Source organism: Pleurodeles waltl, chromosome 12 (assembly GCF_031143425.1).
Source record: "Pleurodeles waltl isolate 20211129_DDA chromosome 12, aPleWal1.hap1.20221129, whole genome shotgun sequence".
Classification (NCBI taxonomy): domain Eukaryota; kingdom Metazoa; phylum Chordata; class Amphibia; order Caudata; family Salamandridae; genus Pleurodeles; species Pleurodeles waltl.
Window position 1 is genome coordinate 428,996,753 of NC_090451.1, and position 144,179 is coordinate 429,140,931.

The following is a 144,179-nucleotide window of genomic DNA, read 5'->3' on the forward strand; positions in this document are numbered from 1 at the left end:
ACTGAAACTATCTATACCCCATTCATCAATATCACTTCAGGACAACTGTGATGTAGATTAAAATGATCAGCCAATACTGATGTCTTTCCACATTATAGGTTCAGAAGATATCATATTAACAAGCATTTACAGAGGAATGTTATCAGTATTTGTCAAATGAACCAATACAAATAGTTTATTTAACTGAAAATTAGGTGATATTGTTAGATAATACCGAGGAGCAAGGTAAAAAAGACATATTACCATAAATGATAAACATTTAGCTTGCTGAAAGGTGACCGCTCTTAAAAGGACTATCACTGCTACTGAGTAGAAAAAGCAGCAAGCTGCTACCAAACAGGGTTCAATTGTAACAAATGAAAAAACATAATATTAGAGTGTAGTCAGAGTAATGCACAGGAAGCATGTGCTAGAAATACAGAGATAACAACTTACATATCAGCTTGTTGTCTGTTTGTGCGGGTTAGGTATTCCTCATCCATAACTTAAACCTCCAATGTTAATGGTATCACTACTGAGACTGATAATAAAAGATTTGCAAGTAGTGCATTGGCAAAAACATTGAAAATATGTCTCGTCCTGCTTCAGAAATGCATTCCAAAACCAATTGACCTACTATAAAGTAGGGTGCTTATTTTGGGGAAATAAAACTGCGCTATGGTAAGAAACAATTATAAATACTGCACTAAATAACTTGAATAACATCACTGAGTCCATGCATACTGTAACAAACACATGCAGACTGTTTTATCTATGTAGTTCATGTTTCTTTAATTGTTGCTGTTTTGGGTGGAATATGTACTGAGGGGCATTTTTATACTCTGTTTGCGCCGGAATTGCGTTATTTGTTTTTGATGCAAATCCGACGCAAAACTAACTCCATATTTATACGTTGGCGTTAGACGCGTCTAGCGCCAAAGTTCATGGAGTTTGCGTCATTTTTTAGCGTGGACACCTACTTTGCGTTAATGATATGCAAGGTAGGCGTTCCCGTCTAAAAAATGACTCTGAGGCATGTGCGCTGTATTTACACTTTTTGCCCGGGAGTGGGCGGGTGAAACAGAAATGAGGTCCATCCGCTTTTGCGTCGTTTTTTAACGTCTGGTCAGGGCAGGCGTTAAGGGACCTGTGGGCTCGGAAGGAGCCCAGAGGTGCCCTCCCAAGCCCCCAGGGACACCCCCTGCCACCCTTGCCCACCCCAGGAGGACGCCCAAGGATGGAGGGACCCATCCCAGGGAACTTAAAGTAAGTTCAAGTAAGTCTTTTTTTTTTTTTTTTTGTGGCATAGGGGGGCCTGATTTGTGCCCCCCTACATGCCACTATGCCCAATGACCATGCCCAGGGGACGAAAGTCCCCTGGGCATGGCCATTGGGCAAGGGGGCATGACTCCTGTCTTTGCTAAGACAGGAGTCATTTCAATGGGGGTTGGGAGTAAAAAAAAATGGCGCAAATCGGGTTGAGGCAAACATTTTGCCTCAGCCTGACTTGCCCCATTTTTTGACGCCCAAGCTCCATATTCCCCTACGCCGGCGCTGCCTGGTGTAAGTCATTTTTTTTTACGCACACCAGGCAGCTCCGCCGGCTAACGCCGGCTAACGTCATTGAATAAATACGGCGCCCGCATGGCGCTTCAGAATGGCGTTAGCCGGCGTTAGATTTTTTGACGCACAACTGCGTTGGCGCAGTTGTGCGTCGAAAAGTATAAATATGGCCCTGAATGTTCTTGTTTACATCAAAGAAAACCACTTGCTTTAAAACAACTTGAAATTAAAGTATAGGGAACACAGCCAAGATAGCACCATAACAATTGTGATTTTATGGAGCTGTATTATTTTTATATACCTCTCAGCATTCAAAAACTGGAAATCACTTCAAGGTAAGCATCACCACGTGAGGGGGCCAGAATTGTGGCAGAACGGGGATCTTGCAGTCTCTTTTCATTCAGAGCTTGGTGGGACAAATAGCAGTGATTGCTGAGAAGGTGCCCTAACCGAACAAAACAAAAGTAGCTGAACAGTAGTTCTCCCCAAGGTCTGCGCTGGAGCAGTCTAGTGACTTTGCTTGAGGTTGGAAGTAGAGAAGGTTTGTTGGCACCATGAGGACTCGGTAATTAAGGCCCTCATTACAACCCTGGCGGTATTTGACCGCCAGGGCTGTTTTGGCAATTGCACCGCTAACAGGCTGGCGGTGCAATCTTGCCTATTTCGACCGCTGCGGAAGCGCGTGGTCGAACTGCCGGGACCGGCGGTTTTCCACCACGTTGGTCCCAGCGGTTTTAATCCGCCAGGGCAGTGCTGCTTGCAGCGCTGCCCAGGGGATTACGAGTCCCCTTCCCGCCAGCCTTTCCATGGCGGTAGGAACCACCATGGAAAGGCTGGCTGGAAGGGGAGTCGCGGGGCCCCTGGGGGCCCCTGCACTGCCCATGCACTTGGCATGGGCAGTGCAGGGGCCCCTAGGCACAGCCCCACACTGTTTTTCACTGTCTGTACAGCAGACAGTGAAAAGCGTGACAGGTGCAGCTGCACCCATCGCACAGCCGCAACACCACCGGCTCCATTTGGAGCCAGCTCCCATGTTGCGGCCCACATCCCCGCTGGGCCGGCGGGCGGAAACTGTTTCCGCCCGCCGGCCCAGCGGGGATGTCATAATGGGCACAGCGGTTACAACTTGGCGGGCGGTGGTTGCCGCCCGCCAATGTTGTAATGAGGCCCTAAGAGTCTTCTTTCTCATCGGACTTGGCAGTCAAGGCATGGAAGGAGAGATGGGTTCTTTGGCCACACTGTTGGCAGTGAGGATGGTGCCACCTTCAAGAGGAACATTAAACAGTATAGGCCGCAATGCCTTGCTGGACCCTAAACGTAGGGTCTGAGCTTAGAACATGTAATGAGTGATGTAATGTAGGAGGTAATTAGCAGTGCATGGCAAGGGGTGAGCTATAGGAATTTTAGGCCCCATTCATTTGAGTTAAACAACATTCCTACCTGCACACAATCAAATGTATCACTTATTAACTGCAATAAGTTAAACTAATGCTATCCAATGTGAAAGATAGGCCTTGCAATACTGAAAATGACTTTAGGAGTAAAACTCAAACACACTTCCTTTTTAAATACACTACACCCTGCCCTATGGGCTGTTTAGGACCTACTTAAGGTGACTTATATGATTTCAAAAGAAAGGTTTAGGCCTAGCAAAAGGTTTATTTTGCTAGATTAATAAACTTTGTTTAACATGCATGAGGGAGGTATATGTAAATTATAGGAAATGTGCCTTGATTTTAACTTCTGTAGCATGTATTATAATTTCCATATTTAAAAAAAAAAGTCATGAGAGAAAACCATTTTATTCTCAGCAGGAGGCAATACTTTCCACATGGTATATTCATATTAGATCGTACCATGAATGGTAAAATTAGTATGGCATCATCAATAAATTTCTTATAATGTGATTAACATCTGTTATCAACCTTTCTGTATGTTCTTTTTTGTGACCCTCAAAACCAGGCATTCACTGTGATGCATAGGACAATATTGGTTGGGCCTTGTCACAAAAAATCCATCAGGTGTCCTTTTAGTAAATAGTTCTGTGGAGTCTGACTCCACCAAGTCAATATCTACCTGACAGTAATCTGTTCCTTACATAAAAACACATAAATATATCAAAGAGGCCAAAGATAGAACAGGCATGGGGATAGCACTGCATTTGTTTGATACAGGTGATCCTTTCCAAGAGTGAGATGATAAAATGTGCATGGACACTGTATTAGTCTATCATTCAGTGGAAGTGATGTCTCAAAGCAGAGCTTGAATTTGAATAAATGTTAACTCCACTCATTTCTGTACCTCAAATGTGATTTTGTCAGCAAATGAGCTAAAGATTAAGTGGACATGCCACCTTTATTAATTTGTTAAGAAAGCATACATTATTCACCCTCTTTTTATGTTCTCATACCTGACCCTGTATGTTTGTATCTACCTATTAAGTGCCATGATCTGTGTGTTTCAAGGTTGTATGTCAGTGCAGATGTTGTTTTCCTTTGTTGGTCAGTGTGTGTTCTTCTGTGTACACTGTTTCATGCTTGTCTTGGCATCTCTGTAAAAGTGTACTGTAGGTCCTAACTGTCTTTTGGCCTGACAGCTCACAATGTTTGCCCTCCCCACCATGATTTCTACCTCCTATCCTATCCTGCCTGAGTGGCGTTTTATTGGTCCTCGATCGGACTCTGAATTTCTTTCCTGCATCCTCCCAGCTGACCAGGTTCCTTAGGCCTATTACTCACTACCATTCCATTTTGGAGTATAGCATTATTGACAGAAGTACATTTTTATTGCTTTCTTGTTCCCCCCTTATCAAGCTCCTCTCACATCTAGAGCTTTAAGGGGCCATTAAGCGCGTTATAAACAACCAACATAACACAGCATTTCTTTTGGTCTTTAAGTATGGATAATTGAGTGTCAAGTGGTTTATGTGCAAGTGTTAATCTAGGTATTTGTATTTGCTTGGCTATTATTGGTCTGTATGCTTCAGCGTCTGGACTTATGTTGGCCTGTATGTACATGGATATCTGTTGGCAATATTTTTGTATCTATTTATGTGCATGAATCTAGGATTTATGTTATTGAGTAGAAACACATGTTGCAAGAGGAAATTCTTCCAAATAAAGATGTTCATAAGACTCTAAAAGTTTGCAGCTCTTTATTTATGTCCAAAGATACAAGAGCCCAAGGCAAACGTGACTTGAGCATCGGAGAGTCAGTGGACACTGCCTCAGCCAATGCTAAAACATTTCCAAGTGAAATTTGCTTACTTAAACATAAACATCCATCAATAACACGCAACAACACTTTGAATAGAAACATATTCTAAAGGGAATGTTTATGCAGAGTTGAAGGCTTACAAATGACACATGCTGAAAACTACATTTGGCACATGTTGAAGCACACATAAATGATATCACACACAACACATACACAACACTACACCTTTTACTAAAAGAAACAAATAAATTATATACAAATTAAAACTCATACCATGCTTAGTAATTGGATTAATACTGAACATAAGTTATGCAACATAATAGTCCTGACATTTAGTGGGCATTCCCGCATTACTAATGTTCCTATCACACCTTATTGGTGCAAGTTGTCACGTATGCAGCATTTGCTCAAAAGAGATATTTGTCTCACAACATGGTGTTTAATTACTTGTCAATTCAATTACTTCTGTTGCAGCCCTTGGAATAATAGATTCAGATTGAGTTGAACTCATGAGTTGCAGATCTTCCAAAAACATATACTATTGACCAGATTTACTAGCTTTCACAGATAAAATGTTCTTTTGTTTGCTTTTCAGTAATTTGTATTATATTTCTTTTACTCCACCAACCTTTGTTTTGAAATACCACTGACCACTTAGAAACACCTTCCACTTGAACAGGCAATCAAGATTTAGAATTTCCTTTCTTTATTCTTGTAGGCACTGTAACTAGCGCCCAGTCTCCAATCTTTATATCAACCAACATAGCTTTGTGTTTTTTATCAAAAAGTACTTTTGACCTAATTTGTTTATCAATTACTGCTGATTTAAAAACTGATAAATCCTCAAATTTGCATTTGTTCAATTACCTAATCCTGTCAGGTAATATGTTACACCTGATGAATCTTTTACGCAATAAAACAAAAGGACAAACTCCAGTAGTGCTGTGAGGAGTGGTTAAATATGACCAGGATTTCTCTCTTAAGAATGATTTAACAATGTGACCTGTGGCTAAAGCCGTTTTAACACCTTTTTGTAGAAACTTGTTCATACGTTCAACCAAACAATTTGATGAAGATGAGTAAAGTGCAACTTTAATTCTTGTTATATGATGTTGAGACATAAACTCACTCATTTTGTGCGATTTAAAATGAGTTCCACTGCCAGTCACAATTTATTTAGGTGCACCTTCAATAGAGAACATGTTCTGCAAAAATGTAATAATGGAATCTGTGTTTGGGTTTGAAGTGAAACCATCAAACATCCACTTGGAAAAATAGTCATTCAAGACCATCATGTACATTTGTGAATATGGAAGTAGCTCAAAAAGGACCTGAAAAATGTGATGCTATCTTTTGCAAGGCCATATCTGGATATGGAACATTATGAAGAACAAGTGGAACAATCACCAATAAAATTTGCCACTTGAGACTCCATAGCTGGCCACAAATATAATTGCTTAAGAGTTTTACATGTGCTGCTTATCCCTAAATGGCCTTTATGTGCTTCCTCAATCAGTAGTTTTCTCAACCACACAGGAGGCACACAAAAATTAGCGCACATTTTGCTCACATTTCGGTGACAGAAAGTTCTGGAATCTGAAAGGAGTCACACATTTCCTTCCACCCAACATTCCGCCAAGTCACCCAATAAAAATGGTACCTTACTTGTGTGGGTAGGACTAGTGCCCGCAAAAGGAAAGGCCCCAAAACACTATGTGGACACATCAAAATTATCAAATAAAAAAACACCTGTTTTCGTGGGGGAGGCACCTGCTTTTTTTGTCCTGGGCTTAGCAGCCATATAGGGAAACCTACCAAACCAAAACACTTCTGAAAACTAGACACCCAAGGGAGTCCAGCGAGGTGTGACTTGCGTGGATCCCCCAGTGCTTACTTACCCATAATCCTCAGCAAACCTCAAATTTAGCTAAAAAATCAAATTTTTCCCATATTTCTGTGTGGATCACCGCACAGAAACAAATTTCCTACCACCCAGCGTTTCCCTCAGGCTCCCAGTAAAAATTATACCTCACTTGTGTAGGTGGGCCAAGTGCATGTGACAGGGAAGAGCCAAAAACATGTTGAAATTGATGGGGAACCAAAGCGGGTCCAAAAGGGCAGTTTAAAAAAAACATTTTTAGGCTGACAAATGAGGCAGAGTTTTTATTGGTGTAGATACGACAATGCTGAGTGGTAGGAAATTTGTGGATTCCTGCAGATTCCGGAAGGTTCCATCACAAAAATGTGGGAAAAATTTGTGATTTCCAGCAAAGTTGGAGGTTTGCAGAGCATTCTGGGTAAGAAAATGGTGCAGGGTGCATGTGAAGCACACCACCCTGGTCTCACCCAGATTTTTAGTTTTCAGATATGTCTAGGTCTTGTAGATTTTTCCACATGGCAGTGTCCCAAAGTCCAAAATTGGGGTGGGGGCATACCCATGCCCATACTGGTTGGTAGCCACCACCCCACAATTTTTTTTAATTCCCTTGCATCTATTAGGCTTTCTGCCCCCCGGGAGTGGATCTGGGGTAATTGTCCCATCTGCCCACCGGTGGGCAGAACAACTTTGGCCCCATTTATTTGGGGTGGGGGTTTGGCCATAACCCAACTTCTTTTTTGGAAACAAAAATCTTCCCTGGTCTGTAGTGGGCTTTCTGTCCCCCTTGGGGGCAGATAAGCCTTCCAAAAATAGGCCGATGATGGCCAACCGTAATGTACCCCCATGGGGAGCGACACTTGCCCAAGGGGCTGCCCCACCAAACAAAACACACACATACACACACCAATCCCTGGGGACTAGTGGTTTATGCCCACCTTGGGGTCAGATCGGCCTAATAGAAGAAGGCCAATCTGCCCCCAAGGAGGGCAGAAATGTCCTAAAATAAATTTGCCCAACCAGAGGAGCGACCCTTGCCTAAGGGGTAGCTCCCCTTGCGTGAAATGTGGGCAAAAAAATCCCTGGTGCCTAGTGGTTTGATCGGCCTGATAAACATAGGCCGATCTGCCCCCCCTTGGCCGAAAATACATTTGCCCCCCAGGGGAATGACCGATGCCTAAGGGGTTGCTCCCCACATATAAAAAAATAAAACTAACAAGAAAAAAAGATCCCTTGTGTCTAGAGGTTTCTGCCTTCCCTGGGGACAGATCACCCTAATTATAATAGGCCCAAGGGCCGCTCCCCTGATATGTAAATTAAAACAAAATCACACAACCCTTGTGTCTAGTGGAAATGCTGAGAGAGACATTAAAGGAAAGAAAAGCCCTTTCCTTTCCTGCCTTTCTCACCCCCTCCATGTGATCAGAGGGGAAATGCTAAAGCAATTTATCCTGAAGTTGAACAAGAGAAATAAGAATATTGAACGCTCGCACAGTAGGATCTGCACCTGGAACCAGCATAAGCCCTAACTTGGCTAGATCACGCCATTCAATAATGTGTCTACCTTTAATGACCACATAAATGTTGGTGAAGACAGTCCTGCCTAAACAGGAAACATGTTCTTCAAAATAACCAATCATATCTATATCTTGATCCCCATAAGCTTAAAGATGATTTTTTTAAATTCAACATGCCTGTGTGTGAGATAATAGTGATTGGTGCACCTGAATCACACATAATGTCAATGGTGAGTGTATTCACTGATGCACTTGGCAGACAGGGTCTTTGATATTTTTTCATTTAAATCAGCATCAACTTCTAAATTGAGAACCACATTGAAGAAATCCAGTAACTACTCATTTTCTGCAACCTCAATACTATGTACCTTTACATTTTTACCACTCTTACAGACACTGTAAAAATGCTCCTGTTCTTTACATTTGGTGCAGCATTTGCCCAGAGAATGACATTGCAGAAAGTTGCTTAAATGTAATTTAGAACCACACCTAAAACAAAATTGATTAGTTTTCCTAGCATTAGATTTTTTTTTAAATTCTTTGACACAAACTAAGGGCCTGATTACGAGTCTTTACAAGGTTTCACTGGGCTGCAGCCCAGTGGAAACTGTAAGGCGGCATTGGTCTCAGCTCCATATGGACAAAGCAGACAGTATGCATTTTGATGGCTCTAGGCAAGGGGGGGGGGAGCACTGGCTTACCCCCAGCCTTTCCATGGCGGTCAGACCACCATAAAAAGGCTGGCAGAAAGTTGAGTTGTAATCAGCCAGGCGGCACTGACCTCAGTGCTGCCCTGATTGAGTACAACTCAGACCCCCATTGGGAACCATGTTCTTGGTGAGGACGGCGGTCCCCTGGAGGGCTGACCTCCAGGTTTGTAATGTGGCGGTTCGACCGCCACATTTGCGGTGGTCCGACCGTCACTGTGATGCTGGCGGTCCAAGGACTGACAGCCTCGTAAAGATGCCCTAAGTCAACATGTTCCCCTTCATTAACTGCGTTTACAGAAACCAGTGATGAAGTTGAGCACTCTTGTGACATAACTTGTGTGGAAACAATGAAGCGCTCAATGCTTTTAGCTAAAATCAGTACTTCACTTAACAATGGATCCCTGCAACTCAATAGTCTCTCTTGATTTTTTTTTTAATAGCAACTATAAACAAATTGATCAAGTAAGTATGTATCTCATGCTGTGCCAACATTACAAGTAGCTGCTAAAGATCTCAATGCTGAAATAAAATCCCCTACAGATTCATCAGGAGACTGTTTCTTTTTAAAGAAATTAAGGCCCATATTTATACTTTTTGACGCTAAACTGCGCTAACGCAGTTTAGCGTCAAAAAATTTAGCGCCGTCTAACGCCATTCCGAAGCACCATGCGGGCGCCGTATTTATGGAATGGCGTTAGCCGGCGCAAGCAGACCGGCGCTGCCTGGTGTGCGTGGAAAAAAACCACGTAGACCAGGCAGCGCCGGCGTAGGGGGAAAATGGCGCTAGGGCGTCTTAAAATGGCGCAAGTCGGGTTGACGCTAAAAAATCGTCTTAACCCGATTAGCGCCATTTTTTCGACGCCCAGACGCCATTTAAATGACTCCTGTCTTAGTAAAGACAGGAGTCATGCCCCCTTGCCCAATGGCCATGCCCAGGGGACTTATGTCCCCTGGGCATGGTCATTGGGCATAGTGGCATGTAGGGGGGCACAAATAAGGCCCCCCTATGCCACCCAAAAAAAATTGAAAAATAACAAAAATTATACTTACGTGAACTTACCTGAATGTCCCTGGGGTGGGTCCCTCCATCCTTGGGTGTCCTCCTGGGGTGGGCAGGGGTGGCAGGGGGGGTCCCTGGGGGCAGGGGAGGGCACCTGTGGGCTCATTTTGAGCCCACAGGCCCCTTAACGCCTACCCTGACCCAGGCGTTAAAATGTGGCGCAAATGCGGGGTTTTTTGACCCGCCACCTCCCGGGCGTGATTTTTGCCCGGGAGTATAAATACGACGCATTTGCGTCGCCGTCATTTTTTTAGACGGGAACGCCTTCCTTGCATCTCATTAACGCAAGGAAGGCGTTCACGCTAAAAAATGACGCTCTTTGCCAATACTTTGGCGCTAGACGCGTCTAACGCCAAAGTATAAATATGGCGTTAGTTTTGCGCCGAATTTGCGTCGAAAAAAACGACGCAAATTCGGCGCAAACGGAGTATAAATACGGGCCTAAACCTTTCCAGAAGAATACTTGGGTTCCTTCGAGAATTTTCGTTCCAAACATGGCTTTCACAAAGTCATTCCAATCACCTGCATGACCTAGATAACGAAATAATATAGCAGCTTTGCGTTTAGGTTCAAATACATCCGCAACTACACAACCAGGTAGTTCTCAATGGAACGCAAACAACTGTGCCATTTTACAGGAGATTTACCTGGTTGTTACAAGAAAGGAGTTATGTTAGCCAGATTTGTAGCAGGTAAAAATTGCCATACTTAAAGACCAAAATAAACTTTACAGTTTCTTAACACTTATAATTGACATTAATTTGTCACATATGATACTGAATGCAAATAACCTAATTCAAAAGTGTGCTTCAATTTTCAAATATTTATAAAGCCAGAGGTGTGCATGTCACCGATGTGCAGATACAAAAATAGTTACCATGAATTAGGTGTGCCTATCACTTAATAATAGACTAATTACAAAGGTAGCCAGGTAGATTGTGGGAACTCCAAAGGTGTGCCTATCACCGATACGTAGGAACAAGTGGCATTAATGTGGAGATGCTGTCAGGAATAAGCAGTAGAGACAGAGAGTGGTTACTCTCACAAGCGCCCCAAAATCTTTTGTGCTGACTGGAGACCGGAAGAGTTTGAGACCTTGTCGAAAATGCAGCAAATGGTTGTACGCATGCAGTACAGGGTGGAACCTGCACCTTGATGTAAACAAGATCTTCGAAATACAGTGGCCGACCAGCTCCTATGTCCAAATAGAGAGCAGCTCTAATGTCAACACAAAGGAGGAATGAGATAGTTCCTGGGCTGAAACAAGAAAGAGCACCAGGATCAGGTGATAAGCAGACCCCCTAGGAAAAGCTGCACACGCTGGAAATACACCATCATGTAATGACAGCAATCAGGAAAAATCCATTGCAGGATGTAGAACATCAAGCGAGGGTCAGGTAAAGTGAACAATGAACAGTTGTGGGCTCCGATCACTGTAAATTAAATTCCACAAAAGTAATACATTTCCTGAAAATCATCACCAAAATGTTGCTAGAGGAAATTCTATATGTCTATAGGAACTCTGAAATTTTGCAGGTCTTTCTTTATGTTCAAAGATAAAAGAGCCAACAACAAACGTGACTTGAGCATCGGAGAGTTCGTGGAAACTGCCTCAACCGAAGTTAAAATATTTCCAGATAAGTTTCACTTATTTAAACATAAACACAGATCCATAACACGCAACAATACTTTGAATAGAAACATGTTCTAAAAGGGAATGTTTATACAGCATTGAAGGCTTACAAATGATGCACGCTGAAAACTACATATGGCGCAGGCTGAAGCACATGCAAATAATATTACACACAACATATATACAACAACGCTAAACCTGTTAGCTTTCCAGACGCTTATATTTGTCCTTTGTAATACCTCCTCTTCGCTTCCATGATGTTTTCCTCTCTTCTGTTTTCCATATTGTTCCCTGTTGTAGTCCAGTGGCTTTCTTTTTTGCTGCCTTCTTCGCAGTACTGTCTGATGAGGAACCGAGCCTGCTTCTAAAACTTTGTGTGTTAAAAGCGCATGTGCAGCACAGTGATTTTAATGGGACGTAGGGGCATAGCTTCAGAGGGAGTATGGGGTGTTACACTCCTCTATTAAATGCATTCTTTGCTAAATATTTGGGTACATGTTTTTCCATTCAGGTATGGGGAGGTTTCTGCCGGATTTCACTAGGAATTTTTGTTTACACACAGACAAAAATGCACATACACTCTCTTCCTTTCTGTTTTGAAAGCCCTTAAAAAGATTGGTTGTTTTACGAAATATTGCCTTTTATCTCACATAGTACTTATCCCAGTCTGCATTTCCCTCCCTTTCCACTTCCCCTTAGTCCCCTATCATGCAACATGCTTATTGTACAAAGTATTTTAACATTATATACCAGCGTGACTGTTGGTAAATCCGAAGCTTAACCCCCTCAATCTTAATGACCAAGCCCCGCCACTTATGGGGCCATCTGATTTGCTCCTGTGAAGGTCTCCGTATAGAACGTCCTTCTTACAGTAAACACAGACTGAAAGATTCAGAGGGAGGAAAATGGTGAAAGACACAGCCTACAGACCTGGCAAGCATTTGACAACCGTGTTCCTATGTTAAATTTACCTTTGAATGAACTGCTGCTCCCTCTGGTACTCAGGAAACATCATTTGCATTGATGCATATATTCAAAGACACAGTTACATTCCAATGAAGAAAATGCTCACACGTGGGCTGTGGTAGGTTACAATCAGCTACCCAAGCCATGATAGGTGTCAGCCTTACTCTTACGACACACAACAAATTAAGGTGCATGAAAGTTGACTATTATTAAGTTGTGAAATTCTGGAGGAGTGAGCACTCTTGTGGTACATCTTTCTTTTGTGAAATCATTCTAAAACATCACCCCATGATGCAGGGCACTTGCTTATGTTTTGATAACATGTGAAAAATAACGATCTTAATATTTTTCATAATAGCAGTGGTGGTTACTGCTAGCGTGTCAGACCTTAATAAGTAAACTTACAAGGGGACGCAAATAGGTCGATGAACCTTTTGACTTGGAATTAAGATGTTCCCACCATAACTCCAGTACATGCAGATCAATAATCAATACTTAATCAGTAACATCAATAATCAGTGATAATCAATGACAATAATAATCAATGGAGTCAGTAATTGTCACACACCATGACCTTTCAGTCATGAATAACCCCACCTTTTAGTAAAAGTCAGAATATTTATTTCCCTATATTAACAATGCTAATGTCACATAGGATAATCTCAAAATCAAATGATACACATACAGAAACAACACCGGCTGTCCAAACTGTGAAAGAAATGCAATCTAATCAAAGCTTGAACTACCACGCATTCTAAGGTTACAGTGCAAATTAATAACAAGAACAATTGTGCAAACGATATCACATACATTTAGATTCAGCAGGGAAATTCATCAAACGTTATTCCCTATTGACAGACATCCATTAGTGAGAATCCTTATCTAACGTCAGATTAGCATCAGCATGTTGGGCTTCATGCAAAACAATTTAGTAAACACAAATTCGGAAAACATCGAACTATGGCTCTATCAAAACAGTGCGGTTGGTACCTAGAAAGAAAAAGCAAATAGGCATAGCAGACACATGGGTACAATAATACCTCTCCTCAAATGGATCGACAAGCTAAGATGGTCTTCGTCATCAGGACATCAGTTCAGTCCGCAAGGCATCAGGATTCAGCATCAAAGTTCAGAAAGCGCAAAGTCTTTAAGCATTAAAGCTAAGCATGTCTCTTGTCAAGACGCACAAGAAAATATTGACCTTTCGGCCAGCAAGAAAATGGGCAATGGGCTGCCTTCCCTCGGTACAGTCCTGTTAAGTTGAATTCCCTAAAACTACTTTCCAAATCCCTGTAGGTCAAGGAATCACATGTTCACACTTTGTCCATTAAAACTAAAACTTCAAAACTATGAATTCTACCAAAACTCCATTCACATGTCACTGATTGGCTTTTCCTGCAATGTTCTCATCGTCCCGCTCGTCAGGTAACAATATTGTTGCAGCTTTTAATTCGGTCAGTGGCTCCATTGTTCTCCTCCTGAGAAAGTCAGTCTAACACACATTACACTCATATTGTTACGTTTGGCAAGAACAGCATATTCTAGCAGTCGGTTCTCATGAGAAAGACTTTTAGCTACAAGCACATTTAAACAATACAATGTAAAATCAGAGTTTAACTCTCTAGGACAGCCATATATTAAATGTTAAGAAATACAGCTTGACATGAAGCTGGGCAACTAGGCCAAGACGTCTGCTAAGTTAAGGCCTACAATTAACAAAGCTAATACATAATGCATAACCCTTAATATGGCATTTTACTACATTAGTCAAACATATAATCAACATTTCATATTAATAAACTATTAATAAGTACACTTCATGAACAATGGCGGCCAATCATCGTGATCATATTTTCAAATGTGTGCATTATTTTCTATGTTATTACATTTTCTACAGAAATCCATTACTCATAGTATAAGAACACTCATTAATAATTTTATTAAAACACCTGCTCTAGCAGCACCGGCACTCATATTTGGGACAGGATTTATTTTCCATCATCAAACACTGAACCAGCATAAGAGAAGAATGAGAGAAAAGGGTAAAAGAAGGAGGGAATTAGAGAGATAACAGTGAAAGAGAGATAAAGGGAAGAACAAGAACTTACAGGGGTGATAAAGATACGGTTAGTCCCTGATTAGGAGTCAGTCACGTCTGGAAACTCCTGTTTTCAACAGGGTTGGAATTGCCTAAGTCTTAATTAAGTTTCTGCAGGTCAAACCGACCAAAACTTAACTGGGGAAAAGCATATGGTATTTACCATATCATGCGGATTTTAGTGCGATTAACACTAAATCGGAATGTCATTCCACACCAACTTGTAATAGGTATTATTTATCGCACACAATAAATAACCTACTCTGTGGTACCGGTATTTATCTGTTGTGATAAATAGCACTCACACTCATAATCAGGGCCTAAGTTTTGGTTGGTGAACGAAAGGTCACCAGGTGTAAACAACATTAGGCAGGTGCCTTAGTATCTGGACACCCTCGGATTTGCCACCAGGATCCTTAAAAGATTTTGGCCCCTGCAGTTATTTTGATTTATTTTTACATATTATTTACATTTTTTCTTATATTTTATTGCAAGCATATGCCAAAAAAGTAAAAGAAGAAAAACAGCAAACCATGTTGCCTCCAAAATGCAGTGACAAATGTATGTTTTACAATAAACATTTTAAATATGAATAACCATGGCATATAATTATTTAATTTTAATATAACAGTATGTGTACTTCTTAGCAAGCAGATGTACTTAATGTATATGTAGAGCCTTTTTCGTTTTACTGCACATCTTATGATCCTGTTTAGTGCATAGAAATGTAACATTGAGCTTTGATGTGCTGTAACCTGAAGACATGGTTGAAACAACTAAGAATGACTAAAAAAGCAGAAAGAATAGAACAAAGGGATAATGAAGTATTAACTGATCAACTCTGGCTCCGAAGTGAATTTCATTTAAGGTGACGTGCACATGTGACAGGCAAAACGTCATTATTCACAGTGAAGAGAGTCAACATCTAAATGACAGAAGTGGGCTGACCCACTGCCTCATCCCCTGCAGTGAGTGAAACAAAATGTGAATGTCAGTTGACAAGACAATGGATGAAGACTGCTAACTTAAAGCGCATTTTTCATTCAGAAATATGCATGTATTTTTTATTTCTGATTCTTTTATCACTTTTTTGCTAACACAACTAAAGCTCCATCTAAGCTTGACATAAATAGGACATACATTGGTCATTTGTAGAGATCAGTTTGATTTACATTTCTTAGAGTAAAGAAGTAAATATATGCTGATGAAAAATACCAGCACGTGCCCCTTTAAAATTTATTGACTTTCAAGTTTATGATTAGTGGAATCCGCTTTGTTTATTATTGCATGTTATTTTGGATGACAGCTAGAATGGCCTGTTCAGAAAATAAATATTGTCATTCAGATTATTTAATTATTAGCGTCTAACGTGTTGAATCATTTTATAGTCACCCTTTGCTATGAGCTTAGCAGCCAAATATATTTCACTGTGTTTCAGTGATATAAAGCGCGTCAAATAAATACTCAAGCGTAAATAACTCTGGCCTGCTGTTTCAAACTATTTCAATAAAAAGCTCCATAATGATTGGCATGCCTAGATTTCAATGCCTGCCTAAGTTTAAATATGGCTTGAAAGGAAATCAAATAGCATGTATCGAAAGACTACTCTTGGCCTACTTCATTGAAATATGGTAACGGAATATCCGCCAAAAAGCTGACGACTTACTCTATTCTCCCCCAAGCTGTTAACCCTACATATTACAGTAAGTCTCATCTATGAAAATACTAATGAGATCACACACATCTGAAACCTTTTTACCATAAAGTGGAGATGAATCTACCAAAAACGGTGGTGGTAAATCTGCCACATTATGGGAGGATAACCTGCTGCAATACGTGTGAATTTATTTCTGAAAACCTCAGCTTGAAAAAAAAGCAAGGAACATGTAAGCCTAGAATCCACCAAAAAATGTGAAGGAAGCCCCCTCTCCCACACACCACTTCGAGCACAATCACTGTTGGGTCTCAGGTACAAAATGGCTCAGCTGATGCACAAATGAAAGGGCATCATTCAGGTGAACCAAAGGCTGCTGAAGGAGTGGTATGATCAGAAAGCAACACTGACTGGCTCCTAGAGAGCTCTTATGATGAGCCTTGTGATTCCTCAAACTCCCCAGACAAGTGCACCAGACACTTCACTGCAATCAAAATGAACACTGAACAACTATGTAGGTGACTCTGAATCTGATGAAGAACCCCATTGGACACCATGTGAAAAGCCTGAAGTCATACCATGCAAGAGAAGATATGCCATTTTCATAGCCAGAGAAAGGAATGAGGAAGACAGTGAATCCATCCTTGCCTTGGAGTAAGGCTAGTCCAAGGATGAGTAGCGAGAGGTAACCTCTTTTAAGACACATCACTTATGCAATATGGCAGACGTAACACTGGCTCTTATTTGCATGTCAACACTGGGGTTTAGACATCTTGTGAAAAGCAGAATTTACTGCATCAAGATCCTGTGGGAGACAGCATCAAGGTTGAGGTAGTTGCTTTATGGTCTTCCTCAAAAGGATAAAAGGTAATTTTTTCAGAGGGTGCTGAAACATATTTGGTGCATCTGGTTGCGGAGAATTAGAGGCGGTATTAATAACTCAACTTTATGTGCACAGTGCATTGAGAAGAGAGAGCCATAGCTTGTAATGATAAGATTGATCATATGTGCAGTGTATTCCACAAACAAGATGTTTCTTCATGCTAATATTATAGCCCAACAAGACCTTAATCATTCTTCTCACCTTCTGAACCACTGGAGTTTAAAGCCACAACTCTCTGGTACAGATAGTTTTATCGTTTTTTTATTAAGGATATTAGTCTATAAACTATTTTTAGGTAAGGTAACTACTTGCTGAGTTCTCCGTTGAAAATAATTTGCGATAAGCTCAAGCTTGAGAATTAGACTTCCGTTCCCTAAATATCAACTACAGCGTATAGGCTAGAGTCGCTAGTTAAAGAGCCAGATATGGTTGAAAGTGCCACATATATAACGTTTGGATACATGGAAGCAATGCTATGAATATAGATAAACAAAAAGAAGGGCTGGTGATGTAGTGGTATATCCATCTGCAATGCAGTGTTTGGGTTAAAATTTGGAACCATGGAATTGTGGCTTCACCTCTAGACTGCAGATTGTTAGGCAGGTGTCTTAAGTAAACTGCTCTAATGGTTTGCACATCTTTCTAGTGCACCCTACAGTGTGTGGCTGAACTGACTGTGCAACTGACTGTGATTTCTAAATGTTAAATGGTAATAAACAATTAATAGATAACCCTTGTAACACCAAAATATAACAAAAGACAGCCTGTGCTTTTGTCTAGGGATCAGTTATAGAAATTACTGACAATTCTCCTGAGAGAAATTGAGGATGCAGCAGAACATTTTGGGGCAATCTCTGGCTATCTCCTCAATAGAGATAAGACTCAAATAGTTATGAATGAGTATTGTAGATCGTCAGATACACGGAAAGTAGAACACGCAGAGTATCTAGGGATTGATATCCGACCTCAGGTAGAGGAGATTGTCCGGTATAATCTTTTGCCTATTATAGAAAGTGCCAGATATAATTTTAGTAGATGGGTCAATTTGCACATGACGATCATGGGGCGGTGTAATTTGATAAAGATGGCGTTCCTACCGAAAATACTATATGTATTTCGTGCAATACCATTGGAAATTGAGAAATCTTGGTTTAAGAAATGAGATCAACTAATTATGCGATTTGTTTGGTCATACGGTAAGATACGCAGGGCAAGCAAATATATGACACTTTCAAGGGGAAAGGGTGGATGGTCCCTCCCCAACTTTAAATTGTACCAAATGGCAGCTGCAATTCAGTATATGCAGTCTTTGTTTATAAGGGGAACACTGGTAAATGATAGGGAATATGACCCTAGCATTTATGAGCTTTTAATCGGCCCGGATGCAAAAGGGGCGATATTTAAGCTTTTGAAACCAAGTTATTTTAAGAAAACTCGGTTTAAAGTTCTTCAGGCAGCTTTTAAAATCTGGGGTCTATTGCAAAAGAAAATGGGATTGGGAAGGTATAATTATTATACTCTGATTAAAGATAACAAATTTCTCCCTGGGATTTTTCATGATAGCATTATTGAGCAGTGGAATGAAAAGGGCATACAAAGGCTCGAGGATTTTTTTGAGGATTCTACAATTATGACTTTTGGAAGCCTACGGGGGAAATTCGAATAAGCTCAAACAGGCTTTTTTAAGTACTTACAAGTAAGAGACTTTGGCGGTCATTACAACATTGGCGGTAAAAGCTGCTTACTGCCGTGCAGAAGACTGCCAACACACTGCCGCGGCAGCGGAAATCCGCCACAGCTATTATGATCCACAGCATGGAATCTGCCAAAATTCAGACACCCACACAAGTCCGCCACACCAAAGGTCAGTAATAAACTGGCGAAAACAAATCCTCCACCGTCACGGCAACAGAAATACGCCCACACTATCACGACACACGAATCCACGCGGCGGTCTTTCAACCACAGTATTCCATTGGCGGTACACACCGCCGCGCTCAAAATACACACACATTTACAAAACACTACCACATTGGACAATTCGAAATACACACACCTGATACACATACACACACCACTCCCACACACCCAATACAATATAAAACACACACCCACCTCACCCACAAACCCCTACGACAACATTTACTGAGAGAAGGCCAGAGAGAGACACCACCATCAACAATACTAGCAAACACAGGCACACAACACCATCACCCACATAACTTCTACGCACCTCACACTACACACCACTACATAGCAGCACACTTATCACCCCACACACCACCCCACACATCATCTACACCACCCCATGGCACGGCTAAGACACCCCAGGTTCTGGGAGGAGGAGCTCAGGGTCATGGTGGAGGAAATCGTCCGGGTAGAGCCACAGCTCTTCAGAGCACAAGTGCAGCACACCTCCATAGCTAGGAAGATGGAGCTATGGCGAAGAATAGTGGACAGGGTGAATGCAGCTGGACAGCACCCAAGAAATCGGGAGGACATCAGGAAGAGGTGGAACGACCTACGGGGGAAGGTGCGTTCCGTGGTCTCAAGACACCACCTGGCGGTTCAGTGGACTGGCGGCGGACCCCCACCTCCTCCCCCACACCTGACAATATGGGAGGAGCAGGTCTTGGGGATTCTGCATCCTGAGGGCCTCGCAGGAGTAGGTGGAGGAATGGACTCTGGTAAGTCAAATCTTAACTATTTCATCCCCCACCCTGCCTGCATGCCAGCACATACCCCCACCCTCACCCCATCACTCTAACTCCTCACAAATATCCCAACATCACAAACCACACATCCTAACACCAAGCCCTGCATGCAACAACAAAGCATGGACACCCATCACCAAAGCATGCCCACTGCACATACCCTTACACCCCCCTAAACCACCATCACACAAGGTCCCACACAGGAATGCAAGCACTGGGGTACACGGTCACCCACCCATTGCACACCATGGCACACACAGATGTAATAAACATCCTTTTATACCCCTGCAGGACCCCTACCCAACGTCACCGGACAGGAGGGTCCACACCACCAACAGAAGAGGCCCACAGTGATGACAGCACCTCTGTCCAACTGGATCTAGATGACTAGCCCGGCCCATCGGGGACCTCTGGACAGTCGGTTCCCCTCACCCAGTCACAGGCCACCACAGACCTTCCCCCCTCTGGAAACATCAGCACAGCACCCACCCAGCGGGCCCATACCTCCGTCCCCAGGACACGTCAATCAGCAGTGTGTCCACCACTACAGGGAACCCAGGATAACCCACCACCCCAACAACAACAGGGACCTGGGGGCAGTGGTATTGGGCACAGGGGAACTGGGAGGGCTGCTGTGCGACAGGGGGCGGAAAGGCCCAGGGAACCCACTCTCCACGAGGCCCTCTCCAACATCATGGGAGCCTACCACCACTCCCAGGAGACGATGGCAACGGTACTGGCCAAGTTTCAGGAGACCCAGCGCCTGCAGGAGGAACAGTATTCGGGCTTCAGGGAGGAACTCAGAGTCATCAATTCCACCCTGGGCACCATCGTAGGGGTGCTGAAGGAAGTACTTAACACCAGGAGGGACACTGTGGCACTACAAGGGGCCCCTGACACTAGCATGGCCGATGAACTGCCCACCACCTCACCCGTCACTAGTGGACAGGAGGCACCACCACAGGACCACCACACGGCACCCCACCCCCTGCAGAGGGAGAACCACCACGCAAACGGTCCCTGAGATCCAGGACAAAGACAGAGAACGATGCCAAGACCCCCGCCAAGAAATGAGACCACCCTGATTGTCATCCTTCTGTCCCACTTTGTCACCCTGTCCATCCTTAAACTGCCCCAGCTCCACTTCCTAGACCCATTAGGGCAATGCACCTGTGTGACTAAAAGACTGGACTCTACCATGGACATTCCTCCACCATCAACCCTCACCATTTTGCTACCCCCTCCAATATTGAGCACTTAAATAAACACCCTTAAAGCACAAAACAATCTGGAGTCAGTCTGTGATTTCAGAATACTGTATTAGCAGTCACTGTGGCAAAAAGCTCTTTCATTTGTAATGTCAACATACCTATGTCACACAGCTGTAGTCCATGAGGAATCAAAGCAGATGTCACACTGTGGGACCCACATCTGTGAAATCGTAATGGAAAGTGACAACTCAGTGACCATACACTGGGTGAAAACGACAGACAGTAGAGAGGTAGTAGTGTTTAAGTACATGTAGTAGGCAGGTCTGTATTCTTACCTGTGTCGCAAAGCCAAGTTGTGAAGCATTCAGCAGGCCACGATGATCTGGCACACCTTCTTTGGTGAGTAGAATAGGGATCCACCTGTCATATGGAGGCACCTGAACCTGGCCTTCAGGAGGCCGAAGGTCCGCTCGATGACCCTCCTAGTTAGCCCATGGGACTCATTGTAGCGTTCCTCTGCCCTTGTCCTGGGATTCCTCACTGGGGTCAGTAGCCATGACAGGTTGGTGAGGGACAACTGTTAGACACACACTAACCTGTAGGGATATCCCCAGACCCACACAACCATTCCCACTGACTTGCTTCCAGGTGCTCACCTAATAGCCACACACGGTCCCTCTGGAGTTGACCCATCACATAAGGGATGCTGCTATTCCACAGGATGTAGGCGTCATGCACTGAGCCAGGGAACTTGGCATTCACATGGGAGATGTATTGGTCTGCGAAACATACCATCTGTACATTCATAGAATGATAACTCTTCCGGTTTCTGTACACCTGTTCGCTCCTGTGGGGGGGGACCAAAGCCACACGTGTCCCATCAATGGCACCTATGATGTTGGGGATATGTCCTAGGGCATAGAAATCACCTTTCACTGTAGGCAATGTAGCTCTGCATGTGTTTCAGAAGGGCAGACAACACTCTGGACAACACGTTGGAAAACATAGGCTGGGACATCCCTGATGCTATGGCCACTGTTGTTTGAAATGACCCACTTGCTAGGAAATGGAGCACTGACTGCACCTGCACTTGAGGAGGAATTCCTGTGGGATGGCGGATAGCTGACATCAGGTCTGGCTCTGGCTCCAGTTCCTGGATTGTGGCACGGTCAAGCCTGTATGTGATGATCACATGTCTTTCCTCCATTGTCGACAAGTCCACCAACGGTCGGTACACAGGAGGATGCCGCCATCTCCTCACATGTCCCAGCGGACGGTGCCTATGAAGGACAACAGCGAGCACAGAGTCAAACAACTCAGAGGTACGTACCCACAGCTTACACAGAACACCAATCATAATTTAAAAAGTGGCCTGTATGTGTGTTGAGTCTAGGCCTAGGTATGTGTGACGCAGTTGAAAATGAAGCCATGTGGGCCCCTGAAATGGCAGCTGCCTGACCTCTAAAGTGGGACAATGGGATGTGAGGTAACTGCGCTGGCGTTGTACACCGTTGTGGTAGGCGGTTGAAGACCGCAATGCAATGCTGCATTGGTTAACATTGGACCCTATGGGTCCCAGGAGCCAATGACGATGTACGCCGGCGGTGACGGTACGCACTGCCGCGGACGTGACCGCCATTTTCTATCTGTTCAATCACTCGATACCTGATCTTCGACAGGAGAGGACCTACACTGCAAGTGCTGCTGTGACATCGGTCTGGAAGAGACAATGGCTCGAGTGTCTGGGGAAAGGGCCCCTGCCTTCACATCGGAGGAGTTGGAGAAACTCGTGGATAGGGTCCTCCCCCAGTACAAGCTACTCTACGGTCCTCCAGACAAACAGGAAAGTACACTGGAAGCATGCTGTATGGGCTATGCCTGTGTGGAGAGGTGTGGATGTAAGAAGGAAGGGGGGAGAGTGCGACGCGCATGAACCGACGGTGAGTGCATGTGCCACATGGCAAGGGTAGGGATGGGGACCAATGACTGTGACGGTGCAGTTGCTAATAAGTTTCTCTTCCCCCTGTACAAATCATGTAGGTCAGCGCCCACCAGAAAAAAGATATTTGGCCTGCCATCGCCAAGGACGTCCGGACCCTGGGGGGTCTACCACAGATGGAGCACCCACTGTTGGAAAAGATGGGAGAACATTCGCCGCTGTAGCAAGAAGACGGCGGAGGCTCAGCTGGGGTTGGCCTCCCAACGTGGGAGGGTTGCCCGCTGTACCATGACCCCCCTGATGTTCAGGATCCTGGCAGTGTCGTACCCGGAGTTGGATGGGTGCTTGAGGGCATCACAGCAGCCACAAGGGGGTGAGCACACTCTCATTCTGCTGATTTTGCACGCAGTCGAGGGGTCTGGGTGGGGGATGTGGGCTGTGGGTTTCCCTAGGCCAGGGCGAGTTCCGTAGGCAATGTCCCTACGTAAGGCAGGCCATGTGGCACCCCACCGCACCTCTGTAGAGTGCCAAGTACACCTAGTCATGCCCCTGTGTCATCCATGTGTGCAGATGTCGTCCATAGCCTAGTAGGCCATTTCTCAGGACTTGAACAGTGGAGCCCAAGAGTGCGGCGTAGTGCAGGGGGCTTGTGTGTCTGTCGTGTCCGCCAACGGTAGCGGTAATGCATGCACCCAACATGTCTTTCTTCTGTCGTCCCCCTCCTTTGTGTGGTCTCCATGTTCTTGTGTGCATTAGCATCATCAGGTGGAGGAGCAGTGGCACCGTAGCGCGAGGGGGCTGCATCCCACATGGCCATGGAGGGCCACACTACAGAATCGGACTTCACCAGTGGGACGGAGGGCGAGGGGAGCTCCACGGCGGGGACAGGAGCTGAGACCAGCAACACGGACTCGTCCTCTGATGGGAGCTCCCTTGTGGTGGCGGCAACATCTGTTCCCCCCATCTACACGTACAGCCGCCACCCCCCCACCAGCACCACCCTCCCAGCAGCCCCTCAGCCTTTTCCCCGTGCCCGCTCACCCGGGAGGGTGGGCATCACCTTCGCCCCAGGCACCTCAGGCCCTGCCCCAGTCACCCCTGCTGCCCTCAGTGAGGAGGCCACTGACCTCCTCAGGTCCCTCACTGGTGGGCAGTCTACCATTTTGAATGCCATCCAGGGTGTAGAAAGGCAGTTGCAACAAACAAATGCATTCCTGGAGGGCATGCATTCTGGTCAGGCAGCCCTTCAGCAAGCTTTTCAGACTCTGGCCTCAGCACTGATGGCAGCCATTGTCCCTGTGTCTAGCCTCCCCCCTCCAACTTCCTCCACCCAGACCCAATCCCCTGTACCCCAGCCTCTCCCAAGCACCCCTCTAGACCAGCATGCACACATGTCAACACACAAGGGAAGCTCAGGCAAACATAAGCACCACACATCCCACAGGCACTCACGCAAGCATCACACACATGCAGACACACCAACATCTACTGCCTCCACTGTGTCCCCCTCGTCGTCGTCTCCCTCCTCCCTCCCAGTCTCGTCTACACTCACACCTGCATGCACTACCTCTACAGCCACTACTACCATCACCAGCACACCCACCACCGCACCCCGCTCACATGTAGTCACCACCCCCACTACCATTCACACGTCCCCTGTGTCCTCTCCCAGTGTGTCTGTGATGCCTCCTCCCAAGATACACAAAGGCAGGCACACACCCACCCAACAGCCATCCACCTCACGACAGCCTCCAGCGCATGCACCTTCACCCAAAGTCAGCAAACGAACACCTCCTACAACCACAACCTCTTCCTCCACTCCCAAACCCTCTCCAGCTACCCGTCCCAGTGTCTCCCAAAAACTTTTCCTGTCCAACCTTGACCTCTTTCCCACACCTCCTCCACCCGTCCGTCTCCTAGGTCCCGAACTAGCACCTCAGCCACAACATCTCCGGGACCAGTGGTGCCTGTAGTCACCGGAATCTGGAGTGCACCGGCCACCAGGGCAGCCAGTGTGGCATGGAGCCACAGCACAAACAGTCCCCCACCTGTGAAGCATCAGAAGTTGGCCAGTGGCTGGCGGGAGAGGGGGAAGACTCCAGCCACCAAAGCTGCTCCCAGGGGTCCCGGTGGGAGTGTGGAGTCAGCTGCAACACCTCCCAAGGTGGGGAAGGGCCACAAGAAACCAGAAAAGTCTGGGAAGAGCAGCACGGCAGAGGAGACCGCCATCATACCCGCTTCCCAGGAGGCCACAGCCATCATCCCCGCTGACCAGGAGGCCACAGCCGTCATCCCCGCTGAGCAGGAGTCCACAGTGTCATCCCCACTGACCAGGAGGCCACAGCCGTCATCCCCGCTGACACAGAGAGGACCGCCGGCACAAGCCCCGCTGGGCTAGAGAGGACCGCCAGCGCAAGCCCCACTGGGACAGAGAGGACCGCCAACACAAGCCCCACTGGGCTAGAGAGGACCGCCAGCACAAGCCCCGCTGGGCTAGAGAGGACCGCTAGCACAAGCCCCGCTGGGACAGAGAGGACCACCAGCACAAGCCCCGCTGGGCCATGAAGGACCGCCAGCAGCTGAGTCACTGCAAATGAGGCCGCTGCTCCAAGCACCGCTGAACAGTGCACTGCCGTCTCAAGCACTGCTGAACAGGGCACCGCCATCTTAAGCACCGCTGAACAGGGCACCGCCGTCTCAAGCGCCGCTGAACAGGGCACCGCTGTCTCAAGCACCGCTGGCCCATGAGCGCCAAGGGCACTGACGCTACTGAGTCCGTCACGGGCAGAATGAAGCACTCTGGGCACCATGCCCCCTCCAGAACCAGTGGAGAGATCCATCCACTACCTCTGTCCTTAGCAGGATGAAGCACTCTGGGCACCATGCCCCCTCCAGAACCAGTGGAGAGATCCATCCACTACCTCTGTCCTTAGCAGGATGAAGCACTCTGGGCACAATGCCCCCTCCAGAACCAGTGGAGAGATCCATCCACTACCTCTGTCCTTAGCTGGATGAAGCACTCTGGGCACCATGTCCCCTCCTTAACCAGTGGAGAGATCCATCCACTACCTCTGTCCTTAGCAGGATGAAGCACTCTGGGCACAATGCCCTCTCCAGAACCAGTGGAGAGATCCATCAACTACCTCTGTCCTTAGCAGGATGAAGCACTCTGGGCACCATGCCCCCTCCAGAACCAGTGGAGACTGTTATCCACTTGAGAGACTGTGGCTTTGCACTCCCCAGGATTGAACAGTGGGCAAACCACCCACTGGAGAGACTTGTGAGACTATGGCTTTTTACTCCCCAGGATGGAACAGTGGGCAAACCACCTACTGTAGAGACTTGAGAGACTGTGGCTTTGCACTCCCCAGGATTGAACAGTTGGCAACCCACCCACTGGAGAGACTTGTGAGACTGTGGCTTTGCACTCCCCAGGATTGAACAGTGGGCAAACCACCCATTGGAGAGACTTGTGAGACTGTGGCTTTGCACTCCCCAGGATGTAACACTGGTCATGTGGCCCTCTCGTGGATTTGGCGTTGTGCACTCAACCGGCTGAGGTGCCCCCCTTTCCCTCCCCCTGAGGTGCCTGTTTTCTTGCTCTCTGATGCCCCTGCAGTGTTCTCTCTGTCATGGTCGGGGATCTTGTGTGGGCCTCGCCCATACTGTGTGGGCCCAGTGTTCCACAGACTTAATTGGAGCACTACCTGGACTACTATGCTTGGTGTATATTTTGTTAATAGTGTGTTTATATTTTTGCCTACTTGCTTTTAATATATTACAATGGTTACACTCATTTTCTTTTGTCTTTGCATTCTTCCGGGGGGTTGGGGTGTGTAACTATAATGTATCATGATGTATTATTAGTGTGTGTGTTGTCGTGGGTGAGGGTGGGGTGGTGGTGGAGGTGTTGCGTGTGTGTGTCCCTGTTTTTTCCCTCCCCCCCCCCTGTGTCGCAGGTGCAGTACTCACAGTGGTCTTCGCCGCCGGCGTTCGTGCTCCTGGTAGAGGAGCAGGAAGACTATTGCAGGGAGTATTTGGAGTTCCGGTTCCATGGTGTCCTAGTTCCTTGTGGGGTGTGTAGAGGTGAGCGTTTTCCCTTCGGAATCTTGTTTCCACCGTGTTTTTATCCACGGTGAATCCGCCCCGAAAAAGGTGGCAGATTGGTAGGTTGTCATACTGTGGGCGGTACTTTGTCCTCCGCCTGTCTGTTGGCGGTGACCGCCGCGCTATTTGTACTGCCGTGGCGGTCGGAGTGTTAAAGTGGCTGTCTTTGTTGGCGGTTTCCACCACGGTCGTAATTGCAAAATTGTTACCGCCGGCCTGTTGGCGGTCTTACCGCCGCTTTAACACCGACCGCCAAGGTTGTAATGACCACCTTTACCCTACGAAAGACTGGTGGACCAGTAGGATTTGTTAAGAATTCTTTGCTAGATAAGATGAATTCACCTGATAAGAATACAATACGATTATTATATGCGGAATTGACAGATAATCTTCCTGATGATCTAGTGAAGCATAGTCAAAAATGGAGTATTAAGTTAAATGTGGAAGAGGAAGCCTTTTATGAGTCTCTAGAGTTAGGGTGTTGTCAGCATCTCTCCAGGCACAACATTATAAAACAATATTTGGCCTGTATATTACGCCCAGGAAATTAGCACAATGGGGTCGGGAACAAGGGGTACACTGCCCAAGATGTCAGCAACATGGGGTGGATATAATCCATATGTTTGCGACTTGTATAAAATTAGTGAATATTCAAATGAAACTGGAAAGGTTTATTAAAGATGTTGTAGGAGTAGAAATTGAGTTAACACCCGGGGTGGTTATATTAGGAGTCACGGAGCAAAGGAAGCCTACTGTCAGAAAATGTCTTTTTATGATTATGTCAGTATATCGACTGTGTATTTCTTCGGTATGGCTTGATCAAACACCTCCTACATATCAGAATTGGTTAGATCGTCTCCTTGCAGTACACCAGCTGCAAAAGACCCTGTATGAGCGAAAAGGGAAAAGAGGGAGAAAAAAAGGGCGAGAGATATGGGGGGCCTTGGGTGAGTGGCTTGCCAATAAGTGATGACTGTAGTAGATATGTTATATCTGGCTAAATGATCTGCAGATTTATTGTTGAGTTTGTTGGTAATTATACATATGTTTATTTATGGTTGCTTTGGGTACTAATAAAAAAAAAAAAAATACTGACAATTCAAAAAAATACATGTAACTCACTTAATGATTTGGACTGGTAAATGTGGTCAACTAAACAATTCAGTAATTTGGTTAAAAAGAAACTAAACGTAAATCAAAATTGAAATACTCCTTAGGTTTGGTAATTGTGCTATATTGTATATTAGATCATAGGAATGTTAGGAGCTTCTTTGAAGACAATGGAGTGCTCAGGGCACCTAATGGCTGATAAAAGCCTAGAGCTCCAACATTCTAATCCCCTCAGACTCTGTGAGGTCTTTGTTTTATAGCCTTAGAACCCGCCATAGCGGGCTCTACCGGCTATTAAAGGCCCGCTCCCGCGTTAAAGGCCCAAGCCGAAGGCGATCCCTATCCTGATGATAATGTCATCATACTTACGAACAAAGTTAAAGATGCTTCCCGTTTCATAATCCAACTGTTTCCTCTGTATTTTTTCAGCTATTTTTCTTTAAGATAAAGCTGATAATCAGATATTTCCTTTTTCAGAATTTCAGAATTTTTCTTGTTAGTTCTGTCATATTAAGGTCCGTTTATTGCCTTCTCCAAAACAGCAATTTCTTTCCTAATTTGTTTTTACTTTCCTCTCTGAATTCTTTATTAAGATCTCTATCATCTTATATGATGTCACATGGGGCCCATTTCCCCATTCCTCTAGTAAATCTGGACCAAGATCTTCAAAATGTGGGAATATCAAGATTCTAAGCCCCCTTGGAATTATTTTATTCTCTGTGTATTTTCTTAAGGTGGCCCCATCTGACCATTTAGCAAGCTGTTGTTCTTTAAGTCTTTCTAATGTGACAAACTTGTCCTTAAGGCCTTGTCTTTTCCTACTAACAACTAAACAACTGGCCTTTAACAAGGGAGAGGGCCTTTAATAGATGGTAGAGCCCGCTACGGTGGGTTCTAAGGCTATTAGAACATTCTGCCATTGGAGGGCAGAATGTTCTCATAAATAAAACAAAGGCTTCACGGAACCGGAAGGGATTAAAATCCCCTCAGGCTCCGTGAGGCTTTGTTCACAGCTACCGCTGTGAACAAAGAAGATTGGAATGTTGGCGCTCCGGGCTTTTACCGGCCAGTAAAAGCCCGGAGCACTCCATTGTTTTCAATGGAGCTGCCAACATTCCAGTGTTCTAATATTTATTAGAACATTCTGCCCTCTGGTGGAAGAATGTTCTAATAGCCTTTTTTAGCCTGCCGTAGCTGGGCTATACTGGTCGTTAAAAGCCTACTGCCTTGTTAAAGGCCCTCGCCTTCGGCCTTTAATGCTGGAGCAGGCCTTTAATGGCCAGTAAAGCCTGCTACAGTGGGCTATAAGGCTATATAACGTACTCATTTTTGGAGGTAGAGATCAGTTTTCTATTGTGACTACAGTTACTCCTGGCCTATACCATCTCACCATACAGGATGGCGTGGATGGTTGTTTTTGTATGGAAACTCGCTGTGTGCAATACGCTGTTGCAAGCAGTTTATTTTCTATATATATATTGCTATGAATCATACCATTGTCAATATACAGCAATAGGTCCAAAAATTCAGTTCTTGTAAAATCACATTTCATTGTTAATTGGACATTGAACCTATTGTTGTTTGCAGCAAAGTCACAGAGCTCTCCTTGAGTCCCTTTCCAGATAACCAAAATATCATCTATAAATCTTGCCCAAAAAATAGTATTATTCATCCAGATTTTTGCATCTGGGCCCCAGGCATGCTGCCATTCACATAGACCCAAGGAGAGGTTCTCATACGAGGGAGCAAACCTGGAACCTATTGCAGTTCCACGTTTTTGGAGGTACCATACTCCATCATGTACAAAGACATTATGGATCAAAATGATATGGGCCATGTCAAGCATAATTTCTGTATGTTCTAAATAACTAGCACTTCAGGTAGATAGAAAGGGGCATATTTATACTCTGTTTGCGCCGGAATTGCGTCGGTTTTTTTGACGCAATTCCGACGCAAAACTAACTCCATATTTATACTTTGGCGTTAGACGTGTCTAGCGCCAAAGTCCATGGAGTTTGCGTCATTTTTTAGCGTGGACACCTACTTTGCGTTAATGATATGCAAGGTAGGCGTTTCCCGTCTAAAAAATTGACTCCGAGGCATGTGCGCCGTATTTACACTCCCGGGCAAAATTCACGCCCGGGAGTGGGCGGGTCAAAAAAAATGACGTCCAGCCGCTTTTGCGCCGTTTTTTAGCGCTTGGTCAGGGCAGGCGTTAAGGGACCTGTGGGCTCGGAAGGAGCCCAGAGGTGCCCTCCCATGCCCCCAGGGACCCCCCCTGTCACCCTTGCCCACCCCAGGAGGACACCCAAGGCTGGAGGGACCCATCCCAGGGACATTAAGGTAAGTTCAGGTAAGTAATTTTTTTTATTTTGTTTGTGGCATAGGGGGGCCTGATTTGTGCCCCCCTACATGCCACTATGCCCAATGACCATGCCCAGGGGACTGAAGTCCCCTGGGCAAGGCCATTGGGCAAGGGGGCATGACTCCTGTCTTTGCTAAGACAGGAGTCATTTCAATGGGGGTTGGGAGTCGGAAAAAATGGCGCAAATCAGGTTGAGGCGAAAAATTTGCCTCAGCCTGACTTGCCCCATTTTTTGGCGCCCAAGCTCCATATCCCCCTATGCCGGCGCTGCCTGGTGTCTGTAATTTTTTTTCACGCACACCAGGCAGCGCCGGCTGCTAACGCCGGCTAACGTCATTGAATAAATACGGCGCCCGCATGGCGTTTCAGAATGGCGTTTCAGAATGGCGTTAGCCGGCGCTAATTTTTTTGACGCAAAACTGCGTTAGCGCAGTTTTGCATCAAAAAGTATAAATATGGCCCAAAGTACCTTAGTGCCTCTATGCTCATATCATTTTCAAGACAAGTGTACAGGCTAATCACATCCAGCATGGTAAACATCAGTTGTTGATCATCCCAAAGAGCAACATTCAATTTACACAGTGTATCCTTACTGCTTTCATAAAGGAGAGTAAATTATTTACCAGAGGCTGTACATTTATGTCAACAAACGGGGACATGGCCTCCGTCAGTGACCCATTACCTGAGATAATGGGCTTCCCAGGGGGAGAAGCTCAACTCTTATGAACCTTTGGTAAAATGTATATACATGGGGATCATTGATTAGGCACTTCTAAAAAGGCATAGTCGGTATCTGATAGCAATCCACATCGTCTCCGTTCACACAATTTTGCATTGATGTCTCTCGTCATTGATGGCTTGGGGTGCTCCGTCAATGTCTCATAAACTTCTATGTCTTGCAACTGCTTCAATATTTCATCTATATAGTCCCTCCAGTCCATAATAACAATGTTGCCCCCTTTGTCTGCCTCCCTTATGACAATGGACTGATTGGCCTGTATGCTCTTAAGAATAGCCTGCTCTTTCTTAGTGATGTTAACATTATGCCTATATCCACTCGTATGTATGAGAGTCCTCCAGCCTAGATAGATCCATAGTTCAATATCCATCTCTAAAGCTGTTTCATTCACATTACTCATATCATTATCCAAAGACAAAAGAATATGTGCCCCCCAAACATAAAGATATAAAAATCAGATCAACTTTTTTGTTTGAATCAATGGTATCATACAAGGGTTGGCAGTACTGAAGTAGTCTGTTGGTCTAAATTTCCTCAGAAATGTAAACAAATCTTCAGGTATTTGCACAAAATCCACTGGAGCAGTAATACAAAAATTTGAGACCCTTCATTAGAACTTGAAAATCTTCATCCTGAAATCTTCTGGATGATAAATTTACAACATTCATTTTCTTAATTGTGAGATTATTCATTGTACCCATACCCTTGTCAGTCAATCGGGAGATACTCTCATTACTACCTAAGAATTCACTTGCTCTTTCTTGCTCTGTTGTCTTGTTTGTACATTTGTTCTTACCCCTCCCCCCCTTCCTCTTGTTCCCAATTCTGTATGTTTGAACTTCTCTTAAAAAAGTATAAGGTGCTTTATTTAGAGATTCATTTTTCTCATACCTTCTCCAGGATTGCTCTCAGTAGACAAGAGTGAAGTACTGCTTGAAGATGTTACAGTCTCATCTCATTTGCCCAATGATTCAACCCCTATCCTGATGATAATGTCATCATACTTACGAACAAAGTTAAAGATGCTTCCCGTTTCATAATCCAACTGATTCCTCTGTATTTTTTCAGCTATTTCTCTTTAAGATAAAGCTGATAATCAGATAACTCCTTTTTCAGAATTTCAGAATTGTTCTTGTTAGTTCTGTCATATTAAGGTCCGTTTATTGCCTTCTCCAAAACAGCAATTTCTTTCCTAATTAGTTTTTACTTTCCTCTCTGAATTCTTTATTAAGATCTCTATCATCTTATATGATGTCACATGGGGCCCATTTCCCCATTACTCTAGTAAATCTGGACCTAGATCTTCAAAATGTGGGAATATTTAGATTCTAAGCCCCCTTGGAATTATTTTATTTTCTGTGTATTTTCTTAAGGTGGCCCCATCTGACCATTTAGCAAGCTCTTATTTTTTAAGTCTTTCTAATTTGACAAACTTTTCCTTAAGGCCCTGTATTTTCCTAATAACAACTAAACAACTGATTCCTTATGTGTACTGGTACTGTTTTTTGAAAAAAGGTCCCTAGCAACAATTCTCTTTTGTCATCTATAGTCTTTATGTATCTTGTACCTGTATAAGTACAATAAATGATTTACACAGAATCTGGCCAAGGCAACACTACTGCTGCTCCTATAGTAGTCACCAATTTAACTTAATACAGCTCATTGAGTACACAAAGATCAGGAGGTCGACTAGCAGACCCCTTTTTTTTTTTAAAAGGAATCCTTTCACAGTTAGCACCAAAATGATCCAGCACTCCACCCTGTCATAATAGATGAATGTCACAATAGGTCACAGTAAATGAATCTCTTCCAATAAAGAAAATATTCAGAAGTCCGTTGTTTTTAATCTGCAATCTCTTATTACTTCTGGATAAATTCTCAAAGCACGTTTCTTGATGGGTTCACAATCATACATGACTTGTAGCTAAACAGCTAATGCGTTTTGTTCTATAAAAACTTCATTAGGACTACAATAGAAATGTGTACACCATTACCCATTCAGTTTAAATCATTTGTTTGAAACAGTTTATTAAGATTAAAACCACCTAACTAAAGATTCTATAATAAAAAGCTTCCCCTCCCTTTTTACTTATTTAGATATCTACAAGCCGCACACTTTATCTCTACTGTATTTATAGTCCCCTTAATATGTTTAGTTATGTGTTATAATATTTATAATGAAATGGTTAAAGTGACCATTCATGAAAGTATCATGTAATGATGTAATGTTTTGGGGGTACAGATATATTGTTTTATTTATATACTTTTGAAGTGCGAGGTAACTACAGGTTATAGCTAGATGGAGAGGATACTGTTATTCCTGGAGTTTATTTTATTTGTGGAGAGCATGCTTATTTCAAACTGCCAAAAGGATGGTATAGTGTGTGTTATTTAGGGATTGCTTTTCCCAAGATTTATCATGTAGAACATCCTAATGATCCTGTTTGGACTTGAGGGGTTTAGATCTAAGTGAGGTGTGAATGCAGGGGAAGAGGTAGGTGACATTTTTGGTGCATTGATTTTATTTGTGGGAGTGATCTTGCATGATTTAAACATTAGAAGGTTGCCTACTATAGTAGATAACAGCCTGAAAACTGAAATTATAGCAATCAGATCAATCAGTTTATAAAATCGACTTGCATTGGATTTGTTACTCACAAAAGAAGGTGAGTCTGTCAGATGCTGAAAGACCAACAATGTTGTACTTTTATTTCAGATAAGGACAAGGATTTACAGAAGTATATTCAGTACATTTCAAGGTGGACGAGGGACTTGAAGGAGTTGGAAGCGACTGGTGCATGGGAGGCTATCAGAAACTGATTTTATACTATAGGCAGATGGTTTGGGAATTTAGGGAGTAGAGTGGTAGGTTTTGTGTTGGGGCCATTGTTGATTATTTCAATAGTGGGAATAGTTCTGCTGGTTGGATACAAAATCTTTCAGAGAAGGAAGAGTCAGAGATGTTGAAAGAGAAAAATAGAAGAGGTTGAATTGGAAGTTAGTCAGTGTAAATATTATGATGATATGAAACGTTCTGAGGAGTCAAGGCGAAGACTGTTCAAAAGAAGCAGGATTTAGAGAGTCTCATTTGAGAATGAAAATAATTCATAATCACCCTAAAAGTCATCAAAGGGAGGATTGAGGGACCACAACTTGGCTGTGTCATTACGCATCTTAAAACATGACATGAAGGGGTTGTTATTTCTCTGCATGACATGAGAAATGCTTTCATTTAAACATGGTGCACTGCAAAACATATGAGAAAAGTGCACAGATAATGTAATATTTCATGTATGCCATGTTTCTCATCGTTTTGAAAAAATGTTTAAGTTATAATATTTTAACGACATTATTCTTTTTAATCATTTTATATTTTGACATTAGATGCTCAGAATTCATTTAACCTGAAAAGTGTATTTGTGCCGAACTAGCTTGGCCGAAGTGAAAGCCCATATTTTTTCCTGTGTTCTAACATTTCATGTGAAGTTTGCTTTTTGCTTGATTTTCTAAAGCTGCAGGTGTCAGGTTCTGAGACTGAGGTAATAGGGAGCTCATTGTGCATAGGAAAAGCCCAGCAGAATGCTTATCAAGGGCAGGAGGAGTATACTGGGTTGGCAGCTGAAACTTTTGTGAAATTCCAAAGCGTGAAGGTGCACCAAGGTCAAAGCCTGAAGGCTTCAGAAGGCCAAAGTGTCAATTAACAACTTTTGATTATGGCCCTCATTATGACATTGGCGGTAAATCCCACTTACCGCCACACTGACTGCTGCCAACATACCGCGGCGGCAGCAGATATCCATTCACCATTTTATGACACACACACACCAATCCGTCACTATTCAGCCACCTACACAATTCCGCCACACCAAAGGTCAGTGATAAACTGGTGGTATCCAAACCCACACCATTACGCCAACAGAACAACACCCATCACATTATGACCCACAAATCATCACGGTGGACATTCAATGGTGGTAAACCATTGGCGGTACATACTGCTGTGCTCAAAATATACGCATACAAACAAAACAACACCACATTGGACAATTCAAATAATAAACACCTGACATCCCTACACACACCCACACACCCACACCACTATAAAACACACATCCACATTACCCACAACCCTTTATGACTACAAACCATGGGCACGAGACAGACACCACGACCACAGACAAAACCAGAGCCACACACTACCTACACCGATACACCACCCTCGCACCCCACATCACACACTCCAACACATCACCCTACACATCCTCACCTACACAACTCACACAACACCCATGGCAAAACAAAGACACCGCTGATTCTCAGAGAAGGAGCTAAGGGTCATGGTGGAGGAAATGATCAGGGTAGAGCCTCAGCTATTTCGAGCACAGGTGCAGCAGAAATCGATAGCAAGGAATGCAGCAGATATCGATAGCAAGGAAGATGGAGCTATGGCAGAGAATTGTGGACAGGGTCAACGCCGTGGGACAGCACCCAAGAACCAGGATGACATCAGGAAGAGGTGGAATGACCTACAGGGGATGGAACGTTCATTGCAGCAAGACACCAACTCGCTGTACAGAGGACTGGCAGTGGACCCCCACCTCCTCCCTAACAACTAACAACATGGGAGGAGCAAGTCTTCGCAATCATGTATGCTGAGGGCCTGGCCGGAGTAGGAGGAGGCCCTGCATGCCATACCAATGCATGGACACCACTCACAGCCCTGCATGGACACCTATCACTAAAGCATGCACACTAGAGAGAATCAGCTATCCCACCACATACCAACGTACACAAGTGAAAATTGCCAGGGCAAATACAACCAGAGAGGGCAAGCCACAGATGCACAATATGTCAGACACAGAAACAATAACACAGAATTTTCATCCCCACAGGTACCCCAGCCAATGTCAGCAGAGAGGAGGTGCCAGCAATATCCAGTCCCCCCACAGAAGAGGCCCACAGTGATGACAGCAACTCTGGACTTCAGGATCTGGATGACCAACCTGGCCCATCAGTGACCCCTGGACAGTCGGTTACCCAGGCACAGAGCCTCCCCCATCAGGAAACACCACCACAGCACCCACCAAGCATACCCATACCTCTGTCCCCAGGACACGTCAATCAGCATTGTGTCCACCTCTACAGGGACCCCAAGGCACACCTCATATCCAAGACAATCAGAGACCTGGGGTCAGTGGCAGTGGGCACATGGTTCAGGGGACAGAAGAACAGGACAACAGGGAAACTGAGAGGAGTGCTGTGCACCAGGGGGGAACAGGCCAGGGAACCGACTCTCCAGGAGGCACTTGCAGAGATCCTGGGAGCCTATCAACATTCCCAGGACACGATGGGCCAGATCCTGGACAATGTGCAGGAGAAAAGGGGGCTGCAGGAGGGAAAGTACAAGGGGATCAGGGAGGACTTGAAGGCCATCAACACCACCCCGGTCTCTATAGCAGGGGTGCTGGCAGACATGGCCAACATTCTGAGGGAGGCAGTATCACAACAGCGGGCCCCTGCCACTAGCCAGACATCTGAAGTTCCTTCCACCTCCACTGCCGCTAGTGGGCAGGAGGCCCCCACAGGACCAACAGGCCCCCAGCACCCCTACCCCTGCAGAAGGATAACCACCCCGCAAACGTTCCCTGCGATCCAGACAGAAGCCAGAGACACTTGTCAAGGCCAACACCAGGAAATGAAACTCTCCTGATTGTTACCCTTGTGTCTCACTCAGTCACCCTGTCCACCTTGAACTGCCATTGCTCCCCTTCCTATGTCTCCTTGGACAATGCATCTGTGTTACAAATAGACTGGAACAATACCCTGGACTTTCCTCCATCATTACCCCATACCATTGCACGTACCCCTCTTTTTCTTAGCACTTCAATAAATACCTTTGGAAAAAATAGACGTATGATGTATGTCAAATATTTCAAACATGTATTCATTTAACCAGGTTCAAACAATGCAATTCAACTGTATAGTAAATTAGCATATGTTAATGACCTGTAGCTGCCTGCAGTGTTCACACCAGGAACTATTGTGAGGCACCAGCATTGGTCAAATGAATTCCCAAAGGGTACAGTAAGTGGGCATGGAGGTGGGAAATAACAGCATGGCAGTGCCACAGATAGTAAAAATAATTTCAATGAAATGTGAAGTAACACTGTCTTACCTGTGTGTCATTTGAAATACTGTCTGGTGACTGCTGTTCTGCTGTCCTCATCCTTTGTCCTCTGCCTCCTCATCCTCACTGTCCACAGGGTCCACTGCTGCCACACATGCATCTCCAGCCTCCTCCTCCTGCAGAAAAGGCACATGGCGTCTCAGGGCAAGGTTGTGCAGCATGCAGCATGCCACTATTATTTGGCAGACCTTCTTGGGTGAGTAGCACAGAGATCCACCTGTTAGATGGAGGCACCAGAACCTGACCTTCAGGAGGCCAAAGGTCCATTCTATAATCCTTCTGGTTCACCCATGTGACTCATTGTAACGTTCTTCTGCCTTTGTCCTGGCATTCCTCACAGGGGTCAGCAGCCAAGATAGATTAGGGTAACCAGAGCCGCCTGCAAATATTGCGGGACAACATTTAGCCACACACTATCCCATATGGCCCACACCATACCCATACACCAACATATACCGGGTGGGGACCAGGCCTCACCTATTAACCACACCCTGTGCCTCTGTAGTTGGCCCATCACATTTGCAATGCTGGTATTCCTCAGGGCAAAGGCATCATGCACCGAACCATGATACTTAGCACTGATGTGGGAGATGTGCTGGTCTGCCAAGCACACCATCTGTACATTCATAGAGTGGAAACTCTTACGATTTCTGTACACCTGTTCATTCTGGTGGGGGGGGGAACAAATACAATATGTGTTCCATCGGTCGCCCCTATTATGTTGGGGATATGTCCCATTGTCTAGAAGTCGGCCTTCACTGTGGCCAAATCTTCCACCTGGAGAAATACAATGTAGCTGCACATGTGTTTAATCAGGGCAGACAACACTCTTGTCAGCACTATTGAGAACATTGGCTGGAACATTCCTGCTGCCAAGCCCACTGTCACTTGGAAAGAACCAGTTGCCAGGAAATGGAGAACTGATAGCACTTGCACAACAGGGGGGATCTCAGTGGGGAGACAGATGGCAGATATCAGGTCAGCTCCTTTCGTCGGGTCGAGTGTGTTGTTCCTTCTCTCCGCAGGAGAGCGATGCGTCGATCCGGTCAGCACTCTCAGGTACGGGCAGGCCTTGTGTTGTTTTTACACACCCAGCAGTGTTTGCATCGGAAATCCAGCCGCACAATGACCTGAAAACCACGCAGCGCGGATTTCGATCTCCGAGTCTCTGTCAGCGATGCTGCGCGTCGTTTCTCCAGCTCCGTGCATCGATTCTTCAGTCGCATTTTCGGCAAGTGTCGATTTTCAGCCACAGAGCTGGCGGCTTGTAGTTTCTTCAGCCGCAGATCAGAGTTGCGTCGATCTTTTCCCCGCACGGCACTCTGTGCGTGGATTTCTACCTCTTAGACTGACAGCTTCTCCTTTCAGGGTCCCAGGAACTGGATGGGCACCACAGGGCAGAGTAGGAGTCTTTCCAGAGACTCCAGGCGCTGGCAGAGAGAAATCTTTGCTGTCCCTGAGACTTAAAACAACAGGAGGCAAGCTCAAAATCAAGCCCTTGGAGATCTTCACAAGATAGAAGGCACACAAAGTCCAGTCTTTGCCCTCTTACTCTGGCAGACGCAGTAACTGCAGAATAGCTCCACAAAGCACAGTCACAGGCAGGGCAGCTCTTCTTCCTCAGCTCTACAGCTCTTCTCCCGGCAGAGGTTCGTCTTGGTTTCCAAAAGTGTTTCAAAGTCTGTGGTTTTGGGTGCCCTTCTTATACCCATTTTCTCCTTTGAAGTAGGCCTCCTTCTAAGCAAAGTCTCTCTTGATTGTGTAATCCTGATTTGCCCAGGACAGGCCTCAGACACTCACCAGGGGGTTGGAGACTGCATTGTGTGAGGTTAGGTACAGCCCTTTCAGGTGTGAGTGACCACTCCTCCCTTCCCTCCTAGCACAGATGGCTCATCAGGATATGCAGGCTATACCCCAGCTCCCTTTGTGTCACTGTCTAGTGTGAGGTGCAATCAGCCCAACTGTCAAACTGACCCAGACAGGGAACCCACAAACAAGCAGAGTCACAGAAATGGTACAAGCAAGAAAATGCTCTCTTTCTAAAAGTGGCATTTTCAAACACACAATCTTAAAATCAACTTCAATAAAAGATGTATTTTTAAATTGTGAGCTCAGGGACCCCAAAATCCACATGTCCATCCACTCCAAAAGGGAATCTACACTTTAATCATATTTAAAGGTAGCCCCCATGTTAACATATGAGAGGGACAGGCCTTGCAACAGTGAAAAACATATTTAGCAATATTTCACTGTGAGGACATATAAACACATTTCTATATGTCCTACTTTAACCATACACTGCACCCTGCCCTTGGGGCTACCTAGGGCTTACCTTAGGGGTGTCTGACATGTAAGAAAAAGGAAGGTTTAGGCCTGGCAAGTGGGTACACTTGCCAAGTCGAATTTTCAGTTAAAACTGCACACACAGACACTGAAGTGGCAGGTCTGAGACATGATTACAGAGCTACTTATGTGGGTGGCACAACCAGTGCTGCAGGCCCATTAGTAGCATTTGATTTACAGGCCCTGGGCACCTCCACTGTACTAGGGACTTACTAATAAATCAAATACGCCAATCATGGATAAGCCAATTACATAGACATTTTGTAAAGGAGAACTTGCACTTTAGCACCGGTTAGCAGTGGTAGAGTGTCCAGAGTAACAAAAATAGCAAAATCAGAATCCAGCACACATCAACAACCTGGGGAACAGAAGCAAAAAGTTAAGGGAGACCACGCCAAGGATGAAAAGTCTAACACCCACCTACCCCAGCCTCCCAGGATCAAGAGCACTGGGCACGATACCCCCTCCTGAACCAGTGGGTACGACACCCACCTACCCCAGCCTCCCCAGGATCAAGAGCACCGGGCACGATGCCCCCTCATGAACCAGTGGGTAAGTCACCCACCTACCCCAGCCTCCCCAGGGTCAAGAGCACCGGGCACGATGCCCCCTCCAGAACTAGTGGGTAAGACACCCACTCGACTGTGGCCTTGCACTCCCCTGGACCAAGCATAGGACATGTTGCCCCCTCCAGAGCATGTAGGCAAATCACCCACTTGAGAGACTGTGTCCTTGCACTCCCCAGGATTAAGCGAAGGGCATGTTGCCCCCTCCAGAGCATGTGGGCAAATCACCCACTTGAAAGACTGTGTCTTGCACTCCCCAGGATCGAGCACAGGGCATGTTGCCCCCTCCAGGGCATGTGGGCAAATCACCCACTTGAGAGACTCTGGCCTTGCACTCCCCAGGATCAAGCACAGGGCATGTTGCCCCCTCCGGAGCACGTGGGCAAATCACCCACTTGAGAGACTGTGGCCTTGCACTCCCCAGGATCAAGCACAGGGCATGGTGCCCCCGTCTCCCATCCCCCTGAGGTGCCTGCCTATTTGCCAGCTGATGCCCCTGAGGTGTTCTCTCCGTGTTGATGCAGGTGACAAGTGGAGCCTTGTACTTTGGCCTCTGGCCATGTGGCCCGCTCTAACTGAGGACTGGGCAGTGTCCCTTGATCTGTCCATTTGTAAATATCTGTTACATTAGCTAAATTATTATTTATACTGTGTTGATATTATTACACTCACTTGAGTAAATTTGTTTTGTCCTTACATTATTCCGTTGATTTAGGGGGCTTAACTTTTTTTCTTGTGGATCTGGTTGTGTGTATAGGATGTGTGTGTGGGGTATGTGTTGTTCATGTGTGTGTCACAGTTTTTTTCCTCCCCGCGTCCCTTGTGTGCTAGGCGGCTGTACTCACCATCATCGTCTTCGCCGTCGTTGGTGTTTGTGGTGGAGCAGCACGTAGAAGACCATGGGGAAGACATGCATCTCGGGCTCCATGGCGGCTTGGTTGTTCCCTATGTCTCCAATTGTGAGTCCTTTCACTTCTGTGCAGTGTTTCCGCCAGGTTTTTGATGTTGTTGCTACTGCCCAGAAAAGGTGGCAGATGGGCATGTTATAATATGGTGGGCGGAACATTGACTTCTGCCTGACTGTAGACGACTCCCGCTGTGGTGCCTTTTGTTTTCGCCCTGACGGTCGTGTGGTAAAGTGGCTGTCTATCGGCGATCTTTCCGCCATGGTCATAATTTGGCAACAGGCTGGCGGTATTACTGCCACTTTTACACCAACCGCCAGGGTTGTAATGAGGGCCTATGTTTTTGAACTAGGAAAGGTATTTGCTTATGAGATCATCCTTGGAAGAATGAAGATTTAAGTGTGATTTAGTTAGTGGTAAGACTCAGATTCCCTCTGTCCTTTGCAGAGAGCCGACCTTACTGAGATACATCCCTTAAACCTTAATTCCTATGAGGCTTCATGCCACAATACCTGTCTTGGTGGAAACTTCTACAGAAGTTCTGTCATGCTGACCACTTTTCTTTCTGAACACTACAGATATTAACATAGTTAGGTTTTTAGAGCAAATGGTTAGGCAGGAAAACTTGAATTTGAATTTTATGCATCAAACGTTTTTCCTTATTTTCTGCTTTATCGCCATTGAATTGGTGGTGTTCTATATGTTGATCAAATCTCACATTGTGCGACGTTTTGATTCTCCTTTGGTGATACTGTACATATATACTATGATTTTGAGACTCATATGTAAGTTTAATTTTGAGTCAAAATAAAACATCTTTGAGATTTAATGTGTGGCTATTTGCTACACTGTAATTTGAAGATTTTAATGCATGTCTGTCTCCTCACCCCTCTGAAAATGAGAAAACAAAGATTCACAGATCTTAGATTTTAGAAACAGCACAGAGCTAGATCACATATCTCCTATGGCGTCCTTGATTCATTCCTTTGGTTTTAACATTATGTCATATGCTGAAGATACATAAATTATTGTATCTATTTTCCAAAACTCTTTATTCATTTAAGATTTGTTCTGTGCCTGTGTGAAATTGGTGGTCAACTGGATGACAGAGAACTGCCTAAAAGTTAACAGTGAAAAAACATATTTTTCCTGATAGGAAAGAGGTCTGCAGTTTAATAAGAAATATGGTGGCCTGTAGGTCTAAGCTTCTCTCCTGTGCTTGTTGTTTCCACTTATAATCTTGACTTTGTTTTCCTGTAAATTGTATTTCTCTTCTCAAGTCAACCAAGTGGTTTCTACTTATCTTCATCTTCCTTTGGTTCCAACTTTTAACAAGCAAAATTGCATTGCAAGCCTTAATCAAATATTGTCTTGATTATGGGAATTCATTTTATTTAGGTATTTCAGTGCATGTTTTACATTCTCTCCAAGTCATCCACAATGCTGCATTCCACATCCTTTTATATCCTCCTGGTGCTATTCGTACTCTACCCACCCAAATGACTTACGTTGGCTTTTGGTTTAAAAATGCCACATCTTGAAAACTCATTGCCTTCTTCCTCAGTTAACAATTCAGGAGTGTTCTACCTCAGGAAGAAAATTCTTCCTTACCATCCTGCTCGCCCTTTAAGTTTGGTCTTGACCAACCTGGCATAGGGCCTCCATTTATGCATAGCTGTTTGAGTGGACGTTCTTTCCTGTGTTTAGCAAACAAACATTGTAACACCCTATCTCTAGATGTAAGAACAACCTTAGGCTCTACTCTCCATAGGAAGAAATTCAGAACTTGTCTCTTTTTGCAGAACATATTTACACAGGATCCTTATGCAGTGCCCGGACACCTCACAGGGTAACAGCTGTACATTTATGAAAAATGTCAATAAGATTGTCATGCCACAATGCCTTTCAGACAGAAATGTGATGTCTTTGAACCCGAATTTGGGCTTTTAGAGCTTGAAGTTACTAAATAAGTGATACCTTAAAATGTGACTCAAAATACAACATTGAATCATGACTTCAACTGACACAATTTTCCAGCTTCCACCCATGTCAAGAATAAACGTCAATCCACTAGAGCTGTTTCTATATGACAATTCTTCCCACATGAGCAAGTCTTCCTTAAAAATGCAACTGTCAAGAAGTAGAGAATGTCTGTACAAACAACAGTTTCTTAAACTTTACTTTCAACACACATTTTCAACTTCCCATGAGTTTATGGCTTGAAGAACTGCTTGGCTTTTCTTTTGCGAGTGCATTTGTTACACCTGCCATCCTTGGTGTGGTTTCTCCTAATTATTTGCCCTCCAACCTACTGTTTTGGTGACCTCGTTTTTACTGGTGTTATGCCTCTGGGCACTTCATCACTGCTAACCAGTGCTAAAGTGCATGTGCTCTCTGCTTAAAACATGGTAACATTGGCTGATCTCCAAGTGGCATAATTAATTTACTTACACATCTTAAGTAAAGTGCACTGCCTGAGCACAGGGCCTCTAAATTAAATGCCACTGGTGGGCCTGGAGCACTTCTTGTGCCACCCACTTCTGTAGCCCTTTAAACATGGCTCAGACCTGCAATTGTAGAGCCTGTGTGTACTGTTTCAAACTGTAGAGTCAACCTGGCAAGTTAAACCTCTTGCTCGGTCCAAACCTTCCTTCAAAATACACATATGTCACCCCTAACTTGGGCCTTGGACAGCTCCAAGGGCATGGTGCAGTGTATTTAAAAAGTTAGACATGTACTTTTAAGTTTTACATGTCCAGGAAGTGAAAAATGCCTACATTTGTTTTTTTCAATACTGCAATAGCTATCCTTCCCATAGGTTAATGTTGCTGTTGCCTTATTACATTTTACCAGTGTAATTTCCAATTGGGAAGAGATGGGACCCACAAATTTGGTGTCTCTGGAGTCACAATGTAAAACCATAACTGGTTGTGAAGTCGGATCTTAAATTGTAATACTGAAAATGTCACTTTTAGCAAGTTTGCATTTCTTACCGTAAATCATCTACTGCCTCTGCCTGTCTCTAAACACATCTAGGGTGGGTGACAGCTTGGCTTTGTGGGCTCCCTCCAGACAGCCACACAGAAAGAGAGCTTAGGTGTGCCTAATGGGACATTAAGATCTTGATGGATCATCCTGGGCAGGATGGGAGGGAGAAGCGGACACTTGCACCTGAATGGGCTGTGCCTGACCCCACACAAAGTGCTGCATAATACCCTGCAGTGAGCCTGAAGCCAGGGCAAGAAGGGCAGGGACTCTGTGCACTTCAACACCCTCTCTTTGAAGTCTTCCCCACTTCAAAGGCACCACTGGGTATAACAACTGGACTTCTGACACCACAAAATCAGTACACTCCTGGACCTGAGGACATTCTGCCAGGAAGAAGGACTGCTGTGCTGTTGAAAGAGCTGTCACTTTTCTAGACCCTGCTGGACTTTGCAGTGCCTCTCCTGCTGCTTGCTGCACTCCATGCCTGGGAGTGAGAAGGACTGGACCTGCATCCCTGCATCCCCAGAACCAGAGTGACTCCAAGGGCTTGTTGGCTTGCCTCCTGATCTGAAGTCTCAAGGACTTCATCCTGCAACAGCACCTGAACTTTGATGCTGCAAGTCTTGCCCTGCCAAGTGGGACCAATCCAGTCTTTGCTCCTTCGAAGTGGGCATAAAGTGCTGCAACTGTAAAATCCACCAGTCACCGTCATTGCATTGATCGGAACCGATGCATCTCCTTTGACGCCAACACATCGCCACTTCAGGAGACATTGCATCACCGGCTGTACAGGTCGACAACAGTGTATCGCCTACGTCTAAGGGGTTTGTCAGCGACGCATCCCAATCGCGAGATTCAGCTGCTCCTCACATCGCTCCCTGCATCCTCCCTCAAAGCTGATGCAACCCCAAACCAAGGTAATGTTTTCAGTGGGACAAAGTTGGTCCCTGTATCCAACCCCTGCTCCAATGCAGTCGGCCTATATTTGTGTATCTTCTTTAAAAATGTAGATCTGAACTTGTACTTAATGGATTTTTATTGTTTTGGTCTTGTTTTGTTCATTAAATTAAGATCTAATTTTCTATCCTAGTGTAGTATATTTTTGTGTGGTGTTTTCACTGTTTTACTATTTTTCTGTTGTAAGTGTTGCACAAATACTTTACACCTTGACTCCTAAGTTAAGCCAGCCTGCTCTGCCAGGGTGAGCACAGGTTAATTTATGGTCTGTGACTCACTTACTTTGACTCGGATTGTTGTCCCTACTTGGACAGAGTGCATACCTCTGCCAACTAGGGACCCCATTTCAAACAGCATTCATTTACACTTGCTATGGGAGGGATCACAAACATGCATGCTCATGATGATTAGAGTCCATATGCTGGACTTCATGGTTTCCTGGTGGCTGCCATGTTGTGGATGAGGAAGATCTAAGCAATTAGGCTGCTAACTTGTATACTACCATATATATATATATATATATATATATATATATATATATATATATATATATATGTGTGTGTTGGACTTTTGGCCATACTCAGGGTCATCCCCAGTCTTTTTGCCTCCTTCCTCCTGGTTTTTCTGATCTCTCGCTGTTGGCTCTAGGACTCTGAGCACTTTATAACTGCTGACCAGTGCTAAAGTGCAGGTGCTCTCCCATCTAAAGTTGGTATGATTGGCTTATACCTAATTGGCATATTTAATTTACCTATAAGTCCCTTTTACAGTGGTATCTCTATACCCAGGGCCTGTAAATTAAATACTACTAGTGGGCCTGCAGCGCCACCCACTGAAGTAGACTTTTAAACCTGTCTCAGGCCTGCCAGCGCAGGGCCTGTGTGGGCAGTTTTCTGCCACAGGGACCTGGCATCTAAATTTACTTGCCAGGCTCAGAACTCCCCTTTTACTACATGTAAGTCACCCCTAAGGTATGCCGTAGCTAGCCCTATGGGCAGGGTGCCATGTATGTAGAAAGGCAGGACATGTGCCATATTGCATGGCCTGTCCTAGTAGTGACAAACAGCCTAACTTGGTGTCTCACTGCTGTGAGTGCTGCCTTCTCATAGGATTGCATTAGAAATGCCCTGCCTTATGTGTAAGGGGTATTGTCTGATTTATGAGGGGTAGCGTAGGCGTGTTTGGTATGGTTGTGATGGTGATAATAAATGCTGCTTACTGGTGTGGGTGTATTTCTTATTACTATCACAGAAATGCCACTTCTAGAAAGTGTGCATTTATCTGTGCTTATGACTCTGGTGTTTTGCAGCTTGACTACAATCCACGTCTGGGCAGAGTGACAATTGGGGCTTTGTGCATACTTTTCAGACAGCCTGTACACAGGGAGGGTGGAGGTGTCACAGAGGTGCATCTGCATACTGAATAGTCTTCCTGGGCTGAGAGAAGGGAGAGGCAGGGCACACCTGCATTTGTAAAGACTTTGCCCTGGCCTCACACAATAGGGTCGTTAACCCCCCACTGATGTTTGGAGCCTGTCCTGAAAGGAGAGAGGGGGCACTCCCAGAACCAGTTGTAACTGGCTGGAACCTCCTCTCCCTACCATTGTAAAACACTGTAAGAACTGACTATAAGTACAGGGGAATTTTCCCCACAATTTGGAGACTCTTGGAATCATCTTGTAACTGGACACCAAAGGCTGAAAGGAGTCACCAGGAACCGCCATGGACTGCTGCTGCTGTGCTGACCTGTGACCTGCCTGGTCACTGTGAAGGACTTGCCACTTGCTGCCTTTCCCTTGTGCTGGCCTGTAGCTGGGCCCTCCACCTGAGGACCTTGTCTTAAGATTCTGCTCCCCAGGGGCAGGGTGCTGTGGCCCATGACCCCTGCATCCATTTCTTCACGAGGGGTGCTTCTCCGTGGTTGCGACTGCCATAGCGCTGATTGCAGCGCGCTTATGGAGCCCCGGGAGCTCGAAGGCTCCTTGCTGTATTGTGCCCCTTTAAATAAGATCACCGCAGCAGCCCGGGAAGCTGGAAGAACACTTGCGCACCGCATCGAGTGCAGGCGAGTGTCTGCTTGGGCCCCAGGAGGGGTCTGATCTTCTTGTGGCTTCACGGCAGGACCAGGGGAAGGCACGGGGAGTGCCCCCTTCCCCCTGGCCTCTGCGTTAGGAGCAGGACGCTCCTTTTCTGCTGTTAGGTAAAACAGGCATTATTGTGCCCCCCCCAGCTTGGTGGAAGGGCCAGTGAAGGCCCGGGGGGGGGGGCCCAGAGATCACGGGTCCCGGGAGGGGCCTGTCATTAAACCGGAGGGGGTGCGTGGTGCCCCCCTCCTGCCCTAAGTTGTTTTTGCTGGCTTTGGCCCCCCTTGTGAGGGCCGGTCGAGGCCCTGGGGGGCCTCTAGTAATCACGGTCCCCAGAGGGGCCTGGAGAGGAGGTGTATGTCACCCTCCTTTGACCCCAGAGTATAAGGGAGGCCCCCGTTTTGCGCATAGGAGCGCCGGGGGGCCCATTGTTCGCCTTCTAGGCACTGGAGGGGCCTTCATCCAACCAGGTACTGTTTAAAGGACCAATATAGTTGCAATCCAATGTTCTTTCTACAGGCTTTTGTTTGATTCATATATTACCTACCTGCGTTTGATGTTTTTATATATGTGTATGCAAATGTTCCTTTTATGGACATGCCTGCTAATATGTTTTTCTAACTTGCCATATGTTTTCTAATGTTCCTACTATGGGCATTTTATGATATTCTTATGACAAGTGCTGTGATGTAATAACGTGTTTCCTGACTACTGCTTATGTTGCAGAATACTGAGTAACCTGTGTGTAATGTGTGACTACTGCTAGGTTGCAGAGTAACTAATGTGTAACGTTCTGACAACTGCTAAGGTAGCAGGATAGTACTGATATGTGATGTTTGGTCTGATAATTGCCTTGTGTACAGTACAGTATATTTTCATATAATCTGGTGTTGTGTTTCCTTTGTGGTGAGGATATTGCATCACCTGTGTTGTGTGTGTTGTGCAAACGCTTTACACATTGCCTCTGGGTTAAGCCTGACTGCTCGTGCCAAGCTACCAAGGGGGTGAGCAGGGGTTATCTTGGACGTGTAACTCCCTTGCCCTGACTAGAGTGGGTAAGTTCTGCCTGGCTGAGGTGCATACCCTAGCCAACCAGAAACCCCATTTCTAACAATGTGTGTATATAATTTATACAGCAGGGGAGGTCTAAGTTATGCTGCAGTGTTCAGTAGATAATGCAGTAAGAAAAGGGAAACTATGCGACGTAATGCAGCACATTTTGTGATAGTATTTCTTCCTTATTTTGTCATTTCCAAAATTGTTAACATTGTCTGGGCATTGGTACACCTCATTAGTACCAGTTTAACATCCAAATATAGCAATATAGCAACAATAATGTAACTTTTTAAAGGGCCCGCCATTGTGCGGCAATGCATGTTGCTGCATTTACAGTAACTTTTGAACCATTTAATCTGATGATGGATTATGTAGCACATGTGGCTAGTCTGTAATTATACAAAAATCACTGCAGCAGCACAAACACATAATTCCAGTGGCCCTTTATATATTGCAGGCATCACATTGGATGGGGAAATTACCATCCGGCTGTCCATCTTCTACTAATAGGATTAACAATTTATACAGAAATCTTGAATCACAAATAAAACTTGTTAGCACATTTGCCCCAGACCCTAATGATGCAGGATGTAACTCTGCAGGACCCCTGACGGGTGTTCCATTGTTCCTGACTACATGAGCATCAGATGGGTCTAAAGACAGTGCAATTTGGAAAGGATAGTTTTTACATATCGAAGGGGCAGCCTACATGTTGAGGTGTCGCCACCCGTCATTTTTTGTCTGTTTGCCACGGAATGATTACATGATCTCTCTTTCTTGCTAGGTGTATCGCTATGTAACTTGTTTTTATCACATTGGAAGTTAATGACCCTTAAATTCTCTGGTATTGTAATTTTTCTTATGTAAAGCGTGTTGTCACCCATTTGGGTTTCGTAGATGCTATTAAAAATGAGCCCATGCTGTGTTGCCTAGTAGGTGATCCCCATGATGAAGGAGGTGATAAAGATCCAAATTGTTTATGCAGACTGCCCATAGGAGTAAGTATGCCGTCCCGAAGGGACAGTGAACCTCAACACTGCCCAGAAAGAAGAGAGGAGGAAAACCATCCATCTCCAACACGTTGCTGTCTGCCTGCAATGTAACAGTGAGGTGGGTAGCATAGAGAAGCAGAAAGCTCTGCTAATGGCAAGACGCTGATTGAGAACTTGCGCAACGAGGTATGGCAGGGCCTTATACCACGTGAAGCCCCCTTAGCTGCCTATGCCTATAACCAGTCTATAACCAGTCACCGTAGCGGAAGAGTAAGGTGAAGTGCTCTCCCAACAAAGCACAGGCAAATCTCGTGGCACAGTGTCATCACATATAGACACCGAGGAGCTCCCTGCCAACCATCCGCTAGAGGCACCACTACTCTGGTGATGAGGCTGCCAATTGCACGAGCCTCGCTGCTGTGCTAAGTCCTAGGTAGTGACTGCCATGACAAAGGAGTGCCCCAGGTACATCCTGGGCACAAGGAGCATCACAACATGGAGGAAGCTAGCACACACATAACTGAAAACCCTTACCCCCGCACCTGAATCCCCAGCTCTCGTGTAGCCCGCGGAATCAATGCATCTGCCTCAGCCTTGTGAAGCGACTGCAGCACCGCCTGATGAGTGCTCGCTACATCGCACTCCGAACCAGGCAACTGCAGTCAGAGTCCGTGACTCATGAGGAGACCTTTTGAGAGACCTGAATAGTAAAGCATGAAAGGAAGAGACTGCACCCAGCGCACCACTGAGCTCGAGGAAGGCGGAGCTCATAAAATGCCTTGCTGCTGCTCGCTGGACAACTGCGTGCTGCCAGGCTTGCCATACCTTTGTCCCCATAAGAGGAGGTAGATAGAGCGCACTTCCACCAAAGTGACTGCCGCATGAATAAACTCCCAGTGAGGCATGGAGAACACCCCCCCCACCACCACCACCACCCCCGCACCATCATCTCCAGTGTGCCCAAGGCCTGCAGCACTCAGAAGTGCCAGCACTACCCCAGGCGGCATGATAGAATGACGCGAGGGCTGTTTGCTAGCCCAAGATCACTCTCGCATTGAAAGTTCGATCCCCCACCTCTGCAGCGCCCCATAAGAGAAGAAATTGTACTTACTGTGAGCCAGCACTGAGGAATAGGCCTCATCTGCGCATTCAGCACCAGCTACTCGGAACTGGCCTGAAAGAAAAGGTAGATCACGAGGGCACAGAGAGCCATATCTTCAGCACTGCCTGCACAGAATTAAGACCTCCAGCCCTACTGATGAGGTCTATGCGCTCACAAAAGAAGGTGCGCTTGTGGCACTGCCAGCCAGCCGGTCCTGTCTGTTCCCTGAGCACGGAGCCAAGAAAATTGCCAGAAAGCAGAAAGAAGTCAGTGGCTTCCAGCCCTAAAGAAACCCCTGCAACATCAACAAACGCCACAAATCCACATGCATCACAGCACATCAAAACAAAGTAAAGGCAGAATGTTGGAAATGGCTGGGCTTTATAGGCCTGCCACACCCCAAGATGGCTGCTGTCTTATAAACATGGGAATTGTAGTCCCTTCATGGAATAGCACTGATAAGTGCATCTTGTCTACCAATGAGCTGAACCTGCAGCTCTATGAGCTTTGCCACAGGGCAGACGACATTGATGGCCACCTTTGGAGCAAGAGGGGATGACAAGTGATGTGCAGAAAGCGCTGCAGAGCTGCACAGCGAAGTTTCGGGCGGGACCTTGACTGCGCATGGTTCTATTCCTGACACCCTGATTATGGTAATTTTTTAACTGGCAGTGGTACGTAATAATAATTCTTGCTTAATAAATTTCAGGGGATGTTTAGGAAATTCACCAGGATTATGATGTTCTTTCGAGTTGGCTGCGGTTCATAATCAATGCTTTTTCTGAAAAAATTATAGGTAGTAGTAGAGATGTGGTTTAGAATGGGAATTGGGGTGAAATCAACTCACATTTAACATTTATTAATGGAAATAAATTATTGGCAGACTGTTAATGTTTTGTACGTATCTTATTGATGATACAACTATAATAACACAACTGATTGTCATATTAGGAACAGAGAGTATTCAAGCTTTGGAGTTCTGGTTTTACTGATGTTTATGTGTGTTGATTGAGTACACAAATGATTAGTTATTAACACTGAACATTCAAGTATGTGACTTGGATGTCAATATGACCCTGTTAATTTGGAATTTATTTTTATGGTGACAGGTCTGTGCATATTACACAAATGAATGTTTATGGGATAAAGAAGATAATTATATATGTATATTGTTATGTGAATTTATATACATGATCCATTAGTAGTTAACAGTATTTTCTTTTCTTTAATTGTACTATGCAGCCTTGAGGAAGAGACAGAGGGCCTCATTTTAAGGCTGATGGTCTTAAGACCGCAAGCCTCGTGGTGGCGGTCAGGACCACCGCTGCCGTGGTGGTTCCACTGGCACATTAAGACCCTAGTGGTGTGGCTGCCAGGGTACTGCCATCTCCTCCCGAATCAGTAATCCCTATAGGCTGACAGTGGTTGACGCTGGAATCAGCCAGGGCAGTGCTGCATGCAGCACCACCCTGGCTGATTACGATCTGATTCTCCGCCACTCTTTTCATAGCGGTATCACCGCCAAGAAAAGACTGGTGGAGAAAAGGTGCAGGGAGCCACAGGGGGCCTCCACTGCCCATGTAATGCCGTGCCTTGACGCTGCGTCTCTTTCTGCCCTCGCGGCAGGAATGCGCTGCCAAAATTCAGGGTGCTGTTCCTCCGCGTTTTTGGAAAGCGCGTCCTGGGAAGTGTGTATTACGCTCCCGGTCGCATTACACTTACAGGTAGTCATTTTTTCCTTTTTGTTGCTGGTGGGTTTTTCTGGTCTTTTTCCTTCTTGCCTTGCCATGCTTGTTCCATCGTGTCTTCTTCCTGTTCATGTCCCAGCTTGCTCTCTTTGTTTTATATACTGCCTTCTTTTTCCTATTCTTGTCTATGGGCTTTTCCCAATTCAAGATGGTGTCCTTTCCCTTTCCTGTGATGTCACATCACTTTTTTCAGTATATAAGTCAGTCAGTCTTGCTCTACCTTGCGTTGCAAACACTTCCTTTTGGTTGTGCTCTTCGCTCCTGTTCTTCGTTCCTGCTTTTTGTGCCTTGGAATATTTTTTGCCTATTTTTTGTTCCTGTTGTCAAGTCCTGTTTTTTCTTCTTCTCTTCAGGAGTTCCTGTTTGAGGTTTTTCCCCAGTGTTGGGTTTTTTCCCCTCTGGGACTCTTTCTGGAGGGTACGGTCTGCTTTGGTGTGTCCTGTCAAGTGGCACCATGGCTTCTAGAAAGGGTCGCCCTTATCTGGGATTATCCAGAACCTGTAGATGACCGGGGGTATTCGTCAACCCTGTATCCAGAGGGGAGAAGTCAAGCGCAGATCGTAACAGCCCATGCACTTAGCATGGGCAGTGCAGGGGTCACGTGCTCAGCACTCTCGTAATGTTCACCGTCTGCACTTCAGACAGTGAACATTGTGATGTGCTGGTGCAACATGCAGGCGACAGCATTGCCACCGGCATGATTACGAGCTGGAGACAATGCTACTGCCACTTTCCCGCTAGGCTGACTGGCGAAAACCTCAGTTTCTAGCAGTCACCCCAGCGGGAAAGTCTTAACGAGTCCAGCAGGGAGGTAGCCAGTGTGTCGGCAACCTCTACATCAGAAATTCGGTGGACAGGTTGTCCCGTCCGACGAACAACTAATTAGGCCCAGAGTATCAAAATATGTGTTGGCTGTTATTCGCTTCAATCGATGATTGCACCCTAAATTGATGATCCATAATCTGTTGGCTGTATTTCTTGATCCAGATGTGGGAGTTGATGATTTACAACTATTTTAGAGACGTTCTATAGTAAATGCAAGAGAACTTGATACACAACAGAAAGGCTTGGACTTTTATTACAGAACTTTTTGTTGTCTGATATGAATGAGAATCTGAATAACTACGCTGGGGGTATCAGCGCATCTGAGTGTAAGCGCCAGGCCTATACCCAATACCCACCTATTACTATATATATATTTATTTATTTATATATATATATATATATATATATATATATATATATATATATATATATATATATATATATATTAATACTCTACAAAATAAGTATTTTTTATATATATATATATATATAGATATATATCATATTCATAGTACTAGGTTTAAAAAAACAAAATTAATATATTGTAAATGCATATTTTTATAAATTATGTTATGCTATATAAATATATATATATATATATATATATATATATATATATATATATACACACACACACACACATATATGTTTGTGTTTTATATATGTACATATTTATATATGATATTACATATTGATTATATTTAATTTATGTTATATTAAATGTATATATTAAAATATTTATCTTTTACTAATTTAAACTCTATTTTTATTTAAGAATCAATGTTTTTGGAAGATATTAGTGTTAAAGATTTTTTTTGTTGATATTTTTGTACTTACCATTACATGGACAGGAACATAATATTGTGGTAAACAGTGTTTTGGACACAATATTTTTCTCAACTATATTGTTTACCACAATATTGTGTCACTGATCCCTTTTTTACCTACCCTACTTCTGTTTTGCACTTAGCTTTAGGATTCTGCGAACTTTACCACTGCTAATCAGAGACGACCAGCAATGTGAGATCTGCTCTTTGTACAGAAGTGTCAACGGCCCACAGAGACCGCAGTTGCAAAGTTCTAGAAACAACCACCCGCGATGCCTGACAGGATCTTCGCGGTACAGTGACGATCATCTGTGTAGCCCGACCTACCATTCGTTCTCTTCGGGACATCCCCCCTATGAACTTGACTTGTTTGCACCTGTCTTTAAGAAGGTAACTCTTTCAGTGGAACTAATCTGGTCCCGGTATCCAGCCCAAGTTCCATTGCCACCAGCCTGAACCTGTCACGCCACGAAAACTGGCGGCGCCCCATTTGCAGCCCACGGTAAGATCAGCGGTCCGAATCTCGGACAGCTGTTTCTGCCACAGACCGCTTTTCGGGTCGCAACCTGTTTTATGGGCCGCAGCACGACCTGAAACTTTCCCTTTGGGCTCTGTCTCATGCTGCACCCACCTTTTGTCCCCCTAGTTTTACTTACCTATTTTTTGCTGTTTTTCTTCTTTTCTTCTTTTTTCTTTTTGTTTCTTCCTTGACCATATCTTCTCTTTCCCAGGAGTCTGTGTTTCCTTCCATGCATGCTTTGGTCCCTACCTTTTATACTACGGCTATTTTCCCATTTACTTTTATGTGGCTTTTCCCAATCCAAGATGGTGTCTTCAATACCCCCCTGCATGTAATTTCCTGTTTGTCAGTTGGTCTTCTGTTTCTTGAATTGCAAACACTTCCGTTCGGGTTGTGCTCCTCGCTCCTGAATCCTCTGATTTTGGACTTCACCTGCTTTCCCTGTCTGCAGATTTTGTGCCTCACTTTTTCTTTTCTTAGCATCTTTTTCAGAATTTTCTTGATCTGAGGTTTTTTTCAAGTTTGGGTTTTTTCCTCTGGGACTCCTTCTGGAGGTTACGGCCTGCTTGGTGTTCTATTATCACCAGCACGTGGCAACTGGAAAGGGTCACCCATACCTTGGTCAATCCAGAACAAGCAAAAAACCTGGTGGTGCCCAGAGACTGTCAGATTACAGCAGTAAGAAGTGTTCAGGTCCTGACAAAACTTGCAATGTTCAACCGGACTCATATGTTTGGCCAGATGACCATAAGTGATATTTTGTGCTTATAGGCATTATACTTATCTTAAATTTTTGAAGGTTCAAATCTTCTGTTCTACTTATTGATTTTTTGCTGTTTTAGTGTAAAACCAAATTATTTTTAATCTAATCTTCTGAATTAAGGTGGGATCTTTCTTGTGTTGTGTTATCACTTTATTATTGTGTGTGTGCTGCACAAGTTCTTTGCACAGTGCCTCTAAGTTAAGCCTGCTTTTGCGCCAAGCTACCAGGGAGCTAAGCATAGGTTACTTAAGTGACTTTTGTGGTTCAGCATGACAAGGATTATGGTTGTTGCCTGAGTATGGTTCCACCCTCCCAATAACCCAATTTCTCATAAGAGGGCATTGTCTATGATTTGTTTTGTAGCTGTTTTCATGTTGTAGCATCATTTAAAGCTAAACTTTTAAGGTAAAAGAACTTACAGACTCGGAAAACTGCATCATAACATAAAAAGCCATGTATTAAGAAGTTTACGGAACTGAGGTTCCTTGGTGATGCTGGCGTATGAGTTGAATCCAAGTTTTTGCTGCCAAAAAGAAAAAAGATGCACCCCTTTTCTTAATCCAGTTGATTTTTGGAAATCGCTGTTAGCAGAGCATGTGATGAACACAGTGCAAGTGGGGGGGCGTAATGTTTAAACCTATCAATGAAGGATTGAGGGCCAGAACCATAAAAGGCCAGATAATCAAACACCAAAGTCTTTAACAAAATCCTTTTCTTGGTAGGCAACCAATTAAAAGCGTGAGGTGATGAGAAATATAGTCTCACAAAGAAATGTCTTTAATGGCCGAAGGATCGCCAAGCAAATACCCACTATTGCAGCTACCTGAAGCTTATGAGAGCTGCTGATCTAACTTAACTCACAAATGTCTTGCCACTAACAGAGGCAGTGGAGGAGGGGGCATGGAAGCAGCTCAACAATTCTCCTACCGCAGGGATGAGGAAGACCCAAACAGCAACATCTCTGTCTTGTCATTGCAGGTTCCAGGCCCTCACTAAGTCAAGAGCCGACCAAGGAAAAGGTTAAAAGCCTCCTGTGTGGCAGGGGACTCATTCTCAAACAAGAGAAACAGCTGTGTATCACCTGCATAGGTAATTGTCTTTACAGCAAATACCTCCACCAAGGGAAAAAAAGAGATAATTAGACTTTAAATACGGTGGGGCTCAAAGATGAGCTCTTATGCACCCCGAGTTTAAGAGCTTTATCAGAAGAAGAAAATGGTGTCATCCATGCAGCCTGACCTTTATCTCTGAAGAAGGGTCAAATCCACTATGCACAAGGATTTGCTGAGTGTCTCCCACTCCAACCTTAGTAAAAAGATAGAGTGAGAGACAGTGTCAAATGATGCAGAGTGATCTAATAAGATCAAACATCATTTTTTCCTTGACCTAACAGCAGCTTGTTGTAATCAACTAATTCAAGGAGAGCTGATTCACTGTTGTTATGACTAAGAGGGGTGCAGCAACTTAAATACCAAATTGCTCAAAGTACTCTGTGAGTTGACTGTTAATCAACTTTCAAACATTTTAGAGGCAGCTGTTAGAAGTGATGTAAGGCAAAAACCTGCCGGCTGGGACTGATCTGCTATAGATTTTTTTTGTCAGTGGGATAAATTTTGCTTCCTTCCCTGCTAACAGGAATCCATGCTCTCTGTAAAGAACTATTGAAAGGCTGATTGAATGTTAGATTAACAACCTTGCTGACTATGGAGCTATGGGGGCTTCTGGTCTGCTGGCGAGCTAGACTTACAGATAAAAATCTTGTTTTGCAACTCTTCTAATGAAATGGGTTTGAATTGTAAAAGCTTGCATGCCACTGTGCGAGCCAAGCGCGTCAGTGTAAAATCAGCTGATAAAGTGTCTGTAGCTGCCTGAAAGTTAATCTCAATGTTTATGATTTTCTCTGTAAAAAGTCAGGCATCTTGTTGCACAGTTCAGATGTGATCTAGACACTGTGAGTAGACTGATTTTGCAGTTATCTTACCAATGAAAAGTAAGTAAATGCTGTACTGGTAGTTGGCAGTAACACCAGGGTTTTGTGTGGGTTGATTCAGGCAGGGGTGCACAAAGCTGAGTCTCATTTACTTGCCAAGTGGTCAGACTTGAATCTGTGTAGTTCCTACCAGACTTTGGTGCTCCCCGATGGGTTAGTTTCTTCTTAATTATACTCAATAGGATGGAACTGTAACCAATCACAATACGATTGACAGACAAGAAGTAAGGTGTACCATCAGTCAGTTTAAGAATATAAGCATATATCATCAAGTATAAGAACATTTTAGTAAAGTTCTTCAGAAAATCCAGCGTCAATGTGTCTTCTATGAAAGGAAAAGGTGGGTCCTTACTAACACAGAAACAAGATCTTTTACAGGACTTTAAACAAAGAATTGCAAACATTCACTACACAAAGACATGATCATCAGGGTATGCAGCAATAGTAAACAACTAATAAGAAACATTTTACTACAGAATACATTTTATTACATACATCATGTTCAATGTTACTGGGAAAGTCTCAGTCTTCTCAGTGAAAGCCCACAATTCTTTATTACATTGGTAAACAACAGCTGATCGACAATGATCATGTGACACATTTTGAAGTCACATCCAAAATAGAAGAAAGCACAAATTTGTCTAAAGTTAGCGTGAGATTAATTTTCTGTGCATCAAACACTAAAATAAAACACATCCCACACATGTGTTGGTTGATTAGGTGATCCTTGGACATTTTTAGGAAAAGGTGTCTTTGAGAGAGTTGGGAAAGTCAGCAAGATGTGTGGGACTTAGGGCCTTAAACAGTCACTATTGTGAGATGCAGCATGTAGGTGTGAATCTCAGAGGAGGAAAAGGCTTGATGTTATTGATGTGCTCTTGGATCTTCTGATCTTTTAAAAAAGAGATTTATGGCACTACACTTGTGTCTGGAGGATAGAACTGTAGACTCAAAAAGAGTGATGATGTAGTCCTTGATTGTCTTGAAGAGCATTCTCCTTCTGTGGATAGCTTCATTCATCATGATTGTATAGTACTTTTCTTTAGCTGATGTGATGAGGTGTCTACCTGTTTCCTGGAGGAACTTCAGTTGTGTGAGGTCATTTAAGGTTTGATTTTGCTTCAATTTATTCTTCCATATACAGATGGAATATTTATTGTCAGTGACATCTTGGAGTATCGAGATGCTGAGGAGTTCGTTATTCACTTGTGTGTTTTAGTTGGAGCGTGTGTGTTCACTTGGCTTTCCAGAAATGTCCTGAAGTCATCTAGAAGGATGCTTATGTCGTATTTGGAGGTAGAAGAGCATGAGTTTCAGCTTTACATTGTCAAGGGAGAAGTCTTTGAAGCATCTGAAGATTTACTGTTCTCTATAGGGTTGACCATCATGCCTTGGTTGGACAATGAGCAGGGTGGTGATTATAGCAAGGTGGTGATTTCAGTTCTGGTGTGTGGGAGAATGGCAAGAAGATTTGGCCAAGGATTTTACCTCTGGAGTATTTTGGTTAAATGATGTGCTGTACCATGTTGGGTGAGTCAGCAAGGTTGAGAACAGTGTCTTTCTTTTTTCATGCTTGTGTTGTCTGGGAGCGAAAAAAGTCACTGAGGAGGGTAGTGTGCATGTGACAGATGGTGAGTTGGTGAAGAGTTTTGCAAATTCATTTATAAAGTCCTGATTCTAAGTTGCAGAGAGTGGAAAGTGGCATGTGAGGAGCTCTGTGGAGTTGTGTTTCATGCTTGTCATTGGTGCAGGACCAGAAAGATGTATGACTAGCAAGGGCTCCTCACTTCTTATGTGCTTGATCTACGTTCTGGATGCTGTAGCTTGTGGGAACACTGACATTTAGGATGTACAAGGATGTGGGACTCAACCAGGTTTCTGTGATGCCGAGTACATCAAGCTTGTGATGAGCGATGATGTCTATGATGTCAGGAGATTTGAATAGCTTATGACGTGCACTGTTGAACACAAGTTGTCGAATTTGTATTAGTTTAGGTTTTTGTGCTGTTAGAATACAATCTGTGTTTGTGTGATTTGGGTTTGGATGTGACTGTAAGGATGGGAAGCTAGGGGTCATTGGCTAGACACATGATGGTATCCTACCTGGTACTGCTTGGTGAGGTTGCAAAGGAGCAGAGATTCAGGCCCTAAACCCATACAGAGGTTGATCTGAGCAAGGTACAGGAGATTTCATTGGGAACAAGTGATGTCACCTGCTGAGAAGATGGATGCAGTAACAGCAATAATATATCTTCCCATAGAGATGAATGCTGGGAACTGCAGTGATGCAACTTCCTGTAGAGATGAATACTGGTGAATATGGTCTAGGCATCTGTCTTTTTCTTTAAAAAAACATTTTTTATGGTAAACCATTGATGTCACTTTGTCTTGGGATGGATGATGGAAACTGTAGTTATGTCATTTCCAGTAAAGATAGATGCTGGGAACTGCTGCAAAGATGAGGGCTGGTGATGGTAATCTATACCTGGCAGTCATGTACTACTAGAAGTGCTCGCAACCTTGTCCTGTGTCAGATACAGTTGACAGTCAGCTTAACCATCGGGCTATTCCAGCAGCCTCTGGGATCTGGTAGGGCATGCAGCAGGGTTGATAGCAGCATAATAGAAGAACTGCGTTAAGAAGAAGTTATGAAAAGTACTTAGAGAGGTATGTACCAAAGAGAAGGAAGGGAATCATACCTACGAGTTAGGCATGGAGGAGGAGAAACCAGTACAAACTTGCTTGCCCTTCTAGTAAAGGCCAGCAACAAATCACAAATGGAAAGTTTCATGCTGATAGAGCAATTAAATGTGGTATGAGGAAGTATTGCCAGAGACGTAGAGTCTGTCCTATGCCCCTGGTAGCTGTAGTCTGCCTTGGAGTAAAGAAGATAGACTCCTCTTCTCATACTTCTGTTCAAGATGGCAGGCAAAGGTTTATGTTGTTAGCAGGCCCTTAAACCAGATTCTGAATGAATGATGGGATTTTATATAGTGCACAGCTACTCCCAGAGTGTCCTGGTGCTTTTTTTTCATCAAATGATGAGCAGAGACGAAAACCTGAACCAGTGTCCTCACTATCCTAACTGCTAAAAACATATGTTTTTAATGATTTCTTGAAACAACATCCTTCTGTTATTGCTCTCAGCTGTCTTGGCAGCTAGTTCTACAGACCTGTGTCCAGTACTGTGAAGGATGAGCCCTCACTATGTGTTTTTCTTTTGTAACAGGGACTGTTAGCAGCCCGACCTGACTAGAGTGCAATGTTCTTCCGGGTCTGTAGGCCTTAATCCCTTCATTCAAGTAGGACAGGCCACTACTGTGGAGTGTTCAATGAGTCAGGGGTAATGCCTTGAATATTATATGCTTACACACTGGTAGCCAATGCAGCTTCTCACGAAAAGGCAAATCAGAAGAATGTTTAGAGACTTTGAACAGCAAGCGCATCGCCATGTTTTGCGCTACCTTTAGCCGCTGAGATAGAAAGTCTGGAAATTCCCAGATAAAGGACATTGGCATAGTCCAGCTTGGATATTATCAGTGCTTTCAGCACTGTCACCTGTGCTTCTCATGAGATCAGATACAAAAATTTCCAAAGCATGTGCTGAACCCACACAAAGGATTTCACTGTTAAGGAGAATTGGGCTTTAAAAGATAGCTTAGTGTCAAACAGTATGCCGAGGTTCTTTGCCACCTCCTTCGGGGGAGGCAGAGACGAAACATTGTGAGGTCAGGCCCCTGACCATCCAGGAGAGGACTTGGCTTAAACAACAAGACATTGGTCTTAACTGGGTTACAATGGAGTTTATTCTTTCTGAGCCAATCGAGAAGTGCTTTTAGGCAGCAAGCGAAGTTTTTTTTTGTGGTGACAAAATCTCCTTTGTAGGTTTATAATAGCTGCATTTCAACCGCGTAGGAAACAATCCTAGTACCGAACGATCCCACCAGATATGCTAGAGGGGCAAGGTAAATGTTAAAGAGGGCAGGACTCGGCAAAACCCTGAGGTACCCCCCCCATCTCAGCTGTTTGCCTTTTGAAGAGAATGGTTTCATCCAGACAACTTGCCCTCTACCCTCCAGGAATGAAACCAACCAACTGACGGCAGCATCTGCCACTACCAGGTGCTCTAGCCTTTCTAAAAAGATACTGTGATCCACAGTATAATGCTGCAGAAAGATCTAACAGCACCAAGGCCACATTAAGGCCGGCATCCAGACTCAGCTTAATTGCTTCTGTGTTTTCCAGTGATGCTGTCTGCACTATGACGGAAGCGGAAGCCAGACTGAGAAGGGTGTAGTAAGGTATTACTGTTAAGGAAAGTGTTCATTTGGATATTTACACAATTTTCCAAAATGTTTGCTGCCACAGGCAGTAGTAAAACTGGGCAGAAAATGGCTGAAACATCTGGGTTTATGTTGTCTTTTCTTCAGGAGAGGGACAACATTAACTCTTTTTCAGGCCTTGGGAATAAACCCTAAATGAGACTGAAAACAACTCCTGATATGTTGGAACGGATTCTCAGGTGATCCAGATTTGCACGTCGATAACTGCATCTTCCGGTCCTCAACCAAAGGTGGTATACAAAATTGTCAGCTTAGTGTCTGAAGACAGCCCCTCAAAGTCACAGTGCTCTGTCACAACGGACTGGGAGTTGGAACTCCCCATAATGAACTAGGGTTTGAGAATTTTATCCTCCAAAAAAGTCACTAAAGTTAGTGCACATATCTTGGTCCACCACCGTAAGAAGGGCCATTGCTTTGGGGTTGACAAAACTGGAGGCAATCTTAAAAAGGTCCTGACTGTCATTGTCAGCTCCTGTAATTTGCTGAGTATAGAAATAGTGGTGTGCTATATTAATGTTTTTGTGGTACACATCAAGGGCCTTTTTATAGCAGATTTTATCCTCCTCTGTGTAGTGATGACGCCACACTCTCTCTTGAGCTTTTTACAAGCAGATCTCTCCAGTCCCAGATCCCAAGTAAACTATCCGGTAGAGCAGGCTTTGCACCCCTTCCTAGTGGACCTCACAGGTACTGCTGAGTCACCTGCTTTCAAGAGCCAATCTGGAATCGGTCCGTCACATTCATTTACGTTGCCTCCAAGCACAGGTCTAGATATTTCAAGGGCTTCCATGATCGTAGTCCATGATCCTGAGTAGAAGTACTTCTAGCCTCTGCACCTGCATATGGCTAGGAGAAGGAGAGCAGGAGAGAAGGAGAGCCAATCTACTTGTACTGGGTTTTCTCTCTGAACCTCTATATTGGAGAAAATACCACATAGCTTTATGTGTGGACCCATATCCGCATTATCTAACTTAAAAGAGGCTAGGGCTTCCAGGAAACAAATGGACCCAGGATCATTTGCTTTCTTCAAACTTGGTCCAAGGAAGCCAAAAAGCCCAGAGGGCAGTAACCTAACATTCCAAAGAACGAGTGATTGGCATTGGGGGAGATGCAGATCCCAAGGGCCTCAGCACCCTTAAGCTCGTCCAGATTAAATGTTTTTCACTTGAAGGACTTCTTATAGATAATAGCAACCCTCCCTCCTTTGTTCACCCTGTCCGCAGGCAAACAAGCCTAGTTATCTGGTATGACAAGCTGAAAGTCAGAACAGGACTCCTCATTCATCCAGTCTCTGTCTGGAAAAGTGCATCTCATGAATTTTCCTCTAGCAGGTTAAATGTGTTCCTGTGTAGTGAACGTACGTTGCTCAAGGCAACCTTGGAGGCCGGTCGGCTTGGAGCATAAGTCCCAGGGTGGATAATCTTGTTTGTGGCAAGGGGCAAACTCTGCTTACAATAAGCTCATGAGATAGGGCAACCACAGTCTTGGAGAAGTGTGGAACACTCTGTACTTACCTCCTCCCTCATACCTTTTAGTGCAGATGCAGAGTACATTATTCTTTAGCTTTTTTCTATTGGCAGACTGGCATAATGGCTGGCGCTGGCTGCGGTCTGGTCGCAGATGGCACATACGGGCTTGCCTTAGGAACACCTTTGGTCTGTCTAAGAGATTAGCTCACTAGCTTTCACTCATATGCCTTTGCTATCACCAACAATGAAAGCTGATGCGGCTGGAGGGTGTTTTGCTCGAGAGGAGGCTTCCCGGTGACAGAACAAACAGTTGTCAAACACATGGTGGAAGGGACATATTATGAGCAAATGGTTTATCCTGATTCTACTGGACAGACCATTCACTGTGGCTCCTCTGCTGAGACCGAGGAAGCTATGTCCGACATTGGGTAGAAAAAAGCAGTATGGCCTGATTATAACTGATGGAATTAAGGGAAATCTGACTTCACTGGCGAGACGTAAAACATAAAAGCAAAATGCCCATTGACTTACATAATGGTTAAGTGATTTCAAGTTGAATGGTGCTTCTACAATGTCTAGTGTGGAAAAAAGGTACAAACACTATTTTTCAGGTGACTTTAAAGGTGAATATCTGAAATGTCTATGAGTATTTCCTTTCCATAATGCCATCACTCAGGAGGGATGAAATGAAATGAAAATGATCTTTTGGGAAAACTTAAGCACAAACATTTTTGTGTATACTTTGGAGAGTTTTAAATGTTTCACTCAACACTAAAATGAAATAAACATATTTAGTGTTAAATGATCTGTCACTTGCTCTGCAGAGACAACATATTCAGGGATTTCATATCCACAGTTCTTTTTCCATTATTGTAGCTTTTAATGTATGAAGATGTTTTAGCAGGCAATGACGGGGATAAAGCTGTATGTTGTTTTTGTGGTTCTTTTGACTCAAAAGAATGGCCTAGGTATAAAGACACTTATTTACAAAAGTGCCACGACGTACTACAATCATAAAGTACATCTGCATCAGTCCTTAAGTTGAGCCTTGCTCTGAAATTCATAAAACAAAGCAAGGCAAGGAGACATAACTATACAATGTCTTACATTTACAATGTAGTAGATGGTGTGAAAAATGGGGCTATTAAATTGTGAGGGGAACACCCCTACCTACTCAAACATCACAGATAGTTTGTCACAACACAGTTCTAAGAGACTCTCGTCTCTAAAACCTGGTAATATATGGTGCAAACAGCAGCACATTCTTAAGTCAAAACAATCACAACATTTTTAAAACCAAGAAAACAAAACATAAATGACCAGACCCATTTTTCATAAACAGAAAAGGTATGTAAGCAAAATGACCTAAGGATATTTAAAATTAAATAGTGGAAACTGCCTTTTTTAAAGTTTTGAGACAAAAAGTGCCTCAAAAATCCAAACCTCAAATTAGAACTAACAATTTGCAGTTAACATAGACTTAAGTGTGTGTTCAGGCCAACGGTAAGAAGAAAAGGTTGAGTATGAAAAGCGGAATACACAAATTAAAGTTTTTATCTCATGACCTAGTTCATTTTCAAGAGTTCAAAGTCCTCCACTGAGATATGACAAGAAGCTGATGCCAGTTTGGGAAATGGCATACATCATCTTTGATCTCATGCTGAACTACTGGTTTTGGTGATAAAAGATCCGAGTGGGACAGAGCAGGGGCCCCTATCCCCCAAGGTTGATTTGCTACTGTGCTACTTTGGCACCTGGCCCAAATCCAAGCTTTTAGATTACTTTTTTGTTTCTTAAAATCCACCAGTAGGGCCAGGCTAGAAACTGGAGTTAGGCCAGGATCCAGGAGCAGGATACTTTTACTGTGAGGTCTGGGTGAAGCAATTAGTAAAAATAAAAAACTGCAAGCAGAATTAAAAAAGATAGCAATGGGAATACAATCAAATTAGATGTATTTTGCTTGAATCAGTGAATTAAAAAAAGAAGAATGGCTAAATTGATGCCTAAATGTGGTCTTTTATATGCTGTAATTATAAATGAAGATTCTTGCAATTTTATAAATTAAGGCTTTGTGAGAATTTTGTATCTGTAATATACTGTCTAAATATTATCTCCCCGAAAACATGTGATATTCCTTTTAAATTATGTGGTTATGTTTTGAACATATTTTATTAAAATATTTACTCACAAATGCCAATTTTAAGTAGCGGTGTGCGGCATATGTATGAATGTAAGCATATATGAAGTTCCAGACTGTAGCCATTAGATGCTAAAAACTTTGGGGGAATAATTAAGGATCCTGTTCTAAACAGTTATAAATATTTAGGTAAAAATATAGTTTTCGCTATATTACATCTATCCATGATTCAAAGGAGGGTGTCTGTCCTAGCTGTCCATTAACCTTAGATTTTTTTCATGCTTAACATTATAGTTTAACTCAATGTACTTGCAACCTTACCAACCTTAGCAGTAATCAGATAGTTAGAAGACCTATGGTCCTCCAATAGAGTCTGGTTATAATCTGAGTTTTGTTCAAACTCAATTGATGGCCTAAAGAAAACAAGAGTATAGTTTTATGGCTTTAGTCATTGCCATACTCTGTACAGCCAAGCATTTTTTGAACAAAGATCTGTCGCCATCCCCTCTACCCTCAGCAGTGGTGATTCTTTTTATTGACCATTTTGAATTGAAAATGTCAGTTTTGAAGGATGTAGGTTAAATAAATGGTATTCCTCACACTGGTTATCAATAGGAGATGCTGTATCAGCAGGAGGGTCTCTGTGACAGCGTAGAAGAGACTGTACCAACGTTGTTGTTATATTGTACCCAGAGAATCTAGCTGCTGAAACTGATACTCTCAGTTTTATGAGTTCATAAATGTTGGTATGGCTTGTGGATGGTGATGTTTCCTAATTCTGAATAATGGGTTTTACTGGTTTCTCCAAACTAAAACTACAACCAAAAACTCAAATATGCATGGTTGTACTGTAGTAGTTGCTGCATGTGTTTCACGTGATTTCTGTAAACTACTTACTTCAGAAGCAGACCATGACCCACATTTTGCCACATTTATTTAGCGATCTTCATTCAAACATGTGGTGCAATCGGACTGTGCTTTTTATGGCAATCCTCCTAAGTGATTTTCCCTATATATCCAAGATTTCAGAGATACTCCACACTCAGAACAATTGAAGTGTGTTTGTCCGATATGTCTTTATGAGACATTTAATTTGTTACATTTCTGCTGCTGTCTCAAGGGATCTCTATATTTGCCCAACATTTTGAAATGAAAATCTCACATAGTTCCCTACTCACTCAAAACGTTATTCAACGTATTAGAAATCTTTGCAGTTCAAGCATTAACACGAAAACATGAATAATAGAAACAATCACATTTATACATCAAAATCCACAACCAGTAAATTGTATTTATACCGCTTGGGAGATACCCCCTCTGATTTGTTTTGTAGTCCAACATGAATTCTATTTTTTTAATCTACCTTTTGACATCATGCATTGTATACTTATGAGGTGTTGAGTGTTACCAGAGGATTTCTAATGATAATCCACCTCACAGATCAGAGTGTTTACCTGTCTGTACCAAAGAGATACACCAGACAGGGTCAAACACTGGGGACATAGGAGAATGGAAAAGAGAGAGAGAGAAGTGGCATACCCAATTCCTCTTTGGTTCAGCTCTCTTCGGTGTTACGTTTCTGGTCACAGGGGCAGTCATTCACGGGCACTCTCAGATGGTAGAGAGACCCACTAATCAAGAAAGGTGCATTCTGCGTTTTAGTGTTAATCATAAATGCACAATATTTCTAACAAACACATAGGGGGTGATTCCAAGCTTGGCGGGCGGCGGGAGCCGGCCGCCAAGCGGGAACCGCCAGAAGACCGTACCGCGGTCAAAAGACCGCGGCGGTCATTCTGGGTTTCCCACTGGGCTGGCGGGCAACCGCCAAAAGGCCGCCCGCCAGCCCAGTGGGAAACACCCTTCCACGAGGAAGCCGGCTCCGAATGGAGCCGACGGAGTGGAAGGTGTGCGACGGGTGCAGTAGCACCCGTCGCGAATTTCAGTGTCTGCTAAGCAGACACTGAAATTCAAAGTGGGGCCCTCTTACGGGGGCCCCTGCAGTGCCCATGCCATTGGCATGGGCACTGCAGGGGCCCCCAGGGGCCCCACGACACCCCTCACCGCCATCCTGTTCCTGGCGGTCGAAACCGCCAGGAACAGGATGGCGGTGAGGGGGTCGGAATCCCCCATGGGGGATTTCTCAGGGCAGTGGAAAACCGGCGGGACACCGCCGGTTTTCCGTTTCTGACCGCGGCCATACCGCCGCGGTCAGAATGCCCTTAGGAGCACCGCCAGCCTGTTGGCGGTGCTCCCGCCGACCCCGGCCCTGGCGGTCAAGGACCGCCGGGGTCGGAATCACCCCCATAGTCTACATGAATTCTCAATGGTGTCCAACAGGCTGATTGCAGTTGAGAGATAGCACATTTTAGTATTAAATTAGTGGCATAGAAGTAGCGTATGGCAGCTAATAAATCTGTAGTTTCAGAGGCCTAACAGAGAAAATAATGTTGTAATGAAAATTTACACGTTTAATTTGTGGTGAACATTTGTGCCTACCTGTCATGACTCACGTGCTGCTTGCGCCTGGAGTTTGCAGATCTTGAGGCGTGGATCTTGAGAGTTCGACTTTGGCCCAAAAAGGGGCGACTCTTTCTGGTAGCCACGGTGTTGTAGGCAAAGGAACGCCAAGGACAGACCGTGACCGTAAGAAAGTAGCGCCAGAGGGAAAAAACCCCTTCAAAAGAAGAGGAAAAAACCTCCAAAGAAGATTCACAGAGGATTCCTGAAACAAGAACAGAGGAACAGGAATCAAAAAGAACTGACGTAATAACACAGAAATGGCGAAATCCAGAACCAAAGGCTAGGAAATCAGGAGCGAGGACACTAACTAAACAGAGAGTGTTGCAGCGCAAAGAGGAGAAGAAAACACCACCCTTAAATACCATTAAACAGGAAGTGACCCACAGGAAGAAAAAGGACACCATCTTAGATAGGGAAAAGTAGATAGAATAGAATGGAGTAGAAACCATAGAGAATAGGGAAGGAGGAATGCTGGAAAGACAAGGGTAACCTGGGAAAGGGGAAAAGACATAAAGGAAAGTGCAAGAAACAGACCCAAAAAGAAAGAAGACAGAAGAAAGAAGAAAAGGAGCCCAAACAGGTAAGAGGGGTCAGGAGACCCCCACAAAACGGAGGGAGAGAGCAGAGCGAGGCCCCAAGTAAGCCTTGGGGCCTCGTAGGGTGCAGGAAAGGCTCGGGGCGTGCCGCGTCTTAAAGACGCGAAGCGCGGCCCGAGCCAAACGCGCGTCTTTTGCCGAACGCTCGGCTCGCGCCGCGTGGTGCGGCGCGACAGTAGGCCCCCCTCCCGAAGGCCCTGGTTTGAAAGGAAATAAACGGTGAAAGCGCTGAGTCAGAAGAGGAGCGTGAACAGAAGATGCATCTTCCCAAGAACATTCACTGAGAGGATAACCCTTCCAATGAATCAGATACTGCAGACGTTTGTGAAAAAGTCGAGAGTCACAAATTTCCTGAACCTCATATTCAGGAACATCATCCACTAAGACAGGAGGAGGACAGGAAAACTGACGAGAATACGGATCTGGTACATAAGGTTTGAGTTGGGAGACATGGGAGACCGGATGAATCTTCCACGTGTGAGGCAAGTGAAGACGGACAGTGACAGGATTAAGCAACTGGAGAATACGGAAAGGCCCGTAGTAGCGAGGTGTGAACTTGTTCTGAGAAAGACGTGTGGGTAAGAATTTAGAAGAAAGCCAAACTTTATCTTGTGGATGGTAGTCCGGAGTGGCCCTACGTTTCTTGTCTGCTACTTTCTTCATATATCTCTTGGTGTGTAAGAGATTGGAACAAATCAGTCTATGGATTTGTAGAAGACGTTTGGAAAAATAAGTAATAGCGGGCAAGGGAGTGGGAGACCGAGAAGAAGTAGGAAAAGAGGTAGGATGAAAACCATAAGAACAGAAAAAAGGAGTGGTCTTGGAGGCACTATGGACTGAATTATTGTAAGAGAATTCAGCAATAGGGAGATAAGTGTTCCAGTTGCTTTGAGTAGAGTTGCAAAAACAACGAAGGTATTGTTCTAAGCCTTGATTCAGACGCTCGGTCTGTCCATTGGTCTGAGGATGGAAGCCCGATGACAGAGCTCTATTGATATTTAGTGTCTTACAAAAATACCTCCAAAACCGGGAAATGTACTGAGGTCCTCTATCAGATATAATGGTATGAGGAAGTCCATGAAGACGGAAGATATGGTCGATGAATATCTGGCTTAATTCTTGGGATGTAGGTAGCTTTTTCAAGGCAGTGAAGTGAGCCATCTTACTAAAGGAGTCCACAGTGACCATGATTACCCGGTTTCCTGCTGAAAGTGGTAACGAACACATAAAATCAGTAGAGATGGTGTGCCATGGAGTTGACGGAACCGGCAAGGGCTGGAGTAATCCGGCAGGTCTGGTTCGGGGAATCTTGACTTGAGCGCATGTGGGACAAGCCTGAACGTATGTTTCAATATCCAGTTTCCAAGTAGGCCACCAGAAAAATCGTGATAACAGTTCTTGTGTGGCCTTGATGCCTCTATGACCAGCAACCGGTGAATCATGACACATTTGTAATGCCTTTTCTCTAACTCTGTTAGTAGGGATGAATAACAGATCGTGATAATAATAGTATCCTTGTCTCTTATGTAAAAGAGGCCTTAAGTTCTCTACTGCGTCATCAGATAGATTGGAGTATTCCCGTTGTACCTCCTCCAGAAAAAGCTGAGCTACCCCAATGATCTTATTAGGTTCCAATAGATGTTGAGCTGGGGCAGGAGTACAATCTGGATAACGACGCGACAGAGCATCAGCCAGAATGTTTTGGGAGCCAGGAATATGTGTAATGTAGAAATCATACTGGCTGAAGAAGAAGGCCCAACGAGCTTGGCGACTATTCTGGCATACGAAATTTCGTAAACATTGTAAGTTTCGATGGTCTGTTCTCACTTCAAAAGGCTCCTTGGAACCCATCAGAAACTGTCTCCATTCAATACAAGCTGTTTTCAGAGCCAACAATTCTCTTTCCAGTACTGAGTAATGTTGTTCTGCAATAGAGAGTATATGAGACAAATAGAAAACAGGATGTTCAAGACCATCATCCTCTTGTTGTTGGAGTAGGACGGCTCCAATGGCCTTTTCAGAAGCATCGGTGACGACAATAAATTGTTTGTTAGTATCTGGATGTCTTAAGATGGGAGCTTGCGTAAATGTCTTCTTTAAATCCTGAAAGGCTGTTTCGGCAGCTTTAGTCCAGACAAACCCTTTAATAAGATTTTCCTTCTTTAAAGTGTGAGTTATATGGCTAGTTTGTTTTGCAAAGTCTGCGATGAATTGTCGATAGAAGTTCGCTAATCCTAGAAAGCATTGTGTTTCTTTAATAGAAGATGGAGAAGGCCAATCTAGAATAGCTTGTACCTTTTCTTGATCCATAGCTACACCGGTGGGACTTAAATGATAACCCAGATATTTGACTTCCGTCTTGACAAACTCACACTTTTCGGGTTTGCACAATAGTTGATGTGCCCGGAGTCGTTGAAGGACTTGTTTCACATGGGAAGAATGGAGTTCGGGATTTCTAGAATAAATAAGAATATCATCAAGGTAGATTACAACTGTCTGATTCAGGAGATCAGAAAATACTGAGTCCATAAATCTCTGAAAGATTGCCGGGGCATTAGTAAGACCGAAAGGCATTACCCTGTATTCAAAGTGACCAAATGGAGTCCTAAAGGCCGTTTTCCACTCATCTCCTTCTTTAATGCGTAAAAGGTGGTAGGCTCCCCGTAGATCTAGTTTGGTAAACCGTTGGGCCCCTCTGACTGCCTCTAAAATGTCCCTTATGAGAGGCAAAGGATAACGATCTTTAATAGTTATTTTATTCAGGCCTCGAAAATCCAGGCAAGGGCGAAGATCCTTTGTCTTCTTGGGTACGAAAAAGAGAGGAGCCCCGGCCGGAGAAGACGATGGAACAATAAGACCACTTTGAATATTTTCATCCAAATACTCCTTTAGTACTTCCTTTTCAGTTTCCGTGAGGGAATACATCCTTCAAAAGGAACGATAGTACCAGGTTCCAAGGGAATAGCACAATCGTAATCTCGATGTGGAGATAACACAGGTTTGGAAGGTTTTTGGAATACATCTTGAAAATCCAAATAGTGTTCAGGAACTCCTTGGACTGTATTTATGGTCGAACCGGTAGTACCTTCCGTGATTATTGATCTCTTAGGAGACCAATACTTGTCAGAAGCAAAACAGTGCTCGTGACAGAACTGTGAAGACAAGGAAACCGTCCGGGTAGCCCAGTTCACATATGGATTATGTCTGATGAACCACGGGATTCCAAGAATGATGGTTTGGTTGGGGGAAGTTATAAGATCAAAGGAGATGTGTTCCTGATGGTTACTGATCTGTAAATTCAGCATCAGGGTAGTTGTATCAACTGGACCCGATGATATCAAGGATCCGTCCACCGTGTGTACTTGTTCGGGAATCTCCTTAGGTTGTGTAGGAACTTGTTGAGTAGTGGCCCACTTCTTATCCATATAAATACCACTAGCTCCACAATCTAGTAATGCCATAGTCTTCTCTTGACGGCCATCAGGTAATTGTAACATGACTGGTACGATGAACAAGGATGTGGTATTGTCATTGAAAGAACTGATGGAAGGTATAGCTGCTAATCCCGTCACCTCCCTTCTTACAGAGGACGGGAAGCGGCGTTTCCCGATGGCCTTGATGGACGTACTGGACAGGTACGCAGTATGTGGCCGGCAGAACCGCAGTACAAACACAAACCCTTCTTTCGTCTATCTTCTCGCTCGCTAGCGGAGAGAGGGCCTCGAGTTGTATCCACCTGCATGGGTTCTCCTTCGGTGTCTCTGACAGGAGGGCGAGGTTCCTCAGAACGATGCGGAAAAACTCGTGAGGTGCTTGGTTGAAAAGACCCTCTGCTCTTTCTCTTCTCTGCTCTCCGTTCCTGAAGGCGATACTCGATGGAGAGGGCTTGATCCATCAGGCCACGAAGATCTTCCACTCTGGTGGAATGTACTAGTTCATCTTTTATTTCTTCTTTGAGTCCTCTACGAAACAAAGTCACCAAAGTACGTTCCACCCAGGTGGTCTCTGCCGCTAGCTGACGAAAGCGTGTAATGTATTGAAGGACATCTTGTGAACCTTGATGAATATCGCATAAGGCTTCTTCCGCTGAAGCCTCCAATCCCGGACGACTAAACATCAGCTTGAAGCGGTTCACGAAGGCGGAATAATCCGACAATACCGGATCGTTAGATGATACCATCGGGGTTGCCCAGGCCAAGGCAGGACCGGATAAGGCACTGATGAGATAACCCACCTTTGTTCTGTCAAGGGAGAATTGGGTGGGTCGGAAGGCGAAGTACACTGTTAAGGAATCAAGGAACTCACGCAGCTTGGTTGGCTCACCAGAAAAACGATGGGTAGAGGCGGAGAGCGTCGGAACATCACCACTACGGAAAGCCAAAGCCTGTCGCAACGCAGCATTCTCACTACGTAGTTGCTGTAATTCTTGAGCTTGTTGCTGAATTGTCGTCAGAAGAGCTTGATCCGGATCTGCAGCAGCTACCACAGTGTCTTCCATGGTGTTAGAAGACGTCGGGATGGTTTGGCGCTGCAATCTGTCACGACTCACGTGCTGCTTGCGCCTGGAGTTTGCAGATCTTGAGGCGTGGATCTTGAGAGTTCGACTTTGGCCCAAAAAGGGGCGACTCTTTCTGGTAGCCACGGTGCTGTAGGCAAAGGAACGCCAAGGACAGACCGTGACCGTAAGAAAGTAGCGCCAGAGGGAAAAAAAACCTTCAAAAGAAGAGGAAAAAACCTCCAAAGAAGATTCACAGAGGATTCCTGAAACAAGAACAGAGGAACAGGAATCAAAAAGAACTGACGTAATAACACAGAAATGGCGAAATCCAGAACCAAAGGCTAGGAAATCAGGAGCGAGGACACTAACTAAACAGAGAGTGTTGCAGCGCAAAGAGGAGAAGAAAACACCACCCTTAAATACCATAAAACAGGAAGTGACCCACAGGAAGAAAAAGGACACCATCTTAGATAGGGAAAAGTAGATAGAATAGAATGGAGTAGAAACCATAGAGAATAGAGAAGGAGGAATGCTGGGAAGACAAGGGTAACCTGGGAAAGGGGAAAAGACATAAAGGAAAGTGCAAGAAACAGACCCAAAAAGAAAGAAGACAGAAGAAAGAAGAAAAGGAGCCCAAACAGGTAAGAGGGGTCAGGAGACCCCAACAAAACGGAGGGAGAGAGCAGAGCGAGGCCCCAAGTAAGCCTTGGGGCCTCGTAGGGTGCAGGAAAGGCTCGGGGCGCGCCGCGTCTTAAAGACGCGAAGCGCGGCCCGAGCCGAACGCGCGGCTTGTGCCGAACGCTCGGCTCGCGCCGCGCGACACTACCATTCGTATTTTGACATCACGTTTAACATAAAGACATGCATTTGTATTTTGAGTGAATTGTTTATAAATATTAACCTGGCAGCATTATTTCCAAGTAGAAATAGTAGAAATAAAAATGTATCATGAGTATTAAATGAATATGGATTAAACATACTTGTATTGAATTAAATGAATTTCATTAGCACGTAAAGAAACATTTAACATAATTCTAATATGTTATGAGTAATGTTTGCAATTAAATAATTTGCTTTGCATATACGAATGGTAAGGTGCAACATAGGTTTATTAATGTATTAAATGTATTGATGGCTATTAAGGCTTCTTTGACTTGACTAGGCCTGAACAAGAAAGTTCATTTTGCAACTGGCAATAGAAAATCTCTTGTTTATTCTGTCCCCTCTGACCTGAATTACTTTCATAGGCAGCTAACGTAATGTTGAATGTTCTGATTGTATTGCAGGAGAAGAGCATGTTTCAAATTTATATAATGTAACAGTATTTGTTCTAGCTGTTGAATCAGGCAGGAAATCACAGTGTTCATGTCATAGTTTAGTTTATTGTAGGTCATGTGAAAGGAACTGCAAGTAGCAAATTATCAGAGCATTTAATATTTGGGCTGAATTGTATATTCTCATGAAGCAAACAATGCACTATTACTGAGAAGATGTCTGAAAGTTGCAAACTTGGTAGTGCCATTGCTTACCTTTGGATGCTGAAAAAACAACAAGGGTGTGCCCACTTAAAAGACCAATCAAATGAATGTTGGTTATTTTAATTAGAGAAGAGCCTTGGAACTGAAGTTAGTCTTTGTCAGTCTTCTCTCCTGCTCAGTACTGTTTGGAATTATGTTGGAGTTTGCCTATTCTTGTTTAAGTCTGCTCTCAAATCTCTTCTCTGAGTTTCCTGATGGGTTTCCTCGTCATAGTTTTAGCCACCCTATTCTGTTATGTGGTTTAGAACTAACAAGGCCCACTAATTCTGAACTGCTGATCTGTCCTATGTGCAACTCGTGTTCTGCACTGTCCTGATGCTGCTATCAACTGGCGTTGAAAGAAGGTGACAGTTCCTGTGGAATCATCCTGTCTGCTGTCCCATGAGGAGAGGTATAACTAAATGCGGTTTCTTGTTTCCTTTTTAGTTAGTGACTTACACCAGCATATTTTTAAGAGTTAGTTGCTCTAGTTAGATGTTTTCCAAATTACTTTTGTATTCTTTTAATTTTGCTTTTGTCCGCATGTGTTATCCCATTCCCACACATGCAAGTCCCTATTCTCGTTAGTGTTAGGAATGGCCCAGCTCTGAAATTAATTGTTAAAACTGTTTTTGATGACTTAATGATATCACCCTCATATGCTTTGAATGTTAAAAATCATGTGCATATTGTATTGTTGCTAATCTATGTTACAGTAAAGTCAAAACTGTGTGAAATCTTGATTTAAATGATTTAACAAATAAGCCCACTCACTGCGAGTGGTCTTGTAATCCTCTTTGATCTCCGAAATGTCCTGTGCTATTGAATCCAATGGATTAGAATCAGAGCTCTTCGGCGTTGGCTCGGCATGGCAAACTGACAGGCTTTGCGAGTGTTATCTGATGAGTTCTGATGACAGTCCACCTTACTCCCCAAAGATGGCCTTGTCTGTACCAATGAGGATGCACCAAACAGGAATAAAACTGGAGGGTTATAGCAATGGAAGAGCAAGAGAGAAAGAGAGAGACCAGCGACATGCCCAACTTTTATTTGGTACAGTTCTCTCTGGTGCTTACATTTCTGGTCACACTGCAGATACTCATGAAGACACTCAGAGGTAGAGGGACCCACTAATCATGAAAGGTACACAAATCATTTTAGTGTTAATCAAAAATACATGATGTTCCCAACAAAAATTCAATAAGCATGTATCCTCACCAGCGTCCATAAAGCAGGGCACAGTGAACATAAACCAAAAGGAAGTGTAACTGGTAAGTCCTAAATTCAGGCAAGGATTTGGGATATGTCTGAACTGGGGAAGAGCATATGAGAAAATCAACCAAAAACCAAAGCTAAAACTGAGTCGAGGGAGCGAGGAGGGTATAACTGGAAAAGGGATGAGAGTTCTACAGGCAAATCCACAGGAAAATGCCAGACCCAAATAGAATTTGAAATGCAAGGTCAGAGGAAACAGGCAAAGGGTCAAAGATATATAAAGAAGAAAAGCCACAGTAGTGCGCCAAAGCCAAACTGAATCCACAAAGCAGCATCAGGATAAATAGGCAAGGACGTAAAGGAACTAAGGTACCTTAAATGGAATACGACAAAGGTGGTGACTAGGAACAGCGCACGAACTAGCAAAACCAAAGACACAGTACAACACAAAGCTGCCAGACACTTTCCCAGTGAAGTTTAAATACCGCTGCTGCCTGTTGTGATTAGGAGGTTCTTCCCTTTGTGCAACCTGGCTAGCTATTCATGGTGTCCACAGTGTTAAAGGAAAACACTTCACTAATGTTCTAGTAGCCTTTCTAAAACGTTTTGTCTGGGTTCTTTTCACTTAGAAGGCTCTCCCAGCTAGTGGTGAATCTGATCTCTGAGAGTTGCTGCCTATTTTTTTATAGGGAGTTAGTTTGCTTTTTCTAGGGGCTGCAGGAGGGTACCGATTTTAAGGAGAGCACCCATTGACTCTTTGAAAAACCAGTTTAGTGGTATTTTGTGAGGCCATAAAAAAAGACAGAATTTCAGTGTTTGCATCAAAATATTCTATTGGGTAATCATTGTCAAACATCCATCTGACAAATACAGTGATATAATAGATGCAGTATGTTAAACCTGGCAGCTCTTGGCATGGTTTCATTGAACTATTTGCTTCTGACCCTGTGTTTTTGGACCCTATGTTGTAATTTGTGTTTCTGGTCTTGATACTCGGGGCACTTTACCACTGCCAGCCAATGCTAAAGTGCAAGTGCTCTATGTCTAAAGGAAATTGATAATTGGTTTTCCATGATTGGCACATTTGATTTACTAGTAAGTCCCTAGTAAAGTGCACTATGGGTGCCCAGGGCTTGTAAATCAAATGTTACTAGTGGGCCTGGCTTGCAGCACTGAGTAGCCCTATAAACATGTCTCAGACCTGCCACTGCAATGTCTGTTTGTGCAGTATTGCACTGCAAATTCTACCTAGCAAGTGTAACCACTTGCCAGACCCAAACCGTTCCTTTTACTACATCTACGTCACCCATACGTTAGGCCCTAGGTAGCCCGAAGAGCTGGGTGCAGTGTATTTAAAAGGTAGGGCATGTACTGGTGTTTTTTTACATGTCCTGATATTGAAATACTGCCAAATGTGTTTTTCACTATTGCAAGGCCTATCATATGTTGACATGTGGACTGCCTTTAACTATATTTTAAGTGTAGTTTCCCCTTGGGAGCAGATATAGATCGGGAGTTTGGGGTCTCTGAACTCTCAATTTAAAAATACATCTTTTGGTAGAGTTGGTTTTTAGATTGTCTGTTTGAAAATGCCGGTCTTAGAAAGTGAGCATTTTCTTGATTAACCATTCTCTGCCTCTGCCTGCCTGTGGAATCCATGTCTGGGTCAGACTGACAGTGGGGCTGTTTGTGAATTCCCTCTAGACAATGACACAAAGGGAGCTGAGGAGTGTCCTGCATATCCTGATGAGTCTCCGGGATAGAGTGGGGAGGGCTGTGCCTTTCCTCACACAATGCAGTCTCCAACCCCCTGGTGTGAGTAGGGGACCAGACCTAAGCAAGGCAGGATCTTGTCAATAACAGAGACAGAGCTTTGAAATTGGCCTACTTCAAAACCAGAAATAAATATAAGTAGTGGAACCAAAACCCCAGATTTTCTGTATCATGAGGAGCCTCTGCCAAGGAGAAGAGCATGATGTTTGAGGAGGACCTGCCACTCTGCCTGTTGCTTTGCTGTGCTGGTCTGCTGCTGCTGCTTCTACCAGAAGAGGGAAAGAACTGGACTTTGCTTTCTGAAATCCTGCTTGTTAAGTTTCTCCAAGGGCTTGAACTAAGCTTGCCCCCTGTTCTGAAGTTTCAGAGACATCAAAGACTTCATCTGCCAGAGTCCTCACTTGCTAAGTGGTGCCAAAACCAGTCCCTGGGCCCTTAGAAGTGGAAGCTGGTAACCTATGGGGAATAATCCACATGTAACTGTATGCACGTCAGAAGAATTGACATGTTGCCCATCCCGGATGCTGAAAATTCGATGCACCTACCTCGTGGCTGGAGAAATGATTCAGCGCCTGTTCTCAATGCAGACCATTTGCACAGCACGTCGGAAATTTCCATGCACAGATCCTGGGAACCAAAATCTTCAACACCACCGCACAGACCCAAGGCTGCACTCCTGGAATCGACACATGGCTTCCCTTGTGAGGAAAGAATCGATGCACGCCCTCCGGTGTGAGTAAAGAATCTACGCACTGCCTCACCTGTGAGTAAGGAATCGAGGCATCGCTAGCTTTTCTGATGCACCGTCGCCCTTGCGGCTTTATTTTTTATACATACCAGGTACTTTGTGCTAAAAAAATGCATCCATTGATTTCCATGGATTAAGACTCTTTTTACTTTAAAAATTCATATCTATACTTGTGTATTTTTAATTTTTGTTGTTTTGGTCTTGTTTGATTTAGATAAATATTGGCTATTTTTGTAAACTGGTGTGGAGTCCTTTTGTGGTGTTTTCCTTATGTTACTGTGTGTGTTTGTACAAATACTTTACACATTGCCTCTGAGGTAAGCCTGACTGCTTGTGCCAAGCTACCAAGGGGGTGAGCAGGGGTTATCTGAGCTGTGCATCTCCATTACCCTGATTAGAGTGAAGGCCCCTACTTGGGCAGAGTGTAAACTAACTGTCAACTAGAGACCCTATTTCTATCACAGTAATTTATGTAATTATGGAAAAGGATCTGGGAAATGCTAAAACCATTGAGAAACATTGTGGATATTGATGTCCAGTCTCATGAAAGGAAGATGAACAAAGTGATAATACAACTGGCTTGGGACGAACTGTCTTTCCCTCACTTTTGGGAGAAACCCGAGTCAATTCCATCGAATGCTACTTTACTAGTTAAACAAAGATATTGGGAGAAGGCCAATGCAGAGATCCTCCATAGTAATGGGGTAGGTCGACTAACTTCCGAGTTCCTGCCTGTAAAACAAGAACCTTGGCCTGAGCAATTTTTTGATCTCCCAATACCTGCTTATGCCCGTGTTTTATTTCTCCAGTTTAGGTATGGAACTTTACCAGTCAACAGTTTTACTGCTCGATGGTCGAAGAATAGGCTGGATGCAAATAAATGTCTAAAATGTAATACATTGGAGGAATCGATTGAACACCTTCTGTTTTCTTGCCCCCTACACAAGAGACCCAGGGGAAAATGGATCATCCCGTTGTGCAAGGTTTTGTTACTATATGACCGCGCTAACGCCTATAGAATTTGCAAATAAGATTCATCTGTGTTGGTTGTAAGTGCGGTCACAAACTTTGTGACAACGGTTTGACCCATCCGTAATAGGGCTGTTCTCAGTACCTGATTTTTTTTTTTTTTGCTGAATCACATAGTAGGAATAACGGGGGAAAATAGTTGGTAATGCTTTTCTTTTTTAATGGCTTTTTTCTCTTCACTGTTTTTATTCATTGGTCATAGAGACAAAACTCTTTTCTCAATTTTAGTGCAATTTACAGTAATAGTACCTGTTTCTATTATTTTTAGCTTTTAAGGTCAATTTGAGTCAAGGTACCGATTTATTAACCTATTTATTGTATATTAGCAAATTGCACTTTAGCCTGCTATAATTAGATTATAGTATTCATCCATAAACTTACTCATTGTAGGATAGAATATTGCACTGTGGATTGTTAGTATTAGAATTTTTTTAATATGGATGGGTGTGTTACAAAATGTACTCCTTTATAGGAAATGGCATATTGAAACCTAGATTAGCAGATCTGAAATTATTCTTATATTGAAGTTTTAATTTTATTACATTTTTATATATGTATCATTGGTTTAAAGTAGATCCCATATTTACAGATGCGAATGGTAATTTATTAGCCTCGAGCAGGAGTTTGTTAGTTTGTTATAATGCGTTGCTGATTGGTTTAAGCAGGCATGAAGGTTTCTTGCTATCTTTTGTAAAGAAATCAATGGTTGTCCCCGTTCTTAATATTTATTTAGAGTTTTATCTTTCACTTGTATATATTTTTTCTTTCTATGTATCAATGTATGGATGATTGTACTCTAATGGTCTGAATTTCGACCAAATAAAGAGAGAATTGAATTGATAAGTCAACTGCAACATGCTCTGCGTGAAGTTGATGATCAAATGATGAGCCTTCGAAGACAATTTACGAATATCTTCTGAAGCATAAAGAACCTTCAGCTAGTAAGGTGCGCTAGAATGCTGTCCAAACAGCTATTTAAAAAAATCTAATAAAGCCTTCTGCAAAGAAGTCTCAACAGACTGAAGGTAAAGGTTTATGACCACTGGGAAAAGTATACTGCATGATGTGTGGCTTGCCCATTTTTGATTACTACATAATATAAAGTGGCAAAATATATTGTGTAATATATAAAATAAGTAACAATATTGTAAAACGTAAACCTTTAGGGTTAGAAGGGCTAAAATGGGGGGGCGTGGCTGGAGGTCACCCAAGATGGCCTCTGCTCTTTAGAGCTCCGTGAGGCTTAAGCACTTTCTGGAAAAAAGGAGATGTTTCAGAGACTTAATGTGAGGGCCTGAGGTAATTATTTATCTGCGTCATTTGCGTTTCACTCCGTAAGCCTCTGCACAAACCTAAACTTTCACAGAGGTGTTTCTATTTGACTTTTAACTGCTTGCCTGGATGTGATTCTACAAATCTGGTTTCCTCTGTAATGGAATATTTATTACCTTCTGACAGCCAGCTGAACTTTTGACCTCTCTCTTCAAACACATTTAGCTGAGGTTTTCAACTTTCAGTATTCACTGGCAGTTCTTGTCAAGGAGCTCTTTCAAATTGCTCTTCATAACATGGTAAATGCTTTCCTTTGATGGAGGGGATTTTTTCCTTTTCAGAAGGTTCCCTTAAAACTAGTCACCAATTGTTTGACTATGTGCAGTAAAGTGCTTTGCTCTTGTGGTATTCTGTCATGCCTGTTATGAGAGAATAATTTAGGATTTTCTATATATATATATTTTTTATTATATTTTGCTCTGTTGTTGGAAACTTCTGGCAGCAGCTTCTCATCGTAATATAATTTCATCAGCACCTCATGTTGCGGGCTTCCTATTACCAAATTGCTGCTGGCTTTTATGGGGAGACCACATAATTCTCGGAGTTGCCAGTCATCATCTTTCTCCAAGTCTAATAATCCTCTTTGAGTGGTGCGCACACATATAACTAAATCTTCTCTACCATCAGCTTTAACAATGGATAGTGCTTCAGCCTTTTTAAAGGATAGCGCCTCTTTATCTCATGCTGCTGGCGCAATTGCGAAAAAAACATCTAACACCTCCTCCGTCACGCGCCCAAAAAAAGATCTTGATTCTCCCTCAAAATCACCTACACATCTTACTCTAGATGATGTCATGGAGGAATTGCATGCACTAAAGCCCTTTATGATGGACACTAATGCCTCTTTGCAACGTATTGAGGAGCAATGGTCCCAACATGAACAACAAATTTGTACTCTGGAACAGAGAGTCAGTAACCTTCAAGTTTGTAACACTGTCAATCCTCAGATCTCTAAAGTCATAGCTCAACTTAAAAGCCTTACTGAAAACTTAGAAAACAGAAATAGGAGAAATAATCTTCGCCTTTTTGGGATTCCAGAAGGTTCGGAAGGCTCTAACATGATTGCATTCCTTCAAACAGCAATACCTTCAATTTTTCGCTTGCCTCCTACCTCTCCCCTCTCTATCCAACGGGTACATTGTTTAGGTCCACAGACTTCAACTGGCCCTCGTGCACATCCTAGAGGAATTATTATTCTCTTTCTCCAATTTACTGACTTGATGCAAATAGTCTCGGAAGCCAAAAAGATGGGCTCTTTGCTATGGTCAGGTCATAAAGTGTTTTTCACACAAGACTTCTCTCCTGCTACAGCTGCATGTCGCAAACAGTTTTTGGACTTATGTCCACAACTCAAATCCTTGAATATTCAATATGGTCTTCTTCACCCATGCCTTTTCAAAATTACATTCAAGGACAAATCTTACTCGTTTGAGGAACCTTCAGCACTACAAACTTTTATTAACCAACACAAAACAGAAGCAATGGAACTAGGAGCATCTGCAATTACTTGAAGATATAATTTAATTTGTCTTTAATGTCCTTTCTTTTTTTCTGGACAGTTTAATAGTAATGGTTATGTTTAATATGTATATCCCTGGGTTTCTTTCTCTGCATCTTCTTATTTTCTTATATACATATATATATATATATATATATATATATATATATATACAAACACTTGAGTACGGCAATTCCCTTGCCGCTCCTGACCGCCAATGGTGCCTGGATACGAGGCGCGCCACCGCGTCTAACATAAACACAACACCTTATTCCTCAATAAGGCAACCGGCACTCCGTGAATGTGCAAAATAAGGTTTAATACGACCAAACAATATATATATATATTTTTTTTAGATAGTGTTCTTTGTGCAATCCTCATGTTCCTTTCCCAACCGTATCCCTTTCTCACCATCCAAACTGTTCTCCTACACGTTCCACTGGTAAGCTTTGATTTTTATTGTTTTTCATGTCACAGTCCTTTACTGTAGTTTTTACGTTATTTGGTCTCCTGAATGGTACATTTTTCGTTTGTATGTTTTTTTTTTCTTCTTCCATGAAACTCGCCTTCATATGTTTTAATATCTAATATCACTTTTCTGGTGCTGAAGCCACTCTTGCCTGTCTTTTCAGGTTCTCCGCTGTCCCTCTACCTTTCAGGGTATTCACTTTCTATCTTGTTTTCTTTAGCTTTTGTGGACTTTAGTCCCTGTCTTGCCACATCCATGTATATACAACTTCTGGAAGTCATCTTCCTCCTTTTCTTTTTCTTTACTAACTTGTTTCTTTCCCATTTCTTTGTTTTTGCAAAATTGATATGCTTAGTTTTTTCCTTGTTACAGCAGTTGTTTATTAATACTTCTTGTTATGCAACTTAGAACTGTTACTTGGAATGTTAAGGGGCTTAAACACCCCATTAAACGTCAGTGTGTCTTATCTCACCTAGCTCGTTTGAAATGCCACATTGCTTTGTTGCAAGAGACTCACTTCAACGACTCTGAGGCAATTAAGCTTAAAAAACAATGGGTGGGGGACATTTTCTACTCCCCTTCCATCACAAACAAAAATGGGGTAATTATACTCTGTCATAAATATCTCAAACCTACAATAATTTCCCAGCATCAAGATACAGAAGGTCGCTGGGTACTTGTTACATTTACAATTGACAATATTTATCTTACTGTCCAAAATATATACGGCCCCACACATCCAGATCCAAATTTTTGGAAGAATCTTTCACATATTGTCTTTGAACATTCCTCAAACAATTTACTAATAGGTGGTGACTGCAACCAAATTCTCGATCTATTTTTGGACAGATGTTCCACGTCACGTTTCATTCCACATGCCTCCCACAAAGCTTTTAAAAACTTTATTTTACAGCATTCTCTCTCTGATTCCTAGAGAGTATGCAATCCCGACCACCTGGAATACTATTTTTATTCTCCTACCCACCATTCCCATTCTAGGCTTGATTATATTTTTCTGAGTAAAGGTTTATTGCAACATATGGTCAACTCTGAAATCGGTGCTATTTTGATCTCAGATCACGCACCTGTGATTACTGACCTTGATCTTTTTCTTAATGGTTCTAAAACATCTTCATGGAGGTTTAATAACTCTCTACTTTCAGATGCTACTTTTATCGCTTCCTACAGTAAGTTTATAGAAGAATACTTTCACATCAATGATAGTGATCAACTATCATTTCATTTTGTGTGGGATGCACTCAAAGCAGCCTCTAGGGGTTTCATCATAAGTTACGCTCACTCAAAAAAAAGTCTGCTCAACAAAAATCGACTTCCATCCTTGAAAATATAAAGTCCTTAGAACATGAATACTATACTCACAAAACTAGTAAATCACATCTTGAAACACTAGTCTCAGCTAAAATGGAGTTTAACCAATATACCACTGAACAAGCATGCAGCACCCTCCTGAAAATAAATGCCAGATATTATGGTGGTAACAATAAAGCTGGTATACTTCTAGCTCGATATTTGAAACAAAGAAAAGAAAAAACAACTATTAAATCTATCACAGATAACAATGGTGTTAAACACTTTAGAGATAAAGATATAGCATTGTGTTTCGCTTCTTAATATAAGGACCTTTACACTCCAGAACACATACCAACAGTTGAATCTCTCAACCAATATTTCTCTAATCTCAAACCAAGAGACCCATTGCAGATTGACCTCCCATCTTTAGACACACCCCTACAATTTACCAAACTATATACAGCTTTACAATCTCTCCCCAAGGGTAAGGCTCCAGGCCCAGATGGCTTCACAGTAGAATTCTTTATTCAGTTTGCTAAGTCTCTTTTCCCCAAACTCTTTCAATCACTAAATCACTTTATAATGTCAGGTTCTACATCTGGCTCATTTACGGAGGCCATGATTTGTCTTATTCCCAAAAAAGATCGGGATGCGACTGACTGTAAAAATTATAGACCCATATCTTTAATTAATACTGATTGTAAACTCTATGCCAAAGTTTTAGCTCTCCGTTTACTCCCATATATACCTGACCTTATTGATTCTCATCAATCTGGTTTTATCCCTAATAGAAATGTAGCAGATAATTCTCGTACTTTTTAAAATATTATTAACAAGGCATCTCAACTTAAGATTCCTCTGGCAGCTTTATCATTGGATGCGGAAAAGGCCTTTGATAGGGTCTACTGGGGTTTTTTGTCGAAAGCATTGGAATGGCATGGCCTAGGTACTAAATTCCGACATTTTATATCCATTCTTTATTCCTCACCATGTTCCTCGGTTATAACAAACGGTATCCGATCTCCTTTTTTCCCTCTTAAAAGGGGTACTCGTCAGGGATGCCCATTATCTACTTTACTATTTATTTTGGCTCTCGAACCTTTTCTATACCAATTAAAAATGTCTGAACAATTTACGGGGTTTCAAATTAATAATGCACACATCAAATTTATGGCATATGCTGATGATATTCTTTTGTTCATGTCTCACCATGACACTTCTCTTCCTGCATTCCTGCATGAGCTCAACTTATATTCTGATGTATCTGGCTATAAACTTAATAGAGACAAAACAGTAGTCTTACCACTTAATGCTCATTGCACTGGCTCTGTATTCCTTGATGCAGGATTATCTTGGAATTCTTCTAAGATTAAATGCCTGGGGGTATGGTACTGCACTACTCTCAAAGATACATTAAGGACTAATTTAGAAATCTCATCTGCAAAGCTTGTAGATCTCACACAGAAATGGTCTCCGTTAAATCTCACATGGTGGGGCCGCTTGGACACCATTAAGATAATGCTTCTCCCTATCATTAACTTCTTCCTTATGATGCTTCCTATTAAGATACCTAAACTATTTTTTAGTTCAATTGATAAAATTCTATCCAAGTTCCTGTGGAATGGTAAACAATCCGGAATCTCTCTCTCGAAATTAAAACTTCCTAAAGTACAAGGTGGAGTTAATTTCTCTGACTTTATAACTTATCAAAAATCTTTTGGCATTAAGCAAATACATCCCTATTTATCTAAACTCAATGATGCCCCTCAAAAGCTATGGTTCTCTTTGGAAGAAACATTTATTTCTCCCTTTTCCCATAAACACATTATATTTATGTCTAACCCCCAAAAATTCTGGTTGCCCAGCACTGTCTACCATTCAGTCAACTTACTGAAACCTTTTTATATTCCGCATCTTACCCCCATTAATCAATTCTTTAACAGTCCTATTTGTCACAATAATTCGCTTAGGAAACAAGGTAAAACCTTGTGTTGGAAGGCTTGGATGACTAAAGGTATTCTTCTCATTTCCCAATTATATCACACAGACTCTATCAGCCCTTTTACTACTCTCTCAGCAATTTATAATCTCCCTATTCGCATGAAATCCCAACATATCATTCTTTCTACTCTAGTTCAAGGGGCCCTCAATAAACTTATACATCATAATCATTCTTCTCTTGCATCATCTCCACACCCGATTGTAACTTCTAATTATCCTAGGGCAGCTGGAATTTATAAACTTTTAAGAACGTCTGTTTCACCTAGACTCAAATCACCTATTGAGACATTGTGGGAATCAGATCTTGGTGTTGTTTGGCCAACTTCTTTATGGGATAGAATATGGTATAAGATACATTCCACTGCACACACTGCAAGCCACACACAGACCCTATATTTTTTTTATAATAGACTTTTCTACACTCCTGTACGCCTTTACAAACTCAAACTTGCACAAAATGACAATTGTTGGTGCTGCCACACTCAGCAGGGTACTGACTTTCACATGTTTTTTTCCTGTCCATCCCTATCTACTTTTTGGTCCTCAATATGGTCTTGCATTTCAGCAATAGCTCAGATCTCCTTACCAATGTCATATGAATTACTGTTTTTGGGTGGCATACACGATATCTGGAGTTCATTCAGGCCTCTTGGAAAATTGGTGGACCTTTTGCTTTCTATTGCAATCTCTATTATTACTTCTAACTGGAAACAATTTCAGAGAACATTACTCTCAGACAGTGGTGGAATTCTGTATGTTACCATCATAGCCTTGACAGCTACAAGCTTGATTCAACAGGAACTTTCTTCAAACGTCATCAGCTATGGTTGCCATTAAGTAACTATCTCTCACGCACTGCGAAGGAAATTGATTTTTCTCCTCCTTTTTAAAAAAATGTCAATATATTTCCTGTTTTTCTTCTTATATATACTTATTTCATGTTACATTCGCTGTAACTAATGTCTAGTACCTCTCTCTCCACATGGCTATAACTTGATTCCTTTTTCTATCCCTATAGCTCTTCTCCCTCTCCCTCTCTCTTCCTTCTTTCTTTCTTCAAACTTGGAGTCTTTGATACTATATTGCTGTATATGCCTAATTCATGTACATGTTTAATATGCATTTATAAGTACAATATTCCTTATGCATATTCACAACTGCATATCTCTGTCCTGGCAATGTTAAGTTAATGTTCTTGTATTTGACTCAATAAAAAACATCTTAAAAAAAAAAAAAAAGAAGGGCTAAAATGGTTAAACAATCTGACACTTAAATGGCTAAACAATATAATACTTAAAGCGGAACCGACATAGCAGGCAGTATTATTTGTGTTTTTATTTCAAGACAATTCATACAAGAGAGTTTCCTGAAAGCTGGAGAGGCACCCAATTAGAACCACATTATTAAGAAGGGTAGTAAGAGTGAACCCAAAAATCACCATCTGCTCTCCATTTGTTCCTCTCACTCTAAATATTTTGTCAAGTTGTTGCCAGACGATCTGCTTGCTTGGGCTGAATCTGATTCTAAAATACCAATTACACAATCTGGGTTCATGTAAGGAATATCCACAATGCACAATGCAACATCCCTAATGCTCATGGCCTCCTTTTCATTAGGTGGTGAGGTCATACTATTGCACTTTGCATATGCGGACTTCAGTACTACCTCTGCTTAATCATGCCTTATTATGGAAATGTTACCTATATGGGGGCACCCTTGATTGTCTTGTTATTTTAATTAGTGAGGTCTACAAAACAAGATCAGCAGCAATTAACTATTGGTCGGACGATAGAGGGAGCTTAAGTGATCTTGCTCCTCTTTACTGGTACTCATCTCACCTGAATCACGAATGAGTCCAAGAACATTGTATCCTTTAGGATTGGCCATAGTGTTTTTTTTTTTTTAAATAATATTTCGCAAAGAATATCTTGCTTCTTGATAAGTCAGCGTATAGCTCCAGCAGGCTTTAAATATGACAATGCTGCTACTAATGGCCTACGTATCCACTAAGAGAAGGCGCAAACCATGTGTTTCAGTGCCTTAATTGGGTAATATTATTTGGAATATTAATGGGATAAAATTACAGTACTCTCAAATCAACAAAATCATCACTGAAGAAGGAGGGAGTTAAAAAGGAAAAGGCAGCAAAGGTGTCAGAAAACTCGTTAATAGGTCTAGTAGTATTTCTAACTCTTTGAAGTGGAATTACCAATAATAAAATGATTACTTCCACTTGCATAATTAAGAGTAATTTGGAGGACAACTTCTACCGCAAGAGCACATTTAGTGAGTGAGAGCAGCTACGCTTGCATGTAATGCTATTTTCTTATAAAAAATGCATCCTCACGTACATTTTGGATGCAAGGGTACATTTGGAGCTAAGAAACTAGTGCTAAATGCCAGTATTAAACTGAGGGAAAATCCTACTCCAAGTGTACATTTAGCTAGGAGTTGTGTGCACTGCTATTCCTGATCTGTGGCATTTAATGCTATTTCTTAGCATAGAGTGCATCCTCATGTCCATTTTTGACGTGTGAAAGCTATCTTAAGTATATTATCTAGATGCCTGATAATTTTGGAAATTATATTAGCGGCTTTAACAATTGTTTGTAATTCCGGAATCTGGGCAGGGGGCGTGCACCACGGCATAGCGCGCCCCCAATACATGTGCGGGCTGGATCGGACCGGTTTCGGCCGGCAGCCCAACTGTGGCTGCCGCGAATTTTTTTTTAAATCGCCTGGTTAGTGGATTGGCAAAAGTGCTGCCCTGGCTGGAGAAGTTAGGCAATGCCCCACAGATTGATTTGGCAAGTGAGGGGTTATCATTGGCCACGTTGAAGGGCTTAGCAATGGGTGTTGGCGCAAATCTGCAAGGGGCTACCACAGGAACTCAAGAACCCCCGAGGGCCACAGCCACCACATCGCATGAGCCTACATCCTCCATTGCCCTGCCAGCAGTCGTGGGCACCACTACCAGTACATCACCACCAGAGAAACAAGGTGAGGGTGCTACCCAACCAGGGGGGACACATGATCAAGTACTTTCTCCCAAGGATCAGCTGGGACCTCATATATCTAGTGAGTTAAGGGCACAAATTCACAAGGGTACATTTGTGGATATTTTTGAGCTAACAGTAGTGAAGCCGGCTGATGAGGAAAGTAAGGACATTAAGGATTGCTCTCACAAATGGAAGAAACCTAAGGTAGATGAGACCATTATAAATTGGATAAAAGGTTTTACCATTTATCAGTCCATTTTACTGGAGAAATTCCCTGAGCTAGGTCCTCAAACTGCATATTATTTTAATAAAATAGTAGGCGCGCATGAGGAGTTTGGAGGAACCAGTTGGAAGGATTATGACAAAGCGTTGAGGTTGAAAAAAGCATCAAACCCTTCTATGTGCTGGGATCAGACCGATGTTAATGCATGGTTGCGCTGTATGATGCTGAAGAAACCAGAAGCCAATGTCCAGTCTCTTTTTCGGGGGCCCACGGCCAATGGGGATCGAAAAGGGGCGTGTTGGGCTTTCAACAAAAGAGCATGTTCTAGGCCACAGGGTTCTTGCAAATTCAAGCACAATTGCTCCTTTTGCGGTGCGGCAGGGCATCCTGAGTTCAAATGTTTCAAGAAATCCAAAGAAAAGGGCAAAAATGAGGATAATGTTTTCTTGGTCCCAGGGGCCCCTTCACCTGTGTCTGTCTTGGCTATGAACCCTTGCTTAATTTATATGCACGGCGCAACGCTTCAAAATTGTTGTATGAAGGCTTCCGCGATGGTTTTAGGATCCCAGCTGCAGGGGTGCAAGGCCCAAGATTTTGTAGAAATCAGCAGTCTTTAGACATTGCACAGGAGGTAGCTGAACGCAAGATATTAAAGGAATTGGGTTTAAATAGGATTGCTGGGCCATTTGACAGCCCCCCATTAAAGGATTTTGTTTGTTCCCCCCTGGGGTTGGTTCCCAAGAAGGATCCTGGGGAATTTCGTTTGATACACAATCTTTCCGCTCCTCGCGGAGCCTCTGTAAATGACGCAATCGATCCAGCCCTCTGCTCAGTCAAGTATGCATCTCTTGATGGCGCCTTGACTTTATTGAGGAAACTGGGTCAAGGGTCTCTCATGGCAAAAGCAGATATAGAATCAGCCTTCAGACTCTTGCCTGTTCACCCTGATGATTATCATCTGCTGGGCTTCCAATTCAGAGGGAAGTTCTATTATGACAAATGCATGCCTATGGGTTGTTCAGTTTCCTGCGCTTATATCGAGCAATTTAGCACGTTTTTAGAGTGGGTTTTTACACAAGTTTCAGGGTCACCTAATGTCATTCATTATCTAGATGACTTCTTGTTCCTTGGACCAAGCGGGTCCGATAGGTGTGCTACGTCTTTGACTGCATTCAAGTCTCTGATGGATAAATTCGCCATCCCTTTAGCTCAGGAAAAAACAACAGGTCCAACCACATCCTTGGTATTTCTGGGCATTGAAATAGATTCAGTGAGAGGGGAGTGCAGATTGCCCCAGGATAAAGTCATGGCTTTCAGAGCATCCTTAGAAACCTGTTTGGCAACCAAAAAAGTCACCCTGCATCAGTTAAAGATATTGGTGGGTCAACTTAATTTTGCCTTGCGGATCATTCCAATGGGGCGCCCTTTCTCACGCTCTATCGCTCAGTCTATGTCTGGCTTAAAAGAGAAGCACCATAGGACGCGGTTGTCTGCTGAAGTAAGGCAGGATTTAAGGATTTGGTTGGCTTTCCTACAGGATTTCAATGGGTCAGTGGTATGGCCAGCCCCTCGGCGGTCCAATCAGGAAATCGGTTTGTTTACTGAGTCAGCGGGTAGTAGTGGTTTCGGGGCCATTTTAGGTACCAGGTGGTGTGCTCAGGCCTGGCCTCACGCTTGGGAGTCATCCGGGTTAGTTAAGAACATCACCTTCCTTGAGTTATTTCCCATAGTGGTTGCACCACACATATGGGTGGACCATCTTCGCAATCAATCTGTGTTTTTTTGGTCTTACAACATGGCAGTGGTACAAAGCATTAACTTTCAACATGCAAAGTGCAGAAGGGTGTTAAGACTGTTGAAGGAGTTAGTGTTGATCTGTCTGCAGAATAACATTCTTTTTCAGGCAAAACATGTACCAGGAATTTTTAATAACGCAGCTGATGCATTGTCTCGTTTCAAGTTACAGGATTTTCGGCAGTTCCACCCAGGGGCCGAGTTGGAGCCCACATATTTCCTGGGACAGCTGTGGAATCTTGGAACTCACCCTTGGCGGATCTAGAACAAGAAGGGCATATCAGAATGCATTTCATAGATACATAAATCACACATCTGCCGACCCCTTGGCGCAGCCTGGTTCCTTGAGTAGTTGGTTGGGATTTCTTGAGCTTTTGCGAAGGCAGGGAAAATCTGCTGCGAGTGCCAGACTTCACATCTCAGCTGTAGCCTTTTTTACCAAACTAGTGGGTGGGGCTTACCATTCTCGATCTTTTCTTATCAAACAGGCACTCAAGGGATGGGAAAGGTTGGAAGGGTCGATCCCAGACTAGCAGCTCCCCATTAACGTGGACAAGCTGGTAAAGATCTTGGGGGCCCTGACTGGGATTTGTGACTCAGATTTTGAGTCCACTCTATTCTCAGCAGCTTTCGCGCTTGCCTTTTACGGAGCCTTTTGAGTCTCAGAGCTTGTGGCCAGGTCTAAGCAGGACATTCACGGCGGAATGTTGGTGACTCATGTTTTCTGGAAAGGGGGGGATTTGGTCATTACTATACCACGGTCCAAGACAGACCAGGCAGGAAGGGGCGAACAGTTAATACTGGGGAGGGCTGGTGACTTCAGTGATTGCCCAGTATGTGCAGTTAACAAGTACCTGCAGATTCGTCCCCAGCTTTCTTCCACCTCGTTATTAGTCCCTGCATCTGGGGTTCCACTTACTAGGTATCAGTTTTCCCAAGTATTGCAGAAAGCCTTACTGGCAATTGGCATGCATGGCAAATTTACTGCCCGTTCCTTTAGGATAGGGGCAGCAACATCGGCAGCAGGGGCAGGGATCAATACCGAGACGGTAAAAGGGATTGGGAGGTGGAAGTCAGATTGCTATAAACGCTATGTACGTCACCATATGATCTAGGAACACCTTTTTGACACACGTCAATGACCTAATGTGTAACGTTTTTTCTTTCTGTTCTCAGGATCTCTCAGTTCACCATTGGGCACATGGCTCCCGCCAGTGTTTGGGTTATTGGCCATTCCTTTGTGCGTCGGGCGCGGCCATTCTTCAACTTGTATCGCAGTCGGGCACAGGATGCAGGTCTCCGGTTTCTTTGTATAGCGAGAGGGGGTCTGCGCCTTGATGGTCTTCGCCAGCTAATCGAGGAGGTTCTGCGACGGCGGCTGCCGCCGCCAGCGCTCATCATCCTTCACGTGGGAGGCAATGATTTGGCAACAATCGGGAGGAGATCAGTTTTTGAGGACTTGATGGTGGAGATCTCCTGGTTAGCAAAGCGGTGTCCAGGGGCTGTCATTGCATGGTCCCATATAATTCCTAGGCGGATTTGGAGGTCGGGGCGCTCAGCGAAGGTCCTTAATGAATCAGCCAGACGGCTGGACAGCCGCATGAAATGGCTTTTGAACACATCAGTGCTAAGGACTGTTGGGCACGGGTGCCTTCAAGGGGAGGCAATGTTTCATGAAGATGGAGTTCACCTGTCGGATGGTGGTCATACTGTGTTTGTTGAGAACCTGATAGCATTTTCAATACAGTGTCTCTCTCAGAACTGAGCTTCTTGTCCTCAGGGGGAGGCCTGGTTGGTCGGGAAACCAACCAGGCCTGTGGGAGGGAAGGAGTCATGTTTTGGCACAAAACAGGTGGATAACCTTGGCATCAAGAATACTAGTGCAGGCAAACTCAAGACGGTATCATGAGCTTTTTGGCTCAAACCACGGTGGAGGTGCTGTGGGTTTAGGAAAGGGGCTTGGGACGACTGCTACCACGAATGTCCATAGCTCCCGCGCACGGTACTCCATTACATGGCCCTGGAATTTTTTTATTTGGGGGGATGAGACTGCGCCAGGGGACCAAGGTATGGCCCGGTTGCCCAGTATCATTCCCATTGGGTGCCAGGGGGGATCCCTTGCTTAGGGTTGGCTCCGGCATGGTTGGATTGGGGGACAGTTTTCATGCTGGCCCGCGCCCCCTCTATCTTGAGGGAGCAGGTGAGTCTCGCCTTGTGAAGCGTAATTGGTTTTGGGGGGAACACGGCCCCCAGTTTACAGACAATGCCACAGGTGCCTGGTGGGAGGACAACCATGACTCCTTTTTAAGATTTGAGATGCATATTGTAAATAATTATGGAAATTTAAGGATGAAAAGAAATACTGTACATATGATGATGTTTTTTATGTCATGTTTATATGGTTGTGAATAAATACGGCCTGAGAATTGTTATATTCTCTATCGCAGGAAGGTTTCAGTCTGCTTTGTTTACTGTGAACATAAAGTATGTTACTCCAAGCAGTGGATCATAGAGGGGAAACCAATGTGAACTGTTTTTGTTTGTGAGTATCAAGGCGCTCCCCCACCTGTGGTCAGGGGGCGCGCACCACGGCATAGCGCGCCCCCAATACAGGTGTGGGCCGGATTGGACCGGTTTCGGCCGGCAGCCCAACTGTGGCTGCCGCGAAAAAAAATTCAAATCGCGCTCACCCTGAGGGGTGAGCCGATTGGCTGAATGGGGTGGTGTGGGGCTCCCAGGTAATCAGCAGGGGCAGCCCGATTTAGTTAAAAGGGGGACTCAAGTCCCTCTCGGGTCAGGTTGTTTTCTTGACCCTGGGCTGCCCCTGACGATCGACGCACTCCTCCAGAGGACTGGAGGAATTCTTTCGCGCCCACCCATCCCCAAAGAATTTCAGGATTAGGAAGACCTTAGGAGGGAAGGAGTCATGTTTTGGCACAAAACAGGTGGATAACCTTGGCATCAAGAATACTAGTGCAGGCAAACTCAAGACGGTATCATGAGCTTTTTCGCTCAAACCAGGGTGGCGGTGCTGTGGGTTTAGGAAAGGGGCTTGGGACGACTGCTACCGCAAATGTCCATAGCTCCCCCCACGGTACTCCATTACATGGCCCTGGAATTTTTTTATTTGGGGGGATGAGACTGTGCCAGGGGACCAAGGTATGGCCCGGTTGCCCAGTATCATTCCCATTGGGTGCCAGGGGGGATCCCTTGCTTAGGGTTGGCTCTGGCATGGTTGGATTGGGGGACAGTTTTCATGCTGGCCCGCGCCCCCTCTATCTTGAGGGGGCATGTGAGTCTCGCCTTGTGAAGCGTAATTGGTTTTGGGGGGAACACGGCCCCCAGTTTACAGACGATGCCACAGGTGCCTGGTGGGTGGACAACCATGACTCCTTTTTAAGATTTGAGATGCATATTGTAAATAATTATGGAAATTTAAGGATGAAAAGAAATACTGTACATATGATGATGTTTTTCTGTTGTGTTTATATGGTTGTGAATAAATACGGCCTGAGAATTGTTATATTCTCTATCGCAGGAAGGTTTCAGTCTGCTTTGTTTACTGTGAACATAAAGTATGTTACTCCAAGCAGTGGATCATAGAGGGGAAACCAGTGTGAACTGTTTTTGTTTGTGGGTATCGATGCGGTCCCCCACCTGTGAAAGTATTACATCTTATATGAAAATATGTGGTGTAGTGATTTATTTGGTGTTAAACTGATTGTGATTTATTAAACTAAACATAGTTGTCCCATGTAAACGTTGATTATGTCTGATAATTATTTTATTGTATGTAAAATGTGAATGTGTATAAATGTATATAAGTTTTTATTTATGTGATCTGTTTGAAAGATATATGACAGTATTGTTGGCATAAGTCACTCTTTTGGAAAAGAATTGACACTGTACTGGGTGGAATGTAAGAGGGTAGCGCATGTGAACTCTTTATTCGATAGGGTGAAATATCACTACTAGATGTTTGCTTTATTATCCTTTGCTTGGTCACTTTTCTCAGATCAAGGTTTTAATTAAACTGAATGGAAACATTTCACGTTATGATTATGAAGAATCCCTAAGCATATGCTAAAGGATTTGGAATAGATTTTACTACCTCTTGCTCGAATACTTGCTCAGATGGCCTAATATTTTACTAGTGAAGCCAGTGTCCCTTTTGTGGCCCATAGATATAACAAGATTCGAAACCATTGTAGGCTATCTGCTTTACTTGCTGCCATCTGTTAGAATTGCACAGAAAAAGCTTACCTGCTTGTCGGGTATTTATTGCCAGAGGCTTTTAGATATGGTGTCCCACAATTCACGTCTCCTACACCCACTGGACTGTGGGGTTTGTAACTGAGCCTTAAAATGGCTTGTCTCATTTCAGAAAGGCTGCTGGTTTCAGGTCTCAGAAAGACCCTATATTTTATCTACTCATCCGACCTCCTGTAGAGTCCCACAGATATCTTCCCTCATTCCCACTCTTTGTAATATGTATGAGTGCCCCATTGCAGACATCGTTGTCTCCTCTGGTCTATCCTTGGTGATCTATGTGGGTGACACTCAGCTTGTCATCTCGCTGTGCCCTGACGATGGCAAGGGTGTGGGCAAAATTAAAAGCTGCCTATTCCCAGTAGGCCGTTGGATGTGCCTTACCTGCTTAATGTTGAATGGCAAACCTATAATCAAAAGCATGGGGGTATGTTTTGATGAAAGACTGCTGATGGAGCACCAAGTCTGTAAAATGTGAGCCTGCTGCCTTCGCCTCATTAGAAGCCTAAATAATCAATGATCTATGACCTGCCCCCTGAAACCAAAAGCACTGTGATCAAGGCTATTATCACTTCCCGCCTGGACTATGGAAATGTGCTATACCTGGGCCTCACAGTGAACTTGAAGAAGCATCTACAGATGACCTAGAATGCCGCTTCCCACCTGCTACTGCGCATCTCCAAACACCAATCAGTCTCCTCTCTTCTAAAGGATCTGTATTGGCTGAGAGTAAAACAACAAATAAAATGTAAAGCTATATGTGTAGTGTTCTGCGCTTTTTGCAATGCAGGCCCTATTTTCCATCTAAGACTTTTAGATTAGCCATACTGAACTTTGCATGTCTTCCTAGGGTCCAAAAAGCCAGAGCAGGAGGATGTTTATTTAGGTTTATGGGATATAAATTATGGAATTCTCTGCCTCTCCGACTACGCTCTTTTTCAAATTAGTCAGCCTTCAAGAAACAGCTTAAAACTTTACTTTTTTAATTCCACACTGGTTCACCTATAAAATTCTGTATGTTCATCCAGCGCTGGGAAGCCTTAGTAGGGCAATCATGCTCTATGCAAATCATAAGCCAATCAAAACAATCAAGATGAATCAGTCTCAGGCTGACCGCCGCACCTTCAACAAACACTGCAAGGCAGATGAGGAGGGATCACTGAGGGAGGCTTGAAACACTCATGCTGTACTCCCACAGGAATTCACAGACTACCATCCTTCAAAGCAGTGCACAGGGCTCCGAGAGCCTTACTGCAGGAATGAGGGCTAGAAACTTGGCATGTTTTGGAAGCTGACATTTAGCAAGTATTAAAATTTCTAAAACATCCCCTTATCCCCTTTTTTACGGTCGAGCACAGAAGCGCTCTAGCCTGCTGCAAGCTCTTAGTGGGCTTTTAACCAAGCCCACTCACGCCCATCAGTTTCGTTAGTTTGTGGGCTTGCCTTTTAAAATTCACTTGGTTTCATTAGTGAAAGGCATGCATACCTCATGCCTTTTCCGGTGTTTGGACCACCTCGAACGCACTTGCCAATTACTGAAAACATATGGCCAAACACCAACGTTTCCTAGGAAGCGGCGGAAGCATACACCAGCAGCTTTAAATTCTTAAAGGTTCCATTATAGATTAGGCCAAAGTAATCACTTGGCACAGCCGGGCATGGGCCTACGCGATCCACACACGCATTGGCTCTTCTCAGAACGTGTGGTTAGAACCATAGCAGTGCTCGCGCCCGTACCGTTTGCTCAGCATGCATTTTGCTATACTAGTCATTATTCGGAAGGGATGCCCTAAACAAGGCCCTTCCAAATAATGAATCAGTATTTGGTAACAAACCCAGATTTCTATGCAGTAACGGGTTATTGAATCACATTTTGGGTTTCATACATGACAAAAAGCCTTTTTGCGGTCACCAACCGCTGGATTCTGCTTCTCAGAGCTTTTGCGAACACAAAAACACTTCACATTTGGTCCTAAGAGTGGCCGTGGGCTTTTAAAACTGGCCTTCAAGGACTCCAACCCACCTGGGAAATGCCAAGTAGAATAAAAGGCCTGTCCGTCCTGACCTGTTGCTCTTGGGACAGAAAAGGTCCCTCAATTCACCTCTGTAGTAAATAATAGGAATTAATATTAGGGGATTTCTTGCTTTCAGTGCTAAAATACCTCCGTTTGTGATTATCGAAAGAGATGTCAGCCAATCATTAGACGTATGCACAACTGTCCCCATTTGCGAATTTAATAATAAAATTATGAGCCTGCAAAGCAAGTAGTTGATTTCGTTGATTATAAAGTCAATGTTGTCAGCCTCCATTATGTCAATTAACCCAAAAATCAATCTGCCAAGTAAATCTACATTCAAACAAAGTGACTACGTTTTGTCTCCTCATTCACTTTATGTCGTCGTTTTCCTTTTCTAGGAATGTACAGTATGAGCTCTGAAAACACCATCAAATGCCTTAGTCTGCCGGACAGAGCGTGTTATGGTGGTATAATTCTGGTCATTGTCGTGCCTAAGGGTGCTCTGATAGTGACATTAAAACATTAAAAAATATAATCATAATGTGCCGTGTACTACGCTTTCAGACAGTTTGCATTTGAAATAAAGGGGCATATTTATACTCCGTTTGCGCCAAATTTGCGTCGTTTTTTTCGACGCAAATTCGGCGCAAAACTAACGCCATATTTATACTTTGGCGTTAGACGCGTCTAGCGCCAAAGTATGAGGAAAGAGCGTCATTTGAGCGTTAATGAGATGCAAGGTAGGCGTTCCCGTCTAAAAAAATGACTGCGACGCAAATGCGTCGTATTTATACTCCCGGGCAAAAATCACGCCCGGGAGTAGGCGGGGCAAAAAACCCCGCATTTGCGCCGGATTTTAGCGCCTGGGTCAGGGCAGGCGTTAAGGGACCTGTGGGCTCAAAATGAGCCCACAGCTGCCCTCCCATGCCCCCAGGGACCCCCCCTGCCACCCTTGCCCACCCCAGGAGGACACCCAAGGATGGAGGGACCCATCTCAGGGACATTCAGGTAAGTTCAGGTAAGTATAATTTTTTATATTTTTTTTTGGCATAGGGGGGCCTGATTTGTGCCCCCCTACATGCCTCAATGCCCAATGACCATGCCCAGGGGACATAAGTCCCCTGGGCATGGCCATTGGGCAAGGGGGCATGACTCCTTTCTTTACTAAGACAGGAGTCATGTAAATGGTGTCTGGGCGTCGTTAAAAATGGCGCAAATCGGGTGGAGGCGATTTTTTGGCGTCAACCTGACTTGCACCATTTTAAGACGCCCTAACGCCATTTTCCCCAACGCCGGCGCTGCCTGGTGTACGTGTTTTTTTTCCACGCACACCAGGCAGCCCCAGTCTGTTAGCGCCGGCTAACGCCATTCAATAAATACGCCGCCCGCATGGCGCTTCAGAATGGTGTTAGCCGGCGCAAAACTTTTTGACGCTAAACTGCGTTAGCGCAGTTTAGCGTCAAAAAGTATAAATACGGGCCATAGTGCCTCCAGTGAAGCGACAGTTTCATGGCTAATATTGCGCCATTTGTAAAGATCCTCTCAGATATTTCCTCTGTGTTGAAGCAAGCTGTTCAACTCTACTCCATAATTACTAGGGCTGAAGTGCCATTTATTGAATTTGGACAGGCCAGGAATTAAATACGCTGTTTTCTTTATTGATTCAGTTTTACAAGACGCCTATTTGCAATCCCTGGAAAAAGTTCATTATTTGTCAGCTACTGCTGCTCAGTACAATCAGAGGAAAGAAAAACAGAGCGGAAAAGAGATGTCACCTTTAAGCAACGACCGCAAGCGCATGTAGGTGAAATGAATACGGCCACGCTGGTAGCCCCTAGAGGTCTAGCATACGTTAACCCCTTCAGGGGCTCATTATTAATGCTATGTCACTAAGCACTGCACCTGCTTCCTCAATAGGCAGATGTGGGGGAGGGGCGATGTGTTCCTCCATCCCACGTTTCTCTCTTCCTTAATGCCTTTAAGAATAAAATCATCGAAAAGAAAACTGTTTGTTTTCTGATTTTTCAGTTGAAGCTAGTATTGTGTGGGGCATGGTTGCCATGAACACCATATGAGGACGTGGACTAAACTCAGAGAAATAAACACCAGCTTCATAAAATAAATGTGAAACTCCTAGGAGGACACAGTGTCAAATAGCTGGTGCCTATTCAGCCCTGCAGCAGGCTAGGGCAGACAAGTCTGTTTAGGTTCTGACTGCAGGAGAGAGAGTCTACGCCCTAGAAACAACTATAAAATGCATAATTTCCAGACAAACACAGGGCCTCATTTACAAGGCCTGTGGCTCAGGGTGGCACTTGCTGGCCACTCTGTGCCACCAGGAAAGGGCACAAGTGCGCCATTTCTACAAGATAGAGCACATTTCTGTCCTCTTTCCCTGTCCTGGTGCACAAATTGCTGCCATGCATCAACGCAGGCACGCTTGCACCATGGTGCATGGATGCCTGCGTTGAGGGGATGATTGTTTTTGCGCAGGAAGGAACGCCTTCCTGCACAAAAACAATCACAAGGGGTGTTTTCCTCTGCAGCACACATAAAGAGTGGAAAAAACAGGGAGAAATAAAGGTCCCCGTTGCATCACTTTTATGCCATCCTTGAGGTGGTGGAGGAATCTGACACATTCCCAGACTTGTAAATCTGGGAATGCATCAGATTCTTTCAGGTTCCATGGGTGTTGGGTGGGAGCACGCCAAGCAACACTCATGAAGCACCCCTTTTATGCAGTGTTACGCGTGATAGGGGTTCATATTTACAAGACCATGAAAAACCGCGCAAGGTGGCTTTGCGTGGCCTTATAAATATGGGCTGGCACACGGCACCACTGGAGTGGCAAATAAAATGATGCTCTGGTGGCACAGTGTGTTACCAGGGCCGCGTAAATGAGATCTACAGCCCCCTGAGTGATTTACTGACGAGTAGGGGCTCCCAGGTAGCATTTCCAATGTAAAAAAAACTCCATGGCAAAGGCATTTCCGCAGAGTATCAATTGATTAATTTCCTTAATGAATGAACGAAATTAATTAATTAATTTGACGGGAATAACAACTATACAACGACTATTGAGGTATTTTGTTTCATGCCACAGTCCTTACTATGTGAATGTGTCTGATACTTACAGACATCTGTGGCGTGTATGACTATCTGCACCCTCTACTCTTCGGACTGTTTATAAGAACTGAAGTCTGCAAAACTGTGTAATTCCGGACTTCCCGTCAGTATCCTAGTACCGTCAAGACTCGAATCACAAGCAAAGAAGAACTGACATATTTCTTTACTTCTATCCGAGGGGTGACATTACGTGCCTGCTGTGATCTATAGAAACGACATCATGCTCAGCCCTCTTCATGGTTTGCTTTCACCAGATGCCCCTCAAGCTGTGTCGCTCCACTCAGACCGAGGCATAGATGAGGTAGGGTTCGCCAAAGCTTAAAAGGATAACTGATCAAGACAATCTGTCCAGAACATCCGAGGGCCTCACATCAAGCATCGCCTGCAGGAAGACACTTCGAACCACCTGGTGCTTTTTCAACTTTGATTTTCTGTTTTACCCGCGCAGCGTAACCCCCAAATGTGAACATCCTTTCCTGTTTGCTCGTGAGGCATGGTTGGAGTGGTACTACATTTGAGAAACTATCAGCAAAATTTCAAGCAACCTCAAACCTCAAAAACTACTCCGTGCTGATGAATGCCATCTACCAAGAAACGCATGTCCAAAGATATCCAGCACTTCCTGCAATATGACTGATCGCAAACAACTCTACTTGTGAGTACTTGAATTTCTATGAAACTGCAACTACCAGTAAACACTAAGGGAGAACAAGGGCTCTGGTATATTGGCAGTCGGTTCCCCCACGTATGCTTCTATTGCAACTGTTTTGCTTATAAGTCTAGAGATGCACCTTCATGGTTGGAGTGGTGATGTGCATGAGGAACAATCGGAATTACAAGCAACCTGACACTTAAATGGATATTCTCTTCTGATGAAAGCCAACTACAAAGGAATACTTCTGTCCATCACTGGCTGCGCTAACACTGATGGGCCCCACAAAGGTTAAATCATTTTTTGAGTCGATGAAACACACTCATAACATTGCTGTTTCGTGCTTTCCAGTTCATTTGAAGGATAAAAATAACCATTAAATCAGAACAGTTAGTAGTATTGCTAATTTTCATTCTATTGATAGTCCATGTAAAAGTCGTCTTCTGCTTCGAGAATGTAATGATTTTTATTATATATCATGATACTTTACATTTTTGTATTTCATTCTATGGGTGGAGGGGGATCTATAACTCCCTTTTAAAGAACTGCAGGGCTCATGTGAAATTCTGGGCCTACAGCAATGAGTGCATGGCCTCACCCATTGGGCTGCACATACTCTGAATCTTATCTTTTCTCCTGACGGACTGAACTCCGTGAAAGATATTACACCTCTTCACTGGACTGATCACCCACTAATATCCTTTACTATACTTGTGAAGGAACCTTGTCTTCACTAGATGGCCACTATTATAACTAGGAAAGGGAGGGTGTAGCACAAATTCAATAGGCCAACTGTGGGACAACTCGTCAACCTCTCAAATACCTTTGTCCACAAGAAATCAGTGGAGGCTAACTATATAGCATATGAGCAGGGGATTTTAGAAACACTGGATAAAGTAATCCCCCTCAGCAATCTGAAATCTCGCCGCAGACCTTTTGCACCCTGGTACAATGAATCATTAAAAACTCTTAAGTAAACGTGCAAGAAACTTGAAATAAAATGGCGCAGCCGTTACACTGAAGCAGACAAAAATGCTTAAAGATCTTGTTAAACAAATATAAAAGAGAGATTGACAAAGCTAAGGCTGACCACTATGCCAATACTATCCTTGCTGCTGCTGGCAAAAAGGATTACTTTTTTGGGAACTAACTAACCCAGACTGTGTAAAAAAGGAAACAACACCCTTGCAAGAGCTTTACGATAATCTTGCTGACTTCTTTGAAAAGAAGATCTGCCAGATTCTGGAGGACATTGGTGTCCCCGCTCATTCTCACCCTCTGGTCTGAGTATCTCAAACAATATAGGAAAAACAGCCGTGCATGCAGGTTTGATACCTTTGACCCCAATCTCTGCGGAATGTTTCTGAACCATTGCCATGTCAACTTCATTGGGCTCTCCCCTTTATTCTCTACCTCGTAGGGTGTGGAAAGAGTTGGGAGATGAACCCACCCCCCACCCTGCAGTTATGTAATTAATCTTTGGACATGGGCGATGTACAACAAATGTGGTAGAAGGCTACAATAACTCCCCTCTTGAAACAATCTACGGCAGACCCTTCAGACATGAGTAACTGCAGGCCCATATTGCTCCTTCCATTTCCAGTGAAAATATTGGAGTGGCATTTGAGCAGGAGGCTGTCCCATCTCTTGGAGAATGAACAATTGGGTTCAGACCTGGGCATGGCACTGAGTCAGCTCTGCTCATCGCTATAGACAAGCTGTGGAAGAGGTTAGGTAGTGGCCAGTCAACAGTTCTGATTATGCTTGACCTGTTGACTGCTTCTGATGCGGTCAACCACAAAATCCTTCTGACCAGATTAGCCTCTATCGGAGTGGATGGTACCGTGCTGAAGTGGATGGAGTCCTACCTTTTGGACTGGTGTCAGGCTGTTGCCTTACTCCTCTAGCGCTCCGAATGTAAAAGTCTGCGACAAAGAGTTCCACAGGACTCCCCACTTATCGCAGTCATGTTTAACATCTGCATGACACCACTCATAACTCTTATAAAGGAGAATAACATGAGTCTGGTCAATTACATGGATGATGCACAGATGATCCTGTCCTTCAATAACAGGCAGCAGGATGTATTGGCTGCATTCCAGAATTGTTTGTCAGACATTGTTAAGTGGATGAACTTAAATTGCCTCAAGCTTAATAGGGATACAACTGAATTCTTGTGCTGTCTGGTGAGCAGAATGCCCATGATACTTCCCCCTCCAACTTTTGGCCCCTTTCAACAGGAGAGGAGTTACAACTGTTGGGTACAGTCTGCAATCTTGGGGTCTTACGTGAGGATATGATATCTCTGGAGAGTCATGTCCCTAAAGTCGCAGGTACCTGTTTTACCTACCCAAGCTAAATCCCTCATTGTATGCAGTGTCATACTTAGCAGGTTGTACTACTGCAGGGCTCTATTACTTGGAGCTCCTGACTATTTGGTCAATAGAGTAGAGTCGAAGTGGCAGCTACTAAACTTGCTTTAAACCAATCCCGAAGATCCTCTGCATCCAATGCATTAGAAGGTCTTGCATTATGGGGAAAATGATTCAAAAGATAAGGAGAAATTATCAGGGCGACCCCTAGCAATTTCATTTTCACCTCAGACGTCTAGTGTAGGGAGACACCAAAAACATTCATTGTCTTAGAATGAGTAAATAATATCAATCAAAAATATTGTTTATACTTATATATAAGTCATAGGGACACCATGGTTATCTTACAAACATGATACTCTCTAACTGCCCAGTAATTGATCCTAAATATTTATGGAGTCAGCGAGACCACAGAACCTAAAACACCGACATTGGTGATACATCTTTGGAATTTAAGACACTCCAATGAAAGTGCAATGTCAGTTTGCAAATTTGAAGATTATTACAGATCTAAATAGCCATATTATTTGAAGGGTCCATGCTAGGACTGATGGGAAAATCAATCAGCTTCAGAAAGGAACATCAATCATTAGTGACAATAGTAATCATATTGTACTTTATAATGCAATATTAACATGAATATTGTTGAATGGCTTAATTAGTATATTTCAAATATTGTTATTAAAGGAAATTTTACATTTACATTCTTTCTTCTTACCTGTTTATTTTTAGTGGCGCTGGAACAACACAGTGAAAAGCCAAGCATCATGCAAAGAATGAGTGTAGCAAAAGAGCTATGCCCATTCAGCAGGACAGTGGTATGCTTGTGGCATGTAACCGCTGGTGCATTTTGGAGCACACTGTTGAAAATATATTAATAAAGCGTGATGTGGTAGCACACTGTCATAGGCAGACATTACATTTTCTATTGAAATATCCACTAAATTCACACTGACATGCAGTATTACTGATAAAACGTTATAGCGCTTGTGAGAAAGTCAACCATTTAACCCTGTTCACCCCACTTTTTCTCACTGATACTGGTGGTAACGGACTCTGACTGTGCCCTTGGCTCTGTTAACCAGACCCAGGGCCAGTGTTCTGATAAAAAAGATAGATGATAATTAGGTATAATTACAATTGGCAATGACAGACCCCTGTAAATCGCTAGTATATAATAAGACAAGGGGGATTCAAACTACCTATAAGCCCCTAGTATATAATAGGGCAAGGAGGTTTAGAGGCCCTGTGGGTTTCCTGCACTGGAATGTGCACTACTGGTTTACCTACTTTCACTTTTAAAGGCAGTTCTGCTTTGCAGACTATCTTTAAAAGTACAATATATACAAATTCGATTTTGGAATTAAAGGTACTTTCAAAGTGGTAATTCACCTTATTTTTACATATGTGTTAATGTTGATAAAAACAATGTCAATGTACACCAAAATATGTACACGCATAACAGCGAACGGGCATCACTGTTTTTGAATCCACCATGTGTGGCCTCCTCATCAACCCAGAGTCCGAAATATGTGGTCAGGCAAGCCCTGCAACCTAGTCCTCAAGTAACTGATTGACAGGTCACATGTGGGGTGACACGTAGCCCGTAGACAAATGCACCAACAGGAAAAACCCAGATCGATCCCACAGATGAGCAGCAACACCACAATGGTCCTAGGAGATTGGCCCCCAGAAAAACACATTTGGCCTAAGGGGTATGTATTGCCTAAACATCATACAATTTAGATGTTACATAAAGTTAATAACACTCAGTCAATCAGAACACAACATGCAGCGATCATGCACTGCCTATGCTGGACATCTGGACATGTTACATACTGGCCTGCATCATCTCCGTGCAAGTTCAAGACCCACCTACATACTTCATCAGCTGGTTATATTTATGACTCTGTGACTAGGTCAAGATTCCTTTCTCCAAAGAATGCATAGAATTCATGCTTCGGGAAATGCATATAAGGGTGTTCAGAACCAATATGCTTTGAGACAGTCATCAGACCCCAACTCTGTACTGCCTCCTGGCCACTGCGTATAACTAAACAAACTGTTCTTGTTATGCCACAGGCCTCTTGTCATTCCTTTCCTAAAGGTAAATCCCCATTTGAGCAACATTTGTAAACCCTAAAGTCTCCCCTAGGTGCCCCCAGGGTAGGGTGCCTTGTAACTATAAGCAGGAACATTATAAACAATGTTTTATATGCCCTGGTGAGGGAAAAGCTTCCGATTTCATTTTTCCCCATTGTAGATACTTAGCTCCATAGGCTAATATTGGAATATTTTATTTAATTGTTAATATTGCTAGAAAGGAGCTAGAAATATCATTCAAGGACTCAAAAGATTGGTAATGATATATCCAACAACTTGTGACTGTTGAATTTATGAAAACTAATACAGAAGAGAAGCCATAGGACGTTCTTATCTGTGAGCCAAAATTCACCCTTCTAGCAGCCTCTCCTGATTGGTCAGCTTTAACAGGCTTAACTGAGCTGCTTTAATGAGGTAATAAGTGGCCTGCATTGAGCAGAGGTAATCTGGTGGGGGAAGCTCTGCAGCTGCAGAGCACAGGCCAGGAGGGGGGTGGGTAAATCAAACTGGGCTTGAAAGAGAACAGGTCTGGAGTGTTAATGGAAATGAGCCACACCAGTAGGATGGTGAGGAATTCACAATCCTTGGATTTTAAAACTGCAGTGCTGTGTGGGATAATATTATGCCATACTTTGGAAGAAGCTGTCATGCTTTTGGGTGGCACCCTGCATTTCATTGGATGGGGTGTCTCCCTGCTTGTCTCCCCAGACCATTGAGTTAATACATAAGAGCTGCATAGCAACTCAGACTGCTGCCTGAAACCACAAGGAGAAGAAGGACTGCCCTGCTGGAGCCCTGGCCTGAACCCCAAAGAACTGCTGCATGAAGGACTGCTCCTGCTGTACACTGGGGACTACAGCGCTGAGGACATTGCCTTGCTTCCAAAAGGTTTAAGGAGTGGACTTCCTGAAAGTATCAGGTTAACAGAGCTTACCTGCACCATCTCCTACAAGAAGTCCCCAGCCTGGAGCGTGTCCAGTGGACTTTTAAGGATTTGGCCAGGTGCATTATAGGAATTGTAGATCCAAACTTCCAAGGACCATCTCAGAGCCTCTAGACCCCTGGATTTGTGTTGTGGACACTTTGAACACTCAAGAGGAACCTCAGGAAGAAGTTCCAGAAACTTGGAGAAGTTTCGAGCAACTTTTGGAATAAGCTCCATAAGTGGACAAACTCAAAGTCGATAGTCAAGCTGACTACCTTCAACAGCAATCCAGTCTGGATTTCAGGTTCATCCCGTTGTAAACTCCTGAGCTTCCAGGACTTGACTGGGGCCTCAGGGAAAAGCAATCCAATGATGTCACTTCGAAATTGGTGTGCTGGAGAGGAATGTACGACATCGGGAAAAAATCCTCCAGAAAAACAACTAATTCAGAAGGTAAATGTTGACTGAGGGCTCGCGCTCAGTGTATCCAAGCAGGGTTCCATCATGGTGGCCTCAAATTGTGACCTGGTCTTGGTCTAGCACGACCAGATGTCCCTGGTTTGTGCTATTGGTTTTTTAAGCACTAGAAAGCACTTATTTTAATTTAATCTTTAAAGATTCAAATCTCTAGTTCCCTATATTGGATTTTTGTTGGTTTGGAGTCATTTTGAAGATAAAAATATGTCCTATTTTTATAAGTTACTGTGGGATTTTTATTATGTGTTGTGTCTTACCTTTTTAATGTATTGCTGCATTTAAATGCTTTACATACCTGTCTCCTTAGTTACGCCTGTCTGCTCGCATCCAGGTTACCAACTGATGAGCCAGGGGCTAATGTATTGGGACCTAGTGTGGGGTGGTGGCCTGTTACTAAGTGTAGATGCCTACCTGCCCTTACTAATAATCTACCCTCCAACAGTGCTCAAAAGATAATGTGCAAAAATAAAATTCTAGCAAATATTTATCCTTTGCACTGTCACCAAATAAAGTGTCTTGATTTGTTTTGATTCTATTAAAATCTTTGTTTCCATCTTATTTCAGAAAAACAAAATTGAGCTTCTTTTATGCTTTTTTAAGTGCTGATACAGTTTATAATAGTTGTACAGTTAATTTATGTATATTTAACTTTTGTTGTATATTACACAAAATTGACATTCTACAGCCTATCCTTGCACGCCCTCTGTGCCCCAGTAAAACTGCCACATAATTCACTTTACAAAATTATCTCACTTAGTAGGCATAAAAGGTAAAGTAAACACCAATGGCCATGTTTAAAGAATAGGTAGCAATTTGTTTGAAGGCAGTCTGACATTTGTCCCCTGTTTTTGAATGCAACAAATGTGCTGAAATAAAAACAACATTAAAAAGCACTGCTCATTCAGCTCCTAACCCCCAGCACAGTGGGTTTGGTGGTACTGTAGCAATCCTAGCACCCCTACTTCAAGAACCTGTGGTTATTTCTGTTTTTCAAAAGGTCAGCTGGAAAGTAATGGAATATTTCAAGAGTGGTTTCTTTTGGAATATATTGTTTTTTTTCCACCTTCACAGGAACTTTTTGCTGTAAAGTGCACTATATGGCCATTATTTCTGCTCACAGAAATTCTTGATCCAAACCAAGCAGAGTTTACCAGTTGCCTCTGTATTCTTCAAATTATTTTTATTCCTGAGTTGCTTTGTAGATCGAATTCTTTTTTTTGATTTACTGGTAACAATGTGTGTGACTTCAGAGAGAAGACTATTGACGTGTCTTGTTTCACACATAGGTTTTGAGAAAGCATATCAAGAACATTTGTAGTATTTTTTGTTTTTTACTTTATTCTTGCATCTATAGTTTAGGATACATTAGTGTTGTTGTTTTAAAAGCACTTTTTTCAAGTACTTTAATAGGTGGTATACTCTTTAACAAATTGCATAATGGATAAATCACAATCAATTGTAATTTCAGGTGGATCCTTAAACCATAATATCTTAAAGTTTGATAATAGCATGAAACAATAATTGCATTAATTGGAGAAAACTGACTAGGTATCATGCTGTCAATGTCTGCTTTTCCTTCTCATACAAACAGATGTAATTTATCCAATCCAAACTCTGCAGAGAGTAAAGTTAGAATCCATGTTGGTGGTCCTGAAACTCCTAGCTTGCAAAGTACGTCAATCAATCAATCAAAAAAATTTGTATAGCGCGCTACTCACCCGGAGGGTCTCAAGGCGCTGGGGGGAGGGGGGACCCCTACTGCTCAAACAGCCAGGTCTTGAGTTGCTTCCTGAAGGAGAGGTGGTCGTGGGTCAGACGGAGGTGGATGGGGAGGGAGTTCCAGGTCTTGGCTGCCAGGTAGGAGAAGGATCTTCCTCCCATGGTGGCTTTTCTAATGCGTGGCACGGCGGCAAGGGCGTGGCTGGTCGATCGTAGCTGGCGGGTGGGAGTGTAGAAGGTCAGGCGGTTGTTGAGGTACCTGGGGCTCAGGTCGTGGAGGGCCTTGTGTGCGTGGGTGAGGAGGCGGAACGTGATTCTCTTGCTGACGGGGAGCCAGTGCAAGTCTCTCAGGTGTCCGGAGATGTGGCTGTGTCGGGGGATGTCAAGGATGAGGCGTGCGGAGGCGTTCTGGATGCGTTGGAGTCTTTTCTGTAGTTTGACCGTGGTTCCGGTGTAGAGGGTGTTACCGTAGTCCAGTCGGCTGGTGACGAGTGCCTGGGTGACCGTGTTCCTGGTTTCGGTGGGGATCCATCGGAAGATCTTTCGGAGCATGCGTAAGATGTTGAAGCATGATGAAGAGACGGCGTTGACTTGTCTGGTCATCGAGAGGGAGGAGTCCAGGATGAAGCCCAGGTTGCGTGCGTGGTCCGTTGGTTTGGGTGCGCTGCCCAGGGCAGGGGGCCACCAGGAGTCGTCCCAGGCAGATGGTGATGATCCAAGGATGAGGACTTCCGTCTTGTCTGAGTTTAGTTTCAGGCGGCTGTTCATCATCCACTCGGCTACGTCTTTCATCCCTTCGTGCAGGTTGGTTCTGGCGGTGGCTGGGTCGTTGGTGAGGGAGAGGATCAGCTGGGTGTCGTCGGCGTAGGAGATGATGTTGAGGTTGTGATGGCGTGCGATGGCTGCGAGGGGGCTCATGTAGACGTTGAAGAGGGTGGGGCTGAGTGAAGATCCTTGTGGTACGCCGCAGATGACTTCGGTGGCCTCGGATCTGAACGGGGGGAGGCGGACTCTCTGGGTTCTTCCGGTGAGGAACGAGATGATCCACTCTAGAGCCTTCTCTTGAATTCCGATGTTGCTGAGGCGCTGCACTAGGGTGCGGTGGCAGACCGTGTCGAACGCTGCGGAGAGGTCCAGGAGGATGAGGGCCGCTGTTTCCCCATTGTCGAGCAGGGCTCGGATGTCGTCAGTGGCTGCGATGAGGGCAGTCTCGGTGCTGTGTTTGGCTCGGAAGCCGGACTGTGAGTGGTCGAGGGATCCATTAGTCTCGAGGAAGGCGGCCATCTGTCTGTTGACGGTCTTCTCGATGACTTTGGCAGGAAACGGGAGGAGCGAGATGGGGCGTTAGTTCTTGAGGTCGGTGGGGTCTGCTGATGGTTTCTTCAGGAGGGCGCTGAGTTCGGCATGCTTCCAGCTCTCCGGGTAGGTGGCGGTGTTGAAGGAGCAATTGATGATGTCCCGGAGATGGGGTGCGATGACGGAGTCGGCCTTGTTGAAGACGTGGTGGGGGCATGGGTCGGTTGGTGATCCGGAATGGATAGTGTTCATCGTATGGATGGTGTCTTCGGTGCTGACCGGGGTCCAGGCGCGGAGGGTGGTGTTGGGGGGCGTCTGTTTGGTGGTTGGGTGCGTGGTCTGTGCGCCGAAGCTGTTGTGTATGTCGGCGATCTTGCGGTGAAAGAACGAGGCGAGTGAGTCGCAGAGGTCTTGTGAGGGGGTGATGTCGTTGTTTCCGGCGCTGGGGTTGGAGAGCTCTTTGACGATGCTGAAGAGTTCCTTGCTGTTGTGTGCGTTGTTGTCTAGTCGTTCTTTGAATGCTGTCTTCTTGGTGGTGTGGATCAGCTGGTGGTGTTTACGGGACGCGTACTTGAGGGCGGTCATGTTGTCTGTAGTCGGGTTTTTTCGCCAGGCTCTCTCGAGGGTGCGGCAGTTCTTCTTGGAGTTCTTGAGGTCGTTGTTGAACCAGGAGGCTTTCTTGCTGTTGGCCCTGATGGGATGGGTTTTCAGAGGTGCGAGGTTGTCAGCGCAGTTGGTGATCCACTGTGTAAGGTTGTTGGCTGCTTGGTTGGGGTCCGCTGAGCTGGCGGGAGGGTTCTGGCTCAGTGATGTGGAGAGCTGGTCGGCGGTGATCTTGTTCCAGCTCCTGCGGGGAGCCTGTTGTGGGTGGTGGTGAGTCGTGGTTTTTCTGAAGCTGAAGTGGATGCAGCTGTGGTCTGTCCAGTGGAGTCCGGTGGAGTGGCTGAAGGAGATGTACTTGCTGGAGGAGAAGACTGGGTCAAGCGTGTGTCCGGCGTAGTGGGTGGGGGTGTTCACCAGTTGCTTGAGTCCGAGGTTGGCGAGGTTGTCCAGCAGGGTGGTGGTGTTGTTGTCGTTGTTGTTCTCCAGGTGGAAGTTGAGGTCCCCTAGGAGGATGTAGTCGGCGGAGGAGAGGGCGTGAGGGCTGATGAAGTCTGCGATGTCTTCGCTGAATTGTGTGCGGGGTCCTGGGGGTCTATAGATGAGGGTGCCTCTGAGTGTGGTCTTGGGGTCGGTGTGAATCTGGAAGTGGAGATGTTCGGCAGCTGTGAGGGTGTCGTCGGAGTTGGTCGTGATGCGGATGGTGTTCTTGTGGACAATGGCGATGCCTCCTCCTGTCTGGTTGATGCGGTCCCTCCGGGTGATCTTGTATCCGTCCGGGATGGCGATGGCGATGTCGGGCGCTGAGGAGGCGTTCATCCAGGTTTCTGTGAGGAAGGCGACGTCTGGAGATGTGGTGTCGAGCAGGTTCCAGAGCTCCACGGCGTGTCTGTGGATGGAGCGGGTGTTAAGCAGGATGCACTTCAGGTGGTTGCTGTTGGTGCTTGGTTTGGCGGGCGCGGTCCGGGTCTGGATGCAGGAGAACTTGCAGGATTGGCAGGTGAAGGGTCCGTGGGTGCGTCTTGGGGCGGCACGGCAGCACCCGGGGATCCGGCCGGTGTTGAGTGCGATGAGGGTGGCTGCTTCGTAGGTCCGGCGTGTAGGCTTGCAGCGGTGGGGGCCAGGGGGTCTGGCGCTGGGCGCGGTCCAGGCGCGGACGGGCGCAGACGGGCTTGCCTTTGGCGCGCCTCCGGCGCGCCCTCCATATGAGGGGAAGAGGGAGGGAGGAGCAGCTGGGAGGTGGGAGCCGGGCGGCCAATGGGGAGCAAGGGGGCGGAGCTACCGGAGTGTAGCGGCGGGAAACGAACGGGCGGCGATGGGGTGACGCGACGAGGCGGAGTGTAGCGGCGGGAAACGAATGGGCGGCGATGGGGTGACGCGACGAGGCTGGAAGAGAGAAGAACACGGTAAGGGCAAACAAGGTAAAAACAATACAATACAGTGGAACAATACCAGGGGCCCAGGCACTCGGGGTACAGAAGAAAGAGCGGACACAGGTACTCGGGCACAACGAAGAGGGCGCTGGTGCTAGGTCACTGGAGGCGGGAAAAGGCAGTCAGGGCACAGGAGCACAGGGCACAGGAGCGAGAGCGGTCACGCTGGAGGCTGTGAGGCGGTGAGGGGAGCGACCTGCCTGAGAACCAGGGTCCGAGGTCGCTCTCTCTATCGCTGCGCGGCCTCCATATGAGGGGAAGAGGGAGGGAGGAGCAGCTGGGAGGTGGGAGCGGGGCGGCCAATGGGGAGCAAGGGGGCGGAGCTACCGGAGTGTAGCGGCGGGAAACGAACGGGCGGCGATGGGGTGACGCGACGAGGCTGGAAGAGAGAAGAACACGGTAAGGGCAAACAAGGTAAAAACAATACAATACAGTGGAACAATACCAGGGGCACAGGCACTCGGGGTACAGAAGAAAGAGCGGACACAGGCACTCGGGCACAACGAAGAGGGCGCTGGCGCTAGGTCACTGGAGGCGGGAAAAGGCAGTCAGGGCACAGGAGCACAGGGCACAGGAGCGAGAGCGGTCACGCTGGAGGCTGTGAGGCGGTGAGGGGAGCGACCTGCCTGAGAACCAGGGTCAGAGGTCGCTCTCTCTATCGCTGCGCGGCCTCCATATGAGGGGAAGAGGGAGGGAGGAGCAGCTGGGAGGTGGGAGCGGGGCGGCCAATGGGGAGCAAGGGGGCGGAGCTACCGGAGTGTAGCGGCGGGAAACGAACGGGCGGCGATGGGGTGACGCGACGAGGCTGGAAGAGAGAAGAACACGGTAAGGGCAAACAAGGTAAAAACAATACAATACAGTGGAACAATACCAGGGGCACAGGCACTCGGGGTACAGAAGAAAGAGCGGACACAGGCACTCGAGCACAACGAAGAGGGCGCTGGCGCTAGGTCACTGGAGGCGGGAAAAGGCAGTCAGGGCACAGGAGCACAGGGCACAGGAGCGAGAGCGGTCACGCTGGAGGCTGCGAGGCGGTGAGGGGAGCGACCTGCCTGAGAACCAAGGTCAGAGGTCGCTCTCTCTATCGCTGCGCGGCCTCCATATGAGGGGAAGAGGGAGGGAGGAGCAGCTGGGAGGTGGGAGCGGGGCGGCCAATGGGGAGCAAGGGGGCGGAGCTACCGGAGTGTAGCGGCGGGAAACGAACGGACGGCGATGGGGTGACGCGACGAGGCTGGAAGAGAGAAGAACACGGTAAGGGCAAACAAGGTAAAAACAATACAATACAGTGGAACAATACCAGGGGCACAGGCACTCGGGGTACAGAAGAAAGAGCGGACACAGGCACTCGGGCACAACGAAGAGGGTGCTGGCGCTAGGTCACTGGAGGCGGGAAAAGGCAGTCAGGGCACAGGAGCACAGGGCACAGGAGCGAGAGCGGTCACGCTGGAGGCTGTGAGGCGGTGAGGGGAGCGACCTGCCTGAGAACCAGGGTCAGAGGTCGCTCTCTCTATCGCTGCGCGGCCTCCATATGAGGGGAAGAGGGAGGGAGGAGCAGCTGGGAGGTGGGAGCGGGGCGGCCAATGGGGAGCAAGGGGGCGGAGCTACCGGAGTGTAGCGGCGGGAAACAAACGGGCGGCTATGGGGTGACGCGACAAGGCTGGAAGAGAGAAGAACACGGTAAGGGCAAACAAGGTAAAAACAATACAATACAGTGGAACAATACCAGGGGCACAGGCACTCGGGGTACTGAAGAAAGAGCGGACACAGGCACTCGGGCACAACGAAGAGGGCGCTGGCGCTAGGTCACTGGAGGCGGGAAAAGGCAGTCAGGGCACAGGAGCACAGGGCACAGGAGCGAGAGCGGTCACGCTGGAGGCTGTGAGGCGGTGAGGGGAGCGACCTGCCTGAGAACCAGGGTCAGAATACTGTCACTAGGCATAGTCTGGCCACGGACGTATATGGCCACTTGGTGAACGTGCGCCGCACGCCGGAGCACTCTTGGGTTCAGAGGCGAAGGTTTAAACGCCATGGGTGCCCAATCCAACCAGGCTCTCAATGCCCCAACATCAGTGTTCAATACCCCAAGGGGCAGCTGGCTGGCTGTCTACGCAGAGGCTCTCCCTTTGCACAGGAGAGCTTTCAGCAGTGATAGGAGCAGCGCCCTCAATTTGCGCCATGTCTTGTGCCTCCACCGTGGCTCACACCACTCACTCACTGCAGTCGCATCTCATAAGATGTGACGGCGGCATCACCTGCCCTCTAGCAGCACACCGGGGTCTGTGATCTTTTGCTTTCTCTTTCAATTTCCACAGGCCTACTTCAATGTCAGGGCTGGTGCGGTGGCCTCACGGTGGTCTGTGCGATCTCGGCACGAATGCAGGCTGCAACGCTACACCACCAGTGCTCTACTTGCCGGCCTGGACAGGGAAGACCCGGCCCCTCCGTTACCACTTCTCAAGGCCCACCAGCAGGTGCAGTAGCCACATTCCACCCCTGTAAGCTGCACAAAGCCTGGAGGGTCCTGGAGAGGCCTGCCCATTAATGTCACCAGCCCCTTGCATTCCTGGCTTACACTAAGGAGGCACCAGGCTCACCTGACACTCATCGGTGGCAAAAAGACCGATGACCAGTGGCACTGTGGCATCCTGCTGATGGGTTGAGGACCCAGTGGTGCAGCACCTGTGCAGGGGGACCCCAGCTCCCCCACAGTGGGACCTTCATCCTTTGCTTTGCTTGCCGACTTGTGCAGGGCCCAACCGTGGCTCCTCCACCTGGTCCCAGGAGCCCCAAGGGGTCGGCCTGGTTCTCCTGGAGCCTACCCGTGGGTGAGTGAACCCCATTTTCAGCACATCTTCTCCCCCACTACCCCTTTGCATCTCTGGGACCCAGGTGCCTCCCTCACAGAAGCAGGACAGTAGGAACACCCGACAGTGAGCGTGGAATACTGCCTCTTACCACCCCCTCTCCTTGCCTCCTTTGGTGCCCCTCCTGATATCGGGCTCCAAGCGAGCATGGAGTTCCTGTGTCCCTTGGGCACTCTGAGAGGTGTGGCTGGTGGTGGCCCGTATGCCCTGGAGACTGGCCTGGACCTGGCCTGGATGCTTGGAAGGGACTCTTTCGGACCACAGGTGGTGGCATGCTTTCTCCCCTCCGTCCAGCCGATGGAGAAGACCCCGTCCTCCTATTACAATTTGTGACCTTGCAAAAGGAGGTCCTCTCCTGACGTGCTCCAGCTCCCTTCCTGGCCCACTCAGCTCTCCTGCCCACCAATGGCCACCTGCACCTGTCTAACCTACTGGACCTTTCTGGGTCCCTGTCATTTAACACTGTGCTCCATTGTCACTGGGATCAGCCTAGTGTTTAGAAGGGAATTACCATCCTTCCTAGAGCAGGTGCGGTTGAGCCTGAGGTCTGCGATATAGCACAGACTGCCTGTGATGGTGCTTGGTGACAATGCTCAGTCGACACCGGCTTAGCCATGTGAAGACTGTCCCCCCAGAGCTAGGATCCTCCCACCCCACAACTAATCCTCGGGGATCATCTCCCCTGGTAGAAAAAGAGGACTGCATACCAACCACCTATGACCCGCACCACCCCGCTGGGTGACCAAATTGCCTACCCCTCTACCTGATGCCTTGGCAATGCCCTCTGGCAAGTTCACACTCTAGTTACTCTTCACAGAGATTGCCTCCCATGCTTCTCCTGCAGCTGTGCCCCCAAGGATGTCCACCGCATTGGCCGTTGCAACCTTCTCCTGTCCGCAACTGGACCCTAAGATGGACTGCATCCGTCAAGAGATCACAGCAGTTGGCTGCCGCTTGGAGGGAATGGACTCCAAAATGTCTGCCTTCACTGCAGTGTCTAAATCCATACAGACCGACATAGCAGGCTTCCATGACAGGGTGGAGAGGCTGAAGCACCACCTCTCAACTGTGAAGGCCACCTCTCAGACGGAGACAGGGATCTTTGGTACCTTTGAAACAAACTCATTGATCTGGCTGATAGGAGCTGCACGGACAATGCCCATTTGTTTTGCTTCCCATCACTTGATGAGGGTTTGAACGTTCAGAACTTCCTCAGAGACCTTTTCCCTACGATCGCGGGGCTGTCCTTCTCTTCCCCTTCGAGATCCAGAGGGGCTTCCATCTGGGTCCGTAGTGTCTGGTGACATCACGGAGGCCCCCCCCCTTTCACTTCCTACTTCCTCTGGCATGAGCGGGTGCAGCAGGTCGTGATTGCAGCCCACATTCATTGCCCATATAGCTTTGAGGGCACGAGATCCACATTGCAGCTGACTTTTCCTAAGAGGAAGGCCTTCCTGGCTCTACAGCCCCAACTATGGAAGCTGGATATCAAAGTTGGACTATTTGAACTGGCACATTTGTGGATCATGAAAGATGGCAGGTCAAAGGCCTTTTCGAGCTGGGGGATCTGCACTCGTTCCTGGGTTGCCTCTCCGAGCAAGGGATGGAAATTGCACCATTTGACTCCTTTGATGTGCTCCATCTGTTGGACAACCCCACCATCTGGTGGAAACCGGGGCTACGGTGGGGGCCACCACAGAGACAGGACACAGGACCATTTAGCTGAATCACTGGCTGGCAAGGACATGGCCCTCAAAGCAGTGGCTGCCCTACTCAGGACTGGGGCCATGACAAGTCCCATTCCCCATTGAAACCAGGTCTTCCTGAGGACAGAGGAGTACATTTCCTTGCCCTGGTTGCTGCTGTCCTGTTCTGGCCGCTGCCCCACAAGACATTTGGCGTCCTCCAGTCAGACGGCTGAGTCTATCTTTATTGCCTGAATGCCTGTCTCTTGCATTGTGTTGATGCTATGTTTCTTTCTGCTCTCCCATGTATTGCTGTGCTTTGCTGTATTTTGTTATGTTTTGCTCTAGTTCGCTTTGTTGTGCAGCTTGTTCTTCTGACCACTGCTACACCCCGTCACACCATATGGGTCCTGACGACTTTGAAGGTTGGGCCTCGACCTGTAGTTCGTATTGCTCGGCCTGCCTCCTCCCTCTTCTCCTGACACTCCCCCTTCCCCCTTGCATTCCACAGGCCCTATGCTTGTGCCTCGACTTGCCCGTTCACCCTGCCACTGACCCCCCACACCCTGCACACCTGTGCTGTTGCCATTTAACCTAAACCCTGAATCCTTGGCAACCTCCTCCTCCGGCTCTGACTCTTACCGGCCCCAGGGCTCTGCCACCAACCTGGCGAACCATTTCCTGATCTCTTTGCCTCTCCCCCTGGGACCTCCGGTGCATCAAGACTCTCAGATTTAGACCCATGGTACATGGTTTCTGGTTTCAACTGAGGTTTCTGCCTTCAGCTCTGCATCGGTTTATTTTCCTTTTTCCTTCTGTTCTGCCCACCCTCACTCCTACTGGTCGTATCCCTATCCTTGTGTCTTTGCCCCGCCTTCCCCACTAATCCACTTTTTGCCCTCCCCCTTTTTTGCCCCCCTTCCATCACCCCTATTCATTTCCCCCTTCCTCTGAGGCTTTCTTTCTTTCTTTCTTTCTTTCTTTCTTTCTTTCTTTCTTTCTTTCTTTCTTTCTTTCTTTCTTTCTTCTTCTTACATCAATTCCCTAAGTCCCCTATTCCTCTACCTTTTTTGCAGCTTCCCCCTTACCCTCCACCACCGCACTACAACATCAGCGGGTGCCCCATTCATCATTGCAAACCATCTCCTGGAACATCAGTGGTCTGACACAATTCATTAAATGCAAGAAAGTGCTGTCCTACCTGCAGTGGCCTATTACAGCTCTCCCATGAGGATTTGGAAAAACTTTGACGCAACTTGGTAGGGAAGGTGTCCACAGCAGTACTCCATCAGCGACGGCCAATGGGTCCAGGCAACCTAAGAAATGGGGTGTTGTGAATCTTTTACACATGTCCTTTCCCTTAACTATCCTTAACACCTGGAGAGACCCTGATGCCCGCTACGAAGTGTGTCAAAGTAAGTGGATGCTTTGTGTTTGATCATGTACAAACTAACAGGACCCAATCACCAGCTTTTCCTCTAGTTCAGCTGCCCCTTCATGAAAATCGAGGCCACTCGCAGGCTCATATGTGGGGACTGGAACCTGGACCAGGGCATGGCCCTTGACCACAATGCCCCCGTGGACATGGGCAACAATGTTCATTGGGCTCCCCCAGGGGATATCAGATCGGATCACAGCCTGGTGGATTTCTGGCGCCTCTTGCACCCAGGGGACCAGGACTCTACTTGTCACTGGTGCATGGCACCCGGTCCTGCATGGACTACTTCCCAACTTCCCAGTTGGTGGCCGCCCTCTCCCAGGAACCCTGGATCCTGGAAGGGGCACTCTCGGCCACTCTCTGACGCTCCTATGCCTGGACTTGGGGCTTTCCTTCCCCAGCCCCAAACCATGGCACCTCAACATCTCGAATTATCGCATCCCTCAAGGCAAGTCCAAACTGTGGTTTCACTTTTCCATATATCTGGAGCACAACAAGAGGTCTGTCATTTCTCCCCAACTCCTGTAGGCGGCCGACAAAGCAACCACTCGTGGCCAGCTAATGAAGGATGCTTCTCTCACCAACGCCCAGAGGGCCACGCAACAGAAGGCCTTTGAGGGTGATATTGCATTCCTCACCCACCTCTACACTGATGACTCCTCATCTCCCTTACTGGCAGACCATCAGCAGGAGAGGGCACTGGCCATCCCAGCCATCAAATCCATGGATAGCATTATCCTCAATCTCTTGAAGGACAATGTAAATGAGTTTGTGGCCTTTTATCAGATGCTAGATGCCCTTGAAGTAGAGGTTGATCCTTCACCCCTGGAGGCCTTCTTTGACAGTGTAGTCTCAACAAGTCAGGCTGGGATCTCCTCAAGGGGGAAATCACTGAGACAGAGATTGTGCAGGTCATCTCAGGAGTCCCATAGCACAAGGCCCCTGGGAAAGAGAGCTTCCCTGTGGAGTTTTATAAGTGGGTGAGTGAGGAGCTGGTGGACTCTCTATGAGGCCTTCCGCTGAACAATCTGACTCTATTGGTTCCATCTCGAACAGGGCATTACCCGCGGTCCTTCCTAAACCTTGGAAAGATCCCCTATTCTGTGGGATCTGTAGATAAATTTACCTGTCTAAAGGGGACATTAGCATACTTGTGGGTCCTTTTGACCCGTGTCAGGGTGGTGATCCACCCACTTCCCCCTCCCATGATGAGTGGCTCTTGGACATGTGCCAGATAGCCTCATATGAGCGGGTCATCTTTAATTGGCAGAACAAAAGTGAGACCTTCCTCCTCATCTGGGCACCTTCTGTTCAGGACGGTGGATGCTAGATGCTAGGTACAGGAACTATTGTTTTCCTGTGGGAGGACAGGGCACTGCAGTGTCAGCTGTATCAGACCTTGTAGCCCTACTCTGGCCGTTGTGGATGGTCACTGACTCTACCCCTCCCCTGATTGACCCCCAGCTCTCTACCCCCATTTTTTCCCTTTTCCACCTAACCTCCCCTCTGCCTCCCACATCTCTTTTCTTTTCTCGCTGTCCTGCCTAGCTCCTCAGGTGAGAAGGCAGGGACCCTATCACCTCTAGTACATGGCATAATTGCTCCCAGAGGCAGTACTCTGCAGCTCAAGTCGTGGAAGCCTTGCTGGCAGCAGCATCAGGAGTGAAGTGAGAAATGAAGTATGAAATGGTGGTCACGTTCGCCACGTAAGACACTGTCACCACCAGCGGACATCGCCATCACCCCAAGATCGCAAAAGGCAGCAATGTGTTCCAATGGCAATATCCACTGCAGTAGTATCTGCCCACTGCCATGACGACTTCCGCCGGCAGACGCAAGTCATTTGCTAATGTTCAGTACAGTAGATCAGGCAACTGACATTTTAAGGTCCTTAGATGGTCGAATTTATTTTAATAAAGATGCGTCACAAGGTCAGAAACATATCTACTCCATAGTTTTCAGTGCTGGCTTTGAGCAATTGTGTATTTAAATTCCGATTTAGTATACATGTTGTAAGATACATGATATTAGTTATGTATCATTAGTGGCATGGTCTGCACCCTCATGGCAATTGGAAAGCTGGTATTAGTGTCTATCATATGTGAAACATGATAAGAATGTCATTATCGCTGATACTTTCAGTGACATGTGTATCCATTTCCTAGTCATAATAGAGATAAGGGAATGACATTACAGCAATAAGCCATTATTTCCCTAGGTATGTCCTGTGTACCATGTTTAACTATTTCATATGGAATGTCCACACATCATGCATGACATATGTGGATTCACACTTACAATGGACACAATGACTGATAGACATACCTTCTTGTATTCCTTCATCTAGTTATCCTGGAACGAGGGTCAGACAAACTTCATGGTACTGTCCACTAGCAGACCTGCAGACCATGGAGGATCGACATGCCGTCCAGATCTACTGCCTGGATAGGCAGATAATCATGGAACTGTGTCGTCAGTTGGAGCCAGATCTGATGTCTGCCATTGGTCATCCAAATAGCATACCGCCCATTGTACAAGTCATGTTAGTCCTGTATTTCCTAGCCAGAGGGTCCTTTCAGAATACTGTGCCCTAATTGCAGGCATGGCCCAGCCTATGTTCAGTCTGGTCTTGAAGGATGTACTCTCTGCATTGTTAAAACACCTAGACAGCTACATCAGATTTTCACAAAGTGATGACTTGGCCCATGTGAAGGCAGATTTGTATGCTTTGGCACATATCCCACTCGTGGTGAGAGCCATTGATGGTACCCATGTAGCATTGGTTCCCTCAAATGGCAATGAACTGGTGTATCAGAACAGGAAGAACTTCCACTCCATAAATGTGCAAGTAGTCTGACCTCCACATTTCCCAAGTATGTGCAAAGTACCTGGGTTCAGTTCATGATGCCTTCATCATGCGGAACAGCAACATCCCACTTCTGATGACACAACAGTATACGGAGAGGGCCTGGCTGGTTGGTGAGTGATATATGTGATGTAGGTCAGTATCTTATGTCTGCTGCCAAATGTAAGGACGTCAAAGATTGATGTTTGCACACATGTAAAGATTCCTTACAGGGGACTCTGCCTACCCACACCGTCCCTGGTTGTTGACATTAGTCAGGTACCAAAACACACCAGGGGAAGTTCGCTTCAATGAGGCCCACGGAAGGGCAAGGCGTGTTGTGGAGCAGACTTTTGGACTTCTAAAGGTTAGATTTTGTAACATTGGTAAGTCTGGTGGCACCCTCCTCTACTCCCCTGCCAAAGTGTGTCAAATCAGTGTTGCCTGCTGCATGCTCCATAACCTCGACCTGAGATGTCAGATCTCATAAATACCAGTCGGGTGGGGGAACCAGCAGCTCCACCTTGTGAGAATGCAGAAATACCCAGTGAGGATGAATGTGATGAGGATGAAGGTGGAGACAACCAGGCAAATGTCATAAATCAGCCCTTCAACTGACTGCAGGTATGTGTTGTTCTGTTAAATACTTGACTAACTGGGTTATTGGGGGGCTTAGAGATGTTTGAGTATGGTCTTTGTATGACCATCAGATAGCTAATTAGTTGCTTAGCAGGATATAGCTCAGGTGTGCATGCAATATTGTACTTGGAGTTGTGAATATCATGATAATCTCCCATGTTAATGTTTGTCACACTGCACAATCAGTGTTACTATTGTATTTGGGACATGTCTTTATATGTTTCCATTACCATTACCTGTCTATAACTTTTTTATTACATTTATACTTTGCAGATTTCTTCACAAGGTTTTCCTGATTTGGTCAATTCTAAATTGTGTCAAAGGCAGGTGGGGTTTGCAGGCCTGACATGTGATGTGAACATGGATAGATCCAGGTACTGTATGGCATCATGTTAGTGGTGTATGAGTTCCATGCCCAGACTGTCCAGGCAGTGGGATGGTAGTGTACTGTTCCTCACATTCGACCTGTGTGCCATGTTTTCTGGGTCCAAGGTGTAATATGTGTGATCTTGTGTGTCTGACACATGTCATCCTGTTCAATCCATAACCTCTACCTTCTCATTGGTTTGATGATGATGCTAATCAACTTGTATTTAGCTGTTGCAGTGTTACCTCATTGCAGGCCACTATGCATGTGTGTCAAGCCTGACATGGGTGAGTAGCATGCCTACAAATACCTTGCCATGGTAAGTGGAAAGTTCAATGACTGGGGACAGTTGTACTGACCTCTGTATCATGGGGTATGGTCATTAGAGTGGTATGGTATAGGAATGAGATAAGGCTTTAGCTGATGACTAATTGAACCAATTTGTTTGCACAGACAAAGCCTGACATGTCCCTAACTTCATTAGTCTGTGGGGTGCTTGCTATTCACACCTATGCTGAAGCATTATAATGGGAAGCTGTACTGCACCGTGCTATATTTGGCATGTTGTCAACCTATGTGCAGGAAAGTGCAATAATTGGGATTAGGAGTGTGTCCATTTGTATAATTGTACATACAGTATATCTGATAGAGATTCAACAGTACATGTGAGATGGAACTTAACAGTTTTGGTACATATGTGAATATCATGTGTAAGCAACACATTGCACAGTTAACTGTTCATAATAGCTAAGAAATCACCCTCAAACATGATATGTGATTTAGTTGTGTTTATTTACAAGTGCACATGGAAATTTAAGGAATGGGATCAAATCATTAAGTCCACACTGTGAGGGGGTCCAGTCATGGTGGATGTAATCATCAGGGTAGCTGCTACAATAATTAGAGTCTCAAGTCCAGTGTCCTTATGCCATTGGAAAAGGGAGAGTGGTTGTAACACAGTCAACAGGGTGTATCTGTGACACACAAGGGAAACAGATAAGAACAGGATCACTTCCTGGCAGTGGTTGATGTCTTGGCATCTGCTCTTCCTGGATGTTGTGGTGGACATCCATATGTGTGGGGGATTCTTTAGCTACAGAGGCTGGAGTGTCTGAGGCATGTCCTTCCCCTTGCAGGGCCTTCATTCCGGTGGCTGCCACAGATGTAGAAGGGGCTGACGTTACATGTTCAATGGAAGGGGTCTGCTGTTGAGGACATTACCTACTCAGGGTGTTATTAACGTCTCTCAGCATCCCTGTTGCCAGGCCATGTTGACATTGTGGGCCTCCCACATTTATGACTTCCTGGTGGTTGTCCCTCTGCTGCTGCTTCATCTCCCCCATCATGGGAAGTACTTGGCCCATCACGCCTTGGGACTGTTGGTAGGCTCCAAAGACTTGGGAGGTGGTGTCCTGGCCAGTTGTATCCCTAGGAGCCTCAATCCGCTGGCCTCCTCCATTCCTCCCACACACCCTACCACCACGTCCCTGTGCCCTTGGCACTCCCAGTGGCGCTACACCCTTCATTGTCAGAGTTTTATAGTGGTGACTCCAGTACCTGTACTAGGGGAAACATGATGGTTGTAACTGTCCTTGGAACACATGTTTAGGAGTGAATGGTTGCTTGGGATGTAGATGCAACAGGGCTGAGAGGGGTTGATGTAGGCAGGGTAGACTGACAGTTGTAGACTGATCAGGTGTCCCAGATGGGCCAGAGTCATCCTCAATGTCCTCACATCCAGGGGTGTTCTCCTATTTGAGGGCTTCATCCAGGTGGGAGGTGGCAATCTGAGGTGTCCTCGACCTGGTCACAATGGGTAGGTAACCTGTTGAAGAAGTGGAACAGACAGTTACAGATTGTAATGCAACATGTGGTATCAAACTTTGACAGGTAGATATGCATTGAGCCATGTACAGAAAGGCGTAGCTTGATTTCCTGATGTGACAGTGACACCTGCTTTCAATTCTGGGGTACAGCTCTGTGGGATACAGGGAATTCCTATGACATACACCTTGCCTCAGGATACCAGATTAGTTTGACAGTTGAATGTCTGCTGATAGACTAATATCTTGTCTGCTGTGTAGCTTTATATTGACCTTGTCACCTCCCAGTTAGCAATCTTTCGGTATTGAGACACCAGACAGCTGCAAAATGTGAAGTGGAAATTGACCTGTGCATCAACTTAGGGGGAACCATTCTACCTGGCCATAAATATCAGGTAACACATAGTATGGCACACTGCAGATATGTGTGTTCCCCCCAGTTGAGTAGCTTTCACTGGGTGATAGGAGGTAAAAGGGCCATATTAGCATTGGACACAGTTGTAGTGGTTTGTTGGTGGTGTTGTACTGGCAAATGCCTATGGCATCGCTGTCATTGCCCTATAATAGTAAAATTGTGGATCATTCGGATGGGTTTAGTCCATTGTGTAGTTGACATGCAAGGCTATTTTCATTTCGGTACACTGTTCTGGTTTTCTTAATGGTAGAACAGTGACTGCTGGGAGTTGTAGTGCAGTCAGTCCGTGTACTACCCACACCATACACAGACACTGTGCCCCAGGTGAGTTTAGTAGACATGTGGCATGTCAGAGAGGGATATTTGGACAGTTGGACACATGGTTAGTGAGTATGGTGGCTGGTAAGATGTCAAAGGGTGATCAGTGAGCATGCTAGACAGAACTTTAAGGTGACATCTTCAGTGTTGTGACTTACCCGACTCCACTCCCCCAGCCCTCAGGATGTCCAAGATCTTCTCCTCCCATAATGTGAACATTGGGAGAGGAGGTGGGGGCCCACTGCCAGTCTTGAGGACCGCTAGCTGGTGTCTGGCGGCCCCAGAACATTACCTTCACCCTGAGGTTGTTCCACCTCTTCCTGATGTCCTCCCTTGTGTGTGGTTAGCTGCCTGCAGAATTTACCCTGTCAACTATGTTTTTCCATATCTCTATTTCCTGGCAATAGAGGTTTGCTGGACTTGTGCTCCAAATAGCTGTGGTTCCACTCTAATGATTTTGTCAAACATGTCACCCAACTCATCGCCTGTGTAGCTGGGATGTTTTTGTGGGGACATGGTAGTGGTGGACAACACAGTAAGGAAAAAAAAAACGGGTGATGAGGTGTGGGTGGTATATTGTAAGTGGGTGACGTCACGGGAGGTGTTTGCTGTGTGGCAAAATAAATTGTGTGATTTGTATGATGTGCAGGTGTGGGATGCAGTGGTATTTGGAGTGCTGTGGGGTGCCTATTATATGGTTCCTAATTTCTGTGTGCGGCCTCTATCTTGCTGTGTGTGGTGTTTTTGATGCAAAGGATTGTGGGGTGTGAATCGGTGTGTTTAATAGTGCAGTTTGTAGGTGTGTTGGATGTGTGGATGTGTGTCATGTTTGTGAAACTAACCAATCCGGTGTAGTATTTTGCTGTATAGGCTGTCGACCGCTGCAGTTCACACCACCAATGGTTTACTGCCATGGGAGAACCACTATCGCATTTTGTGGTTGTAATTGGTTCAGAGGATTTTTGACGGGTTGGCTATGTTGGTGGTGGAATCACCCTCCAGAGTCCTGTGGTGTCAGAATTTTGGCTGGATTTGGGCCATCCTGGCTGTGTAACTCATAATACGGCAGTTTGTAAGACTGCCAACATGGTGGAGTTTTGGCGGCCGCCTCGGCAGTGGTATAACCGCCAGACCGCCTAACTCGTAATGAGGCCGTTAATGTTGTAAAACATCAGGTTAAGGGTTAATTTCGAAACCCTAAATATCGTGAGACTAAAATATAATGACAAAAGTATTGAGCGCAAAAATATTATTTTACTACATTTAGAACTGTAAATACAAATATATCGAAAAAATAATTGTTTTACACTAATATCTTAAAATATGTACAAAAATATTGTTTTATATATATATATATATTATATATATATATATATATATATATATATATATAGTTAAACATTGTAAGCATTAAACATGTTAACATATAACAGTAAAATAATGTAAATTAAATATATTTAAATAATATAAAAAAATCTATATAAATATATACTTATTTAAACAAACACATGCACATACACATGTATGGTTGCATGTTTATTTACACAATTATAATGTAAAATTATTATTCAAATATTTATTATAATTTACTATTTAAACAAATGCTTTAGCCAATTTATATATGTATATATATCTACATATATACGTACATACATATATGTATGTATATATATATATATGTATATACACACAATAAATTAAAAAGCATAACAAACTGGGAAAAATTAAAACTACCAATTTAATTACACATGAAAAGTAAACAATATAAAAAATGTTTTTACTGAAAATATGGTATATTTTACAAACATTACTAATTGAAAAATATATAATATAAAATACACAGAAACATAATTTAATTTTAAACAATATAAGCACAACTAAAAATGTCTATGAATAAAACATATAACATTACCATCCTGTCTGTGAAACAGTAGGGAAAACGTTGGACTCAGGAGGGGTAAAATGTACTACTCCCACTCTAGTATGTGGAACAGTAGGGAAAGTGCTGGGCTCATGAGGGGGAAAATGTACTATTCCCCCTCCAGTCGGTGCAACAGGGAAAGCATTGGGCTCAAGAGAGGTAAAAATGTATATTTCCCTTCCAGTCAGTGCAACAGAAGAGAAAGAGTTAAACTCAGGAGGGATAAAATTTACTATTCCCACTGTGGTCAGGCAACAGTAGGGAAAGTGTTGGACTCAAGAGGGGTAAAAATTGATATTCCCACTCCAGTTTGTGCAACTATAGGGAAAGCGTTGGACGCAGGAGGGGTAAAATTTGCTATTCCCACTCCAGCCAGTGTAACAGTAGGGAAAGTGTTTGACTCAGGAGGGGCAAAATTTACTATTCCCACTCCAGTCGGTTCAACGGTATGGAAAGTGCTGGACCCTGGAGGAGTAAAATGTACTACTTCCACTCCAGTCAGTGCAACAATATGGAAAGGTTGGACTCAGGAGGGGCAGCATTTGCTTTTCCCGCTCCAGTCGGTGCAACAGTAGAGAAAGTGTTGAACTCAGGAGGGATAAAATGTACTATTCCCACTTCAGTTTGTGCAACAGTTAGGAAAGCGTTGGACTCAGGTGGGGTAAAATTTACAATTCACACTCCATTTGGTGCAACAGTCCAGAAACTGGTGTGGTAAAATGTACTATTCCCGTTCCAGTCTGTGCAACAGTAGGGGGAGCGTTAGATTCAGGAGGAGTAAAAATTACTATTCCCACTCCAGTCAGTGCAACAGTAGGGAAAGTACTTCACTTCAAAACATACCTTATTTTGATACAAGTAATTATTTCAAAAAATTATAAAACTATTGACATAAACTTAAATATATACATTAAAAACAAATAAACAATTGAAATAGTTATAATTTTTTAATAATTAATATAGAAAAAAAATGCTATGTAATTATTTATTATTTATATTATTTATACAACCTAGTTACAAACTTGGCTGTCCTGGCGGTCAAACTGCCAAGAGTGCAGCGGTCCGACCGCCAAATGATGACCCTGGCGGTCGGACCAACAGGGGACCTCTGACACTGCTAGGATCATGGATCTTTATGGTTTGGTGGCGGTCAGAGTTGTGGTCAGCCACGGCGGTGCTGAGTTGAGCACCGCTGTACTGATCACAAGTCTACTTTCTGCCAGCCCTTTAATGGCGGGGTCCCCGCCATGAAAAGGCTGGCAGAAAGGCAGTGCTGGGGGACATTGGAAAATGTAAATATAAATTAGCAAATTATAATAATTACTCAATTTGCATATTTATAACAATGAATTAATTAATACATGTATTATTTAATTAACTTCCTATCCTATACCCCCGCAAACTCAAGACATTGCACCTAAAATAAAACTAGAAAATATTTATTAAACAATTTACATTACATTAAAAATCAAATTAATAATTATAATTAATTTAAAAATATATAAAGTAATAATACATAATTAACTTCCCACCCTGTGCCCCACAAAACTCATGACCCGCTACAACACAAGAAATTATCACTTTACAGTTTAATTAAAAAATATATAAATAACTTATAATTACAAACTATATTTAAAAAGATTAACAACAATTATACAAACAATATAAAACATTTACAATTAAAATAGTATATAAACACAAACTTAAAAAGAAATATTTATCACCTTAAAAACATGATTTTTTTGTCAACTATTTGTTTCACACAATATTTCTGTGTCATGATATTAAAAACTAAGTTTTTCCGCAAATTTATATTTTTAAATCAATATTTTGTCCAAACACCAGGTTAAGACCAGGACATGGAAGTGAAATTACATCTGTGCAGATCATTAGCAGTAAACCCTGATGTGCTCATTCTGTTAGATAAGACAGTAAACTTTGAAGGAAAAGATCAGAATGACGTCATTTGCATACTTAAAATATGATTGGAATAGATCCATCCTATTACAAATTAACCCATACATTTTAAATTATAAATTGAAACTCTATAAGATTCAGGGGCATATTTATGAAAAGTGGCGCTGCACCTAGTGCAGTGCCACTATTCTTGCACTTCTTAGCATCCCCGTATTTCCACCATGGTAGCACCGTATTTATAATACGGTGCACCATGGCGGTAGTTAGGGTGACTAGCGTCATAATTTTTTATGCTAGTCTGGTGCTTTGCAGAATTAGCATAAAAAATTATGATGCTAATCCTGCAAAGCACCCAGAGGTTCTTGTAATTGCATTAAAAAAAGGCAGATAAAAATGGCACCGGAACGCCCACTTTGCATCCATTATGCCTGGCACAGTAAATATGGCGCAGCGTTTTTCCCCTTCCATCTCCACATTAGAATAGAAAAATGACACTAATATGGCGTTAGAATGGCGCAAAGGCTCCATAAATCTGGCCAAGGTATCTAAATTCAAAATCTCCTTTCCACACATTACAGCTGACATGTAGCACAAACTTAAATCTACTCAATCTGTTACAGGTTTAAAATCACAGCTTTCCTGCATCCAGCAATAATGAAAGAAACACACTGAATATTCAGTGCCACAGGTACTGATTTTTTCACACAAGATTTCCACTACAATTAAACCAGCTGTCTATACTTCGACTAAAACATTAAGAGGGTCATTCTGACCCTGGCGGCCGGTGGCCGCCAGGGCCACCGACCACGGGAGCACCGCCGACAGGCTGGCGGTGCTCCAATGAGCATTCTGACCGCGGCGGTTCAGCCGCGGTCAGAAGCGGAAAGTCAGCGGTCTCCCGCTGACTTTCCGCTGCTCATTGGAATCCTCCATGGCTGCGGAGCGCGCTCCGCAGCCATGAGGATTCTGACCCCCCCTACCGCCATCCAGTTCATGGCGGGAAAGCCGCCATGAACAGGATGGCGGTAGGGGGGGTCGCGGGGCCCCTGGGGGCCCCTGCCGTGCCCATGCCAATGGCATGGGCACGGCAGGGGCCCCCGTAAGAGGGCCCCAAAATGTATTTCACTGTCTGCCTTGCAGACAGTGAAATACGCGACGGGTGCAGTAGCACCCGTCGCACCTTCCCACTCCGCCGGCTCGATTACGAGCCGGCATCCTCGTGGGAAGGTCGTTTTCCCCCTGGGCTGGCGGGCGGTTTAACTGAAACCGCCCGCCAGCCCAGGGGAAAACTCGTAATACCCGCCGCGGTCTTTTGACCGCGGCGCGGTAATTTGGAGGGCGGGATCCTGGCGGGCGGCCTCCGCCGCCCGCCAGGGTCATAATGAGGCCCTAAATGTTGTAAATAGCACTACAAAAAGCAATGTCTACAAATTCTCTGGGTATCATTCACGCTTGATGATTACAGCAACTTAATTTCTCACATACAAGCAGTAGCCAAGCCAGTGATATTCCGCCTTCCAAAATAAAAAAACTCAATCAAAAGCACTCTCATCTAGATCTTAAAACAGCAATATAAACCTCAGGAATTGCTTGCTTAGACTACAGATGTGACAAATGCAATAACCTTCCAAACCTCCCTCTCCTCATTTCATGCTACGGAACATGCAGTAGAACACTTCATAGCATAGAAAGAAGCACATCACTGTCCACTGAGCCTATACTAATTGCCCATCAAAGCAAGATGTTTGTTGCAAAAATCCTACCTAAGCTACAAAGCCTTCTACTTGAACACCCCAAATTACTTGAAAAAGAAACTCCAAAAAATTGGAAGGTTCTAGGATACTTAGAATCTGAAACAAACCTCTATTCGAGTCATTAGATCCTCCTCAGGTCATGTTCCCAAAATCTAGAATGTCATCCCATGCCATAGCCAAAATGCGCCCCAGTTTCTCAAATAAAAAAAACTGCAGACAACTCTTCAGTCAAGTATGTGAAGAACCTTCAACCTTTCAAGGATGTAATACTTCGACTGAGTGATGTTGTTAGTTCCCTGGAAAACACTATACCGATATTAGAATATTTGTACTGTGTTCACAATGACATACTAGAGGCAATGCTGCAAATGAAAGATTATTCTAGTGTGAGAAAAATAAAGTGAGCTGCTGAAGGAAAAAAAAAATCTATTGAAAACTGCTCAGTAAGCTGAAACACAAGTTGTGAGAAAAGCTGTTGCTAACATACAAAAATATAATTGAAACTGCACATTGCATGGTTTGAAAATATTGATTGATATCATCAGTAGCTTTTGTAAGCACCACTTCAAGATGAAAATTCACTTTCTTTTTCACTCATTATATTTATATCACTGTACTATACAAAACAACTATAAATACAAATGAAATAAGATACAACTTTCTTTTGGGAACTCTGGGGTTTTCATTAAAAATTTATATATTTTCATTTCCAATCATGTATATGCTTTAGTTTATGGTATTATGCAAGGTGGAATTTTCCTCATTGTGCTGTTTTTCTCTAACAAAATTATTTTATATTTCTTGTTTGATTTCTTGTACTTCTTTTTCTGTGCCTTGAAATAACACAGTTGTGAGGTGTTGAAGATCGGAGCCCTAGTTACAATTGCAGAGTTGTTTATGTTTTGGGTAAAAACGTCTGCTTGAGTCTAAATATAATTCCAAGCCAGGAAATTATTTTCACATGCGCTAGTTGCCAACGGGTAAGATTGCTAAGTATATGCTATTTGTCCAGTGAATGGCCAAAATATTGTTTAAAAAATATTGTAATGCAATAATATCATTTGAAAAATATCATCAAGTGAAAAATATTGTGGGACAGAAACTAGAAGTTTAAAATATACATTGTATAAATGATATCATTTAAAAAAAATTGTTGTATGAAATATTGCCTACCATAATGTAATTGCATTAAATGTGTTTTTTATTTAATTTAATATATCAGTTGCTATCTTATTTATAAGTATTATTATACATTTTTTTGTATAATTGGTAAGTTTTAACATGTATTTTAATAGTTAATTAGCAATTCATAATTAAATGTTAGGTTTGTAAGGGAGTATTAAATTATACATTATTGTTTTATTTAAATAATGTTCTTATTAATTCAAAAAGACTTAGGGCCTGATAAGGAGCTTGGTGGTCGGACTGGCAGACTGCCATGTTGGTAGTCCTCAAAAGACCACCACACCAGCAGTCCCCCAACCTCCAAGCACATGGTCAGCCAATGGTGATTGACCACCGTGGTTCACAGTCAGCAAAGTAACAGACAAGTGCACATTGGATGAATTAAAAAATAACACCGCTGACACACATTGGCCAAGTGGACATACCTGCAAAGGCCACTATAAAACATACCCCTTCACAGACCACAATCTTTTGCATTTTCACACAGAGCCAAAGATCCAAAACTAGCACTTATCAATTTTTACATTGATTAAGCACCCCTTTTTCCACCATCCCATAGAACACCCTGCACACACTTTTGTCCATTCACACCCTATTGCACTTCCCCTGTTAAGTGAGTCCCAGTCACCCTCTCTTTTTGTCCACCGTCACGTGTAAAAATCCCTGTTTCTCTGCAGAGTTAAGAGTCATGGTGGATGAAATCATAAGAGTAGAGCCACAATTGTTTGAAGCACAAGTCCAGCATACTCCTCTCAGTAGGAAAATGGAAATGTGAGACAGGATTGTCAACAGAGTAAATACTGTAGGCACCACCCTGCGCACAAAGAAGGACAATAGGAAGAGGTGGAATGACCTCATGTGCAAGGTCAGTTCCCTGGTCTCCAGGCACCAGCTGCAGGCCAAGACGACTGGTGGTGGTCCTCACATTGTACCATTACAACTCTTTCCCTAGGAGGAGAAGGTCTTGGCCATCCTGCATCCCGAGGGCTTGACATTTATTCTGAGTGAGTGGAGTCTGGTAAGTTACAACACATAAAATGTCACAAAAATGCAATGTCATGCATGCTCACAGTTCCGCATCTGGCACTGTCTTGTTCATGTACCTCACCCACATTCAATACCCAGAATATCTGAGACATAACACTGTCAATATCACAGCTACCAAGGCACATCACATTCCCTAAGCCCAAATGGTGCCTTGAAGTCTTACAATAAATAAACACATTCCATGATCCATGGTTTGTCCGAAAATGTAAATGAATGCTCAAACCTAAATGCAGACTGCATACAGATAAGTAATATACAACAGTTGTCAAGTGTTGGGGAGTAGAGGGAGTGACCTGAATGCAAATTCAAGCAGGCCCTGTCTTAGTAATTCCAACCAACTAAACATTGTTTTCTTGTCCAAAGACCCCTGTTTATCAACTGCCAATTGAAGTTTACTCACCTGGAGAGATAACATATGTCAACTATTGGAGAATAGAGAGAGTGATCTGACTGCAACTCCCACCAGGCCCTGTTTCTGTAACTCCAACCACAAGTCCAGTGTTTTCTTGTCCAAAGTCCCCTGTTTGGCAACTCCCAAATGACGTGTACTAACCTGGGGCGATAGCAATTGGCAAGTGTTGGGGGGAAGAGATAGTGTGCTGACTGCAACTCCCAGCAAACTCTTGAATGAAGTTTACTTACCTGGGGAATAACATTTGTCAAGTTTTGGGAAGTAGAGAGAGTGACCTAACTGCACCTCCCAACACGCCCTGTTTCTGTAACTCCAATCACCAGCACAGTGTTCTTTTGTTCAAAGTCCCCTGTTTGTTTACTCCCGCATGAATTTTACTCACCTGGGGAGTGGGATAACGTTTGTCAAGTATTGGGAAGTAGAGAGAGTGATCTGACCACAACTCCCAGAAGGCCCTCTTTCGGTAACTCCAACTACCAGCCCAGTGTCGACTTGTCCAAAGACCCCTGTTTGGCAACTCCCAAATGAAGTGTACTCACCTTGGAGTGATCAAGCACACATCATGCACAAATCAGAGGCCTGTCTGTCTACCTACCTCTTTCTTGACCTGCTAACCCAAGACAAAACTATTGAGGACAGGAATTACACCTTACCCAGTGTGTACAACAAGTATCCATAAGGCCTCAAGATGCATTGCCAGATTGGTAGCAGCAACCAACACATTGACACAGCACTGTGCACATGATGACTCCAGTAACATACAACAATGTCCTGGGTCCCACTCAACTAGGCCTCCAAATGGTCAAAGCCATATCTTGCCTCTCCACTGTGTTGCTTGCACTGATGGTAAAAAGTCATTTTCAGACCATCCTCCAAATGTAACTGATCTGCACATCTCATCAGCTGCTTGAGTCAAATTGGGTTGGCATGATTCACACATGTCATGTCAAACCACCCAATTCCATGGTTACTTGGCACAACTGGATTAACTACAACTTGACTTTGTCCAATGTCTCTGCTTACTGTAACACTAAACGTTTAGAGGTAGATGCCACAGTACAACCAGTAATAATGTATGTTTTACACCAACAGGTAGATCTGCTACTGGGCACACAATAGCCATGGACCAGACTAGCACTACCCCCCGGGATTAGGCCCTCAGTGACAACGACACTCCTGGACATCTCAACGTGGAGGACGGTTCTGTACACAGCTAGGGAGCTGATACTCAGTGATAATCAGCCAAAGGCTGGTTGATGAGATAGCTTTTGACACATACACACTTTGATGATGTTGCTTTGTTTGTGCCAGATTCCTTGAAATGTACTTTGTTTTCCAGATGCTTGTCCTGTACAGACTTATTGCACAAATGACATACCCCCCAGTGCAGACCATGTGTAGATTCCTGTGAGGCCATGACATGTGACGCAGTAGCTTGGTTACCATCTCTGTAGTTTAGACACATCCAAAGGAGTGTTCTGTGGTACAAGTACCCACCCTAAAGTTGCATGAGTCTGTATTTAGTAGGCCACATGTCCACACATGCACTGGGATGATATTTTCTGTAGCCACCATGCCAGCCCATTCATTGGCACTCAAGTGTAAGGATGAAGTCTGCGCTATGGAAGGTGCCTGTAAGGCTTTACGCAGTGAGTCAATCCTGCAGAGTGTAAATGTGCTGGTCCAATCAGGCCAAAGGAGTTTACTCTTCAGAAGCCACATGTGTGTGTAGTTGTTTTATTGTGGCTCACATCATAGTACATGTTGCTGGAGCATGTACTACCTGATGTGTGTAGTCTTGCTTAGTCATTGTAGGCCCTGAGCAGGGTAGTGGGTTAGTATGCAGATGGTTACAAAAGTGTGTAGTAATGTCCCTGTACTTATTGGCATGTGTGCTTTACACTTGTGGTGTGGTGACAAAATTAAAAAAATTTGCTTAGTGTTTCTGACATGTGTGTGACAACCATTTGGGCAAAAACTTGTGATTGTACTCACTTGATTTTTCTCTTGCATCCATACAGGTAAATGCCCATCAGAAGATTTTGAGGGCCATCCCCTGGAATGCACAGCCCTTATTTGTCAAAAGTATGAAAAGTATTTCATCTTGTGTTGTCCAATGTCAGCAAGTATGGTGTAAGCCTTGTCTCCCTGATATGAACTGTACATGCGTCTCAAGTGTGAAGTTTGAGTTTTGTATGTCCACACATGAAGGGTGTTCAATTGTGCTAGCTTCTTTTACATGTGACTGAGCATGTGTCCATTTTGATGTGTGTACCTTACAGCTACTTCATCTAGATGTATGCCCCATGCTGTAGCTGTTGTATGTGCTCTCCTGACTTGCAGTTAAACATTATGTAGATAAGCATGCCACTTGGCTCTACTATTGTTTGTCCCTGAGATACACGAAGGGCCAGTTCCTATGCAAATGTTATTTTAGGGGCATGTGAAAAGTGTACTGTGTCCCAGGGCAGCATCCTTCCATGAGTGCTCCTGATGCCCCATCCCTATTGTGCAGGAATTGTTTGCATTGTGAGCTTTGGATATTTGTCTCTCAAACTATTGTGCATCCCATTGACCTTCCATTGTGTTGCAATGTGGGTGATGTGTGGATCCATTGCAGGGCTGTTGCACGAGAGGAGTGTTTGTTTTAAATACCACATCTATACAAATGTATCTTAAATGTGATGACAGTGCATGGAATGTGATCAATGTGTGGGTAACATTTCATTTATGTGATGTTGTTGTGATGTTGCTGTTGTGTGACACATTATTCTGTAAATTTCACTGTCCTTGTGCCTGAGATGGGCAGATGAGTGTTTTTGTGGAGTCTGGTGGTGCAGTGTCAGTAGCCTTCCTAAAGGAGGCATTTTATGTCTATGATTGCGTCATTCTTTGTGAATGACTCAGAATGTGGACACAATGACACGTGTACTTGGTGCCCTTAGCGTGACCCCCATATCATGTGGATGATGGCACGACAATCTGTTGTTAAGCTTACTGACATAGGTAGGTGTGTTTTCTTAACATCGGGTGCCTCCATCACAGTGTGGATTTCGAGCACCTTCGATGAGCACAAGTGTGTGTGATTGGCTCCATGGCGGCACAGGCTGTGTAACGCTGCCTGCAGGTGAGTTGCTCCCTTTATACTCTCCATTTCCACCTGCTGGATGTGGCGGTTGAATGCCGCTGTCAAATTGGCTGGCAGAAAGAATGGTGCCGAAAGCCTGTTTGTTCTGCCTTGTCACCCCAGCAGTCGGTGGTGACTGGCGGTGCTGGAGGCACTGCAGATGCTTTTGCTTTATGGGACTGCCAATATAATAATACAATGGTCTGACCGCCAAGCCGATGGAAGTCTGACCGCTGTCACCGCCATAGCAGTGCACAGACCTCCAAACGCATAATTAGGTCCTTAATTGCCAATGCTATCTTCAAGTTCCCATAGGGAAAGCCAAAAGTAAAAGGACGGCAAAAATAGGGGAACCAACAGAACAAACTTGTACCAATATAGAGAGAGCTACCTGTCATAATTTATTAGTTGAAGATGTCTCGTTGATGAGAGACCAATGGGAACTTGAAGATAGTTCAATGGAGGAAATCAATGAAGAACAACTTATTGGAAGACTAGAGTCAGAAGGTGTGTGTGTAGACAAGGAAGGGGCATCTGGCCTCAAACCTAAATCCAGAACTGTCCCTTCACCCAGTGGAGACATGATCTATCAATTCTCAGAAACATTGATTAAAGAATAAAAAATCCTGAGAGCCCATTCGTTAAAAAAATTGAAGAATAAGAACAGTGGATATTACAAAACATTGGACAAACTTTCTAAGAATCCAGAAATTGTAGTGAGAAGCTCTGACAAAGGAGGCAATATTGTAATTTGGTCAACTAAGCAGTACGTGGAAGAGGCGTACAAACAGTTGAATGACACAAAATGTTACCAAAGAATTGATTTAGAGTATGTTGAAAATATCAAAAAACAATTTGATTTAAAATTGATACAATGGAGTGAAAGAGGCCTTATTAGCCAACAAGAGTACAGCTTTCTGAAAGTAGATTTTCCCAAATTACCCGTGTTTTACTTGATACCAAAGATTCATAAGGATGTACACAAACCTCCCGGTAGACCCATAGTGTCTATTCAAGGCAGTTTGTTTGAATTTGTATCACAATACATAGACAAGTTTTTACAGCCGCTAGTCTGGAATTTATCTTCTTATTTGCAAGACAGTGGTGATTTCTTAAGAAGGATCTTCGATGTAGGCTGGGAAAGTGATTTTCTCTTAATGACGCTGGATGTAACAGCATTGTACACAAGTATACCACATGAATTGGGGATTCAGGCGGTAGAGTATTTTCTAAAAATGAGATCCATCAATTTTTACCAACATAGTAAAATGCTGAGCCAGATGATACAATGGTGTTTACAACATAACATGTTCTTTTTCAATAACGAGATATTCGAGCAGGTATGCAGTACAGCAATGGGAACCTGCTTTGCTCCAAGCTATGCAAACCTATTTATGGGTTGGTTGGAAGAACAGATATTAAGTAACGTCCCCTTAGAAAAATGGAGCAATAACATCATCCTGTGGCTCAGATACATTGATGATATTTTTGTAATTTGGATAGGTGATTATAGTACTGCCAGTAATTTCATCAAAGAGATAAACATGAATGAATGCAACCTGAGGTTCACTGGCAAAATCGATAAGTCAGAAGTTGAATTTCTCGAAATCAAAGTACGTATTGAAAATAATAAAATAGAGACTACATTGTTTAGAAAAGTCACAGCAGGGAATAGCATTCTTCATGCCAAAAGTTATCACCCCCAACCTTTGATAAATAACATTCCGTTTGGAGAGTTCTTGAGAGCAAAAAGGATTTGCAGTAAAGGGGATGATTATCTAAATGTCCAAGCAGACATGATTGAGAGATTAAAACAGAGAGGATATACTAGTGACACATTACAACAAAGTGCTGTGAGAGCTAAATCCCGCTCTAGGGACCAGTTGCTTTTCACTTCAGGACAAAGGGGTAATGACTTGAATAAGAATAGTGATACCCATAAGAATACAGCCAATGTGAGATATATAACTACTTTTAACACGGCACATGAATCCATCAGAAAGATGTTACAGAAACATTGGCACATGTTAAAAAGTGATCCTGTTATTGGCATGAATCTGAAAAAAGGACCCATGATAACGTATAGACAAGGGATATCCATGAGAAGTGTCCTGGTGAAAAGTGACGTACGGCAAGATAAAATTTCCCAAAGCAGTTGGCTTACATCTTTAAATGGATTTTTCAAATGTGCCAAATGCAAAGCTTGCAAAAATGGGGAGAATATTAAAACCATCAGACAAGGGGACAGAACGCTACACACAATAAAAGGCAGATATGACTGCAAAAGTGAATATGTCATCTACATTTTAAAATGTAACTGTCCTAAGATATACGTAGGGAGCACTAAACTACAGGTAAATAAAAGAATTCTCCAACATTTTAGAGCTATAGCCAATAAAGACAATTCTTACCCAGTCGCCAGACATGTACATGAGGTCCATAGTGGCAGAATAGAAGATGTCAAATACAGCGTAATTGATGGGGTAAGAAAAGATGTCCGTGGAGGGGATAGGGAGAAAAACTTGAGGAAGTTAGAGTCCAGATATATCCTTACACTAGATTCGAGAGAACCAGCGGGATTGAACTCCAGTGAGGAATTATATATCCATCTGAGTTAATACATGCAGTTAATAATATCATCTTTTCTCCCAAATGAGTTATTACATACTCAATGACATAATTGATAATATCACTGCAACATTTGCAACATTTGCAATTAAATTATTGATGGGGGAAAAGTGGGCATTTAATTTACTTGTAAATCCCTGGTAAATGGTACTATGTGTTTACAGGGCCTATAAATTAAATGTTACTAGTGGGCCTGCAGCACTGATTGTGCCACCCAGTAAAGTAGCCTTTTAAAATGTGTCAGGCCTGCCACTGTAGACTGTAGTGCAGTTTTACACTGGTATTTCGACCTGGAAAAATTAACTTTTTCCAGATTGTAAGGAAATGCTTCCTTGGCATGGTTACCTCCTAACGTTTTGCCTTTGCTGATGCTAAGTTATGATTTGAAAGTGTGCTGGGACCCTGCTAACCAGGCCCCTGCACCAGTGTTCTTTCCCTAAACTGTACCTTTGTCTCCACAATTGGCACAACCCTGGCACTCAGGTAAGTCCCTTGTAACTGGTACCCTTGGTAACAAGGGCCCTGATGCCAGGGAAGGTCTCTCGGGGCTGCAGCATGTCTTATGCCACCCTTAGGGCCCCTCACTCAGCACATGCACACTGCCTCACAGCTATCACTATCCTATCACTGTGCAAGCTATCTTGGCACAGGTCCTGTACACCTAAAATCTGTGACCTATATTCCCAGGAACAATCCATGTCTACTTTGCATGTCTGAACATCATCTTATACCTGCAAATCTCATAACTCAGAAATCTCCCAATGAAGATGTCATGGTGAAAATACCTGAACAAATGCAAAAACAAGGACTATAGTTATGAAATAATATATATGACACAATTCACATAGCAAATGTCTGGAGAATGTAGTCCATGTGATAAATCTCACACAAACAAAGCAACATCTCCAAACTGCAACAGTGTCAAAGCTTCCTCATCAGAACCACTTTGCCAGTATTTGCCAGTATTTGCTAGAGCTTCAGCTTCCGAACTTTTCCACTTTCTCAAAGCCATGACATATCATGACATACTTACACTCATGAGAAGAAACTGTTGATGTGATCTTGTCACAAGTCAGTTCCTTCCTCTTCACCACTATCATCTTCATTTGGCATTTCCAGATTCTCACGCAGTGGCACTGCAGACTCCCCCTCTTCTGGGATCCAAGGGATGTTCCTTTGCAGGGTGATGTTATGGAGCATGCAGCATGCCACAGTGATTTGACACACTTTTCCAGGTGAGTAGAGGAGGGCTCTCCCAGTCTTGTCCAGACAGCCTAATCTGGCCTTCAGGAGCTCAAATGTCAGCTCAGCTGGATGCCATGTTCTTCCATGGGCCTTGTTGAAGCAGACTTCCCCTGGCATAGTTAGATTTCTCAGCGGTGTCAACAACCAAGGACAGTTGGGATATGCTGAGTCTCCTGTTTTGCAATAAAACATAAGTACCACAATCAGTCACGTACTTCCTGATTGTAGCACATGACATTGCACACACAAGATCACAACAGATGTAACTTACCAAAAAACCAGGCCCTCTCCAGTTGCATTTGTGACATCAGCTGGGGTATGGTGCTGTTCCACATAACAAAGGAATCATGAGCAGAACCTGAGAACTAGGCACAGACATTTGAAATGTACAGATTTGACAAGCAGACACCTTGCACATTGTGATAGACACTGGCACTGACCACTGGCATGCGCTGGCACCAATGCAATATTTGTGCCATCAATGGCTCCCACAACATGAGAGAGGCAACCAAATCCATAGAAGTCAACCTTCACAATTGCTAAAATCCTCACATCTGGGGAACCTGCTATTGCTGTCAATGTGTTTCATCATTGCTGATAGCACATCTTTTAAAACACCACTGAAAACGTGTTGTGACATTCCACCAGGTAAAGCCACTGTATATTGAAATGACCATATGACCAGGAAGTATAATACAGTCATGAGTCTCACAGTGGGTGGTATAAATGTTGGATTATTGTTTTGAAGCATGAGATCTGGCTCCAACTGACGACATAGATCTTGGATGGCTTGCCAATTCAGACAGAACTGCTTTATTAGGCCATGTTCTTCCATGGTCTGGAAATTTGACGGTAGACTGAAGGTTTTTGCTTCCTAGCTCTCCCCGGGTACCTATTTGTGGAATGAAATGGGTTGGAGCATTAGTCACTGTACTCAAACCAACATATCTGATGAGTAATACCAAAGCTATGTAACAAAACATTACTGACTGGAAATACATTACACCCATTACACACCAAGACTGTCTACCACTCAAGGTCCAGCTATGAGCCCAGTGGTTATCTAGACATGTGTCTTCAACCTTTATGTGTGCATACACCACTTATCTGCTCCTCTTTTGACCCTTGATATTGTAAAGTATGTTCTGACCTCCAAAATACTGTGACTGGAGGGGTACAGTGCACCACAGTTATTTGGCATCTGTTACCAGCAACGCACTAAACTGATGATTGTGTAGCAGAATCTACATAAATAGGGAGGTTTACACCTGTTGAGATGTTACTACATATTAATAGATGTTGAGACGCATTTAACAGTCACCAAAACTGTAGTTTCAACTGCCAAAATAACAGATGCCAACCCTGTTCATTGGACTTTAGGAACCTCCTGCTGTTGGCAGAAGTTGACTGCGCGGTGTGCGCTTCCAAAGGTGGCAGACGCAGCCAGAAGCTAACATTGTTGATTGTGATGGTCTCAGACCAGTGGCTGTGTCTGCCGGTGGGGATGACTGTGTACGTTGTGTACATGTACGCCACAGTCTGGAAAATAACTCTCTTGCCTCCTGACACTGCAGCCACCATCACCTCCACCTCTTTAACTGCTGTGTGCCACCTCTGGGAGCAAACATGCCAGCGCAAGCAGGTGAAGTGCCCCTGCCTTCTCTTCAGAGGAGCTGGAGAAACTTGTTGAAGAGGTCCTTCACCTGTATGATCAGCTCTAAGTCTCATGAGAGGAACAGGTAACTATCTCACATACATATTTGACTATGTTCAAAACCATCCTTCTCTTTCTCATAGACTAACCGTCTGTGAGGTCTTTGGGTTTCTGTTGCCACAATCTGTGGTCCGTACATAGGTGTTGGAAAATGGGTTATTGATAAGGGCAGGTAGGCACCTACACTTAGCAATAGGCCACTAACCTCCACTAAGGTCCAGTTAGGTCTCAGTAAATTAAACCTAGCTCAACCCTTGGTAGCTTGGCAATGAGCGTCAAGGCTTAACTTAGGAGACAGAGTGTGAAGCATTCAAATATCACAAAACAGTAATTAAATAAAACACAGGAAACAGTTTAAAAATCCAAAACCAATTCATAATACTAGATTATATTTTTATCTTTAAAATGACACCAAAACGAATCACATCAGATAAGGGGAACTGGAGATATGAATTTTTAAAGAATTATATTTTTTTTAGCGCCTAGAAACAAAAAGCGCCAATCGGGTCATCTGGTTGCACCTCGACCGGGGCAAAGTCAAAGTTTCAGGCCGACCGCGATGGAGCCCTGTTCGGCTACAGGTCGCGGGAAGCCTTGGTTAAAAGTTTGTCTTCACACAGTCTCTTTTTCGAAGATTTTCTTCAGCGGGTCGAACCTGCCAGTCCAATCCGACCTCCTGGAGCCCTTCTCCGGATACGCGATGCTGGAATCCTCGGTGGAGATTTTTACCTTCGGACGTAGTCGTTTTTTCGGGGTGAAAATCCTTCGACCGGGGTAAACCTGGATCTTGATCCGACGTCCATGGAGCCCTCCTCGGATACGCTGGCTGGAAGGTCCTGGTCAACTTTTTACCTTTGGACTTAGTCTCTTTTTCTGAGATTTTCTTTACCGGGACGAACCAGCAAATCAGGCCGGGTCACGGTTGAGGCAAGCTGGCTAGAGTTGCCGCGGCGGGTCGGTCCCTCTATGGAGCTTTTTTACAAAAGTTGTCCAAACTTCTCCAAACTTCTGGGGCTTCTCCCAGATGTCCTTTTAAGGTTCTTTTGGGTTCCACAGCTCACCCCAAGGGTCCAGAAGTTCTGAGATGGTCATTGGGGGGTGCGGACTACAACTCCCAGAATGCACCTGGCGCAAACTCCTTTTTGGCCACTGGACAGTGGTCAGCTGGTCGCTTTCTTCAGGAGTTGGTGCAGGGGACTCTGGATAGCAATTTTTCACCTGTAGCAAACAGGGAGTCCCCCCTTGAACCAGTTGAAGCCAGGCAAAGTCCTTCTTGTGGTGAAGCCCAAGTGTGAAGCTGGTGCAGTCCTTCTGAGTGCAGGTTCCAGGTGCAGGCCAGGGGTCCAGCAGGACAGTCCTTCTTCTTCTGTTGTTGTTCCTTGTTGGATGTGGTAGGGAACTGAGGTGTGGGTGCAGGTCTGCCAGTTTTATCCTTGCTCCTGGGTGAAAAGCAGGGGTGTCCTGGTTCTCCAATCAGGTGCAGGGTCCTTCCCCCTGTGATGACCACTTCCTGGGAAGTGTGGCAAAAATCAATCTCAGGAGGCAACATTCTCTAAAAATCCATCATGGCTGAATCTGATTTTTGGAGGTTACATCTGGCTGAGCCCACCCACTGGTGTGGCTAAAAATCATAAACACACCCCTCTCCTGCCCTCTCCTAATCTAATCAAGGGGGCACCTAGTTGTCTGGGGTTGCAGGATGTGGGGGTGTTGCTGGTTGCTCCAAATGTCCTTCTCTTCCTTTGAAGACCAGTTTGGCAGCCCTCCCCCTTCCTGCCTCACCATCTGCTGAGGGGAGATTCCTTCCCACAGGCACATTCCTTTGTGTGAAGCCAGGCCACTTCACACCTCATCAAGGCAGCTTGGTCAAGCTGCTAGAGGCTGGCCAATCAGAGCACAGCAGCAAAAACAATGCAGGGCTGAAATTGGCAACTTGTCAGGTAAAGTTTAAAACTCTTTACCTGAACAAGTTATATTAAATCCAACAACTGGAATTTGTGGGATTTATTACGACAATTCATTTGATACCAAATTCTTGGTATGCATAATTTAAGGAGACTTTAAACATTAAAATAAAGTCTCCCCATTCTAGCCTATGAAGGCCATTTACTACAATGAGGGAAAAACGAATTTGGCTGTTTTTACCTCACCAGGGCTTATAAAACTATTTTTATGAAGTCCATGCTTATAGTTACATGGCACCCAGCCTTAGGGGCACATAGGGCACACCTTAGGGGTGACTTATATGTAAAAAAAATAAGGTAGTTTAAGACTTTGGAACTACTTTTAATTTCAAAGTCGAATTTGCAAATAACTTTAATTTAAAAGCAGCCAGCAAGGCAGGCCTGCCTTTAAAATGACACTGGGCACCTCAGCAGTGCACCTATGGGTGCACTACCTATGCTGTGGTCCCTAAACCTACATGCCCTACCATATACTAGGGACTTGTAGGTAGGTTAACTTAGCCAATTATAATTAGCCTAATTTGCATATCCATTTTACACAGAGCACAGGCCCTGGGACTGGTTAGCAGTACCCAGGGCACCACCAGAGTCAGGAAAACACCAGCAAAAAGTGTAAAATGAGGGCAAAAAGTTAGGGGTCCTCTGCAATCAGCCCTATTTTTTCACAATAGGATTTACAGGTTGTGGATTGTGGAGCCTTGTACTCTGGGTATGTCAAATGGCCATCGTGTTGTGTGATGTGTGATAAGCCCTAGATCCTACTTGTGACTACATTCATATATCTATGCAAGTAAACTTTACAGCCAAACAATGATATATCTGATGATCTGATGATGACAAATAACACAGTAAATGTATTTGCATTACAGTATGAGCTGTGTATGTATATTGTTGGAGTCAAATGAGGATGTTGTTAGAAATGTGTAAAGTCCCACAAATCATTCATACCAAATCAGGCCTTGCAAACTGTGGTATGAGACCAATGTAAATCTCACTGAGCCCTTCAGAGTGCCATGCTACCCTGAATTTACACATGGGAGGGCTACAGGATGTACTGTCATGCATGGAAGTGATGGAAATGTGCTGTTCATGTAGGATCTGTATGTTCAGCCTTCAGAGATCAACGCCTTTTCACATTATGGGACATAGCCCAGCCTGGTGCACAGTAACTGTGGCTATGCAACTCAGGCACTGGGCCCACTCCTTGCAGACCT